At 48.7% G+C, this 109,135-nt stretch overlaps 3 protein-coding genes across 8 annotated transcripts; 2 read left to right on the top strand and 1 right to left on the bottom strand.

Annotated features, from left to right (window-relative positions):
• The first annotated feature begins 28,178 nt into the window (after nucleotides 1-28,178).
• MMP9 (matrix metallopeptidase 9) lies at nucleotides 28,179-35,856 on the top strand. Its single transcript, XM_049869749.1, has 13 exons — nucleotides 28,179-28,376; nucleotides 28,972-29,201; nucleotides 29,509-29,675; nucleotides 29,956-30,084; nucleotides 30,174-30,347; nucleotides 30,575-30,748; nucleotides 31,137-31,313; nucleotides 31,436-31,591; nucleotides 32,373-32,706; nucleotides 32,840-32,979; nucleotides 33,710-33,860; nucleotides 33,945-34,048; nucleotides 35,525-35,856. The coding sequence occupies exons 1-13, from the start codon at nucleotides 28,239-28,241 to the stop codon at nucleotides 35,647-35,649; spliced, it is 2,199 nt and encodes a 732-aa protein (XP_049725706.1). The 5' UTR covers nucleotides 28,179-28,238; the 3' UTR covers nucleotides 35,650-35,856.
• Nucleotides 35,857-38,643: 2,787 nt separating this feature from the next.
• Nucleotides 38,644-73,550, top strand: SLC12A5 (solute carrier family 12 member 5). 4 transcript variants are annotated; one of them, XM_049869175.1, is made up of 26 exons: nucleotides 38,644-38,841; nucleotides 51,883-51,977; nucleotides 52,329-52,460; nucleotides 52,803-52,949; nucleotides 53,793-53,847; nucleotides 54,343-54,473; nucleotides 56,392-56,633; nucleotides 57,343-57,554; nucleotides 59,513-59,683; nucleotides 60,011-60,109; nucleotides 60,258-60,315; nucleotides 61,572-61,746; nucleotides 62,418-62,536; nucleotides 62,824-62,922; nucleotides 63,961-64,080; nucleotides 64,479-64,583; nucleotides 65,780-65,948; nucleotides 67,985-68,180; nucleotides 69,093-69,262; nucleotides 69,674-69,805; nucleotides 70,691-70,798; nucleotides 72,107-72,229; nucleotides 72,321-72,520; nucleotides 72,852-72,866; nucleotides 73,106-73,239; nucleotides 73,445-73,550. In XM_049869175.1, exons 1-26 carry the CDS (start codon nucleotides 38,721-38,723, stop codon nucleotides 73,534-73,536), a joined length of 3,420 nt encoding a protein of 1,139 aa, XP_049725132.1. In that variant the 5' UTR covers nucleotides 38,644-38,720; the 3' UTR covers nucleotides 73,537-73,550. The 4 variants fall into 4 exon arrangements, with proteins under 4 accessions (XP_049725132.1, XP_049725133.1, XP_049725135.1 ...); XM_049869177.1 differs by lacking the exon at nucleotides 38,644-38,841 and adding an exon at nucleotides 46,215-46,456; XM_049869176.1 differs by lacking the exon at nucleotides 72,852-72,866.
• Nucleotides 73,551-75,912: 2,362 nt separating this feature from the next.
• Nucleotides 75,913-107,030, bottom strand: NCOA5 (nuclear receptor coactivator 5). 3 transcript variants are annotated; one of them, XM_049869180.1, is made up of 8 exons: nucleotides 106,863-106,903; nucleotides 95,054-95,120; nucleotides 85,586-85,921; nucleotides 84,534-84,670; nucleotides 83,412-83,538; nucleotides 80,785-80,984; nucleotides 79,145-79,465; nucleotides 75,913-78,622 (listed from the first exon to the last, which is right to left on the bottom strand). In XM_049869180.1, the coding sequence occupies exons 2-8, from the start codon at nucleotides 95,089-95,091 to the stop codon at nucleotides 78,033-78,035; spliced, it is 1,749 nt and encodes a 582-aa protein (XP_049725137.1). In that variant the 5' UTR covers nucleotides 95,092-95,120; nucleotides 106,863-106,903; the 3' UTR covers nucleotides 75,913-78,032. The 3 variants fall into 3 exon arrangements, with proteins under 3 accessions (XP_049725137.1, XP_049725136.1, XP_049725138.1); XM_049869181.1 differs by having other exon boundaries at nucleotides 78,487-78,622; nucleotides 79,122-79,465; nucleotides 106,863-107,029; XM_049869179.1 differs by lacking the exon at nucleotides 95,054-95,120 and having other exon boundaries at nucleotides 106,863-107,030.
• Between the last annotated feature and the right edge of the window lie 2,105 nt (nucleotides 107,031-109,135).

Genomic DNA, 109,135 nt, shown 5'->3' with positions numbered 1-109,135 from the left:
TTATCATTTGTGTGCCCCTGGGTAAGAGGGGGTTTACCTGGTCCTTTTCTAGGAGCAGGTTTTGGCAGGGGGAATAGAGTATGAGGCCCTTGGATGGGTCAGGGCCCTGGTCCCCTCTCCCTCCATTAGTAGGACCAGTCCTCCAGGGCAGTCCTGAAGAGCAAGGTCAGCACTGGCATGATGGCCGACCTGCTTTGCACTCCTCAAGCAGTTTTGCAGTATGATTCCTCAGTTCCACAGAGGCACCCCTTGTCTTGCTCCCCATGCTTGTAGGCTGTGTCCCACCCTTGACCAGGTCACCTCCCCAAAGCATGTCAGGGTACTCAAGAATAGCCCTACAGTACCCACTATCCTCAGCCCAAGGACGACTCAACTCTTCCTGGCTTTTGCCACCCCATCACAAGATTGTAGGATGTCATGGTACAGACAAGACAGTCTCATCATGGAACAGAAGGGGAGCCCAAGTTGGAAACATATATCAGCAGACAAACCCTGGGTTCTTGACTGCTAATCCAGGGTTTGTCCCAGCAGATCACGTAATCTATAGGTCTGGCCTTAGCTTTGTTTCACTTCTGGAGGCAGGGGAGGGGTTCCAGGTCAGAAGGACGTCAAAATGGACTTTTGAGAAAAATGCACGGAGGAGAGTTGCCAATAGGAAAGTAGAAGTACTTTATTATTATCATTTTTTTAATAATTTGTTTTTCTTGTTGAGAATACACATAGCCAAAATGTACACTAATTCAAGTTTGTAATGTACATTTCAGTGACATTGATTACATTGTCTGAGTTGTACAACCATTTTCACCCCCCTCTGAGTTGTTCCTCCTCTATTAACATAAACTCACTGCCCTGTGAGGTTTCTGACTAAACTTTTGAGTTGCTCTTGTGAACTTGATCCCATATAGATAGATCTTAAAAGAACATAATGCTGAGGGCAGACGTTCTTTACTAGTTAACTACTGTTTGGTTTTAAGAAGACTTCAGGGGATATTTTTGGTTTAAGGTTTAAAAGATTATCTCAGGACAATAGTTTCGGGGATTCATCCAGCCTCCATGGCCCTAGGAAATATGGATTCCATGAAAATTAGAAATTCTGTTCCACATTTTTTCTCTTTTTATCAGGGTGCTTCTATAGAATCTTCAATTAAAATGTTAGTAATGTAGCTGGGCACCATCCGGTTCTGGTCTCATGGCAAAGGAGGCAGTTGTTCATGAAGGCGCTTAGCCACCCATTCCATATTTTCCTCCTATTCCTGACTCTTTCTTCCTCTGTTGCTCCAGGCAGATAGAGACAACTGTGGTGCCTTGGATGGCTGCTTGCAAGCTTTTAAGGCCCCAGGCACTGCACAATGAACTAGGAGTTAGAACGGAAGCACTAAACACGTTATTAGGCCAATTAACTGGGATGCCCCATGAAACCATGACCTTAAACCTCCAAACTAAGGAACCAAATCCCATGAGGTGCTTGGTTGTACATAAGCAGCCTCAGCAGCTACTTTTTTGTGGTGGTTGTGAATATTTATCTATCATACTTTTGTCAATTCAGCTTTTTACAGGTAGGTGTACAACTTACTGACAGCAATTAACGTTAATTGGCTGTGCAACCCTAAGAAGAGGAAGTACGTTAAATGAATACCTACCATGTGGCAGGCACTGCATGGCTGCTTTGCTGCATCATGTTATCTTTTCAAGGAAGCAGGGGTTGTTATCATCCTCTGTTGTAGAGAGGAGGAAGCTGAGGCTCAGAGAGGGAAAGTGATTTGTCCAAGATCACACAGCCAAGACAGGGTGGAGCTGGAATGTGGACCTGTCTGTCTGACCTTAAAGCCCCAAGCAATTTAGGTCCCATGCTTAGTAACCATAACACTTAAAATACTCTATGCCAGACAATGTTCTAAGTGTATTACCTACATTACTTTATCGAATCCTCATAACCACCCTAAGAGGCAGGTGCCGTTATTACCACCACTTTATATATGAGGAAACTGAGGCAGGGAACTGTAAAAGAATCTGCTTTACTCGGGCAGAGCTGGGAAAGAAACCCAGGCAGTCTGGCTCCAGACCCCACACTTTTACATCACTCTACCATCTCTCACATAATAAGAGTAATACCTGGTTCTTAGGTGGTACCTGAACTGTCTTTTCCTGAGTCAGGCAGAATAGTTACTATTTTCTCATTTTGTTGGGTGCTGTCGAGTCAATTCTGATTACTAGCGATTCCCACTAAAAGCAAATCCAAGTGACAGAGTAGAACTGCCCCATAGGGTTTTCTTGGCTTTAATCTTTGCAGGAACAGATCACCAGGCCTTCCTCCCGCAGAGCTGCTGGGTGGGTTTGAACCACCAACCTTTCAGTTAGCAGCTGAGAGCTTAACCATCGTGCCACAAGGACTCCCTTTTCCCATTTTACGGATGAGGGAACTGAAGCTAAGAGTGAGGAAGGGGCTTGCTTAAGATCACGCAGCAGGCAGCCGGGTTTCTGATGGGAAGGGCTGCAGACCCAGGCCAGATCTCCTGTGGTAGATAGTCTTACTAGCTCATGTTTATTGGGCACTTGGCAAGTACCAGGGGCTGCATTAGGTACTTTATATGCATTTTAAAACTGTGATCATCACAACAGCTGGTGATGGTAGGTACTCTCAGTATTCCCATGTTATGGATGAGGAAACTGAGGCTCAAGAGCAGTGATGTGACTTGCCCAAGGGTATGCACTTGACAGTTGTCAGAGTTTGCATTGAAACCCTGGTTTCCAGACTCCCCGTCCAGGCCTTCTTGCATTGTAGCAGATGCCCCAGGAGGGCAACAGCTGAGAGTAGGCAGGCAGCCGGTGGGTGCTCTGGGGTGCTCTACCTTCTCCCTCCATGGCATTGCCACCTCTGCGTTTAGGGAAACCTTTTTAAAGTTTATTTATAGCTTAAAACTATACCACCACTTGGGATAATGAGTCCCTTAAGTTGATTCCCCGTGGTGTAAATTAAGGCTTCCTTTTATTTGTCCTAAATCTTCTGTAACAGGATTGGAGAGGGATGGGGGCAGTGAGGAGAGGCCCTAGGACCAGGACTCTGGGGTTCAGAAAACAGGCTGAAGTCCAGAGAGTGGTTGCTCGTTTGTATATGGTGGCCGTTACTGCCCTGCAGGCAGCGGCTGGCATTTACGCAGACATCTCGTCTGACCGTTACAGACATGAGGGGTAGGCAGGGCCTGAATTTTCATCTTTTTTAATCTGTCTTGTTTCCTATGTTATCCCCAACACCTAGCGTGGTTTTGGGGTCACAAGGTAGACATTGAATACATAGTTGCAGTATGAAGGACCCTCATTTTATAGACATGGAAACAGAAATCCAGAGCATTGGGGTCTAGCTGGGAAAACAAGACCAGGCCAGACGATCAAAAGAGGTTAGTCAATATGGAAAATTAGTTACAAAGGTGTTTGAAGGGCAGAAAGAGCAACAGGGAAGTTGACGCAAACCTGAGATTTGCAACTTTAGGAAGCCACTACCTCCCCTATGGCTGGAGGTATAAAGCTGGGAGATGGTATTGCCAGAGACCAGGAACTGGGCCACCTACAACAGGCCCAGCTACCAAGAGCTGAAACCACAGAGAAGTCACAACAGTTGCTGAAGCCACATCTCTCCTTCCCCTCCCCAAACACACAAGGCAGAAAGATGGGGGGAGATACTCTGGTTTCTTCCTTCCTCTGACCCTCTAATCACCAGGGCTTCCCGTTGGCTGAACTTAGCCAGAAGCCAGTTGGCAAGGGCGCCTAGGAAACATGGCTTGCAGGAATCATCCTGTGTGATACAGAGGAGAGAGGAAGTGCAGAGAATGGTTGTTGAATGAGCCAGCCCTTGGTAGGGTAACATGGGCCAAGAGCTCTGGAGTTAAACTAAATGGAAAGGTCCAAATATCCCAGCACCTACATTTACATGTGACCTTGGACAGGTTTCATTCCCCCTGAACCTCAGCTTCCTCCTCTGTAAAATGGGAATAACAATAATTCCTACTGACAGGAAACTTTCAGGAGTAAAAGGGAGAATGTGTGGCAACGGAGTTAGGTCCAGAGGCTCCAGAATCAGACTGGGCGGTCAGATTCCAGCTCTACCTTGAGTTACTGAGCTCTCTGCAGCTCTGTTTCCTCACCTATAAATTGAGGTTGGTGTTAATACTTTATATGGTTTCTGTGAGGATAAATGAAACAATGTATGGAAAACAGTACACATGCTCAGTAAACGTGGCCAGTATTATGCATAAAAAAATCCTAGTGCTGTGGAGTCATTATTGCATGGTGGTCCTTAATCCAGTGGCTGAACATTGAGTAGGTAAGCTCTCAATAATACGCATCAAACGGAGGTCTTGTCTTTCTTGTTTGTGCCTGTAGCCCCGTTACCAAGAGCAAGTAGGTACTCAGTCACTCTTTGCTGGACTGTTGAATGATGACTAAGTGATGTATGGTAATGCTATTCAGCTGATGAGTCCAGGGCTTGTGTGACCTTCCCCTTCCCCAGGTATCACAGGGAGCACCAGCCCAACCCTGGCACTGAGGCATCTTGTACAAGTCAAGGGACTGTCTTGGAAGTGAGGGTGTGGACTGCTGGGCCTGTGGGGAGGGGGTGTGCACACAAGAGACAAGGGCCTGGAGCAAAGGACTAGCAAAGGGATATACCATTTATTGAGCACCAACTGTGTACCATGTGCTGTACACACTTGATTGCATTTCATCCTCACAGTAGCCTGCAAAGCCCTGACCACTGCCCCAGTTTTAGAAACAATGAAATGGGAGTTCATAGAGGAGAAGGGACTTGTCCAAGGGTGTGGAGAAATGCAGGGCACACCTGGATCTGAACTCTGACTCCAGCTCCCTTCTCTTTCCATCGTACCAGCTGCCTCCCATAGGGCAGGGGAATGGGCCCTGTGCCCCAAGCCATCCAGGAAGCCCAGGAGCCAGCGTGGAGGCAAGGCTCAGGCTGAGTGACGGCCAGAGACCGCGAGTTTGACAGCTGCGCCAAGGCTGGCCCAGAAACAAGTGGTGCCTGGAAGAGAAGCTGTGATCAGAGAGACAGGAGGTGGCTAGGGGTGGAGCAGGGCATCACAGAGGTGCTAGGTGTCCTTGGGCTCACCCTCAACAGAAGAAGCTCCCTACTAACTTGCTCTGTGACCTGGAGCAAGTCCTTAGCCATCTCAGTTCAGTGTCCTCACTTGTCACACAGAGTCACCACGCCCGCCAGGTTGTCATGATATTACACAAGACAATGCAGGGAGACAGAACTGGGTCAAAGCCAGGCCAGAGCTCAAGTACTTATTGTGTGATGTGAGGCAAGTCGCCTCACCTCTTTAAGTCTCAGTTTCCCCACATGTACTGGATTGCCGTGAGGATGTAGAGATTAAAAGTAGGAACTCTGGAGTTCAATTTCCTGGGTTCAAATCACGTTCCATCATCAACAGGGCAAGTTGTTTGCCTGCTCTGTGCCTCAGTTTCCCCACCTGTAAAGTGGAACTGTGATGACTGATACAATCAACAGAAAGCATAGGAAGCACGTGTGTGAGTGTGGTCACTGAGAGATCATTAGCCCTGGTTTGTCTAGCATCTAGTGATAACTAGTGCTTGCTGTCTGCCAGGCACCACTGTAAACACTACACTTTTGATGCTAATCCTCAAAACAGTCCTATGAGGTAGGTGATATTACTGTCTCCATTTTATTTATGAGAAAACGGAGTTATTCTGAGGTTCAAGGACTTGCCAAAATCTCGGTGAGTCAGTGGAGGAACGAGGGTTTGAGCAGACTCCTGAGCACAGCTTCCTAAGCACTACCTTCAACCATCTCTGAGAAAGGCTCTATAAATGGGATCCACTAGAACGTCTACATTACGTGTAAGCGTTTTTTGAAACCAGAAGAGATGGCCATTATATATGTCCAGGTGGGGGAGGCCTAAAAACTAAAAGCTGGGATAAAGGCAGATCAGGGTGCCAGGTAAGGGGTTGGAGGAGCCTTTTGCTCAGTTCTTGTTGTTTCCAGCAGGGGGCGCCCGCCGCCTCCAATAGGTCTCCCAGACCTGAGCCAGGAGCCTGGCTGGTGACCTGTGCAGTGTTTGATGCAGGCAAGTCACTTCACCTCTCTTGAGCTTCAGTTTCCCCACCTGTACAGTAGGGATATACCTGGCTTACCGAATTGCTGTGAAGATATAAGGATTACAAGTATGGGCTCTAGAGTTCAGTTGCGTGGGTTCAAATCACGTTCCATTATCAACAGGTTATGAACCTTGGGGATCGAGTGGAGAGACGGCAGGGGCACGTGGTCCTTCACTCGCCACGGTTCCCAAACCACGCCGCCGCGCTGCATTACACGGAGGGTTCAGCCCCCTCCCCGACGTCAGAACCTTTGGGTGTGAGGCCAGGAACCTGAAACTTTTAAAACTTGAAGGAAATACAATATGAGAGTGAAAATTAATAAACTCAAGCTATCAAGCTAAAAAATGTAATGCCGGTAGAAAAGGAAGTTGCCAAATACATAGTATTTAATGTGTGGGTAGAGGGTCCAAGGTAAGAATACAAATGGAGACCCCCCAATTCTATCCCCCCCCATCCCCTGTCTCCTGGGTATGGACACTCTAGCCCAGTTTCAACTCCGTCTACTTCCCACCCCAGTCGCCCCTTGGCTCTGGCCTAGGGGTACACACATAGGTGGATGGTCTCCTGGGGGGAATGGACCCTGGACAGAGGCCTGCACAGATGCTGGAGGCAGGCTCCACTGGGGCAGGGAGTTCAGGATTCCAGGTACCCAGAGGGTGGTCTATAAGAGGCTCACAGGCTCTAGGTGTGCACTTTGCTTTGGCCCATTGGACTCTTTGCCCCATGGAGAGACGAGCCTCAGGGGGATCCCTCTAAGGTGTGGGGCCGAGGCCCTACTTGCCTGGACCTAAGAGCTATACTATATAGATTAATACTATTTCTATAAAGGATAAAATGTACAAAGTAATATATTGTTTATTGATACGTATGGAAATAATAAAAGATTAAAAACACGCATGGGAATGAAAATGTGTGTTTGGTAACACCAAAATCAAGACACTGTTACCTCTGGGTAGGAAGGAGGGGAGCAGGGGCATGGAAAGGTACACAGGGGCCTTCAAGTTGTGCCTCCCATGTTGAGTTACTTACGTTGGGTGGTGGCAACCAGACTTTTGTTTCATCATTAGCTATAGTTTGCCTGTGCCTAAGCTGTTCATCAGTGGAGGTTTGCGTGTTGCTGTGAGCAGGTTTCAGTGGAGCCTCCAGACTGAGACACTGGGAAACAGGCCTGGCGATCTACTCTTGAAAATCAGCCTGTGAAAACCTTACGGGTCACAAGGTCACAGCGGTTTGATCCTGTCGTGCATGGGTCACCGTGAGTCAAGGGCTGGCTCAAGGGCAGCTAACAACAATAAGCTATTCTATAATTTAAAAATTAATGTATGTTATGGTTAAAAAAACCTCAAGGTGCACAAAAAGGTATAAAGTTCCAGTAAAAAATCTCTCTCCCTGTCCTTCAATCTCAGTGAATCTTCCTAGAAGTAACCAGTTACCACTCTCTGTGTGCCCTCCAGAAATGTCTTAAGACTGTGCACACACTGGACCATGTAGCAGTAACTGTTGTGTACACTGTTTCTCACCCCTACTCAATAGTTTTTGTATTGAATAATTTTCCGTAGGTGCATATACCTTTTTTTTTTTTTTTTTTTTTTTACCTTTTAATGGCTGGGTAGGATTCCACTTTATGGATGTACCATGTTTAATCAGTTCCCTACTGGTGGGCTCTTAGGTTATTTCCAGTTTGCTTGCTATCATAAACAATGCTGCAAATAAACATCCTTGAGCCTCTTTGTTCGCTTGAGTCACAAGAATAGTACAGCAAACAGTTGTGTGAGCATATTTGTAAGAAAAAAAATCTTAGTAGTGAAATTGTTGGATCGAAAGTTATGCTCATTTAAATAATTTTCAAATTACATTCCCAAAAGTTTACACCAATTTGCATTGTTACTGATGATATATGAGGTTGTCTATTCTGTGCCCTTTCAAACACTAGATTGTTTATCTTTGTCTTATTGATTTGTAAGAACTCTTTGTATATTAGGGAAATTAATCCTTTGTCTCTCCTTTGTGTTGCAGATTTCTTCCCAATGGGCCATTTTTTTATTTTTAGTTCACTTTAAAAAGTATATTCCTAATTTATTTTTTTGAGGTGAGATTCATATAATGTAAAATCAACCATTTTAAGTTTACAATTCAGAGGCATTTAGTACATTCACAGTGTTGTGCAACTACCACCTCTATCTAGTTCCAAAACATTTTCATCACTTCAGAAGAAAACCCCATGCTCACTAAGCAATCTGACCCCATATCCTCCTCTCCCTAGCTTCTGACAACCACCTATTTGCTTTATGTCTCTATAAATTTACTTATTCTAGGTATTTCTATTCTATGTACTTTTTTAAATTGTACTTTAGATAAAGGTTTACAGAACAAACTAGCTTTTCATTAAACAGTTAGTACACATATTGTTTTACGACATTGGTTAACAACCCCACGACATGTCAACACTCTCCCTTCTTGGCCTTGGGTTCCCTATTACCAGCTTTCCTGTCCCCTCCTGCCTTTTAGTCCTTGCCCCTGGGCTGGTGTGCCCCTTTAATCTCATTTTGTTTTATGGGCCTGTCTAATCTTTGATGAAGTGCAAACCTCAGGAGTGATTTCATTACTGAGCTGAAGGGGTGTTGGGGCTGTACTCATGAGGTTTCTCCAGTCTCTGTCAGGCCAGTAAGTCTGGCTTTTACTTATATCTTGATATTCTAGACATTTCATATAAATGGAATCATTCAATATGTGGATTTTTGTGTCTGGTTTCTTTCACTTAGCATAATGTTTTCGAGGTTCATCCATGTTGTAACATGTATCAGTACTTTTATTTCTATTGTATCAGTATTTCTATTCCATTGTATGGATATATTCCATTTTGTTTGTTTATCTAAGACCATTTGTTTTTTATGTAGTCAAATATATTAATCTTTTTCATAATGGCTTTCAGATTATTGTATCATTTATAGAAATGCTTTGCCCACTCTAAGATTATTAAAAAGCAAAGGATTTAAGATTATTATTAATGGTGAGTGAAATCCTAAAGCCTGGGAGCCCCAGTTATGAATCACCCTCACACAAATTTGAGTTCCTGGCGCGCAAGCGTCTCCCTTTGATCTCATCTCCAGCACCAAACCTAAGGTTAGGTGTTTTGTTGTGTGCCATTGAGTCAATTCCAACTCTACTGCCCCATAGGGTTTCCTAGGCTGTAATTTTTACGGGAATAGATCACCAGGTCTTTTCCTCAAGCAGGGGCTGTTGGGTTCGAACCGCCAGTCTTTTCCCGTTAACACCTGAATGCTTAACAATTGTATCACCAGGGCTCCTTAAGGTTAGGTAGAGAGAAAGTATTCAGTAAATGTTGCTAAAGGCAGCTCCAACTTCACAATTTAAAATAAAAATATCTCATGCTCTCTTTTAGTCTGTGTAGTTTTTTTTTTTTTTTTTTAAGTTATAAAGTTTTCATTCATCTGGAATTTATTTTGGTGATTGGAATGAGGTAGAGATACAGCTTTATTTTTTTCCAAGTGGCAAGCCAGTTGAACCCATACCGTATTGAATGATCTGTTTTCCCTCACTGATCTGAAATGCCACCTTTACCATATATTGAATTCCCTCGTGGATTCGGATCTGTTTCTGGACTCCCTGCCCTCTTCCAGTGCTCTTTCTCTCTGGGACTCTGCATTTTTAAAAGCTCCCCAGCCCCTGTTCTATAGGGTTGCTATAAGTCTGAATCCACTCGGCGGCACTGGGTTTGGGTCCAGGTGATTCTGATGCAGCCAGTCTGTGGCCGGGGCTTATCCGTGATGAGATATTTTCATGGATTCTTAGCAAAATGAAGGAAGAAAAGGAAAGGTATCATAAAGTTAAATTTCATCTTAAGGGCCTGTATTCATTTCCTGGGGCTGTTGTAACAAATTACCGTAAACTGGGTGGCTTGAAACAAGAAAAATTTATTCTCTCACAGTTCTGCAGGCTAGAAATCTGATATCAAGATATCCGCACAGATGGTTCCTTCTGGAAGCTCTGAGGGAGAATCTGTTCCATGCTTCTGTCCTAGCTTCTGATGGTTGCTGGCAATCCTTGGCGTTCCTTGGCTTGTAGACACATCACTCCAACCTTTCCCCTTTCTTGACGTGGCATTCTCCCTTGTGTGTCTGTCTCTGAGTCCAAATTTCCTTCTTTTATTCATTTTTATTTTTTATTGTGCTTTAGGTGAAAGTTTACAGAGCAAATTGGTTTCTCATTAAACAGTTAATACACAAATTGTTTTGTGACATTGGTTGCCAACCCCGCAATATGTCAACACTCTCCCCTTCTCCACCCCGGGTTCCCTGTTTCCATTCGTCCAGTTTTTTATTTTGGAGTATAAACATTTAGTGTTTTATTTTTTCCAGTAATTGCTCCACGACTGTATTATGTTAAATTCTTTCTTTTTGGCTTGAGTAGACTTCATATTTTTTTAGTTACTTTCAATTAATTTAACTGCCTCATTTCAGTATTGAAGACCAGTCTCAATTAGCTATTTCTATGTGATAAATTACCTCAAAATTTACTGGCTTAAAACAAACTTAGTAGCTTGGAAGCTTAAAACTATAAGCATTTTATTACTGCTCAATGAGTCTATAGGTCAGCTGGGCAGTTCTACTGAGGTGGGAGGCTGGCCTCAACTGCTCTCAGCTAGGCTTGTTTATAGGTCTGCGGTCACCTAGCAGATCAGCTGGGGGTTAACTAGATTGACTTCGCTCATGTGTTTGGCAGTTAATTGGCTGTTGGCTGGAGTGGTGGGTATGACTGGGCTGTGTTTCTTCATCATTCAACATGCTAGCTGAGGCTTGTTCTCTTGATGTCTGGGCAGGATCCTAAAACGGCACATATATTTATTAGGAATTTTTAAAGTCAGGATTGTGCTGTTTTCCTTTCCACCTCTCTCTTCTCTTCTTTAGGGACTCTAATTGCATATATACTTGGTTGCTTGAAATTGCCTGCAGTTAACTGATGGTGTGTTAACTTGTTTTTTTGTTCTTTTATCTGTGTTTCATTTTGAATAGTTTCTGTTGCTATACATTCAAGGTTACTAATCTTCTCTTCTGTAGTGTCTTAAAAGAAAAAAAAAAGTTGCCTTTGAGTCAACACCAACTCATGGTTGACTTTTTGGAAGTAGATCGCCAGGTCGTCCGAGAAGCCACTGGAAGGACTCAAACTACCAACTTTCTGTTAACAGCCAAGTGCATTACCCATTGGCACTACCCAGGGATTCAATATCTTATTGACTGTTAATTTATCTACTGTGTTATACAGCGGGTGTTCTATAACTCAGACATCTAGAGTTTTTACCTCTAGAAGTTTGATTTGGACTTTTTTTTTCTCTTCTACTTTTTTTTAAATTGTGCTTTAAGTTCAAGTTAGTTTCTCATACAAAAATTTATACACACATCGTTATGTGGCCCTAATTGCTCTCCCTATAATGTGACAGCACACTCCTCCTTTCCACCCTGCATTTCTCGTGCTCATTCAGTCAGCTCCTGTCCCCTTCTGCCTTCTCATATCGCCTCCAGACAGGAGCTGCCCATTTAGTCTCATGTATCTACATGAGCTAAGAAGCATACTCTTCACAAGTGTCATGTATCATAGTCCAGTCTAATCTTTGTCGAAAGAGTTGGTTTGGGGAATGGTTTTAGTTTTGAGCTAACAGAGAGTCTGGGAGCCATGTCTTCTGGAGCTCCTCTAGTCTCAGTCAGACCATTAAGCCTGGTCTTTTTACTAGAATTTGAGTTCTGTACCCCACTTTTCTCCTTCTCCTTCAAGGACTCTGTTGTGTTCCCTGTCATTGGTGGTAGCTGGGTACCACCTGGTTCTTCTGGTCTCAGGCTGATGGAGTCTCTGGTTTATGTGGCCCTTTCTGTCTCTCGGGCTTATATTTTCCTTGTGTCTTTGGTGTTCTGACTTTTTTTTTTTTTTTTAATATGATCCATGTCTGTATTTCAGATGTTCAGTCTTTCCTCTAGCTTTGAACATATGGAATAAAGTTACAATAACTATTTTAATGCCCTGGTCACTCTTGATTAACTGATGTTGTTGTTATTGTTAGGTGCCTTTGAGTCAACTCCGACTCAAGCAACCCTGTGTACAACAGAACGAAACACTGCCCGGTCCTGTGCCATGCTCCCAGTCGTTGTTATGCTTGAGCCCATTGTTGCAGCCACCGTGTCAGTCCATCTCCTTGAGGGTCTTCCTCTTTTTCACTGACCCTCTAACTTAATAAGCATGATGTCCTTCTCCAGGGACTGGTCCCTCCTGATAACATGTCCAAAGCATGTGAGACATAATCTTGCTATCCTTGCTTCTAAGGAGTGTTCTGGCTGTACTTCCCATTCATCCAGTTTTCCTGTCCCTTCCTGCCTTCTCGTCTTTGCTTTTGGGCTGGTGTGCCCATTTAGTCTCGAATACATGATTAAACTACAAAGTACATTCCTCATGTGTATTATTTGTCCTATAACCCATTGCCGTCAAATCCATTCTGGCTCGTGGCGACCCTAAAGGACAGAGCAGAACCGCCCCATAGGGCTTCCAAGGAGCACCTGGTGAATTCGAACTGATGACGTTTTGGTTAGCAGCCATAGCTGTTAACCACTATACCACAAGGGTTTCCCAGTTTGCCCTATAGACCTGTCTAATCTTTGCCTGAAGGGTGAACCTCAGAGTGACTTCAGTGCTGAGTTAAGAGGGTGTCCAGGGCCGTACTTGTGGGGTTCTCTTTTCTTATAAGGACACCAAGGAGCCCTGGTGGCACAAAGGTTAAGCACTCAGGTGCTAACCAAAAGCTTGTTGGTTCGAATCCACCAGCCACTCCTGCAGGAGAATGATGTGGCAGTCTGCTTCTGTAAAGATTACAGTCTTGGAAACCCTGTGGGGCAAGTTCTACTCTGTCCCATAGGGTCACTGTTAGTCGCAGTTGACTCGAAGGCAGTGGGTTTGTTTTGTTTTGTTTTGTTTTGTTTTTCTTTATAAGGACACCAGTCATATTGGCTTTAGGGCCCACCCTAATTCAGCATGACCTCATCTTAACTTGATTACATCTGCAAAATGCCTGCTTCCAAATAAGGTCACATTCAGTGGACATGAATTTTGCGGGGGGCGGGGGGGAGGACGACACTATTCAACTCAGTACAGAGCCCCATCTTTTATTTTGAGATTATGTCCTTACAGTCCTTTTTTTAAGGGATTTTCTTTCTTTCTTTTTTTTTATTATTTTAACAAAATATAACATGGCATTTGCCAAGTTAACCTTTTTGTGTGTACAGCTGAGTGACATTGTGTTGTGCAACCATCACCAATATCTGTGGCCAAATTTCTGTTACCATAAATGGAAACTCATTGCTTCCTGAAAAATGATTCCCCCTTTCCCTTCCCGCCCATTGCTGGTAACCAGTAATAAACACTGGTCTCCGTACATTTGCCTATTCTAGCTATTTCAGATGAGTGAGATCATATAATATTTGTCCGTTTGTGATTGACTTACTTCTCTCAGTGTGATGTTTTCAAGATTCATCCACGTTGTAGCATGTGTCAGGACTTCATTTCTCTTTGTGGTTGAGTAATACTCCATTGTATATTGTTGTTGTTGTTAGTTGCCATCAAGTTGATTCTGGCCCGTGGTGACCCCATGTGTGCGGAATAGAACTCTCCATAGAGTTTCCAAGGCTGTGACCTTTTAGAAGCAGGTGACCAGGCCTTATTTCCGAGGTGCCCCTGGGTGAGTTTGAACTACCATATTACATTTTTTTTTTTAATCCCTTCATCTGTTGATGGACATTTAGGTCGTTTCCCCCTTTTGGCATTTGTGAACAGTGCTGCAATGAACAATTGGTGTACGTGTGTGTTTGGGTCACTGCTTTCAAGTCTCCTGGGTATATACCCAGGAATGGAATTGCTGGGTCCTCACTATACTTTTTATTTTTAAAAATTTAAATAAATTCATGGTAATAGTAGATGGTCATTCTGGCTTACTTATTTTTGAGTACATTTTTTATGGGCATATAACAAAGAAATGTGCACATACCATAAGGTAAAGCATGATGGATTCTCCCTAAGTGACATACCTGTATGAGCTTCCTAGGCCCGCTGTAACGAACTACCACAAACTGGATGGCTTAAAACAACAGACATGTATTCTCTCACAGTTTGGGGGGCCGGTAGACTGAAATCCAGGCGTCGGCAGGGCCTGCCACGGATAAGCGGCACCACCCAATGGAAGGACTTCCTGTGACAAAGCAAATGGTGTATAACCTGTGCTGTCCGATACGGCCGCCGCTAGTCCTGTGCGACACGTGTGCACTTGAAATATGGTCAGTGAGACCGGCACACCGAACTTTAAATTTTATTTAATTTTAATTAAATTTAATTGAAATAGCCACGTGTGCCACGTGACCAGTTGAGCCAGAGAGCTCGTCTAGCGCAACCAGCACACAAAGCCAGGAGCTCGGTCAGAGCCTGGGTCTAAGTTCTCTTTATGTCCCCAGCCCCCTCACCCCAGGGGTGCTGAGTGATAGAAGGAGTGGAGGAGGGAGACAGAGGGGCTCTGAAGCCTAACACAGCCCTCCCACCTTGTCCCCCACCTGCCCCTGTCACACCTTCCTTGGTGCTCTACACACATTACTGAGCACCTCCAACGTGCTAGGCTGAGAACACTGCTGTGAACAAGACAGCGCAGCCTCTTCCGTGGCTTTGCCAGATGGACTGTACATGCCTGCTAACGTGTTTGTCTTACACACCAGCTTGTCAGCCCCTGAGGTCAGGGATCCAACTCTGTGCCTGACATCACTGGAGCCTAGTAAAGATTTACTGACTGAATGAATGAATGGCTGGATGGTGTGAATGAAGAGGAGGAAGAGTCTTCCAGATTGCACTGGAGAGGAAGGACCGGTGAGAGTGCTGGTCTGGCTCAGGAGACCAAGTTCCTGTCCAGGTGCTGGCCCTGACTCTCTGTGTGTCCTTGGCAAGTCCCTTCTTTCCTCTAGGGCTCAGTTTCCCCAGCTGTAAAATGTGTCAACTGGATTAGATGAGGGCTCCAGGGCCCCTCTCTCTGCTATGATGCTGAACAGGTTTCAGCGGAGCTTCTAGACTAAGACAGACTAGGAAGAAAGGTCTGGAGACTGACTCCTGCATAGCACCTCCTCCTCATCTGCTTTGCATATTGTGGTTCCCTTGAGATCCAGTTTCTTAGAAGGGTTCTATAGGTGTGAAAGTTCATGGCTCCCTGTGCCAGAGGAGGCTCCCCAAATCTGTAAGGTCAGACTGAGGACAACCTGAAGTGGGGTTTTGGGGTGCTTTGTAAGGAAGAGAGGAGGCTTCCTGGCTCTCTGCTCTGCACCCACATCTGTTGGAAAGCGTGCTTGCTCAGGACATCCTTGAGGAGGAGGTGAGCCAATCCCTGCAGGAAGGGGTGACACTTCAGGAGTAGAGCCTTGAACTTCGGGCTCCTCACCCACGCAGGGATGAAAAGACCAGAGCCCCAGGTGTGTGTAACCTGCCCCACCTCACTTATAGGTGACCCTGGCTGAAATTGGACCAGCGCTGACCCTGTCTAAGCCTCCTTGGTCAGTGTCTGGAATGCTGTCAGTTGCCTTCTGTTTTCCCTTCAGGAAAATGCAAACTGACGGGTGGGGCCCAGATTAAAAACCCCTTGTGTGTCAAAGTAGAACTGTGCTCCAAAAGGCTTTCAATGGCTGATTTTTCGGGAGTATATTGCCAGGCCTTTCTTCTTAGGCAGCTCTAAGTGAACTTGAACCGTCAACCTTTTGGTTAGCAGCTGAGTGTGTTAACCATTTGCACCACCCAGGGATTCTGGGGCCCAGATTGAAGGTCATTAAGTCTGCAAAGCCCTGTTCTTCCTTGTCCACTTCCCTAAAAAACCAAATCTGTTTCTGTAGGGTCAATTCCAGCCCATAGTGACCCTACAGGATAGAGTAGAACTGCCCCAGAGGGGCCGGTGGATTCGAACTGCCAACCTTTTCGGCTTGCAGCCGTATCACTTAACCACTGCACCACGAGGGCTTCTCCTTGTCCACTTGGTAAACTCCTATTCACTCTTCAAAGTCTGGCTCAGATTTTGTTCCCTCTGATGTCTTCTCTGATCTTTGACTTCTTCCGGGAGTTAATCACCACCTCTTCCAACATGCAAACCCTGGAACCAGACTGCCTGGGTTTGAAGCCCTACTCTGTCATTTACTAGCTGTGTGAAACCTTGGGCAACTTACTTAACTTTCCTGTGCCTCTCTTTCTTCATCTGTGAAATGGGAAAGCTAATAGTGCCCACCTCACTGGGTAGTTGTGAGGATTGAATGAGTTAATATGTGTAAATGCGCAGAACAGTGCCTCGCACATGGTGTGAGTTCACAGAGGACAAGAGACCTATCCTCATGACGTCCTCAGCCTGCCCACCCACTGCCATCGAGTCGATTCCGACTCATAGCAACCCTACAGGACAGAGTAGAACTGCCCCATAGAGTTTCCAAGGAGCGCCTGGCAGATTTGAACTGCCGGCCCTTTGGTTAGCAGCTGTAGCACTTAACCATTACGCCACCAGGGTTTCAGAGATAGACAGATAAACAGGAAATCCTCTCTAAATTCTGAAAAATGCCACAATAAGGGAAGTGGTGGGGTAGGTGGGTCATGGGAACACATGAGCAGCCCCCTTCCCAGGTTGGGGTGGTCAGCAGCGTTTTCCTGGAAGGATGATCGCAGCTAAAATCTGAAGAATGAATAAGGTTTAGCCAGGCAGAGCCAGAGTGCAGAGAGGAGGCGTGGGAAGTGTGTGAGGAGAGAAAGGGGGTGCAGACGCCAAGGCCCAGTGGCCGGAGCCTGGCGTGCTCCAGGTACTGAGGCTCAGCAATGGAGTGTGGAGTGTGTGTGAGAGGTGGGTGCCTTTGGCCTGTACGCTGGTTTTTGAATCCATCTCTTTGTGGTCTGTCTCCCTTCCTGGATTCTGAGCTCCTTCAGGACAAGCTCACGGCTCCTTTAACTCCATTGGCCCAGCGCATAGCCTGGCGCCCAGCAGGAATGCAATAAATGTTTGCTGAATGGAAATGAGAACTGAGAACCCAGCCTTTTTTTTCCATCAGGGAGCCATCCAGCAACCTTTTCATTTGCTTATACCTGTGAGTTAAGCAACCTTAATAGCCTTAGGAAGTCAGATTCATTTGTTTGTTTAGAATTGTCATCGGCAGGGTATCACAGACACCCGTCAATTCAGTGGTTCCAGCAGGACAAACTCAAGTTCCTGGCCCCACAAGGTGACCACAGGGCCTGCTCCTATGAGTCCACCTCTGGATGCTGTTGGCATCTGAAAACTTTCAAACTTTAATGTGCATATGAACCACCTGGGGATCTGGTTAAAACGCAGATTCTGATTCAGCAGGTCTGGGGGATCCACCTGAGATTCTGCACTTCTGACAGGCTCCAAAGGCGCTCTAGTAGCACAGTGGTTAAGTGCCTGGCTGCTAACCGAAAGGTCCGTAGTTTGAACCAACCAGCAGCTCTGCGGGAGAAAAGATCTGATGATCTGCTGCCATAAAGATTATAACCTAGGAAACTGTATGGGGCAGTGCTACCCTGTTACTAGGGGTCACTATGAATTAGAATCAACTCTAAGGCGCACAACAAGCTTCCAAGTGATGCTAATGTTACCAGAAACAAAAAAAAAAAAAACACTGCCACTGAGTCTATTCTGATTCCTGGTGACTCCACGTTTCAGAGTAGAACTGCTCTACAGGATTTTCTTGGCTATAATCTTTATGGGAGCAGATCGCCAGGCCTTTCTTCTGCAGCACTGCTGTGTGGGTTCGAACCGCCAACTTTTAGGTTAGTAGTGGAGCACAAACCATCTGCGCCATCCAGGGTCCTGCCAGTGTCACTGGTCCACGAATTACATTTTAAATAGCAAGGCGCTAGCAGTGGTGGTTCAGTGGTTTCTCGCCCTCAGTGTGGGAGACCTGGGTTCAATTCCTGGCCAACGCACATCAGGCGTAGCCACCACCCATCTTCAGTGGAGGCTGCAATGCTGGACAGGTTTCAGCAGGACTTCCAGACTAAGAAGGACTAGGAAGAAAGGCCTGGTGATCTACTTCCAAAAATCAGCCAATGAAAACCCTGTGGATCCCAAAGATTCGGGGTCACCATGAGTCAGGGGCAGACTGGGTTGGTGGACCCTTAACAACAGCCACAGACAACATTAGCATTTCTTTCTAGCTTTAATTGCAAGGATAATTGCAAAAGCAGGTGGGTGGGATTTGGTTCTGAAGGGCCTTGGTTGACTAAGGAGTCCAGACCTTATTCCGGAGGCAACAGGGAGCTATGGAAATTTTCTGAGCTTGGTCAGGGAGAGCTGACCAAGTTGATGAATCTGGGAGTGTGGTGCTGGGTACCAGAGGGGCTGAACTATTGCAGTAACAGGTGAGAAGTGGGAGGTCTGAAGCTGGAGCAATGGCAGTGGGAAGGCAGGGGATGGAGGTGATGGATTTAGGAGGACTGTCCAGGTTGTCAACTGACTGGATGACGTGGGTGGAGGTGGTGCTATAGGATTACATACAGATGGTTTGGAAATTGGGGGCCTGGGAAGGGACAGTTCCCTGAACAGAAAGCAGGAGGGGGAGCCCAGAGGAAGGAGCAGGGCGGGGGAGGAGCAGACTTGGCCTACTTTGCACTAGAAGTGCCACTGGAACCTTTAGGAGGTGATTTCCAGAAGGCTTTTAGAAACGAGGCTGGTGATGTTTGCGATCAAAGCTGGGCATTCGGGGAGTTGAGGAGAAGAGAATGATCCTCATGCCAATCAGGGTCCTTGGTTGCAGGCAATCAAAGCTCGTTCCAGCTAACTTAAGCAAAAAGGAATTGTACTGAACGGGGTTCTGGAGGCTCATCGCATCGATGTGGAGGCTCAAGGCCAGACTTGGGAAGTTAGCTGGAGCCTAGGGAGGCTGGTCAGCAGTGATCATGGTCAGGGGTGTGCTGCAGGGACAGCTCGTGGGGATCCCAGGGCTGCTGCCACCACCGAGCTCTCAGTGTCACCTCCTGCTTGTGAGTCAGTGCAGCAGTCAGAGTTCTGGGTGGGAGCATCCTATGGTCCAAGCCCAGTCACATGTCTGCATCCTGCCACTGGGGAGGTGTCAAATGGGAAGCTGCCTCCCTCTCTGGAAGAACAAAGGTGGCTACAAACTCTTTGACACTCCTTCCACCCAAAGGTGGGCTCTGTTGTCCTGCCCTTGAATGGGGCTGGCCTGTGACTGCTTTGGCCAATGGGGTACAGTGGAAGTGATACTAGGCTGGTTCTGGGCCCAGCCTTTAAGAGAACCAATGGCCTCTGCCTTTGTCTCTGGGAGTACTGAGCCACTCTGCAAGAAGACTGGCTGGAGAGACCATGTAGAGAGGCCCTGAGATGACATAGAGGAGGGCAAGGGCCCCAACTGAGCCCAGCCTTCTAGCTGGCCCCGCCTCAACCCCAGAAATGTGAGTGAAGCCATCTTGGACCGTCCAGTTCAACCAGCTGAGACCCCAGGCATCATGGAGCTGAAGACAAGGAGTCCAGCTATGCCAGTATTTGAACTCCTGACCCACAGAATCGTGAGATATAATAAATTGTTGTTAAAGCCATGAAGTTTTGGGGTCATTTATCATGTAGTAATTGATTACTCACCCAAGAATGGGAAAGATATTCCATTACCCAGTGGCCAAATAAAGACATGAGTCCCATTGCCATGTAATGAGCTTATTACCAAAAAGCAGCTGCTGTGGAGTGGGTTCCCACCCCTGTGTGTCAGCGTGGGACTGCGCTCCATAGAGTTTCCAATGGCTGCCATCTTTTGGAAGTAGATTGACAGGTCTTTCTTCCAAGGTGCCTCTGCATGGGTTTAAACCACCAACTTTTCAGTTAGTAGTCTTGCACTTAACTCTTCATGCCACCCAGCGACTGCACCCCCATTATAAAGATGAGGAAACTGAGGTTCAGGGAGGGAAGTCATGTACCCAAGGCCATCCAGTTCAAATCCACAGCTGTTTGGTTCCAGCACCCAGCCCCTTCCACTGTATCAGCCCTTACCTGGCTGGCCTCTTCATCAGTGATGGTTGGAGCTAGGAGAGCCTTATGGGTGGTCTCCAAGCCAGTCTGTCAGAGGCTGAGAAGGAATCTCACTCCCTCAATGGGAAAGCCCCCGCACCCCCTCCGCTGACGCTGTCCACTGGAGAGAGCTAGCATTGCTCTCATCAGGAACAGCGTCGCCGGTTCTCGGCCTCAGGAAGCTTTTGAGTGCCTCCTCCGCTGCCATCCCCACCGAGCCTGGCCCAGCTTTCTTTCATCCCAGGCCCCAGGCTTCAGGTGCATCAAAGTCCCTGCGCTGCGTGAGGCTGAAACAGCGCAGCAGGCCTCCTGAATATATTAGCTTTATTTTCCCCTAACACGCCACAGGGGAGGAGGGGCACTAAAATTCAACATGCAGATATATGCAGATGGCATCCAGATGCTGGTGTCCCAGGATTAACGGGAAGAAAAGGCAATCAGAGCAGGCCCACCCCAGCCCCCAGCCCTGGGGCACTGCAGTGGCTGCACAGCAGAAAACGGTTCTCCTGGGAGGGTGTCTTGGGCTGTTTCAGAGTTGTGTTCTTTGAAGCAATGTCTCTGCAGCACAGGGGAAGGAAGAGCTGTGGAAATTCGTTCTGGATACTTCCTGGCAAAGTGCTCTCAATTGCTTCAGCTAAGCTGGGGTGGGTGGGGACGAGGGGGGAGAATCTCTGAGCTTCTCTCAGCTGTCTTGGCCCTCCGGGGCTGCCCACCTCCGTGATTTCTAAACCACTGGAGCTTGCAAACCTTCAGTTCCGGGCCCCACCGCAGGTCCTCAATCAGAATCTCTGGGAGGTGAGCTTTGAGATTTCTGTACTTTTTTTTTTTTTAAGTCCCCAATCTTGAGAAATACTGATGAAAACTAGGGGTTCTTAATCCGGAGTCTCTTTCAGGTTTCAGGGGGCCTCATAAAGCAGTATTTGCAAACTGGGCTGCATATTAAAATCACTGGGGAGCTTATAAAAATCCCAGTGCCCAGGCTGCACCCCAGACCAGTTCAATCAGAATCTCCAGGGGTGGGGGGCGGGGGACAGGGGGTTGAAACCTAGGCATCGTATTGTTTAAGGATCCCAGGTGGTTCCAGTGTACAGCCACATTTGAGAAGCTCTGCTGAACAGGTATTGCCATAAGGCACTCATCCTACCTGTGGTGTCTGGGTCTATATTTAGCTCAAGGCTCTCCCTACCCAGTACAAGCTTCAGGAGCCCCTCCTTCTAGGCCAGGAGACTATAGCCAAAGCTGATGTTCAACAGGTATGCACCAGAAAACTGGTTGAATATTGCGAAAATATTGAAACATGTCTCTACCCATGGAGAATAGGTGCCCCCAGAGCCCTAGGCCCTCCCCCAAGCCTCTGGGCCAGCCAGGTCCAGCAATGAAACGGTTAATGTTGGTTACTATTCAGGGGGGGTTCTGGGAGTGCTCTCTGTCACTAGCTCTGATTGGTCAGGGCTCCCTAGGTTCTGGTTAAGTATTGGAATGCCACCCCTAGCTATAATATTATGGTGAGGCACACCTACTTTAGAGTTGGACAGGTCTAGTTCCCACCCAATTTTGGTACTATCTGCCTGACCTTGGGCAAGGTCACATCTCTCTGAGCCTCATTTTCCTCATCTGGGACGTGGGGCCAAGAGCAAGCAGAGGTCTCAGCCTTGAGCGTGCATCAGAACCAGCTGGCAGACTTGTTAAAACACTGGCGGCTGGGCCCCAGCCTAGCATTGCTGACTCACTAGTTTTGGGGTGGCGGCAGGCGAGGGTTTGCATTTCTAACAAGTTCCCAGGTAATGCTGCTGCTGCTGGTCCTGGGACTACACTCTGAGAACCACTGAACTAGAGGATGTGTGAGAAAATACACCTGGCCAAGAGTAGGGGTTCAACCTGGGGCTGTAAAAAGGGGCAAAATACGTCGCCAGTTTCTCTGTGTACCGTGTGGACGTCTCCCTCCTGCTCTGTCCCCCACAGTTCTGTGAATTGAAGGCCCACTGTGTGTTTAACCTTGGGTTTCCCTAGCATTGAGGGCTCCCCCTGCCCCACCCCACATCTATCACTAACCTGGCTGGATTTAGACCTTTGGGGCATGAGCACTGAAAATATAATGCCCTTCCCCACCCATTAAGGAGCCCTCATGGCATTAAGTGTTTGGCTGCTAACCGAAAGGTGGGCAGTTTGAACCCACCAGCTGCTCTGCAGGAGAAAGATGTGGCAGTCTGCCTCCATAAAGATTACCGCCTTGGAAACCCTATGGGGCAGTTCTACTCCATCCTATAGGGTCACTATGGGTTGGAATTGACTCAATGGCAATGAGGTCGGGGTCCCCAACAATTACCCAAAGTACATCAACAACACTAAACCTGGAAATATGATAAGGAACTCCATCAAAAATCTGATTTTTCTCATGCTTGCACTTTGAGGATTTTTTTTTTCAGTATATCAAACCCAACTTTTTGAATGTCTATTTTGGGGCTGCAACTGCTTTGCTAAGGGAGACCTGGGGGCACTCGGCTGCTAACTGAAAGTTGGTGGTTCAAACCTACCCAGCAGCTCCTAGGGAGAAAGACCTGGCAATCTGCTTCCGTAACAATTACAGCCAAGAAAACTCCATAGGGCAGTTCTACTGTGTCACATCGGGTTGCTATGAGTTGAAATTGACTCAACAGCATCCAACAATAACAGCCTGCTTTCCTGGGACCCCAAGCATGTCTTTACCTGCCAGTGGGCAGTCCGGTGCCAGAGGAACTGGTCCTGGGCTCACCCTCTTTCTCCTCAACTCACACATCTCTCCAGCCACAGCACTGTCCCATCTTGAGGACACAAACCTTCCACCTTAAAGGAAACTCCACTTGGCAGTTCTCTTCTTTCTCCAGCTTCCTTACTCTTTTGCCTCCTCCCCCCTCCTTTTTTTAAACAGAGCCCCTGGGCAGTGTAAATGGTTAGCATGAGTCAGCTGCCAACCAAAATGTTGGAGGTTCAAGTCCACCCAGAGGCACAGAAGAAAGACCTGGCAATCGACTTCTGAAAAATCAGACATTGAAAACCCTATGGAGCACAGTTCTACTCTGACACACGTGGAGTGGCCAGAAATGGGGTCACAATGGCAACTTTTTTTTTTTTCTATAAAGCCCACTTCAATACTTCATGCCTGCTCCTTCTGTCGGTTCCCAGACAGCTTCCCCATTGACTTCCTTCTCACCAAATCCAATGACCCGAACTGAGCACGGGATTTGGAGTCAGAGGGCCGAAGCCGGAGCTCCATCACTCATCACCTGGGTGACAATGAGCAACTAAAGCAGTTCTCTGGGCCTTGGGTCCGTCACTTTTAAAATGGCCTGTATCTCTGCCTCCCATGGATGCCAAGGGGTTCTGAAACTCAGATGCAAATAGGTGAGAAAGGATCCACCATGTGGTGCAAGTCAGATGTGATAAGATTGTGACAGCGCTGGATAAACGGTCAAGGCCCCACATGCATTGATTATTAGGGTTACTGCCGAGTGGGCTGAGAATGCTATGGTGGAAAGAATAGGGTGCTGGTCTCAGATCTCAGGTGAGTCCCAGCTCTGCCCCTTGCTTGCCATGTGCACTCAGGCAAGTCCCTGAGCCTCAGTTTCCTCACCAGTAAAATGGGATCATGAACCCTAATTTATAAAGCTGAGGTGAGGGCACTAGAGTAACATAGTCGCAACTGCTAACGTTTTGTGCGTGCCCACTATGTGCGAGGCACTGGGCCAAGAACTTTCAATGCATAATCACATGTAATCCCCTCCACAACGCACAGAAATGGGGACTGTCCTCATTTTATAGGTAAGGAAATGGAGGTGTAGAGAGGTAAAGTGACTTGTCCACGGTCACACAGCCGGTAAGTGGTAGGAGCTGGGATTGGAACTCAGAAGCTCTGATTCCAAAGTCTACACTCTATGCCTTCCCCTTTGAAGGTGTGCAACACTTATACGTGGGAGGCATGACTTATTATTAGGGCCTTAAAGAGTCACCATGGGGATTGCCACCACCCTGGGGCTAGGGATGGTAGGGGTGTGGGGGGCAGGGAGTGGACACTTGCAGTGATGCTCTCCCTTCGGGCAATGGCCTGCAGCGCACTCACCTTTCTGGTTTATCCCAGACGCCAGTGTCTCCCCAACATCCTGCCGGGGACTTTGGCTGCCCCTCCCCTCTCTGGCAGGTTTGGGAGAAACAGGCTTGGAGTTCCCCCATCCTAGAGAGAGGGAGGGCTCCTCATCTCGTGAGGCTGACCCCATTCTGGGGGCCTGGAGTTACTAATAGCAGCCTGCAGGGCTGTGTCATCCAGCTGGTGACTCAGGGCTCCAAGATCAGCCCCCTCCCCTTCCTGATGAGGCCTCTGCCTGGGTGAGGGGCTTGGAGTCCAAGCCATGACCCCAGTCAGTGTTGCAGGGGGGAGGGGTGGGAGTGGACCTGGGGGTGTATCCTGCTCTCTGCCTCTTCTCCCAGGGCCTTAGCTAAACTCTATAGTGGTATTGGAAGGAGGGTCTGGGGGAAGTAGGCAAGGGGATGTGGTAACCAAAGCCACTTCCTGCCATTGCGTGTTGAAAGCCAAGCTCTCCCCAAGTTCCCCTTGATGGGGGTGGAGGAGCCAGAGGTCAAAGGAGGAAGTTGGAGGTGGGGCGGGGAGGAGGGGAGGGCTATTGCTTGGATTGACTCCAGGAATCAACCCCTGGAGTTCCTGGCCGGGTGCTCTCTCCTTGCTCCCTAGTTGGTAAAAAGGGCCAGCTGGCTGGGAGGCAATCTTAATTAGATAACAGCAAGCACTTATAACCGTGTAGCAGGCACTTTATATTTGCTAACTCATGTGATCCTTACAATACCCCCGGAGGTAAGTGCTAGTACTATCCCCACTTTACAGGTGGGGAAACTGAGGCAGTGACCCATGGCTCAGGTCATTCAGCGAATCAGCGGCAGAGCTGAAATTTGAGCCTAGGTAGCCTGACTCCAGAGTCTGGGCTCTTAGCCATCACTCTATCCTGCCTCTTAAGTGACTCCATTTCCCACGGATTCTATCCCTGACTCCTCTGTTACCTAAGAGAGACTACATCTCCACTATAGGCCTCAGTTTTCTCATCTGCAGGATGGGGGTAATTGCAGTAGATAAGTATACCTCCCCTTTTTTGATGTTTGTCTCTCTGGTGATTACGTACTTGTTCAGTTTCTCCTCTACTGGACTCTCAGCTCTATGAGTACGGGGACAAAGGGTATCTTGGTCACTACTGTATTCTCAATTCTTAGAACAATGTCTACCCCCTAAAAACTCAAATATTTGTTAAGTAAATGGTCTTTAATGGTTTGGGAATCGTAACTTCTCTGAGCATCTGATAAAAGTTTTGGACCCTTTGCATTGAAAAATCGATATATACCAGTGGTTCTCAACCAGTAGTGCTCACCCCTCCAGGCGACATTTGGCAATATCTGGCAACACTTTTAGCTGTCACAATTGATGGAAGGGGGGAGTTCCTACTGGCATCTAGTGCGTAGAAGCCAGGGATAAACATCTGACAATCCACAGGACAGCCCCTCAAAACAAAGAATTACTTGGCCCCAAATGTCAATAGTGCTAATGTTGAGAAACCTGACATATATTCATAGGTGTGACGTTTTTCTAAAGCCTGTGCCAACCAGATTAAGACCTCCCTGGACGGCATCGTTTCAATCATCTCTGAAATCAACTTGCTCTATGACTCCACCCTCCCAAGTCTGAAAATAGGCCCCCTGGGTCCCCTGTCCTAGCCTCGGATTCCCCAAAGGCCGAGCATTCTCTCTTATTAAATGGGTGGCAGGGAACCAGAGGAAGATCCAGGTTTCCAGTCTCCCCTGCCCCCCATCTCAGTTCTCTATAAATGGTAATAAAGAAGAAAAGCTCAGACTTCAGAATCAGGCAGCCCTAGGATTGAATCCTGGTTCTGTATGTTAACTGGATGTGTGATCACAGACAAGTTCCTTAACTGCTCTGAGCCTCAGTTTCCTCCTCTGAAAATGGCAGGGGTACTCATTAAACTAGAGTTCCTGGATGTTGCAAATGGTTAACACCTTCAGCTGCTAGCTGAAAGGTTGGAGGTTTGAGTCCACCTAGAGGAACCTTGGAAGAAAAATCAGCCATTGAAAACCCTGTGGAGCACAGCTCTACTCTGACACGCATGGGGTCACTGCGAGTCGGAATCGACTCAGTGGCAGCTACCTCACGGATGGTGGTGAGGATGAAATGACGAGCATATAGAGAGCTTATCACAGTGCTCAACACAGTACATCTAAAACAATGGTGACTTAGCATTGTTATTACAGCTTGGAGCCCTCGTGACGGAGTGGTTAAGAGCTCCGAAGCTAACCAAAAGGTCGCAGTTCAAATCCACCGGCGGCTCCTTGGAAACCCTATGGGGCAGTTCTACTCTGTCCTACAGGATCACTATAAGTGGGTATTGACTTGAAGGTAACGGGTTTGGTTTTGGTTTATTACAGCTTAAAGGGGAAGGGACTCGCCCCAGATCACATAACTAGGAAATGGCAGGGCTGGGATTGAAAACCAGGACTGCAGGACTGCAAAGCAGATGCTCGTCAGTTAATTAGAACTTCAGTTTTCCTGTAAAGGAAGTTAATTTTCTCCATCCCATAGACTCCTTTATGAGATAGTTATGTAAAATGGCTGGCGCATAGTAGGCCCTTTAAATACACTTGTTAAATCGTTATCATTGTTCTTCCCAAATAAGGCAAATGTACACCCTGACCCGTACATGACAGGAGTGAGGGACGAAGGCTGGTGGTTAATGGCATGTTGTTGTTGTGTGCCATCAAGTCGTTTCTGACTCATAGCTAACCTATATGACAGGGTAAAACTGCCCCATAGGGCTTTCTAGGATGTAATATTTATGGGAGTACATTGCCAGGTCTTTTCCCCTCATGGAGCCTCAGGTGGGTTTGAACAGCTGACCTTTTGGTTAGCAGTTGAGTGACTAACCATTGCACCTCCAGGGCTCCTTGGTTAATGGACTAAGTGGTGATAATTGGAGCTGGGGCAGGACTGGGGAACTGAAAGGGTGACCTCCGATCATCCCACTCCCTCATTTTTCAGTTGAAGAACCTGAAGCCCAGAGAAGGGAAGAGACTTATTCTAGGTCACACAGCAGATTAGAGCCAGGCCCAAGACCCAGGTCTTCTGATCCCAGGCGGCAATCACGGTCTTGGGCCAGATAATTAAAAGCCATCACAAGGGCTTGCAACATGCACCATACTAAGTGTTTTATGTGTTGATCAATTTAGGGGCAAAGGGCCCTTTTTACTGCTCAGGAAGCATTCAGAGCGGTGAAGACAGTTGCCTGTTGCCTGAGGCCATAAAGGAAGAGCACAAAGCCCTCTCTGCTGGTTTCCAGATCCTACACACTCCCCTCCTTACTGCCCTGAAGATTCAGCCTGTCCGAGACGGCAGGGGGGTTGGGGTGCCCCGGCGGAATTCCCCAGTTTCCGTCTAGCAGCGCCCACTCCTTCTGTCCCCAGATGGAGCAGGCAGAGGAAAGCCTTTTAGGGAGGAGAAAGGAGGACAGAGCCTGGGGGGTGGGGTGTCACAGAAGGACAAAGGGGGCAAGAGGACACTAGGCTCCTCCATCCTCTTAAGCTAACCACCTTCACTTAAGCTAACCACCTTTGGACTGAGGGCTGGGGAGCCCTCCAGCCTTGTCCCCCTCCCTCGCTTTCATACAGTTCTCACAAGCTCTGCAGTTTGCAAAACGCTTACCCCTCCCTTATGGCCTGCGGTTTCCTGTGGGTCTGGGGTCCTGCCTGACTTGGCAGTGGGGGCTGTGGGCAGCGGGGAAAGGAGGTGGTGTAAGCCCTTTCTTTGCCTTCTCCTGCTGAGGCTGCCACACACACACGTGTACACACACACACACACGCCAGCCCCTGAGTCAGCCCCTGCCTGACGGGGAGGGGCGGGGTCACTGATTCAGTGAGCAGCGGCTCCTTAAAGCCCCCAAGAGTGCAGCTGCAGTCAGACACTGCTACCCTCACCATGAGCCCCTGGCAGCTCCTGGTCCTGGCGCTCCTGTTGCTGGGCGGCTGTTCTGCCGCACCCCGACCTCACCAACCCACCTTTGTGGTCTTCCCAGGAGACCTGAGATCCAATCTTACTGACATGCAGCTGGCAGAGGTAGGCAAACACGCCAGTCTAGAGTTGGGGAGGGCTGGCCAGAAAGGTGCTGAGACTCTACAGGTAGGGCATGGAGCCTCAGAGGAGATGCTTTGGGGGGTGTAGGACATGATGGGCATGTCTGGAGAACAGAGGTGTCCAGGGGCAGGCATGGGGGTGAGGGGGTATCCTGTGGAGGCTCTAGGCAGTGATGGCTAGGGATGGCCAATGGGGATTTCCTAGGTGGGCAATGGGACATGGTGCCTGGGGGGAAAGATTGGAGGATTCTGGGATGGGCATGGCTCGGGGGTGTGCAGAGTGGGCCTTGGTATTCCAGGGGTGAGCAGGGATGAGCCCTGGGGAGTCTGGGGTAGGCATGGGCCAGGAGCATCCAGAAGTGTGAAGGAGCTGAGGATGCCTAGGCTGGAGAAGGATTCCCTGTGGAGGCAAAAAGCATTGGTATCCAGGCTACCAAGTTCTGGGCACAATGCCTTATTGCTAGTCCCTGGGCACCTGCACAGGCGGAGTGGTAGCCCAGTAGGGCAGAGAAAGGGATCAGGCTCTGGGATGTCCTTGGCATGCTTAGCTACATGTCATGCGCTCCCTTCACACACAGGAGTATCTGTACCGCTATGGCTACACTCGTGTGGCGGAGATGAACAGTAAGGTGTCCCTGGGTCGAGCGCTAAGGCTTCTCCAGCAAAACCTGGCCCTGCCCGAGACCGGCGAGCTGGACAGCACCACCGTGGACGCCATGCGAACCCCGCGCTGCGGCGTCCCAGACATGGGCGGCTTCCAGACCTTCGAGGGTGACCTCAAGTGGAACCACCACAACATCACATACTGGTGTGCAGCTGGGCCCCGCGGGGGGCGGGAGGCCATCCTGGCGGGTCAGCGGGGAACTCGTCCTGTCTCAGACAGGTCTCCGGGTTTTGGTACGTAATGTACACCTAGTGCAGTGGTTCTACCTCTGAGCCTCCGTTTTCCTTTACCGGAAATGGGCTTCGCAATCCTTCGGTACTGTCAGGGCCGATCTGCGGGGTTCACAGAGAAAAATGCGCCTCAAAGCGTAGTATAGATGAAACCGTGGAGCGCAGGAAGAGTGGGGTGTTGCAGGTGCCTTCGCCCTCGCCTCAGGCTTTTCCCCTTGCAGGATCCAAAACTACTCGGAAGACTTGCCCAAACAAGTGATCGAAGACGCTTTTGCCCGCGCCTTCGCGGCGTGGAGCGAGGTGACACCACTCACCTTCACCCGCCTGCGCAGCGAGGATGTGAAGGACGCCAGGGACGTGGACATCGTCATCCGGTTTGGGGTCAAGGGTGAGAGCCAAAGAAGGGGAAAGCTATGAGGGTCCTGGACAGCGGGACGGAGGGGGGAAGGAAGGACCCCTGAGAGTGTGGAGGGGGCAGTGGAGCCCGCTTTCTCTTCCACGCCCCCTCGGCCCATGTGGCGCCCCTCCGACCGGACACGGCCCAGCGCCGGGGCACAAGGCTTGGTGAGCTGCACGCAGGCAGGGTCCCAGCCCGCACTGACCCGTGGGGAGCGCACGACCTGAATCTGTACTGGGCTGACTCCTTTCCTCTGCGCCCATTTCTTCAGAGCACGGAGACGGGTATCCTTTCGACGGGAAGGACGGGCTGCTGGCACACGCCTTTCCTCCCGGCCCCGGCATTCAGGGAGACGCGCACTTCGACGATGACGAATTGTGGTCGTTGGGCAAGGGCGTCGGTGAGATACTGAGCCACTCCAAGCCCCGGGTCCCTTCTCCCCTCAGACCCACCACCAGCCGCCCTCACCTCTTCTTCTTCCTCCCGCAGTGGTTCCCACCCGCTTTGGAAACGCAGATGGCGCCGCCTGCCACTTTCCCTTCACCTTCCAGGGCCGCTCGTACACTGCCTGCACCGCCGACGGCCGCTCCGACGGCCTGCTCTGGTGCAGCACCACGGCCGACTATGACACCGACCGCCAGTTTGGCTTCTGCCCCAGTGAGAGTGAGTGCGGGGTCGCGGCGAGGGGTGGGAGCACCCACTGCTCTCAGAGGCCAGACCCTGGGTTCTAGTCCCAGCCCTGCCACTAGTGTGTGACCTGCGAGTGGCTCCCCTGTGTGCTGGGCGCACTGTCCTCATCAGTGAAGTGAGGACAGAAGGGGATGGACTGCAGATGGTCTGTGGGTCAGTGAACTCGTGGCACCTCAGGGTGACAGTGTGGGCCTGCGCAGGGCTCTACACCCAGCACGGCAATGACAACGGCAAGCCCTGCGTGTTTCCTTTCACGTTCGAGGGCCGCTCCTACTCGGCCTGCACCACCGACGGCCGCTCGGATGGCTACCGCTGGTGCGCCACCACCGCCAACTACGACCAGGACAAGCTCTACGGCTTCTGTCCCACCCGAGGTACCTCCGTCCCGCCTACCAGGTTCAGCCCCGCCCCCTGGCCCTGCATTGGTCCCTGAAACGTGGCTCCTCCACCCACCAGTTTGTCTCACCACACCTCATTGGTCCTCAGGTCCGCTATGCTCCGCCCACACTCACAACCCCTCCCCCTGACTTCCAATTGCCCCGCCCCATCCACCACCGCCTACCCTTTCTGCTCAGCCTTCTGCCTCTCCAGTGGCTCCTGCCCCCAGGCCCCGCCCACCGCCGTTGCCTTGTCTCAGCCGTGCCCCATAGCGCCCCCTAGGCTTTTTAATAGGTGACCAAGACTCTCTAGCTCCTTTGGCCTGCCCCTGGATCCTTATTGGACCCACCTATCGCACTCACCTAAGGCCCTGGGTCTCTCTAGCTGACTCTACAGTGACCGGGGGCAACTCGCCGGGAGAGCTGTGCACCTTCCCCTTCGTTTTCCTGGGCGAGGAGTACACGGCCTGTACCAGGGAGGGCCGCAGAGATGGGCGCCTCTGGTGTGCCACCACCTCGAACTTCGACCGTGACAAGAAATGGGGCTTCTGTCCAGACCAAGGTGGGCGGGGTTCCGCTCTCACCGCTGGGGCTGGTGATAGGCGCAGCGGTGGGGTGATGGGGATGTGGCGGGGGCTGGGGTCTTGGCCCGACCTCACATCTTAGGCTCCCTTTTCCCTCCAGGATACAGCCTGTTCCTTGTGGCGGCGCACGAGATCGGTCACGCGCTAGGCTTAGATCACACTTCGGTGCCCGAGGCACTCATGTACCCCATGTACCGCTTCACCGAAGACCCCCCGCTGCATGAGGACGACGTGAAGGGCATCCAGCATCTGTATGGTGAGGCTATGGGACAGGGATGGAGAGAGGAGAGGGAAGGGAGCGGCTCTGCCATAGCACCAGAGAATGGACCCCCAACATCTGGTGAAGAGGGGGGTCCGATCCGATCCTGCCCATCAGCGCTTGGAGATGCTGATTAAGAGCCCAGACTCTGGCGGGGAGTTCCAAAACCAGTCCAGCCACTTTCTGGCAGGTGACCTTGGACATATTACTTCACCCTTTGGTGCCCCAGTTTCCTCCCCTGCAAAATGGATTAATAATAGTACCTGCCTCATAGGATTGTTATAAGGATTAGATGAGTTAGTACAATGCCTGGCACATAGTAAGCACCGTGTAAGTGTTTGATATTTTTGTTATCATCGCTTGCTGTTGTCATTAGTATTATTTCCTCGTTTAAAAAATGGGACTATTCAAGTATATACTTCATAGGGTTTCTGTAAGATCAAACGAGCCAGTGTGAGTTTATAAAGCTCTTTACATTAAGTTTGGCACATGGTGAGCGCTCGAAAAAAAAGAATTCTTTCCTATCAGCCTGGAAGGGGGAGGGCTCTCTCTGGGTGTCCCCTGACCCAGCCCAGGGATTGAATAAATATGGCTTGAATGAAAGGTAAGTGTGTGAGAGGAAGTGGCCTGTCTGTGGCTGGGGGAAGGCAGGCGCTAACATCTCCGGTGAAGTGGACAGTGTATGCCAGATGGAGGGCCACGGACAGGCTTCAGGGAGCTTTCTGTGGGTACAGGGGTGTGGGGGGACAGGGCTCACTCATCTGGTGCTTCTTTTTAGGTCCTCGTCCGAAACCTGAACCACGGCCTCCAACCACCACCACTGCTGAACCCCAACCCACAGATCCCCCGGCTATCTGCCCCACAGGACCCCCAACTGTCCACCCCTCAGAGCGTCCCACTGCTGGTCCCACCGGCCCCCCTTCGGCTGGTCCCACCGGCCCCCCTTCAGCTGGCCCCACAGGTCCCCCCACTGCTGGCCCCACAGGTCCCCCCACTGCTAGCCCTTCTATGACCTCCACTGTGCTTTTGGATCCAGCAGAAGATGCATGCAAAGTGAACATCTTTGACGCCATCGCAGAGATCGGAGACCATCTGCATTTCTTCAAGAATGGGTGAGGGGGTAGGGATGTGTGTTTGACCGAGGGGGCTTGGAGAGGGTACCTGCCAATCCCTCCCCTCCCTCACTGGCCCTCGATTCACCAGATTCATGACTCAGTGCCCTCCTCTCCCCTTTCACATTCCCAGGAGGTACTGGCGACTCTCTGAGGGCAGGGGCCCCAGGGTACAGGGCCCCTTCCTTATCTCGGACACGTGGCCCGCCCTCCCTCTGAAGCTGGACTCTGCCTTTGAGGACCCGCTCACCAAGAAGGTTTTCTTCTTCTCTGGTTAGTTTCCACTTCTTCTCTCCCGTGCCCTATCCCTCACCAGTGAGGAGGACTGAGAAGTGGAGGATAAGCCAGAAAACATCTTTGTCCAGATTAGAAAAAGGAGTGCCCTCCTGGTGAATGCAGTTTAGCATCTTTATAACCCAAACCCAGTTGCCATCAAGCCAATTCTGACTCATGGCGACCCCATGGATGTCAAAGGAGAACTGCACTCCACGGTGATTACACTGGCTGTGACCTTTTGGAAGTAGACTGACAAGCCTTTCCTCCAAGGTGCCTCTGGTAGACTCAAACTTCCACCCTTTCTGTCAGCAACCAATCTTTTGGTTAGCGTTTATTTACACCACCCAGGGAGTCCTTAGCGAGTCTATACCAAAACCAAACCCAGTGCCAGCGAGTCGATTCCAACTTATAACGACCCTATAGAACAGAGTAGAACTGCCCCATAGAGTTTCCAAGGAGCACCAGGCGGACTTGAACTGCGGACCATTTGGTTAGCAGCCGTAGCACTTAACCACTACGCCACCAGGGTTTCCTAGCGAGTCTACAGTGGACTGAATTTCAGCTTCTCTGCAGCGCACCCTTGCAAATCATACCCTGCGGCTCTGCCCCTTGAGTGCGGGCACACCGGCCTGGGAAAGGCCACCGTGGGTCTTCCTTCCTCACATTTAAGGATAATATGGGTCCCCTTCGGGGCCCCCCAGACCAATGTGACATTTTTCTCCTGCAGGGCGCCAGGTGTGGGTGTACACGGGCTCGTCGGTGCTGGGCCCGAGGCGCCTGGACAAGCTGGGCCTGGGCCCAGATGTGGCTGAAGTCACCGGAGCCCTTCCGCGCGGCGGGGGTAAGGCGCTGCTGTTTAGTAGGCGGCGCTTCTGGAGGTGAGAGTCACAGCGGTCGCCGGCAGGGGGAGCCCGGGCGCCGTCCACCTGCCCGCCGGCTCAGCGCCTGTCTGCTCGCTGTAGGTTCGACGTGAAGACGCAGACTGTGGAGCCCCGGAGCGTCCGCTCGGTGGACCAGGTGTTCTCCGGTGTCCCCTTGGACACGCACGACATCTTCCAGTACCGAGGTGAGGGTGTGGTCTGGGGGCGGGGGAGGGTCCCTTCCTCCCCTCCTGGGCTCCCCTGCCTCAGTAAGTGGTCAGATTCTGAGCAAGATAGAAAAAGGTGTTGGAGATTAAGGCAAATACCCCAGTACGGGTGAGATCTCTATAGCGGCAGAGACCTTCCCCAGGCCATACAGGAAGTCAGGGGCACAGCCAAAAGGAGGACCCAAATTCCTGGCTTCCCTGGCTGGAAGCTCTTCTCCTCCAACACCCCCCACCATATATGGCTTGCACGAAGGCACATTCCTTTATTAAACAATATTTACAAAGTGCCTATGATGTGGTGGGCACTGTGCTGCCACTGGGCATGCAGTGATAAATAAGACAATCCGTAGTTGCGTGTCTTTGGGTAAGTCGCTGCCACTTACTGAGTCTGTTTCCTCTTCTGTAAAATGCGGAGGTAGTTGGAGTTAGACTTGCATTCTCTTTTTCTCCTACTGCTCACATTCAATCAGTCGGCCAGTTCTGTTGACGCTGCCGTCAAAATATTTTTTGAACCTTTTCACTTTTGACCATCTCTTTTACTAACATCCTTGTCCAAACCATCCTGGTTGTCCAATATCTTTAATATATTCCCTGGGAGTAGGGATGGGTTATGAGTGGAAGGCAGTGGCCTTGGGGATGACCTCAGACTCCTTCCAAGGTCAAAGAAACTAACACTATCTGACCCCTACTCTTGGTCCTCATCTCCTCCCATTACTGCTGTCATTCACTCTGCTCTGCCCGCATCCACCTTCTGGCAGCCCTTTGAACATATCAAGGTCGTTCCTGGCTTAAGGCCTTTGCGCACCAGTTGCTCCTTCTGTCTGGAAGGCTCTTCCTCCGGATTGTCACCTGGCTGCTTCCCTCTTATCCTTCAGATCTCAGCGCTAAGGCCACCTTTCAGAGAGGCCTTCTGTGTCCCTCATTATCATTTCACTTCTTTGCTTTTATGACCTCCACAGCTTTTTACATTGTCAAAATCAATCGCACTGATTTACTTGGTTGCCTGTTGTCTTGCCCCACTAGAGTGTAAGCACCAAAGGAACTGAGATCATACCTATATTTTTCTCTGCTGTATCCCCAGTGCCTCAAACAGTGCTTGGCACAGAGTTGGTGTTCAGTGAATATCAGTTGAAGAAATGAATTTGTTGAATGAATGAGTGCATGTTGAATGAATTGTTCTGAGCATTGAAATAGGTCAGCCATTTATTTGTTAGTTCATTCACAAAATGTCTGCTGAGCGCCTACTGTGTGCCAGGCTCTGTGCCAGTCTTTGGACACAGAGGTCTGTGCCTTCTAGCACCTCACAGGCAGGTGAGGAAGATGGAGGTGTCATGTGAAAACCTTGGAAAGATCTAGAGAGGGCAGGAGGAATGATTGCAAAGATCTTGCTCCTGCTCTGGTTGTGTATGTAGGAAGGTTGGGATCACTCATCTCATACCCACCTCTCCCCTGCAGAGAAAGCCTACTTCTGCCAGGACCGCTTCTACTGGCGCGTGTGTTTCCGGAATGATAATGAAGTGAACCAGGTGGACCAAGTGGGCTACGTGAACTTTGACATCCTGCAGTGCCCTGAGGAGTAGGGCTTCCTATTGTGTTTCAGCCGTGGAGTGAGGGCTCCCATGGGGGCCCTCCCCAGTGGGGAAGGGGCCAGTTTGCCGGATACGAACTGGAAACTGGTGGGTCTATTCTGGGGGACAGGAAGGAGCGGAGGTGGGCTGGCCCCCTCCTCCCACCTTCCTTTTTTGCTGGAATGTTTCTAATAAACTTGGATTCTCTAACCTCCAGAAGGGAATTTGTATGTACGTGTATATGTACATGTGTATGGATTTATTTAATGATTACAGTGCTTACTATATGTCAGGCAGCATTCTAAGCATTTCATAAATATTAACATAGTCGATCCTTAAGGAGCCCTGGTGGTGCAGTAGTTAAGCACTTGGCTGATAACTGAAAGGTGGCCAATTTGAACACCCATCAGCTGCTGCTCTGCATAAGAAAGCCGTGGCAGTCTGCTTCCATAAAGGTTACAGCCTTGGAAACCCTATGGGGCAGTTCTGGTTGCTATGAGTTGGAATGGACTCAATGGCAACTGTTTTGTTTTTGTTTATTCAACCCTTAAAAGAAAAAAAAAAACAACAACCAGTTGCCGCTGAATTGATCTGACTCACGGGGCCCCGTGTGTGTCAGAACAGAACCGTGCTCCATAGGACTGTCAGTGGCTGATTCTTCAGAGCAGGTCACCAAGCCCTTCTTCTGAGGTGCCTCTGGGTGGACTTGAACCTCCAGCCTTTTGGTGAGCAGCTGAGCATGTTAACTGTTTGCACCATCAAGGGACTCCATTCGATCCTTACAACTGCCCTATTACCAAGGAAATGGCTTACCCTCATCAAACATTTTTTGAGCCCTGACATCGAGCCCAGCCCTGTGCTGGGCATTGAAGATAGAGACATGGTCAGTCCTAAAACCTAGGAATCAATTGTTTAAATTTCTTACCCTAGTACAAGTCTTCTCAACCTCAGCACTATTGACATTTGGGGACTGGGTTATTCTTTGTTGTGGGAGCCTGTCCTATATATTGAAGGATGTTTGCTGCCTTCCCCCAGGATATGGTGGGTGGTGGGCAGGGATCTGTGGCCAGATGTTAGACCATTTTAGGGTCAGCCACCCCATCCCCTGCTGTGGTCCCCGCAGGAGGCACTGAGGTGATGGTGAACCTGTGGCTCATGGCCAGGGAGCCTTGGTGCAGGTCAGGATCACAAAAGTGACCCCAACACACTAGATGTCAGTAGCATCCCCCCTCAGTTGTGACAACCAAAAATGTCTCCGAACATTGCCAAATGTCCCCTGGTGGGCAACGCTGCCCCCAGTTGAGAACCATAGCTCTAGGATAATCAACATACAGACAAGTGAACCTATCACAAATGTATGTTGTATAAATTTTCAAAGACTGAACACAACTATGTAACCAACACCCAGATCAAGAACCAAAGCATTATCAGCACCCCATAAGTCCCTTCATGCCCCTTGCAATTCGTACCCGCTTCTCCCCAAGAATAGCCACCACCATGACCTTGACCAGCTTAGACAGACTAACTTTGTGCTTTATTTAAATAGCATCATATAGTATGCAGTCATTTGTGTCCAGCTTCTCTTGTTCAATGTTGTAGTTGTGCGCTTCATCCGAATTCTTCTGTAAACTGTAGATTGTCTGTTCTCATTACCGTGTAGTATTCCACTGTGTGAACGTACTACAATTTGCCCATTTTACTGTTGATGGGCATTTGGGTAGTTCCCCATCTGGGGCTATTATGAACAGTGCTATGAAAAGTCATTCTTGTAAATGACTTTTTGGTGAACACTTGCAGCCATCTCTTCTGGGTATATACCTAGGAATGGAATTGCTGGGCCAAAGGATATACGTATGTTCAGCTTTAGTAGATATGGCCAAACAGTCTCCTGAAGTGTTTTTGCCCATTTCACACTCCCAGCAGCAGTGTATGACAGTTTCCAGGGTTCTTCTTGACTCCTCCCTTTCCATCACACGCCACACCGGATCCATCAGCAGGTGCTGTCATTCCACTTCCACAATATACCTGGAACAAGACGGCTGCCACCACTCTAGCCTGGCTGTCATCACCTCTCACTTGGAGGTCTGCAGGAATCTCCTAATTAGACTCCCAGCTTGCACTCTTATTCTTTAGTCAAGTCTTCACGCAGCAGTCATACTGATCCTGTCAAAATATGAATCAGATCACACTATTCTCCTGCTCCCAAATCTCCAGTGGCTTTCCTTATGGATTAGAAAAGAATCTGGGCTCCTCCTTGAGGCCTTCAAGATCACATGATGTGCCCACCTCTCCTCCTTGGTCTGTCACTCTCTTCTCCACTCACTCTGTTTCACTTGGTCTTCTTATTGATCCCTGTACAGTACAGGCTCCTTCCCACCCCAGGGCCTTTGCACTTATGCTACTTCTGCCAAAGAGCTCTTCCCCCAGGGCTTTGCACAGCAGGCTCCTTCTCACCTGTCAGGTCCCAGCTCGAATATCACATCTTCTGGTAGGCCTTCTCTGTTCTCAGACCACCCCCTAATGTAGCCTTTCCCCCTAGTCTTATCCCATGGCCCTATTTTCTTCTCTTCTGAGCATATACCACAATCTAAAATGATCTTGTCTAAGCGTTTGCTTGCTTGTGATCTTTTCCCCTCAACACCTCACTAGAATTTAAGCTGCACGAGTGCAGGAAACCAGTCGATCTCATTCACTGCTGTATCTCCAGTGCCTAGCACCGTGCCTGAACCACAGGGCGCTATCAATATGTGTTGAATGAATGAATGAACCCCAGGTGTTTAGGAGACCCTAGCAGAGGCAGCCCAGGGCTCTGGCGGCTGCACACTAGGGCCCCCTGAGTTGGAAGGGCTCTGAGCTGCGGGTAGGCTCCTCAGGCGCCTCCGGTAGGATAGAGCCCCGGGCCTCCGAGGGAAGTGGCCGGGTTCAGGGAGGCCCAGCTGAGCGGGCACTAGGACCCTGCGCGGCGCCGCGGCGAGCGGGGGGCGACGGGCGGGGGGATCCGCTCTTTATCCCTCTCAGAGCCTGGCTGCGGCCACTTGTGCGATCTGGGCCCGCGCCCTGGCCGCCTGCTCCCTTTCCACGTCATGAGCCGCAGGTTCACCGTCACCTCGCTGCACCCCGCAGGGCCAGCGGGGATACCTGACACCGAGTCCAGCCGGAGAGCTGCCGCAGACCCCCACCGCGTCCCGCAGGGAGACGCCAAAGGTAGAGGCCGCAGGGGGCGGGGCTGGAGCGCGCTGGGGAAGGGGGCGGGACCTGCCTGTGGGCGGGGCGAAATGAGGGAGGGTATGGGAGGGGCGGGTCTTTTGTTGGAAGGGGAAGGGTCCGGGCTGGGGAGGGTCCCAAATAAGGGCAAGAGAGCGCAGGGGGGCCGGGACCAACAGAGGGGGTGGAGCCGAAGACACGAAGGGGCGGGGCCAGGCCAGGGGCGGGGTCAGGCCGGGGGCGGGGCCACAGGGAAAGGGGAAGAGTCGGGTCCGTAGGCCAAGGAGCAGATCTTGTGATGGAGCTGCTAGGGTCAAGGGGGCCGGGCCGAGGGTACTAAAAGAAGTGGGGGGTGCATCTTGAATAGGGGGCGGGACCAGAAGGGAGGGAGTAGGCCCAGGGAAAAGAGGGGCGTGTGACCGAGGGGGTGGGTCCAGAGCAGAAGAGAAGGGGAGGGACTAGCTCGGTTAGGAGGCGGGAAAGGGCGGGACCAGAGGGGAAGAGGTTGGGCCAGGAATATGGGGTGGGGCTAGGGCTGGGGAATAGGATCAGGGAGCGAGGAAAAAATGCGTCCAGGTCGCTGAAGCGTGTCAGCGGGTCATTGGTGCCTGGCGGGTCCCTGGAATGTCGCAGATAGCTCCTGGGGATCCCAGGAAAAAATGGGAGAAAGGGAAGTTGATTTGGATCCTGGGCAATATCCCGCGGGTGCACCAGCCCTGACCCTTAAGGACCCATTTAGCTTCTACTCCAGCTCCGATAGGGTTGGGAGGACCCAGTTCACTCGAGATTTGGGGCGTCTTACTCTTGGGGCGGGTTGCATTGGTACCCTAAAGGGTACAGCGGAGAGGGGAGGGCAAGAATACATCTATCCTTCGTTGAAGAGGTAGCACCTTGGCTGCACACACAGTCTCCCCGGCAGGGACCGCTTATCAGGGGTCCCCAGACTGGATCTGCGCCCCTCAAGACTGGCAGGAACAAGGCGAGTCTGCTTAGAGTGTCCCCAGCACGGGGAGGAGGAAGAGCCTCCTCGGGCCGCTAGGGGTCGCTGCTGAGCCGCAGGTGAGCTCTCACTGGCACCAGCAAACCCAAGCGCCAAAACCCTAAGAAGGGCCTTTAGGGATTTCTTTGGCGAGCCTCCTCCTTGTGTAGATGACCACATCCAGGCCTAGAATTTCACGGAGCTTCAGCTCCATGAACTAACTGTCTCCTGGACGTGGCCACTTGGATTTCCGCTGTTTACCTTCCCCATCATTTGTCTGCCCCTTTTCCCACTTTCGGGAATGGCCTTATCATCCTCCCAGGATTGAAAGTCAGAAATCTGGGAGTCGTTCTCAATGCCCCCTTTTCTATTCTCGCCAAATCTAATTGGTCCTCAAATCTTCTCCACTTCACCTCCACAACTCATCCTGAATCTGGCCACATCTCCCCATCTGTGCATCACCACCACCCTGGTCTGGGCCTCCGATCTCTCTCGCATGGCCTTGTCCACAGCCTCCTCACAGGTCCCCCTGCCTCCAGTCCTGCCTTACTCACCCTCCACACGGACTTCCAATCACTTGTAGGATAAAGACCAAGCCCCTTGATCTTCATTCATATTCCCTCCTTTTCTGCTCCCAGTCTGCTCCCCCTCCCCCTCCCCCATTAGCCAGAGAAACCCCTACTCACTCTCTGAGTTGCAGCTCATTTAACCTCTTCTGAAATCCTTCTTCCCTTTCCCTTGCTCCCAGGCAGAGGTAGACATTTCCCATCATTAGAGCCCATATCCCTGTGATGGCAGTTATTTACTAGTGGTGCAGTGGTTAAGAGCTTGGCTACTAACCAAAAAAGTCAACAGTTCAAATCCACCAGCTGCTCCTTGAAAACCCTATGGGACAGTTCTACTCTGTCCTATTATAGGGTTGCTATGAGTCAGAGTTGACTCGACGGCAAGGGGTTTGATTTTTGGTTTCTCCTCCTTTGGTGCATCTCAGGGGCAGGGACCATATCCTTTTATCTTTGTATTCTGAGCTTCAAGCCCAGAGCCTGGCACTTAGTGGGTTCTTAATGCTCATTAGACGAGAGGGGAAGTGGCTGTAGGCTCCTGCTTCTTCTGCCCCTGCCTTCTCTCCTCCCACTCCCGGTCCCCTGGCCTGGGAGTAAGATGGCTGTCTCTCTTGCCCCAGGGTGCTTGCTTACTCTTTCCGTTCTTTACAGCCCCACACTCCCTCACTGTTCAAGTAAAGCACAGCCCCCAGGCTTTGGGAGTGCAGATGTGTGTGCAAATTGGATGTGAGTCTGGAATTCTTTGTGCTCTCTGTATATATATCTTTGGGTTTCTGGAAGGGGGAGCATCCCACACTAGCCCTGATGACCTGTGGGCTGGTCAGTGAGTCAGTCCTTTTGTGTCACCGTTTGCCAGTGTGTTGATGGGCATGTTGATGAGTGTATTTTTGTGTCTGTCTGTGGGGGTGGGTCCCTGTGTGCATGTGTGTGCTAGAAGCCCCATTATGAGATTGACCTGGATGACTTTTAACCTCTTAAGCTCTGAGATGGCCTCGAGCACTTCCTCCCTGGGAGGTCACTGCATGGGGAAGCAGAAAAGCCTCCCAGAGGGAACCCAACATCTGGTGGCATCTTTTCCACAGCTGTTCTTGTGTCAGGCCTCTGACCTCAGGGAGATGTTCTCACCACCTCCGGTCCTCACCCAGGTCCAAGGGGAGGGGTGGCAGCATGTATAAAGTAGAGGAAGGGTTGGAGGAGGTTTTACAGGTCAAATGTGTGTGAGCATTGTCTTTCACTCTGGGCCAAGGAAGTGGGGTTTTCCCCTGTGGGGTGCTTCCTACTGTCAGGGAGATCAGCTGTAGGTGGCCACACAACTCACAGGCAGTGAAAGAAGCTAGTCAGAGACTGAGCCTTGAGTTCATTCACCCTGGCTGCGGCCCCCAGGCCTCCGTTGCCCCACCTGAACTATGAGGAGATTGATTGTGACCTAGGAGTATACCTGGGAACAGTTGAAAGAGCTCTTGTCTGGGTTAAGATCAACAGGAGGCGAGGTGTGTCCCCATGGAGGGAGAGGGACCCAGAACATGATATCCATCCATGCTCAGGCTCTGTGGTGTGGCCTTCTTGCATATTGCTTCTCCTCTCTGGGCCTCAATTTCCCCACCTCTAGTATAAAGGAGGGAGCCCTGGTGGTGCAGTGGTTAAGAGCTCAGCTGTTAACCAAAAGGTCAGCAGTTCGAATCCACGAGTCACTCTTTGGAAACTGTATGGGACAGTTCTACTCTGTCCAGTAGGGTCTCTATGAGTCGGAATCAACTCAATGGCAATGGATTTTAGTATAAAGGAGCTGAATAGGAAGTTACCTGAGGGTTCTTCTAGCCATAAAAATTGTTTAATGATCTTTATGATTAAGATTATTTGATAATCTAGAAGGGTGAATTCTCTGCCTCCTCCAGACCCAAATCTCAGGCTTCAGTCTCTCCATCTGTATATTGGGAAGAATGACGCTGTTATTGGTGCAAATGTCTGATCTGGAGATCACCTCCAGACTGTTCAAGGAGTTCTCCAGTGTTCCCCTCCTTAAGCCAGGGCTCAGAGCCTCACTGCCCAGTACCTCGGCCCAAGGTGAGCCCTGGGAATCTCCATGGCAACAAAGTGGTTATGAACGGGGCTGCAGTTGCCATGGTGACAGGCTGCTGTCTCTCTCTCTCTCTCTCTCTCTCTCTTTGCTTCCCCCTCCTCTCCCCTCCCCTCTTCTCAATGAACCAGAGATCTGCAGGCCCCAGCTCTCCAGGTGGGGTGGGGGTGGGGGGTGGGTGCAGTGAGAAGGGTGTCCAGAGTGGAAAAGTGGGAAGACAGGGCTGAGATGCAGGGAAATGGGGGGTTGTTGGGGTGCTGTTGCCATGGTGACAGGGCTGCAGCCTGTTAATTAAGCCCCTGGTTGCCACGGAGATGGTGGTGGTTGACGTGCTCTGCGGCGAGCCTTATGTGTATGTGTGGGGTGCACTGTGCGTTGGACTCATCAATTCACTTTTAGGGGCATGGGTTTGGAGGACGGGACTTGCAGGTGGGAGGGAGAAGAGTGAAGGAGGGGGCTTGGGGCCTTGGCTCCATGAAACTAGAGCTGGGGGTGATCGGGTTAGGTCATGGGGATAAGAATGGGGACTGAGCCATAATGGGGAACACTGTGTTGGCCTCAGCTGGAAAGAGACAGTCAGGTGGCTCCAACTTCCTCATCCTTGCTTAGTGGGTGGAGCCTTGGGCTGCAGGTCAGGGAGCTGGATTCTACTCCCCAGTCTGCCATAATCTCACCCCATAAAACAATTTGTACCTTCCATTTCTAGACTCTAGTTTCCATATAAATGGGGAAGTGGTAAAAAATAATTTATAGAGTCTCTTTCAGCTCCATAATCCTAAGATACCCTGGAGGCAGCTTCCCTGAGCTTTTTTCTTTCTGAGAAACATAGGATGGGAGAGAGAATGAGTTTCAGAAACTCTGCATTCAGAAATAGGACCCTGCCCAGCTTTGCATCGTGTTGTTTTAATGAGAGGGTTACCCTAGTCCTAGATCTTGCTAGGGCTCTGGCTAGGAGGGGCTGCTGGCCTGGCAGCCAGGTTCCTGGGGCTTAGAGCTGAGGGATCACTTCTTGTCGGCCAAGGCCAGGCTGGCAGCACAGGAGGTGCCTACAATGTTTTCTCAAAGTCCACTGCAGAGGGTTGGCCTGAGGCCAGAATAGGGCCCAATCTCCTTGAAAGGTGAGAGGTGTGAATCAAGGGACCGGGGTCTCCTCTTGGGACCATCTCCTCACTTGGCTTGGGCTCCTTAGGAAGGGCTCCTTGACTTTTAGTCTGAGATAAATGGAGAGAGTACTGAGTTTCAGAGCAGGGAGAAGTTCCATGGAATATCCAGCCCAACCCTTTCTTTTTACAGATGAGAATACTGAGGTCCAGAGAGAGGAACTCAGTTTTGCTCTGAAGGCACACAGGGAGTTTTGGGGCAGAGGACAGGATACAAACACTGTCTCCTGAATCCCAGACACCTCTTGAGATAGGAGCTCTGAGGAGGTGGATAGATGGGGGACCCTGCCTTCATCTCTGCTCCCGTGGGTTCTAGGTTTCCTTGTGGGTGAGTCCAGTCAAAAAATGGCTTCCCAAGTGGCCGGAGCTTCACTAGCTCTGGACCACAGATGAAGGGAGAGGCCTACAGGGGAACCTTCCAGACCTGGGATTGCTAAATAACCCCAGCTTCTACTGTATTCCACAGCACTACTCGGACAAACATACTGTACATGTTTTACTATGTTACATGTCCCCATAGAGCAGTAGAAACCCCTCGTGATGGTGGTGGTGGTATATGTGTGTGTAGCAAAGTGCTTAGAGCTACTTGAACACTGGCCTGCCCACCTTCTCTCCTTTTGACCCCTGTCACCAGTCCAAACTAATTTCACCTTTTTTTGTGGTTTTCTCTCCGGGAGACTCAAGACCAGTTCTCATGCTTTGAATAGCTAGTTCTCCACTCTAAAGGGCCCAAAGCACATTCACAGAACCTAGTGGCAGTGATACCTTGTTGGTGGGTCCCTCAGAGACATCTCTGAGTCAGCTGCTGCAGACTCCACAGTTGACCCAGGCTGAAAAAAAAAAAAAAATAGGCTGAAGTCATTGACAAATTCGTGCAATGGAATCTGGGCAGCTGGCCCTGTTCACGGTGCTGAAAGAGACCTGTCCTATAATGGGGTCTTCAGGGCTGTGGATGACTTTTTAGGGCCCTTGAAGGTCTTCTGGGTCCGACTTCAGTTGCAAGAGGATAAGCCACTCCAGTCCTGCACCTGCGAGGCCTGAGCCCAAGAAAAGGGAGAAAGCTCATCTGAGACCCGATCTCTTTTCCTTTTTTCAGTGCCAAGAAGCTGTTGAGCAGCTTGGGCGTAACTGCATCCTTGCCCCTCTGTTAGAGGCAGGACCAGTTTACAACGGGGTTCTGTTGAGGAGGGGTTCCTAAACTGGAGTAAAGAGAACTGAGTTCTAGACCAAGTTGTGCCGCCCCCGGCACTGTGCCCCTAGGCAGTCGTTTCCCTCTCTGAGCCTTAGTTTCTTCGTCTGCAAGATGAAAGCTGTGCATTAGATGAAACAATGGATAAGATCCCTCCAGCCCTGGAAGTCTTCTGGAACTCATAGGGCTATAGCATTGGGGGCTAGAGCGAGTCTGAAGATCATTTCCTCTTAATCTGCACCCACCCTCCAATTTTTAGATCTTCCAGAGACTCACAGGGTCCAAACCTCTAATGCCACCTCCCGAGATGTCTCCACCACTGGCTCAAAGCTGGACTCTAGAAGTGATGGGGGGAGGGGTGTCCCAGGGTGCTCAGGCTTCTGGGAGGTTGGTCTCAGGGGAGGGGGAGGAGCACAGAGAGAATGTCGGCTCTAGAAGCTTCAGAAAGCAATCCTGGATTATGGGGATTAGACACTCCCAACCCAGGAGAAAATCTGATCTGAAACCGACAGGCGGCCTCATTCGCCCCTCCCCCGCTCTGTCCCTGGTTAGCCATCCAACCAGCCTGCCCTCCCTGGAGGCTGCACCACCCACCGGTAGGGAATCCAGCTCCGACCAGAGTGCTGCCTTCTCTCCTCTTACCCATCTCCTCCTCAGGTCATTCCAGAGTAGAGGGTCCTTGTCTGTGGGTTCCCAGGACTTGATTTGGGGTGGGATGCTGCTACTCCTGTCAGTTTAAGCACAATGAGAGTTCACTGCGGCCTTCAGACTCCACCCCTCCCATTTTAAGACAGGCTGGGCTAGACGGTTAAGCTCAGTGACCCCGAACCCCCAGGGGGCAGCACACTGCTTCAGTTGTTAGGCCCCTGGGCGCTCTACACCTCCAGCTCCAGCCCCTTGAACAGCGATATAGGAGAGGGTCTGGTTCTTCTCCCCTCTTCAGGGCTCCTCTCTCCAGCTTTGCAGACAGGATCTCCAGGGCCCCATATTCCATGGCGGCCCCTGTCGCTTCAGTCACCCTTATCTTACCCCCTCGGGGGTCACCCCAGACCCAAAGCCAGGCGGCCGCTGTGGGGCCGCATCTCCGCGGCCGCGACCTAGTTCCCTGCCGTTATTTTTAGGGCGCGGGATGGCACCTGCCCACGTGCCGGGCCCCGCCTGCGTCGGAGAGTGTGTGGGGGAAGCTGCGTCTGCTCAAGGGAGGCGAGGCCCCGTTTCCCGCAGCCCCCCTCCATCCCACGCGCAAGTCCCCCGTTTTCGTGTGAGGGGGGCGCCAGGCTCGCTGTGCCCGCCCCTCGTCCCCTCGTCTCCCTTCCTTCGTCCCTCCCTCCTGCGCTCCCCCCAAAACCCCGCCAGTGGCTCACGCCTCCTGCATACGGGATGAGGTGAGCAGCGCCGCCGCTGAGAGGGGGCGCGCGCGGGTGTGAGCGTGTGTCCGTGTGCGAGTGTGTGTGCGCCGGGCGGGCGGGCACTGCAGCTTCCTCCTCCGTGGAGCGGAGAGCGAGCGAGAGCTAGAGCAAGCGAGCGGCGAAGGCAGGCACAGGGGCGCGGGCGAGGCGGCGCAGTCATCCCCGGGCCGGCGCGGCGCCGCCACCATGCTAAACAACCTGACGGACTGCGAGGACGGCGATGGGGGCGCCAACCCCGGTAAGCGGCGGTCCGGGGGCGGCAGGGGAGCGGGCGGCGGGGATGGAGGCAGCTCTGGGGTTAGAGGCGGAACGGGGGCCTCCTGTTTCAGAGAAGAAACTGGCATTGACCTGGGCGGTGGGCGCCGGAGGCGGCCTGGCGCCTTGCTCCATTGGAATGCGCCCGGCGCTGTCCGAGGTTCTGGAATGCGCCGCGCCTGGGGGCAGGACTGGGGACAGAGAGGTTGCTATTGCCCACGGCCGGGGGGCAGACGTAGGTTAGCTAAGAGGGGGAGGAGGTGGGAAGGGGATAGTGGAGCTAGAATGGGCTGACGTGGAGCTCGACGGAGCGCGAGGAGGGCGCATTTTCCCGGGAAGGGACCCTGGCGTCCTGGCGCAGAGCGGGGACCAGCGCCACCGGAGGGTGCAGCCTGCTGCAGTCCCTTGCTCTGAGACTTCCAGTAGAAAAGTAGGGGGAAAGACGGCTATGGGAGGTTGGAGCCATATGACAGCCCCCGTCCGAGCTGCAGTGTCTCCTTAAGGGAATCACTTGGTGCAATCGGGGTCCCCTCCCCCAAGGCTGCCCGAGTCCAGGCTCAGACTGAAGCGTACTTCCTCCTCCGGAGGTTCTAGGCTCTACTTTGCGGAGTCTGCCGCTCCCTCTCGCTTCCCCGTGGGTTCCTATTCTGGACAGGCAGCGAGATCACCCTCCTTTCTCCCCTCTTTCCCCCTCCTCTGAGTACCCTGGGGCGGCAGTGGGGTTCCTAGGGCGGGGCAGGGAGGAGTCGCTCTAGTCGGCTCTGGAAGCTCCCCCAGCGAGGCCTCAGGAATGGGGTCCCAGTGGTTGAGTCCCCGAGCGTTGGCGCGGACACTGCGGACGCGCTGCGGTGGGTGCAGAGATAGACCAGGAGTCAAGGGGCTCTGAGCAAGTCCTGTCGCTGCGCCCTCTCCCGCCCTCCTCCGCGGTTTCATTGCTCCAAGGCCTTCGGGGGGCCAGCCACCCCCTCGAGCTCCCGGACCCCCCGCCGCCCCCAGCGGTCTCAGGCATCCATCACGGCTGTCAGCCGCCCCCACCCCCCACCCTCCAGTGGCGTTGCGTCCCCTGCGCACAAGCGCCTCCCGCTTGGTTGTCTGCGCTCAGCGCCTTCAAACGCTACCCTGGGCATTGCCTGACCCTCTGGGCGAGACTCCAGCAGACACGTCTCTGGGGGATGGCCGAAGCGCCCCAGGGCTGAAAAAGTGGAGTCTTCCAGGGCCTTGCAGCCTTGACTCTAAGGTCCTCTGGGCCTTGGATCTAAGCCAAGGCCAAGTGGCCACTTGGGAAGGCTGTGGACACCAGGGTCCCTCATCCTTTGTCTTAGATCCCTTACTCCTCTGTAGGGGTGAATGATATACAGGGGCTAGAACTACCGGTTGGCCAGCTCATCCATCTCTCCAGTGACCCTGGGGTCACCTCATCCCGCAGCTGTCCCCCTCCCCGCAGCTTCAGTTGCGGGAGGGAGGGGGGTTGGCAAAGTCAAGTCTGCGACAGCACCAGGCACCCCGATGCGGTGCCTGGGGAGTGATGGGGGGTCATTTCCATCCAAGATCCCCTTCTGGTGCCCCCGTTCTGAGAACGGGGCTCACCCTGAAAAATAACCTCTCTGTGTCCCTAGACATGGGGGATGGTCCAGGCCCTGAGCCCTGGCTTTTCTGATCTGATGTTGGAACCTCCGTGGTATCTTGGGAGGCCTAAAAAAGAACACCTATGTATGTGGAGCAAGGAGTCAGCTAGGAACCCTCTTCACTCGAGCCCCTCCCCATCACTGTCCAGATCCCAAGTGTAGGAGGGACACCTCCAGACCACCTCTCTCTATATAGGGCCCAGGACCGGGAACTGAAGTGGTCAGGACCTGGGTCAGGCGTCCTGGGCCCCAGAGAGGGAGAACCTCCTAGCAGGGCATGGAGATGGTGGTAGGGGGCGCCAAGAACCTCCTGGACTTGAGGGAACAGGGACCGTCAGACCAAGAGCCCCGGAGGTCTCTGATCCGAGGTCATGGGGTTGTATGGGGAGAGCTGAGGCCGATCTGGGGAGGTGGGAATAGTCGAGTAAGAGGGTTCCTCCGGACGAAAGAAGAACCCAAGGACATTGCCCTCCAGGTCTCCTTTCCCCTTGGGGTCTTACGCCCTCGCCCCACCTCCCAGAGCTGGTCTGGGGATTCCCCCAGGCCCAGCCCCAGGCCCCGGGGGAGGCTCCTCAGTCCGCGTTGGTTGCCGGTTTCCTCTCTGGGAGCTCAGGCCGCCGCAGCTTAATTGAAAGCCGATTCGGGCTGAGAGCTCCCAGGGGGCGGGGGCAGGGAGGGTTCAGCCTCTGTCTGGCCCAGCCTCTCCCGCGCGCTGCTCCGCGCTCCATCACCCCGACTCCGGGCTCTAGGGAATCGGGGCGAGTTTCCCCTTCGTGGTCCTGCACCTCTGAGAGCTCAATGAAGCTCCCCACCCCTCCCGACCTGTGCGCCCCGCGTTCCAGAGAGGGGACCAGATCAGCCCTGGCAGACGAGTACGGGCGCCTGGCGTCCTGCCTAGGCGGCGGGTGGAAAGGCGGGACCCAGGGCGAGTCTCCAGAGCCGCCCCCTCCCCGGCCCTCATCTCCTGGCCCGGGTCCGGCCAGAGTCTGGCTCCGCGCTGCGCGCGGCGTTACATAAGCGGCTGCGGGCGCGTGGCCGGCTCGGCTCGGCGTTGCGCTTTCGGCCCGCGTGGTCGCCATGGAGACCTGCACCGGGCTGCTCCCTTGCTGAGTCTCGGTCCTAGACGCCCCCTTTTATGCTCCCCACGCACCACCGGTCCCAGCGAAGGAGGAGAGGATTGGGAGGGGGTGTGAAAAGCAGAAGAGAAGGGCTCTCCTGGCTAGTTGTCCTGGCCCTAAGAGCGGACGCCACGGGAAACGGACCCAGCCGCACAGGAGACAGGGCCCTAAGTTTTTCGGCTGGGAAAAGAGGTGTGGGATGGGGAGCCTGGGCTGACTGGGACACCAGGCATGTTAATAATGGTCGCAGTTGTAAAAGAAGCAGTAACACCAGCACTAGCTACATTTATGTGCTAAAGCACACCCAATATGTATTTTATTTAATCCTCACAACAGCCATATGAGTTTAGGACGATTGTTACCCCTTTGCAAAGGAGGAAACGGAGGCTTAGAGCCTTTGTCACTCTCTAAACGTGAGGACACAGCCAGTGAAGTTGGGACTGGGACCTAGGTCTCCTTGGCCCCAGCCCCTTTTCTTAACCACAAGTAAATTTCTTCTCATCTCTTCCCCCTCCATCTTGGAAGTCCCCACCGTGGTGTGTTGAGAAGGGAGGCATCTTGTCAGCCTTTTAAAAGGAGAGGGAACCCACCGAGGGTTCCCTCTTATTCATCCTGTTCTCTGGCCCCAGACAGCTCTTCTCCTGGAGTCAGGAAGGGAATTTATCTCCAAGGACTTTTTCCTGAGCGCCTATTATATGCTAGGTCCCACAGAAAGGAGTTCCAGAAACTCATGTATGTGAGGGGAAAAAAGAACTAGTGGCTCCTTCTCTGGGGGAGCAGGAATTCCCACCTTGGTGGATGAGGTGAAAGTAGTGGCAGGAGATAGTGGGTGGTGGGTTTTCTGGAGCAGATGAGACGTCACTTCCTCCCCCTCCCCAGTTTTGAGACAGGATGGGATTGTGTTTATAACAGAGGGCGCAGGTCATGCTCTGGGGATGGGTCCTAGGTGGGTGATTAAGGAAGTTTGCCAGGAGGTAGGGAGGAGGAGGATGGGGAGGACAGATGGAGATGGGGAGGGAGAGATGTCAGGAGATGCAGGGACCAGGAAATTCAGGATACATAGGGTCTCAACTTCACTTGGGACTTGGTCAATGAGGATTTTCTCCAGGGTACAGAGAGGTGTCTATTACTGGGATTCAGCCCTGGAACTGGGGAAGAGTGATGGCTGGAGCCAAGGGAATGTGTCTATGGAGGTGTCTTATCTCTCTCTGAAAGGACCCTCCCCTCTTTTCCAAGAGACTGTCTCCTTGGATGATCTCATCCAGGCACGTGGCTTCGCATACTTCCTGCACACCTTTACATAGATGGTTCTACCTCTTTTCTTTCTCTTGAGTCCCAGACTGACCCATATATCCAAGTGGATTCTGGACATATCCACTTGAGTCCTCCAGCCCCTCATCCTCAAACAATTCAACATCTTCCCCACTCCAACCTCCTCCTCTTCCAGCCCTCCCCATACATTAAATAGCACCATCTCCTAGGTGTTATCCTAGGTTCTTCCTCCTCTCCCTCTTCATACACCTGGTATAGAATCTTTGCTAAGAATTCTTGAGTCTGTCCATTGTCCCACTCGCTCTGGTCTGGGTCATCATCAGCCCTTGACTGGATTACTGAAAGTCTCCCACTAGCTTCTGCATTCTTCACCTCAAGGCCAGAGTGATTGCTCTAATGTACAAGTCTGTTTGTGGCACTTCTTTGCCTGAAACTCTTCAGTGACTTCCTGTTGTCTTCTGAATGAAGCCAAATTCTTTAGCATGACCCAGCCTGCACTTACCTTCCTGGGCTCACCTTTTCACATTCCCCTACCCATCCTTCAGGTCCCCAGCATGGCTCTTCTTCAGACTCCAGCCAGACCAAACTTCTTCCAGCTCCTTTAACCCACTCTGCTCACTCTCACCCCTGGGCCATCGAACATGCTGTTCTGTCTGCCTGGAACACTCTCCCGCCTCCCTCCCAGCCTGGCTCTTACTCATCCTTCAGCTCTCAGCTGAAACGTCACTTCCTCTGGGAAGCCTTCTGTGACCTCCCAGGCTGGGCTGAATGGCTCCTCTGTGTTTCCACAATCCCTTGTTGATCTTTAACCACAGTTCTTACCACTCTGGGCTGGAAATTCCTGGTTACTGGTTCATCTCCCATGCCCTTAGGCTACCTGAAGGCATGGATAGTGTCTGCTTCTGTGTTTTATCCCTCTGTGCCAGTACTGGCACATGGTGGACATCCAAAAAATGCATGGTGACTGAGGTGAGTGAGGGGTGTGGGAGATCTTGGGGGAGTCACCTCTCCAAGAAGTGGAGTATTTCTGGGGCTTAAGACTGTAGTATCTTTCTTCATTCTCCCTGGGATAAAGCATGTCCCCACCCCAGAACATCAGAATGCTATGGCCATGAAGGGGACCTTAGAGAGTCTTGAGGGTGCCCTGGTAAATGAAATAAGATCCCAACGAGTAAGGAAACACTCACACCTTTATCCAATACCCATGCCAAGCAGTACATTCAGCTCTTTATACGTGCTATCAGCCTAAAATCCTGCAAGGGATTAGTATCAGCTCCATTTTTTCCAACGTGCACGCTGAGGCTCAGGGAGTTAAAACGGCCACACAGCTGTATGCCCAGGAGGATGGAGGACAAACAGCTGGTGCCAGACCCCTGACTCCTCTGTCTTCTCAGGTGATGGCAACCCCAAGGAGAGCAGTCCCTTCATCAACAGTACCGACACCGAGAAGGGAAAAGAGTATGATGGCAAGAACATGGCGCTGTTTGAGGTGTGCTGCATGGGGTGTTGGGCCCCACTCACAATCCATCCTCTCCATCCATCACCTGCTCCCTCCCTCCCTGGGTTACAATGCCTCATATCTCCCTTGGGTCCACCTTCTTCCTTGAGCCTCCCCATTCCTCCTTCTTCCCTGGATTTACCTCCTCTACCCACTACTCCCCGCTTTGTAGCCTACCATCCTCTTCCCCCGTGTTCCTTGCCTATCTATCCCTCTTTCTTCCCCATCTCATCCCAGCCTCAGTGATTTTGCCCTCGTCTCACCCTCTGCCCCATACTATCCAGCTTACCCACTTCCTCCTCTGGGCTTCCAGCCTCCTGACACTGCCCCCTCCCTCTGCAGGAGGAGATGGACACCAGCCCCATGGTGTCCTCTCTGCTCAGTGGCCTGGCCAACTACACCAACCTGCCGCAGGGAAGTAGGGAGCACGAAGAGGCGGAAAACAATGAGGGTGGAAAGAAGAAGCCCGTGCAGGTGGGGGACTTGGGGAAGAAGGGATGGGGAGGAAGGGGGGGGTGGAGTGGAGAAAGGGTAGGAGAAGAGAAATATGGAGTCTGATGGAGGGATGAATGATGGAGGCCAAGGGGTGGGATTTGGGGGATGAGGGAGGAGATGCAGGGAAGGAGGGAGGGGTTGGTTTGAAGGGTAAGTGAGGGAGAAGAGAAGGATGGGAAATGGAAGCTGGAGGAGAGGAGGAAGGGAAATAGAATCAGAAGGAAGAAGAAAGAAGTGATGGGGATGGAGAGAAGAGAAGGAGGAGGTGGAGTGGGTCTGGTGTGTTGGTGGGGCTGCAGACTGACGCTGGCCTCCCCTCAGGCCCCACGCATGGGCACCTTTATGGGCGTGTACTTACCATGCCTGCAGAACATCTTTGGTGTCATCCTCTTCCTGCGACTCACCTGGGTGGTGGGCATCGCAGGCATCATGGAGTCCTTCTGCATGGTGTTCATCTGCTGCTCCTGTGTGAGTGACATCCCTCCCCTCTCTCACCCTTTGACAGCTGAGGCTGGGCAGAGGCCTGGGGTGGGAGGTGGGAGGTGGGAGGTGGGAGCGCGAGACCTGAGCTTTTTATAGGAACCACTCCTCATGATCTCTGAGAGTAAATTAGGTCTGACTGGCTCTTTCTGCATGTCCTATCATAGGCTTGTCCCTGAGGACTGTTAACCAGGTTTCACCTAGATCTGTGTGTGTGTGTGTATGTTTGTGTAATTACACAAGTAATGAATCATTGTGTCATTGATAAAAAAAAGATAAACAAAAAGAAGAATATAGAATTCACCTGTACGCTCGCCATAGTCAGCATTTTGGTGGGTACAGACACACAAAATGGGAGTATGTGTCACAGACAGCCTTGTAACTGGATTCTTTCCATCTCCTCTAAAAAATCAAATATTCACTGAAAACCTACTTCTTGCCACATTTCCGTTTCCTCTCACATAACCCGTGAGACCATCTTGCGCGTGAGGTAGCCGGTGCTGAAGTTATTATGTCCATTTTGTAGATGTGGAAACCGAGGCTTAGAGCAGTGCAGTGACTTGTCCAGGTCATCAGGCTCAGAAGCCAGGATGGGATTTCCAGAGCTCTCAGTGCTATAGTGTATGCTCCTTCCACGCACCTGGTGAATAAGAGGTTTTCTTGACAAGAGGGACTTGGCAGGCGTAGGAGTTGGAACAGGACCAGGGAGAAGCTCAGTGGAAGAGAACTTGTGGGTTTGGCGGGTGTTTATGGGGTATAGGATATGGCTCTCACCCAGGCCACCGCTGCCCCCTGCCCCAGCCACCACTCTGATTCTTTCTCTCCTCACAGACGATGCTCACAGCCATCTCCATGAGTGCGATCGCAACCAACGGTGTTGTGCCTGGTATGTGACTGGGGCTTCCGGGAGGGGAAGGGGGCCTGGAGAGTCAGGAGTAGGGCCTGAATGGTTAGAGAAGGGATAGTGCCCTGGGTTTTTGGGGTCAGCAGGACCTGAGAGAAGCCATATTGCAGACCTGGGAGCTGGGCTCTAAGTGTTTATGGGGTAGGTAGGGGCAGCCTTACTGGGGATGAGGGAGGGAAGCAGTTGCTGGTGTTGAATGGGACCATGGCAGCCCTTCCCCCTCAGCGTAGGACCCTCCTCTCCACCATCTTGTTTTCTGAGCCATGACCTCCTTAGAGGGATAATTAGCAACTTGGTAATTAGTGCTGCAAAATCCAGGCAGAGTTGCTGGCTGGGTCTCCCGCCAGACCCCTTTCTAGGGCTGCAGCCTGTGAGGCCCAGAGCAGGGCTCTCCCCACCTCTGTCATTGAGCCTCCCTCACCCCTGCAGCAGCCAGGGCCCCTCACACCTCTCACTGATACTAGTTTCTCTCTGCAGCTGGCGGTTCCTACTACATGATTTCCAGGTCTCTTGGTCCAGAGTTTGGGGGCGCCGTGGGCCTCTGCTTCTACCTGGGCACTACCTTTGCTGGGGCCATGTACATCCTGGGCACCATCGAAATCCTGCTGGTGAGAGGGGCCGAGGAAGAGATGTGGGGCCCCAGGGGTCAGTTGGTTAACCAGTGCTTCCAGGATACTTCTTCTAGGCCAGCTGGTCTGGAAGACCAGAGAGAAATCATAAGTGGTTCTACTTTGAAGAAGTTCACAGTCTAGTTGGGGAGACAAGATACAGTAATTATGTAACATAAACAGCTGTCGCTTCTCAGGCACCCACTGGGCTCCCAGCATAGCTCCCAGTAGTGCTTTAGAGTCATTATCTCAAATCCTCATGTGGTTTAAGTATCATTATGCCCATTTCACAAATGAGAAAACTGAAGCTCAGAGAGGCAAAGTGACGTGTTCAAGGTCACTCAGCCACCAAGCAGCAGAAGTGGTTGATAGGAGTAAAAGTAATGGTCAGAGTCATAGTAGGAATGTCACACAATAGCTAGTATTTTGTGAATGCCCCCCATATGCCAAGCACCGTGCCACGGGCTCTATGAATGTTTACTGTAGTGGGGTGATGGTGACTGGGTTGAGGAAGAGAAGAAGGCTATGAGGTACCCTTGTAAAGAGATCTGTTAGGAGGGGTGACCAATGAGAAGCAAGGGTGGGACTGACAACTCCTCAAAAAGCTGGGTTGCTGGGCAGCGTTCGAAGGAGAGGGTCTCTGGTCTTCCTGCCCCTCTTGGAGGTGGTGGGAGCTGAAGAAGGTCCCCTGGTGTATAGAAAGTAGACCTGACATTTTGCAAGCCCCTACTCTATGCAGCCTCCAAGGCCTGGAATATTTAATCCTTGTGACTCTCCTGAGAGTTAGAAGATGTCCCCATTCTATAGATGAAGAAAGCAAGGCCCAGGGAGTTTAAGGAATGTGTGGAAGGGATATGAATCTGTGTCTTTCTGACTCAAAGCCTGTGCTTTTCCATGATACCATGTTGCCTTGGAGAACCAGAACTACAAGGCATCACGGGCTCCTGGTTTTGGGAGAGGACAGAGGAGTGCACGGGCATGGAGGATGGGTGGGGACCCTAAGGCCTAGGGAGACAAATGAGAGAAGACTAAGAGAGCTCCATGACTTAAAAAGAAAGGACTATTTTTTATTATTACAAAATCAATTCTGCCCATTGTGTAAAATTTCAAAAATATCAAAGCAGGTAATAGCAATCATCCAAAGAAAATCACCCTTACTGTTTTAGTGTATTTTCTTCTAGTTTATATCCTGACTTCATAAAATATAACTCTACGTTAAACATTTCCCTAAATAACCTGAAGCTCTCTTTGTAAATGTTATTTACAAGTGAAAACCACTTTTGTAAGAATCTAAACACAGCAATATTTACTGGGTACATTTTAGAAAATACACATATACAAAAAGAAGAATAAAGGTTATCCACATTTTTCTGTTCAAGAAAACCTACTTGTGTAGATATGTTTTGGTGTATCTACACACACACACACTTAGTGACACATATATGTGTACGTGTGTATGTACGTATATAAATACACACATATATTTACAAAAATGAAATCATGAGGCACATTCTTTTTTCTTTATCTGATTGTTTTTAACTATATAATGTGGATACCTTTTTTAATCAGTCCATAAAAATTTGTGTCATCTTTTTTAACAGATTCTATTAGAAATAATAAAGGCAACAATTGATCATTAGGAATGATAATTAATAATAAAATAATATAAATAAATAATTGCTCCCAACATCTTTGTACTATCATTTTTTAGTGATTGCATAATAATGTTTGCAGGATAGACTACGCTTTCCTTAACCATTCCCCGATCATTGGATGTTATTTCCAGTTTTGCACTATTGCTGCGATGAGCATCCTTTTTTCCCCAAAGCCCTGTCTGTACTTCAGGTTATTTTCCTGGGTGATTCTCAGTTGGTCCTTACTGGGTCCCTCGGCTGACCTCCTCGCCCCTTTCCCACAGGCTTACCTCTTCCCAGCTATGGCCATCTTCAAGGCTGAGGATGCCAGTGGGGAGGCAGCAGCCATGTTGAACAATATGCGTGTGTATGGCACCTGTGTGCTCACCTGCATGGCCACTGTGGTGTTTGTGGGCGTCAAGTATGTCAACAAGTTTGCCCTTGTCTTCCTGGGTTGCGTCATCCTCTCCATCCTGGCTATCTATGCAGGGGTCATCAAGTCTGCCTTCGACCCACCCAACTTCCCGTAAGTCCTGCCCCTTGGAGCCCAAGGCATTGACCTCCTCCCTCCATGACCTGGTTTCAGGGTCTTCATGACAGTAGCTGCCAAACCCCGCTCCCTACCTGTTATCATCTGAGTGGTTGTGGGCTGGGAGCAACCTTCCTTGGAAGGAAAAATATCTCCTGATTTGAGGGCAAGCTCTTTGGGGTGGTATAACTTTTCTGGGGGTGGAATCAGTTTCCCTTGTGAGGATCAACTTCTTGCTGGTGGGGTGGACTTAACGGTTTCTTCCTAAGTGGGAATGGCTTGTGAAGGGATGAACATTTTCTGGGGCAGGGGACAAGCTCCTGGAATGGGAAAACCTCTTGGTGTTCAACAACTTTTCTAGGATGAGAAAGGACACAGAAGGGAGGGTCCAGGGCTCAGATCTCTCTTAGTTCTGCCTCTCTGCCTGGGACAGATTCCTCTACATCCCATTGTCCAGTGGTAATTATTGACTATTGTCCGTGGTGCTGAAACACAAAAACAGTGATTCTCCACCTGGGCTGCATGTTAGAATCCCTTGGGGAGCTATGAACAAATGCTGATGTCTGGGCTCCATCTCAATTAAATCAGAATATGTGGAGATGGAGCCCTGGCCTCGGTCTTTTTCACAGCTCCCCCAGTGTCTCTATTGTGAAGTCAGGGCAATGGGAGGTCGCTCCCCATCTTCCTCCCTTGATTCTCTACCTAGGATCTGCCTCCTGGGGAACCGCACACTGTCTCGCCATGGCTTTGATGTCTGTGCCAAGCTGGCTTGGGAAGGAAATGAGACGGTGACCACGCGGCTCTGGGGCCTTTTCTGCTCCTCTCGCTTCCTCAACGCCACCTGTGATGAGTACTTCACCCGAAACAATGTCACAGAGATCCAGGGCATTCCTGGTGCTGCCAGTGGCCTCATCAAAGGTCTGGGGGAGGGAAGAGGGCTGGTCTCCAGAGAACACTGCAGGGATTGTAGGTTAAGCAGTCAGGATTAAGGGGCTCTCCTTGGATACGGTTCAATGTAGTCAGCTTTAATTGAGCACCTACTTTGGGCTATGTTCTGTCCTTAGCATTATAGAGGGCCAGAGATGAAAAAGAGCCTTCAGATATCTCACTGCTTAGTGGAAAAGAAAGCCATCAATTTAATAAGTATTCATTAAGCACCTACGAAGTGCATAGCACCGTGATCGCCACTGGAAGCACAAAATAAATAAGTTGCAGTCCTTGGACTCAAGGAGGGTCCTGTGGCAGAGACAGATGTATTAGCAAATAAATTATGGTACCCATTGATGTGCATTCAATGAACAGAGGGTGACCAGGGGAGGGAGTGATCATGTCTTCAAGGTGGCAAGACAAGGTTTCCTGAGCTCACCTGAGGAGGATTTTGAAGGACAAATAGGAGATTTGCAGTTATACTAGGGGAACACGGGAGTTACAGAGAAAGGAACAGCTTGCCTAAAAACGTGCAGACACAGGAGAGCATATTGTGTCTTTCCAACCACATGTAATTTGTTATGACTGGGGCATAAAGTGCAGAGGAAGCAGGGGCAGGGATGTTGGAGAGGCTGGCATGAGTCAAGTTGCGGCAGGCCTTGGAAGCTATGTTGAAGAGCTTGGACTGTACCCAGGGCCTTGAGGAGCCACCAAAGGGTTTTGAGTAAGGGAGGGGCACGGTCAGATCCTCATCTCTGAAGGTTCACTCTGGCTGCTAATGTAGATGGGTTAAAAGGGGAGAGAAGAGAGGCAGGGAAGCCAGGAGGAGGCTAAGGCTGAGGCCAGGTGAGAGACATGATGATCTTCTGAACTGGAGTGGTGGGGTTATGTTTTGGGGATGGAGCAGCGGTTCTCAACTGGGACAGTTTTTCCCCCAGGAGACATTGGTTGTTACAGCCAAAGGGGGGCTCTAATGGGTAGAGGCCAGGATGCTGCTTAACACCCTGCAATGCACAGGATAGCCCTCACAACAAACAGTTATTTGGCCCAAAATGTCAATAGTTCCGAGGTTGAGATACCCTGGAATGGAGAGAAGGGGCAGATTTAGGAAATACTTCGGAAGAATAATGGACAGGAGTGGGAGATGGTTTTGATACAGGGGATTGAGGGGAGGGACCAGTTGAGGGCAATGCCAAGATTTCTGAATTGATGGTGATGCCATTTACTGAGCTAAGGGTTATGGGAAAGGAGCTGGTTTGGGGTGGGTGCAGGGTGAGATCAGTTTGGGACGTATTGTCAGAGATGGGTGCTCAGGTGTCTTTTACCCACTCGACTGAGCTCTTTGAGGTCAGGGATTAGGTCTGATTCTTGTGTGAGACCCCTGCAGGCCCAAAGCAAGGACTTAGGAATGTTGGTGGATGGAACCAAGGTCTGGGGGGAGTAAGATGTGGTTGACCTTGACCCTTACTTTTTTTTTAAACTTTATTGCGATAAAATATATATAACGTATAATTTGCCATTTTAACCTCTTTAAATGTACAATTCAGTGACGTTAATTACATTCATAACATTATGCAACCATCACCACCATCTATTCTCAAAGCTTTTTATCACCCGAAACAAAATAATTCCCTACTCCCTTCTCCCCCAGCCCCTGGTAACCACCAACCTACTGTTTCTATGTATTTGCCCATTCTATTTCATATAAGTGGAATCATAGGCTATTTGTCCTTTTGTGTCTGGCTTATTTCACTTAGCATAGTGTTTGCAAGGTTCATTCACATTGTCGCACGCATTAGAACTTCATCCCTTTTTATGGCTGAATAATATCCCATTGTATGGCTAAATCACCATTGTTTATGCCTCACTTTTGCCCACCCAACCTCCTGGTCCCAGAGCTCTGGACCACTGACTCTGGCCTTTCCCCTGAGCATCTCATCTGCCCACAGAGAACCTCTGGAGCTCCTACCTGACCAAGGGTGTGATTGTGGAGAGGCGGGGGATGCCCTCAGTGGGCCCGGCAGACGGCACTCCTGTTGACATGGACCATCCCTACGTCTTCAGCGATATGACCTCCTACTTCACCCTGCTGGTTGGCATCTACTTCCCCTCAGTCACAGGTGAAGGGGAGATCAGAGAGGGTGGATTCTGGATGGGAATGATGGGCAGGAGAGAGGCAATGATGATGTTGGGAATTTCTTAGCTAACAACCCCATAATAGGCAGGTGCCAACTATGCAGTATGCGGTCCCCATTGGACAGATGAGAGGCCAAGTTAATTAGGCCTAATTAAGGCCAAGAGAAGCCAAGTAATGCCCAAGGTCTCACACAAGTCAGCATGTCAGAACTCAGTCCCAGGCTTTCTGACTCCAAAGCTGGTGTCATTTCCTCTGGCTGGCTGGTCTTCCATGGCTCTCGCTCCTGTCCTAGCTGCTCCTCTGTTCGCAGGAATCATGGCTGGTTCTAACCGCTCTGGGGACCTGCGGGATGCCCAGAAATCAATCCCCACTGGCACCATCCTTGCAATCGCCACCACCTCCGCTGTCTGTATCCTCCATTGCTGGGCTGGGACCACCCTGGGTGGGGAGTGCTAGAGGGTGGGCAGCTGAAGTTGCGGCCTTACCCGGCTGGTTCAGGAGGGATGGAGAGGAAAGGGAAGTCTGCCCTGTGGAGTTTCCTTTATCCTTGGCTGCAGACATCAGCTCTGTTGTTCTGTTTGGGGCCTGCATTGAGGGGGTCGTCTTGCGGGACAAGTAAGTAAAGGAACCAGGGCTGGTTCTATTTGGGGGGTGGGGTGGTGGACATGGGGACCAAGTTCTTGGAAGCAGACCCAGGAGCGGGTGCTAAAACCTGTGAAAGGGGCCTTGTGGGAGGAGGCTACAGGGGGATGGAGGTTAAATTGCCCTAAAAACTACCAGGTGTACTATAGGCAAAATGACCATTTGGCCAGGTCACTCCCCTGCTTGAAACTCTTAGGAGATTCCCCTACTTACTATAAAACAAAGTTCCAGCTTCTTGGTACCAAAAACCAGGCCTCTAGGACCTGGCTTCAGGCTAGGTGTCCACATCCCGTCCCCTTTTCCCCACCTTACAGAAGTTAGGATGCTGCCAGTGGAAATTGACTTCTGTGATATGAGTCTTGGGTGGCGCAAATGGTTAAGCACTTGACTGCTGAATGACAGGTTGGTGGTTCGAACCCACCAGAGATGCCTCTGAACAAAGGCCAGGCAATATACTTCCAAAAGGTCACAGCCTCGAAAACCTTATGGAGCTCAGTTCTACTCTGACACATGTGGGGTCGCCATGAGTCGAAATGGACTTGACAGCAACTGTTTTTTGTTTTAAACCTGCATTTATCTCATCTCATTTAACCATAGACTTCCCACAAGATCGAAAGGGATCCAGAAGGCTATCCAACACATCCCTTCCTCTGATTCTCAAAGTCCTTCATCAGTGGCCCATTTGGGCATACCTCTGCTTGCACATCTCCGGGGACTGGGCTCTCTCTGCCCATCTAGGTGGCTCCTTCCATTTTAAAGCAGTGTCATCGTTATAAAATTCTTTTCTTTGATTCTCATGCCATCACAACATGATGAGACAAAGCTCCCATTTTTCAGATGGGGATACCAAGAGATTTGCCCAAGATGACATTTTAAACAATTGGCCATTTCCCAGAATCACTATTAGTGCCATGTTCTAGGCACTGTGCTGAGCATTTTACATGTGTTATCTCCTCTCACCAATCATATCAGATAGATTTGTAATGACTCTCATTTTACAGCTGAGGAAACTGAGGCTCAAAGGGGTTAACTGACTCACACAAGGTCACACAGACCCAGTCAAGGAAGTGCCCAGGACATCTGGGGCTTTGTCTCTCCCCTCACCCTGGCAGAGCTTGGTCCTGTGGTAGGCGTATAGTTGGTCCTGAACTGGCGTGGGAAAACCCACCTGGAAACTCAGGTGGCATTGCCCACCAGGCAACTCCTGTCCTTTTGCTGCTTCATTCTAGGTTTGGTGAAGCTGTGAGTGGCAATCTGGTGGTGGGGACGCTGGCCTGGCCATCTCCTTGGGTGATTGTCATTGGATCCTTCTTCTCCACCTGTGGGGCTGGGCTACAGAGCCTCACAGGAGCCCCACGCCTACTGCAGGCCATCTCCCGGGATGGCATAGTGCCCTTCCTGCAGGTCAGTGTGGGGGACGTGAGCCCCCAAGAGTAGAGAATAGAGCAGTCCATCCCCAGCAGACTAGACAGCCAGGCCCCTGCCCAGAGGGGGCAGTGCTGGCCCAAGGCTACGCAGTGAGCAAGGCCATGGCAAGCCCTGGCTCCTGAGGCAGTTCTGCTCTGCCACTGCTAAAGGAACGGGTATGCTCTATTTGGGATTTGGCCCATGATCAAATCCTTCTCTCTGGGCAGAGTTGTCTGTTCATAGGGGGAAAATGGCATTCCTTTGGCCCATTGGTTGGGAAGGGACTCCAGGAGGCAGCCAAAGGGCATGAAAAGAGTAGATCTCTCCATGGTGCTAAAAAAAGAAAAAAAGATTTATGGAACACACAGCCATGGCTGCTTGCGGGCCTCCTGATAGCTCCTATCCCATCTGTCCACTGGAGCTTCGTTTCCTCTTCGGGGATCATTTGAACTTCATTCCACCAAAGAAGCAATATCAGGGTGGGCAAGATACAGCGAAAGCCTGGTATCCCCTTGGGTTCCCCTGGAGGATGGGAAACACAGCATGCTGTCCCTACCTCTCACTGGTTAGTGGTTTCCTGCCTCTACTCCACTGGTTTCCAAGACTGGTGGAGAGGGACAGGAAGTCCTTAAGGTCTCAGGCCCCCATGATGATTGCTCTGTCCCCAGGTCTTTGGCCATGGCAAAGCCAATGGAGAGCCGACATGGGCCCTGCTCTTGACTGCCTGCATCTGCGAAATCGGCATCCTCATTGCATCCCTCGACGAGGTTGCCCCCATCCTCTCTATGTGCGTGCCTGGTGTCTTGCCCTCCCCATTCCTAAGTCTCCCAGCTGTGACCTTGACAACCTGCCCAAACACTTTCCCAGCCCCAGGAGGTTCTTATCATTTGTTACATAGAGATTCGTGCCCACATGTATTGGGAAGCGTTGTAAGAGAATTTGGCCTTTGAACTCTTCCTGAGTACCAGGACAATTTCTTTCTCCCCTTCCCTAGCCTCGTTCTTTGTGTCTGTGTCTTGATCTCTCTGCCTTCCCTTGCATCTCGGTCTCTCCCGGGGCCTTTCTTTGTTCTAGGTTCTTCCTGATGTGTTACATGTTTGTGAACCTGGCCTGTGCAGTGCAGACGCTGCTGAGGACGCCCAACTGGAGGCCACGCTTCCGCTATTACCACTGGTGGGTGTCCCACCTTCGCTTCCCCCTGGGGACCATCCCCTTATCCCTGCTCCACTTCCCACCTCACTCTGGTCCACCTTACCAGGTCTAAGGATGCCAAACTTGAATAGAGAGTTCCATTTTTTGCAGCTTTTGTAGCCCAGCTAGCATGAAAAAGATCCCAGAGAGGGTCTCCTTATAATAATAAATAATGATATAACACCGTCATAGACAGCCTCCGCAATAACCCCTACCCTGTGCACAACACTCAACCTCTTGGGAAGCTCTTACGGCATAATGCGTAAGTTAGAAGCCACCCTGACCCGAGTTCAAATCATGATCCTGCATTTCCTGTCTGTGAGAGCATGAGCTGATCATATCGCTTCTCTGAGCCTCAGTCTCCTCAGCCATGAAATGGAAATGATAACTGCACCTACCTCCTAGGATTCTCGCGAGCATTAGAGTGCGTGGTACATGCAAGGTGCTCACTCTTCGAAGGGTGGGGTTCTTACCGTTCTACTTTATGGCTCTTGGTCCTCACAATAGGCCTGTGGGGGAGGGAAGGTCATGCTTGTTCTACAAATAAGGAAACTGAGGCTCTAAGAGGGGAAGGGACAGGCCCAAGGTCACCCAGTAAGGCTACTCCAGAACTGGATTAAAACCCAGGCTGCCTGACTCCCATCCCGGTGCTCCTTCTGCTTTGCCAGTGACCTCCTACTGGGATAGCTCTTCCTGGGAGGTTCTGCTTCCCACTCTCCCCAGAACCCCTGCCTCAGAACCCATCTGGCCAGGGCTGCTTGGCAGGGACTAAGGCACTGGGACAGGGCAGTGGGGTGAGTCAAGGAGTTAGATGTGGTATGGATGGTGCCTTGTCTGTGACCACTCATTCATCCAGAAGGCCCCTATGTCCTCTTGGTGCTCAAGGAGCTGATGCTGTGAGTTCCTCTGGCCTGGCTGTAGCCTCCCAGGTCTTGCCCCATCTAACTTTTACTGTCTGAGACCTAGCAACAGCCGCAGCCCCACTGGGACTCAGAGGTTTGTCTTCCCTCCATTGTCCAGGACACTCTCCTTCTTGGGCATGAGTCTCTGTCTGGCCCTCATGTTCATCTGCTCCTGGTATTATGCCCTGGTGGCCATGCTCATTGCTGGGCTAATCTACAAGTATATTGAGTACCGTGGGTAAGTGTGGGGAGGGGGGGATGAGGCTGCAGGTTGGGAGAGATTGAGGAGGGGAAGAGGTGACTGGTGATTAGGGTGGAGAGGTGGAGAGGAGGCGAGGAGTGCAAGAGGATGGGGATAGAGTGGAGAGGAAGGGTTAATATGGGATGGGTTGGGAGATGGGAGCTGAGGGAGGGGCCGAGGCCTTGAGAAATGGGTGGGGATGGTGAGAGAATGGGTTTAGGAGGCACTCTGAAAAATTTAGCCAAGGTTTAACTGAATCAGATGGCAGGAGTGACTTGTGTGTCCTTTCTGAGCCTGAGATAGATGGCTCTGCCCTGGGGCTGCCAGTTCAGTGGGGACATTCTCCCTGCCACTCCCTGCCTGGCTTTCACGTGATCCCGGTCCCTGGCCCCCAGGGCGGAGAAGGAGTGGGGCGATGGGATCCGAGGCTTGTCTCTCAGTGCTGCTCGCTATGCCCTCTTGCGCCTGGAAGAGGGGCCTCCACACACCAAGAACTGGAGGTAAGTGGTGGTGGCACCTGTGAGGGACTCTGGGGGAGGGAGAGGAAAGAGGCCGGGGCAGACCCATCCCACTTGCCTTGTTCTGCTGTGTGACCCCTCACTGGCATTCCCGTAATGTCTCTTCATTGAAACCCAGCTTTGTCTAAGTCCTTCCCGCCTATAACACCCAAAGCTTAGCTAAGTTCCAGACATTTGTTTCCAAAAACCCCACTCACCAAGCCAGCCTCCTGACCGTCCGTCCGTCCGTCCATCCATCCATCCATCCTTTCCATCCATCCACAATATGATTTTTTCAAAAGATGTGTGAATGCATGATATGTGCCCAGCCCCCTTCCAGTCTCTGGGAATGTAGTGAGCTCATAGTTCCTCGAAGAAGGCACACACAGAGGTAGATAAATATAACTTTGCTTAGGAATTGGATTCATGACATAATCCATCCATTTTATTCACGTGAAAATCAAGGACCTGAGAGGGTCTTAGAGGCCATGAAAGGCAGAAATGGAGCCAAATCTTTGCCTCCCACCTGTCAGCCCAGGGTGCTTTCTAACTGACTGCTCTGCATGCCCAAAACCTCAGTCATCTCCTTAAGGTTCACTTTGCCAAGACCAAGGCCTGGAACTCTGAACTATGACTAGGACATTGTTGACTTGTCCTTGCTGATGTCTACTAGACTGGGGCTTCCAGAGACCAGGGCTTTGCATTGTTTGTATGTGAATCCTCAAATGCTTAGCGTAAGGTTTTGCCCAGAACAGATGCTTATTAAATTGATGGGTAGGTGGGTGGGTGGATGGGACGGCTAAATGAATAAGGAAATGAATGTATAAGTATATGAGTAGACGGATAAGTGTCTGTACATATGGGAGGATGGTTGGGTGAATAGATGGATGAGTGAATGTATGGTGGGTAGGTGAATGTGTTGATAGTTGAGTGAATAATAGATGGGTAGGCAAATTAATATGGATATATGAGTGGATGAGTGAAGGATAAAAAAGATGGGTGGATGGCTGGTTGGACGAATGGGGTAGATGGATGGGAGGATTGGTGGATGAATGTGATTGGGGAGATAGTTGGATGGGTTGATATTCAAGGAAATGGATGGATGGATGGATGGATGGTTAGGTGAATTGGTGATGGGAGGATGGTGGGTGGATGGTTGGGTTGGTAGTGGATGGATCATGTGACTTTGCCCTCTTTAGGCCACAGCTGCTGGTGTTGGTGCGTGTGGACCAAGACCAAAATGTGGTGCATCCACAGCTGCTCTCATTGACCTCCCAGCTCAAGGCAGGGAAGGGCCTGACCATTGTGGGCTCTGTCCTTGAGGGCACCTTTCTGGACAACCATCCCCAGGCCCAGCGGGCAGAAGAGGTGAGCAGAGGCCCTGGTGGGGTGGAGGAAGGCAAGGGCAGACAGGAAGATAGTCTTTACCCCTCTGCACTTTCCTTCCTTGCCTTTGGAACCAAAGGGGGCTCAGGCTTTGATGTCTTCCTCCTTAGAAGAGGAGCCTAAGGGCTCAGTGAGTTGAGTTTCTTAGAATCCAACTCACAGAACTAAAGACCATCGGAGCGAGAAGGGTCAATTTAATGGATAAGGAAACTGAGGCTTAGAGAAGTGAGGTCACTTGTCTAGGACAGAAAACTGAGGCTCAGATTAGACCTGCTTGACCCCTACTCCAGACTTCTTTCTCCCAGTTCATGAATCTTTCAGAATGTTTCCCATCTGCAGGCTCCTTTGATCCCCACACCTCGTGGGATAGTCAGGGCTAGTCTTCACATTTGGCACAGGAGGAAACAGGCTCAGAGAGGGAAAGGAGCTTGCTGAAAATCACACAGCTGGCTAGAGGCATAGTCGTGATTTAACCTGGATCCCTGGCTCCTCGTCACCTGCTCTTGTCCACATCCACTGGCTCAAGATTCCAGCCTGGTGCCTATGGAGCAGAGTGCAGAGCTAGTGTGGCCTGGGGTGGGTGCTGTCTGTGTTAAGTGTCACCAAGTAGTACCCGGACCTGGTAGATAGCAGAGGAATTGGGTTCCATCTGGGATTTAAGCCATTCCCTCTTTAAGGCTGTGACTAGGAGTAGAGAGAAAAAGGGGCCTGAAGGAGGTGAGGTGAGACAGGGGAGGGGCTCCCCTAATGGCTTGTGACAGTTACTGCTTCTGCCTCACTGGGCCATTAACACCAATCGGTCAGGGCCTAGAGCTGGAGGCCTTGAGTGGTCAGTTCAAATCAACATGCAGTGGCTGAGGAATGTGCTGTGTACCAGGCACTGGGCTAGGCGTGGGGGGAGAAGGAGATGTTTAAGACCAAGTCCCAGCCCTCGAGCTGGTCACAGGCCAGTGGGGAAGATGGAACATACCCAGAAGGCTCTCAAACATGTCAGCATTTGCTAAGCAGTATGTTAAAGTTAGTAACGTGAAGGTAACCCAATGTAGTGAGCATTTACCATCTGCCAGGCACTGTACTAAGCCCTTGTGTGCGGCGTGTCATATAATTCTCCCTATTCCTAAGGAGGGTGTCGTCACCTCTATTTGACAGATGAGAAAGCTGAGACTCCCCGAGGTTAGGTGACTTTCCCAAGGTCACACAGCCAGGAAGTGGCAGAGGTAGAAATTGAGTCCCTCTCTCTGACATGAAGGTTAAGAGTGTGGGGGCTAGAGTGAGACGCCCTGCATTTGAATCCCCACAGTAATATCCCAGGAAGAGCTGTCCCCTGTGAGAGGCCACTGGCAAAGCAGAAGGAGCACTGGGATGGGAGTCAGGCAGCCTGGGTTCTAGGCCAGTGCTGTGATAGCCTTTGCTGTGTGACCTTGGGCCTGTCCCTTCCTGCCTTTGAGCCTCAGTTTTCTTCTTTATAGATCAAGCATGATAACTCCTGCCCTGCCCACACTGCACAGGCCTACTGTAAAATGAAGAGCCTCAATTTCCTCATCAATAAAATGGGAGCAATAAGGACACTCTCTATAGTGCAAATTGTGTGAACTTAAAATGCTTATGGTTACGTTACTCTTAAAAATATTTAAAACAAATTGTCTGGCCATGCAGAGAAGCCCAGTTTAATTCTGGTCTGGGTGGGGGCTGGGATCTGAAGGAGGTGACATTTGAGTTGGGCCTCTCAGGGTGTAATGTATAAGGAGGAGTGGGCATGTCAGGCAGGGAGACCGCGTGAGCAGCAAAGGCAGGGTGCTAGGAGTGTGGGGTCCAACCATGAAGAGCCTTGATTGACAGACAAGGAATGGGGGCCACAGACAATGGGGAGCCATGCGTGGTTCTAGAGAAAGGGCTGATGTGCTCAGAGCTGAGCTTCGGGAAGACCTGGAGAGAGAGAGGGGAGAGACGGGGTGAGGGAGGCTGCAAGGGCCTGGGCCAGGCCAGGGAGTGTAAGCCTGGTCCTTGTCTGACCCTAGTCCATCCGGCGCCTCATGGAGGCAGAGAAGGTGAAAGGCTTCTGCCAGGTGGTGATTTCCTCGAACCTGCGTGATGGCGTGTCCCACCTGATTCAGTCTGGGGGCCTCGGGGGGCTGCAGCACAACACTGTGCTTGTCGGCTGGCCCCGCAACTGGCGGCAGAAGGAAGACCATCAGACTTGGAGGAACTTCATTGGTAATGGCGGCTGGCAGGTTGTAGTGGGGCCGGGTCGGTGGGGTGGGGGCAGGGCTCGCGCCCTTTACAGGGTCTGCTTCTGCCGAGTGTGGACTGAGTGCTTGGAGGTGACAGCGTTCAAAGCTGACCATGTGCCAGGCCTCTTGCTAGGTGCTGGGGACTCAGCCACGAACAAGACGGACAGCTTGGCTTTTGTGAGGCTCAGCGTCCTGGGAGGAAGACAGTGCAGGACAGTGAGAAGAGCTTTGAAGTCACAGAGGCCTGGGTCTAAATCTCAGCTCTGGCACTTCTTAGCTGTGTGACTATCCACAGATGACTCACCCTCTCTGAGCGTTAGATTCCTAGGTAATAGCCTGTCGTAGTAATATAAAAAAAAAAAAAAATAGCTAACATTTATAGGGTGTGTACTGTGTGCCAGACGGATTGGTTTTTTTCTCAAATTCTCTCAGCAGTCCTGTGAAGGGTAGGCACTGTTATCTCCATTTTGTTGGTTGTGAAATTGAGGCACAGAGATATTAAGGAATTTGCTCTAGGTCACACAGCTGGTAAGCCAGAATTTGAACCAGAGCCTGCATTGTTAACTTCAGGCTATTCCTATTCCCTCTCCTCGAAAGACAGATCATTGTTTTAAGATTGTTGCATGGTTAATTATTATCAGAAAGGGCAGGAGGTGTTATTGCCATTTGACAGGTGGGGAAACTGAGGCCCAGAGAGATTGAGGGAGTTTCCCAAGTCCAAACAACAAATACATGATAGGCCCAGGTAGATGTGGGCTTTCTGACTACTTAGCCCAAGGCCAAGACCAGGTAGGGTGGGGTGCTGGGTGCCTGGAGTCCCTGCGGCTGCTGCTGGGTGCCGGGAGAGGACTAGAGTCACTGTTTCCCCTCTGGTACTCTCCTTGGCCCCTTCCAGAGCTGGTCCGAGAAACCACGGCTGGCCACCTAGCCCTGCTGGTCACCAAGAATGTTGCCATGTTTCCTGGGAACCCTGAGCGCTTCTCTGAGGGCAGCATCGACGTCTGGTGGATTGTGCACGACGGGGGGATGCTCATGCTGCTGCCCTTCCTGCTACGACACCACAAGGTGGGTGTGCACGCACATGGGTGTGTGCACATGAGTGTGTGCATGCGTGTGTGTTTGCAAATCTGCACGTCCACGGGCGAGGCTCATAGCCTCTGGTGAGAACCAGCCTCCACACCCTTCCTGCCTTGTGAGCTCTTGGGAGAGTGATCCAACAACCTTTCTCATTCTGAGTGTTAGGAACTGATTGATTGCGTCGCCCCTCCAGGTGTGCTTGCATTTTAAAGCAGCGCAATGCCTAACCCAAGCAAGTGGTGCTTTCCTGGGGGAACCTCAGACCCAAGCAGGGGTGTCTTTGTAGGGAGCGGCCCTTGAGATAGAGGACTTCAGGTCTGCATGTGTGTGGGGGGAAGCAGGAGAGGACAGGGTCCTCTCTAGGTTCTGGCCACATCTGGGTCCCCCACCCCCTTGCAGGTCTGGCGGAAGTGCAAGATGCGTATCTTCACGGTGGCCCAGATGGACGACAATAGCATCCAGATGAAGAAGGACCTGACCACATTCCTGTACCACTTACGCATCACCGCAGAGGTCGAGGTGGTGGAGATGGTGAGTCCTCAGGAGCCCCCTCAAAGTTTGGGACTCCCACCTGGGCCTCTTTCCTCTTGGCCCCAGCACTAATAGGGCAACCTCAATACCCATCAGCTTATGGCACTTCCCCCAATCACATCCTGGCCTCACATACCCACCCGGGCATTTGTCCATCCGTTCCTCTCTCCACTGTAAGCACAACCATGTCTAATAGTGCTCAGTATGTGCTAGGCGCTGTTTATATAGATTTATATAGATTATATAGATTAATTCTCACAGCAACCTGTGAGATAGGTACCATTATTATCACCATTTCCCTTTGAGAGATTAGGAAGTCGAGGCACAGAAAAGTTGAGTAATCTGCCCTGCCTGCAACACACAGGAAGTGGCAGAGCTAGGATTCATACCAGGCAGGCTGGCTGTAGAGTCCAGGCTCCTAATGGTTACATTACACAGCCTCTCGTCCACCCATTCCCCTGGGTTATTTCTCCATGCCCCCAACCCTCTGTGTATTCATTAATCTACCCATATATCCATTAATTTATTAATTCATTCCCTCACCTATTCATTCATCCATGTATTCATTCATCCCTTCATTCCTTTTCTTCCCCTTCTCCATTCACTCCATCCATCCAGGTAATTAATTAATCCATTCATTCATTCATGCATTCATTCACACATCTGGTCCTGTCCTGGGCTGAGGAGGGAATGAGATGCACTTCTTTCTAGGTGCATCACCTTCTGCTCCATCCTTGCCTCCCCCCACCCTTGATTAAACCAGCCTATTGGCTAAGGTGGAAGGAAGGGCACCTGCCTCCCTCCCCCTTGGCCTTACACCTTAGCTCCAACCTCCTGCTTTCCTCCCTTGCCCTTCACCCCATCCTTGCCCCTGTCTGCCCGCAGCATGAGAGCGACATTTCGGCTTACACCTACGAGAAGACACTGGTGATGGAGCAACGCTCCCAGATCCTCAAACAGATGCATTTAACCAAGAATGAGCGAGAGCGGGAGGTGAGCGTGCCCTGGCTGGGCCCTGAGAGCCTCAAGCTGATGCCGGCACTGGGTCTGCACAGGTTTGGGATGGCCCAGGGCTGATGTTCCTAGCCACTGGCACTGCCACCTTCGCCTCACACACTACTCGTCACCTTCATTCCCCCCCAACCCCTCCTCCCAACACTGGGCTCGCAGCGGTGGGCACATACTGCAGCTGCACCTACCAAGCCCCCCAACCAGGATTCAGAAGGGATCTGAGCATGGATGACAGAGATTCTACTCTGTACGTGGCTTCTGGGGCCCAAGGGAGAATGTTGTTGCTGTTGTTGGGTGCCATCAAGTTGACTCCGACTCATGGCAACCCCACCTGACAGGGTAGAGCTTTCCCATAGGGTTTTCTAGGCTGTAATCTTCATGGGATCAAGTCACCAGGTCTTTCTTCTTCAAGGAGAATAGTGGGTGCTAAATATAGGTGGAAGATCCCCAGGGATGGATGATGATGCTTCAGGGGTGTAAGCTTCCAGCTGGGGGACAAGGGTTCATGTAACAGATCCTCAGAGAGTGGGTAACAGATGGATATTTAGGGATATAGGGGATGGGTGGGGCTGGGGAAAAGTCTCCTAGGGTGTGGCTGATGGATTCTCAGGGGTAATGGTGGTGAGCCCCCCATAGTGTATGGGTGTAAGACCCCTGTAGGTGTGGATAGTGTGGGATCACTGGTGCCCCAGAGTATGGATGAGAGACCCACCCCAGGGTGTGGTTGCAGGTCCTTGAGGGAAATGAGAGATGATGTATCAGGGATGGGGACAGAAGCACTCCTGAATGTGGGTGACAGGTTGCTTGGGGAATGGGTGGCACAGATCCCATAGCTGAGGGTGGCATAATCGTGGTTGATGGGTTCCCCAGGTGTGGATGTGCTGATGGTTCTTCGAGGAATGAGTGATGGGTACCCCTTTGAGCTGGGATGGATGAGGGTGCTGTCCAGGAGTGACAGTGAAGATTTGAAGAGATGGCATGTGTAATGGCCAACCAGAACTGACACCGGGCCATGGCGCTGGGGGAAAGCCTTGAAGGTTACTTGCTGTGCCAGGTGTTAACCCTTTGGTTGCTGGATGGTGGGGAGGTCAGGGGTTCTGGAGGAGGCTTGAGGAGGCCAGGCCAGTGGAGCAGTGGCTCTTTGGTGTGGGAGCACTGCAGTACTTTTAATAACTGGTACAGTTCCTGAAAGTATGTATCCTGGCTGAACATCGGCTTTGGTGGTAGCTGTTTGTAGGGTGCGGGTGGTGACTCCCAGCAGAGCTGGCGTCAACCTGTGTCACTCCCCAGATCCAGAGTATCACAGATGAGTCTCGAGGCTCAATCCGGAGAAAGAACCCAGCAAACACTCGGCTCCGCCTCAGTGTCCCAGAAGAGACAGCTGGTGACAGCGAGGAGAAGCCAGAGGAGGAGGTATGCAGCTGAGGTGCTCTGGCCCCGGCCAGTGGGAGCAGAGGCTTTGGCCTCCAGAAGAGTCACCTGTGTCCTTTCACTCATCCCTCAGGTGCAGCTGATCCATGACCAGAGCGCTCCCAGCTGCCCCAGCAGCTCACCGTCCCCAGGGGAAGAGCCTGAGGGTGAGGGTGAGGCAGATCCTGAGAAGGTGCATCTCACCTGGACCAAGGACAAGTCAGCCGCCGAGAAGAATAAGGGCCCAAGCCCCGTCTCCTCCGAGGGCATCAAGGACTTTTTCAGCATGAAGCCGTATGGGCCTGGGGGCTAAGGGCTGGGGGCTGGGGTGAGCCCAAAGGGGTTGTTTGGTAGAACAAAACAGCAGGAGTCCTGGTCTGGTGGTCTGGAGACTCAGCCCAGACATTGTCTTGGGCTCCCCATCTGAGGCCTAGGGGGTTCCGGTTGACTGCTAGGGGTCAGAATTCCCAGGGGCAGGCAGTGGAGAGGTGACGGATGTGGGGGCTGGGAGACTGGGACCATATTTACTCAGGGCAGATGCTAGTGACTCAAGCCTTGGCCTCTCTCTCCTTTCCTGACTTCCCTCCTTTTATTCTTTTCTTTGCTTTCCTTGTGTTTCCTGAAGGGAGTGGGAGAACTTGTAAGTGCCTCAGAGTTTTTCATTCTCTCTTCTGGGTTGGCCAGGGTCCTTGCTGTGGTCACTCCATCATGAACCCCCAATTTAGGCTCAGCCTGGCTTGGAGAGATCTGGGCTTGGTGATTCCTGGTGTGCAAGGACCAGGTCTCAGCAGCCCAGTCCAGCTGGGACTGGGTGGGCAACTGGGACCATCTCTTTCCTCCCTCAGGCTCACTCACCCTCTCCTCTCCTCCCTACCCCAGGAACCAGTCCAACGTGCGGCGCATGCACACGGCGGTGCGGCTGAACGAGGTGATCGTGAAGAAATCCCGGGATGCCAAGCTTGTTTTGCTCAACATGCCGGGGCCTCCCCGCAACCGCAACGGTGACGAAAACTGTATCCTGGACTTAAATTAGGGGGAAGGGAGAGGTGCAGGTCAGGGGAGCCGGGTCCTGGCCCTGGTTGGAAGAGCTGAGCCGGTCCTGCTTCAGGATCAGCACCTCGGACAGGGACGCGGGCTCAAGAATCCCCAGCGGCGCAGAGCGCTCTCAATTCCGTGGGGGAGGGAAGGGGAGCAGCTTTCTCCTTGACGGGCGTTCAGACATGGAGTTTCTCGAGGTCCTCACCGAACACCTGGATCGAGTGATGCTGGTCCGCGGCGGCGGCCGCGAGGTCATCACCATCTACTCCTGAGAGCCAGGACCTGCCCCCCGGGCCGAGTGCGCCCGGCCCGCGGCCCCGGAGCTCTTGCCGCGCCCCCCGCCGCCGTCACCGTTTACATACAGACCCTGTGCCCGCGCCCCGGCCCCTTCCCCCCCTGCCTGAAGCCCGAGGACACGCCCGTCAGAGCTGACCCGGAGAGGACGGCCCCCGGCGGTTCCGGTCTCTTGGCCCGGCTGCGCTGCCCTCGTTTCTGAGCCCGACCTCGCCCCGCCGGAGGAGAAGCTGCAATAAAGGGTGGGAGGAGGCGCGGGAGCAGAGGCCCTCCCGCCGGCCGTGCGGCCCCTCCCCACTTAGGCGGGGCCTGGGCCCGCCCCGCCCCGGCCCCGCCCCCGAGGGCGCGGTGGCCAACGCCGCGGGGTGGCCGGCCCGGCTCGCGTCTCGGCAGCCTGTCCCTTCCGGCGGAGCCGCGGGGGTCCGGCCGGGTCTGTACATAGTGTACAGGAGACATCGCGTGTATATTTTTAACGCCCCCATATTTATGTGACTAGCAGCGCAAAGGTCTTCTCGCCACCGTGGAGTGCGCCCGCTGGGGCCGAGGCCTCGGGAAGCTGGGTTTTCCTGGATGTCCGAGACTTTGAGGGCCAAGTGCTGCAGGCCCAGGCGGGGGTCGTGGTCCCGGTGCCGCTACACCTCCGCGCCGCTGTCGCCGCCTCGCCCTTTCTGCGCGTCCTTGGCTTCCGAGCCTTCCCTCCAGGTCTTTTCGGAGATGGAGCGAAGCGTCCACTTTTTCCTGGACTCGCCTACCAGCGGACGGGAGCTTCCACTGCGGCCGCAGAGACGCGCTGCCTCTTCTCGGCTCTTCAGCAAGTTGGGCCAGATGGGAGGGACGCCCCTCCAGGGGGGAGAAACCGAGCGAGGAAGCCCCGTCCCGGTGCCTTCGCTGGGGGAGCAGGCGTCTCTCCTGTCGGCTTGTCGCCTGCTCCCCCTACCCCGTGGCTCCTCGCCAAAGACTGAAATCAGGGAGCTGAAGGGAGCCCCCTCCCCAGAGTTTCTTCCCTACGTCAGGTGAGGAAGGAGGGGGGCGATTTTGGTTTAGGAGCCGGACCCACCGGGAAGTCCTATAGCTGCCCCTAATGTTCCCTCCCTTGTCCCCATCTGGCAGCTCTGGCCTCGGGGATCCGGCCGCCTTAGCGTCCGTCGCAGGGAGCCGGGCCTTGCTGCCTAGCACCGCCTCTAGCTCCGTCTCCCAGGCACCCGGGCCGGGGACGGCTGGAGTCAATCCGCGGGTTCTTAGCACCTCCCTGCTCTCTTCTAACCAAGACCCAAGGCCTTTAGCCTCCCTAACTCCAGTCCTTGGCGCTTCCGCTCCATTAGCCCGGTCGGGGTCGCCCTCTGTCCCTAGAAAAGGTGCACTGGCCGGGCTCCCTCCCTCCAGGGCACGTCAATAAGGGGGAGAGGCACGGCATGCTCGTTCCAGCGCCCTCTGGGACTAGGTACAGTACCTTCAGCCCCAGGTCCCTGGCCTGCGCACCTAGTTAACACGTCCTGCCCACATCCCAGAGCTGGGGCCACTGGGTATGCCTGACCTCACCACCTTCTTTCCTTTGAGCCCAAGGCAGAGAGCTGATGTCATCCAGACACAAGTCAGGTATGCCTGGAGGCCAGGAGGGCTGTGTGTTAGGCCAAGGCCTCTATAAGATTTGATCAGGGGATTGGATGGACTCTTTCATGCACCAGTCAGAAAGCTGGAGGTGTCAGACACCAGCCGGCTGGCTCACCTCCTATGACCTCCCTCTGAGAACCACAACCCTTCTGGGGGCCTGAGCATTCCGGAAGTGGGGGGCTGAGCAGAAGGCCAAGGAGGCTGTATCAACACCCATTAGGGAACCAAAGTTGCACTATTTGGGCCCAGACTGTCTGGTTGGCAAGAGCAGTTTCCGTTGATGAAACAAACACAACAAACATACCGCAACAAAAGCCCAAGTTTTCTGTGCTCCACGTGCAATATTTGTTTTGAATGTTATCACAAGTCATTCATCAGATTATCTTTACAAACACTGTAGCTAGTGTTTTACGTCCATTCAAGTGACTTTTATTCTGAGTGCAATATTTCAATAGCCTTGTAGTGATACCAGTGTTGCTCTTGTTTAGACGATCTATGTGCAGGGCAATGCAATGAAGCTGAAAACCCTTGTAAATAGGAGAGGTTGCAAACCAAGAGTATTTATTACTATTACTAGGCCTGCCTTTACTTTTCAGTGTTTCAGTATTCCGCATTCTGCCTCCGTACTGACCTTGTGTTCTCTGTGCCAATATGAAAAGGAGAGGGCTGGTTCTTTCCTTTATTGTTGAATGCTCCCATTTAATGCTTTACAGCTTTTACTGTATTAATTTTTTAGATTCCCGTCTGCACAAAATGCAATAAAAATAATTTTATTAATTATACCCTTCACGGCCTGAGGTATGCTGTTTGGACACTTGAGGGGGAAGAGTTAGTGGAGAGAGGGGTATTTCAGGTGGCCTTCCAGGACCCTAGACTCTGATCAGAAACACTGACCGTCACTGACAGAGATGGGTGTTTGACAGTTCTGGGGCCCTGTCCTGGAAGGACAATGGGCCAGGCAGCAGGGCCTGGTGGAGGGCTGCGCTAGTATCTCACTGCAGTTAGCTCTTCCGAGGGCTGGCTCCCAGCTCTTAGCATTTTGGTCCCTAACCCACGGGAGGCTTTGTGCCAGTCACTTCACCATACCCACTGCACACCTGCTGACAGGATAACTATTAAATACTCTCCAAGGCTCCTTCTAGCTCTGTCATCCTATGGTCCTGCCAACTCCCTGCACAATGGGCGGAACAGAAGGGGGCAAATGAGACAGAATCAGATCAGGGGCGTGCCCCCACCACTGGCTGTTACCCAGAAGTGACCTCTTCTCAGTCCCATTTTTCCTTCCTGGAATAAGAGGACAAGCCTGTTGACACACTGTAAGCCTACCGGAAGCAAGGATGTTTAACCAGCATTATTAATTAGCCAGCAGGCTTTTGCTCTGAACTGTTACTAAAGCTTCTAACTACGTGAGTGGCATAGGAAGGAAGACAGGGTTACAAGATGTTGAGACCTGATGACAGGTTGAGGAGAAGAGGTGGCAGGCCAGAGCTGTCAAGGCCAACTGAGACTCCCTCAGGGACCCCACCTTCTGACCCTGTGAAGCAGTTCCCCAGAAAGAGGTACTACAGATATTTACACCCCAAAAAAGATGAGCACAGCTTTTACTTTTTCATTTTAATTAAAAAGTAATCATTTCAGTTTATCAACAACACAAGAATTTCAAAGAGGAAAAAACCAACAAAAAAAATCAAACACTATATAACACAAATAGGTCAGAACATAAAATGCTGCCATCTGGGGACCTTGTATTTTTGAAACCATTGTTTGCTCAGCCACTGGCAGGGACTCTACTGAAGTCACTGTTGTCTCCTGCCCTGCCAGGGGCCCTGGAGACTGTGATCCACAGGGCTCTAACGAGCACCATCCTGAGGGAGAGGGCAGCTTCCTTTGGCTCCATTTTAGAGCAGCAGCCAGAGGCCCTCCTTCGAACAATTTCATTCTGGCTCAAAACTTATAAACAGTTGCCTGTATCGAGAATATACCCAGCCACCAAAGTCTGATATCAAAATGGTCCCTGCCCCCTGCTGCTCAGAAAACAGAACAACAGTCTAGATGAAAACAAGAGCCTGCTTTTTGAGCCAAAAACTTGAAACAATCACTGAAAAAAACGAGTCTTCGCTGCCAGAGTCTGGAGTTGCCTTCTGAGAACTGACTCCACAAACCTACCACTGGGGGGAGACGCTGACAGAGACGTTAGGGGTAAGAGTGGCCGGGCCCAGATTCACAGTCTGTGTTAAACTTCTGCTGACTAGACCTGTTCAGTCCACTGGAGACCCTCCAATGAAATGCACGGGAAAAAAAAAAAAAACAAAAACCAAAACAAACCACCTGGCTCAGGCAGAACAGTTTCTGCTCTGTGGCTGCCGTAGCCACTCAACAACTCCAGAGCGGCTGATTATGCGTCCTCAAGCTCCCACCCTCAGCCCTGCTCAATACCTGTGGGGCCGGAGCATGAGCTCTGGTCGGCATGTGCTGGGTTAAAGATGAACAAAGCTAGCGGCTACTGACGTGATAAACGCCACTCTAATCTCAGCCAGCTGAGGCCTGGTTTGTCCTTCCTTCCCTTTCCCAAATCCAGCTGACAGAGGGGAGAGAGAAACTCATCAAATATAAACTGAGCCCAGACACCCAACTACCCCAGAGATATTTATTTTCTAAAAACCAACCAACCAACAAATGCAGACTCTGGAAGGAATAAGCAACATAGCCATGGGCAGAGGAGAGAGCAGGTGGTAGAAACTTATGACATTTGATGTGGACCTGGATAGGTGCAAAGAACATCTTCCAAACAACTCTATTTAGAACGCTGTAAGTGGGAGCAGGCCAGGGAGGAAGGGACTGGGGATAGTTGAGAGATTTAGCCTCAGTAATGCCTCTGGTAAGATCCCAAGGGGGCCTGGGGCTGCCCCACCTGTGCTGTGGTTTGGCTAACCAGGTGGGAAAGAGCAGGGCCACTCTGGATCAGGGTGTCCAGAGCCTTCTGTACACTTGGATTGTCAAAGTTGATACCTGTGGAAGACACGGGCCTCTGGCTAGCCATTTTGCTGGCAGGTGCCAGGCGACTGGAAGGCTGGCCAAAGAGCCCTTGGGAAGGAGCCCCAGGCCTGGGGCCCATGTTCCGGGCAGATCCTGCCTGTCCCAAAATGTTTGGAGGCTGACTGCCAGAGGCCTGTGATCTTTGCTGAGGCTGGCTGTTCGCTGCCGTGGAAAAATTCTGGTTCTGAGCACTTCCGGGAGCGACTGAGGGGGATGCAGGGCTGCTATTGGCTGCAACTGTGCCGCTATTGAAGAGGCTGAGAATTTTGGCCTGAAGCTCTTGCTGGGAGGTGGAGGCTACAGCTGGAGTGGGCGGAGCAGAGGGGAGAGCCTGGCCGCTCTGGAGCGATTGGGAGCTCGGCTGTGTCTTCAGTGAGGCACCCGAGGTCGCCCCAAGTGGTTGGCGGGAAATCGTGCCTAGAAGACAGGAGGAGGAGGTATCTGGTTGAAAGTACCCCTCAAGGGCAGGAGGCCTAGCAGCCAAGGGAAGAACAATAATCACTGAGTCACATTAATCACACACTACACAGACGATAACATCAATTTCCCAAAGGGGCTACTTCATGGTATGTGCTGTTTCCGGAAAACAGTCTAGTTTCCCCAGAGAAGGTCTTAAAAAAAAAAAAATAACATAAAAAATAGGGCATACATCTTGGCTACCAGGGAGCCAGCAATGCTAGTCTAACCCACCACCACATTAACTATAGGGATCAGAATTCAGTACCAAAATATTAAAAAAATAATTAAAAAATTAAAAAAATATATTAAAAAAAAAATTATCATTATATCAACAGGGGCAGCCCCCATGGGAGAGCCCAAGAGATGGGCTCATTTCCCTTACCCACCCCAAAGAGCCCTGGGCCTGCCACCCTCCCAACAGTCTGGGGATTAGAGAAATGCAGAGTCAGAACTTCACCTCGGCCCTGCCACGTAGCTCACCAGGCAGAGAGTCGGTGCTGCTCCTCATAAGCCGCTCCTTCCGCTCTCGTAGGTAGTTGATGATCTTGTCAGTCTCTTCGGCAGTGAGGTACCTGTTGTCTGCCAGTAGGTTGATGAGGCTCTGGATGGCTGGAGGGTGTCCCCCTCGCACTCCCTCCTCTGGGCCTCCTCGCTCCCTTTCCTGTATGATGGCCTCATCAGCCATCTTGGCTGCCTGTCTGGCAATTTCTTCGTGTTCCTTCTCCCGGCACTCATTCTTGTAGCGCTCATAATTCCTGGCCACTAGCACCATGGCATCTGCCTGGGGCATGTTGCGATGCTCTGTGGGAGGAAACGACATGAGTTACTTTCTCCCGTGACAGATCTGAGTACCCACCTGCTGGACTCTGCTGAGCCTTTCCTAACCTCACACCAGCAAGAAAACCATTTCAGTGACAAAAATCCTTGGAGCTGGGGAGAGGGGATCAAGGGAGATGAAGGTAGAGAAGAGAGGTGAATGGATCTCTTTGGCGGGGAACATGTACCTTTGTACAGAGCTGCTTCTCTGGGGAATTCCTAGATCACAGACTTGTAGTAAAAACCAAAGAAACATGAAGGCCTCCCACAGATTCAAACAAACCACGTGGAGAACAGCCACAGGAGGCAGCCCAGTAGCTCTGAGACCAGCAGCGGGAGGGCCAAAGAGTCCCTACGGAAAGCTTGGCTCTCCACTGTGCTCCTCAGGACAGAGCTAGCCTACTGTTTCTGAATCTATCAGTTCAAACTTGACTGACCATCAAAGGTCATGGACGAAGATCAAAGTGGGACCCTAAATAACCTCCTCTCCTCACCCCTGGGCAACATGGCTTACATGGTGTTGAGAAGACTACTCAGAACTTTATATAAATTTCCTTACACATCTTGAGAACTATTCCTGGAAGAGACAACTGACCCACTGCAGTGCCATATGTATTCTATGGTTATGGGTGTAACTGGTCAGACAAATAGAGATCCCTGGTGTTATGAGTAAAAGGAAGCCTGTTCTGTGGCACCATGTGCAGTAAGAGCCCTGAGGAAGGCATCAATTGGCTGAGTCTCAACATTCTCGGCTCAAAGTACTAAAACTACTTTAGGGTTCAGGGAAGAACTTCAAGGAACCTACCCTGGGCATGGGGGTGGGGGAGGATAAGGACCCCACTCTGCTCACTTCTCCAGAGAACTTGCAAATAGAATTTTAAGTGACTGTTATTCCTCTGTCTTCCATTAGAAAAGTCAGGTAAAAGCAAGGATTCTACAGCAGTCAGTGTTGTATGCGCTAGAGGTGTGCTGGAGTTAGCTCTCACTGGTGAGTGTTGACTGTGTACGTCTCTTCCCAACTACCCCTTCAGTGATTTAAAGCTGGTGGCTCGCAACAAACTAGCGCCCCCACCTCGAGAACCAGCTGTCCAACATACGTCAGCACACCACTGGCCCAGAACTGCATCCACTGGAAGAACAGCACAGGACGAAGTGACTGTGCAAGGCTCCTCCAGTCCACTTAGAGAGGCCCTGTCGTATCTGAGCTGAAACACGCCCCGAACTTGCTTCTTAGGAGTAACACATAAAATAATTACTAGACTAGTGACTATTCCTGGAATTGTGACCCACTTGAGGGTCTGTACCTTGTGGGGTTCCAAACATGATGTTGACTGTGCAGGAGCGGTGAATCTGGTGTTGCTGGGTGATGACAATAGCAAAAGGAGACCCTCCCCTGCTGACGTCTTCCAAGGCTTGTGACAGTGACACCTCTGTGTTGAGGAAGATCAAGTCCACCACCATGCCTAGGTCTCGCACTTTACGCCCCACAGATTCAGCATAATCTCTGGAGAAACAAACAGGATCCAGGTGAGCACTCTCTGATTGGGGACAAACTCCAAATTTCTTCACTGTTTCTCCTTAGCCAGCTCCATGTTCACAGGGGAGCTCAAACTCTAGTGCCCTCCTCAGTCTCTAAGGATCTAGACCAACTTCCTCTCTTTACCCTGGCTCAGAACTGCTGTGACACGCCTGAAGTCACCCAGGAAATTGCCAGCAGCACCAGTATTTAATAGCCAGGTCCTCCTCCCTTTGATTCTTTAGTCCAGCTGTCCTTCCTTAACCGTCCTGCCGTCTAGGCCTGTGGCACATGTCTGTCTTTGAGGAAGCTGTATAACACAATGCAGAAGCAGGCTTTGAAGCTAGAAAGATGGGTCTGGATTCCAGTTCTACCATTTAACTTGCAAAGCTGTGAAGACTAAAGCAAGACCCTTTACCTCTTAAAAATCCCAGTTTCTTTACCAGTAAAACAGGAATAACATGGTTCAGGTCATGTATTATTTCCTGGACCTTCTTTCAGTCTAAATTAAATCCCTGATACAGTCAATTCTCGTTATTCGCGGCAGTTATGCTCTACAAAGTCGCTGTGAGTACTGATATTAACAAATGCTAAGCCACCGTTCCTGGAGAAAAGGTCAGGTCAGGTTCCCACGAGCCTCTGGTCACAACGTTTTCATCAATGGATCTAGATTAATATATGTGGTTGACACACTAACACTGAACTCACAGCCAACAGCACTCACGCCTGAATGAAGTTTATCTAACACATCTGTTTTCTCCATAAGGCACCGCACTGCCTTCTTGAGCTAGATGGCACTTCAGTAGTATACTTGGGGGACATCTTAAACAGTGAAATCACCAACAAAAAGCACAAAAATGCAAAAAGCATGCCACTAAACAGACTGTAAAAAGGAACCGAGAAGGTAGAGCATCTCCTGGTTTGAACTCAGCTGGGAACATGTGTGCAAAGCGCCTTCATTTTCACCACCCTGTACATGTCTGTGACTATAAGCGCACCCAAGTATTGATTCTGCGGTTACAAATAAATTTTAGCAAGCAGGTGAATTCGCAAACACGGAATCCGTGAATAATGAGGACTGACTGTATTCTCTTCGTGTATGGCTCATTTCCGTCATCTGCTCAAAGAGGTGTAAGCTCCACAAGAGGAAGGGGCTGTGTGTTTGCTCACCATTACGGTCCCAGTTCCAACACGTGCTATACATTTAACTGGTCTTAAAAAAATCTGAATGACTAAACATGTAACATGATTATTATGAGGATTAAAAATAATTTATGTAAAGCACCTAGCATGGGGTAGTACAAAGTAGGTGCTCAGAAAACAGTAGCTATTATCGCTTGTTAAAAAGAAGCTATCTAGAGTTAAAGCAGCATCCATCTCTGAATGAGGCAGCCTAGAGCCTGTGAACTCTGCCTGCTGCTTGGTGTCTCAACACCTACTTCCCTAGTCACTGCCTTGACGTTAGCTCTTTAACCCCAAACTGCTGGAAAACGTATGAAGTTATTTGCTAACCACCTGGGGAAAGTGAACATAGTTAATGTCAAGCCTGCAAGCTGCTACACCCCCTCTGCTTCTCTGTTTTGCCTCTTGGAGAAGAGAATGGAAAACAAGAGGAGTAAAATCACGCTACGAACTCTGGCTTAACTAACATGGTCACCTAACGGTTCTGCAACGCCATGGCACATCACAAGGAAGACTTGGTTCTTGGCCAAAAGAGACATGTACCTCCCAAATTACCAGGATCTGGGTTCGTCCCATGAAGGGGGTACCTAACTGCTTTACCTGACCAGAATCCATTCCCTCTTCATTTTGCAGGTAGAAAGGCACCCCTCTCCTACTCAGTCCACATAGCTGACCCTACTACCCCTAGCTCTAGGGATGGGCACATGACCTAGGACTGGCCAATCAGAGCATTCCAGCACTCCTGGCCAAAGTGACTGGTTCAGGACCAGGAAAGTGAGCCAGAGAAACAACTGTTCAATGAGAGACAATTCCAGGACTCTTGGTGGAGGCCCTGGGAAAGAGAAATTCTCTTTCCATTGGATTTACTAGGCTAAGAAGATACACGTCTAGGGGCCAGCGCCATTCCACTTTTTTTAAGTAGAAAGCCTGCCTGGGAATGAAGGCAACACCAAGCAAAGGAGCACTGAGAGACCAACACAGAGACCAAGGCTTAAAGATACAGTTTGACCCTGAATCTGGCCATGCCTAGACTTTCTGTTACACAAACCCAAAATTTGCCTTTTGGGCTTAAGCCAGTTTGAGTTGGGTTTTCTGTCACCCACACCTAAAAGATTTCTGGCTAATGTAGCAGCCCAGCAGTGCCAGAATACACAGCCCTAGTTCAGTGCATAGAGCTGCCAAGAGGGAGCCTGAATTTCTCTTCCTGGGGAGAAATATCCAAAGGGTTCTTACTTAGTCTGCTTGTTGACCACAATCACAGAACAATCGACAGGCCTCTCGGCATCAAAGCGTCTCTGGATTTCATCAAAATATTGACGATAAAGCTCTTCTCTACGCCGTTCCTCACGTTTCAAACGCTCTGCAAGAAACCACGAGGAAAAACTGAAATAAGGACCATACCCTTCCACAAAAACAAGCCACAGGCCTTATTTTGAATCCTGAACTACTTTTAGGCAAGAATCATAATTCATATAGTTCTCCCTCTTTGAATTAATCCTCTAGGGCAACTCCTAAAAACAGCCAGCATTTATTTTTTACTATTATAAATTTCTCAAAATTGAATGGTTGGGTTGAAAGGCATGGTTATTTTAATGTTTTTGATACAATATGCCAAAATGCCCTCTAGAAAGGCTGTACCAACTTAATTTATGCTTCCAGAGATGGATCTTCTAGTGTCTACTTCTCTATTAAACCAACAATGGGTATAATCATTCTTTTTAATTCCTGCCAATTTCATAGGTTAAAAAAATGGTATTTCATTATGATTCTAATTTGCATTTTTGGGGGACAGCTATTTAAGATTTTTATCAACAGGTGCCTATAGTCCATTGACTTTTTTTTTTTTTTTTGAAAAATATCAGGTAGCAAGCATTTACAACAAATTAAAATGAGGTTCTAAAACATCTCGACTTGATCAGGTTATGAAGCAATTTAAAAACCTTTAAACTATTGAGAAAAACCAATTTAAAAACAAATTTGTCTTTACTTTTAGGCAAAAATTGTTTTAAAAAAGAAAGCTTACGTTGAATAGGTAATGTAGGTAGTTTCTAGTTACCTAGTCAATGGGCAGAAAAAGCAAGTTAAAGCCTGCAGCTCCAATCTTTTTTTCTTTTCTTACTGCTGGAATTTCATATTTATTTCTTCTTATTGGATGACGGTATTACTTTGCATTTAAAACTTATTTTCAAGCTGAATGTTCTCTACACATTTATAGGCTGTTTGTATTTCTTCTTTTTGTGAATTGCCTGGCCAAGTCATTAGTTCTTTTTCAGTGAGGGTGTTAGTTACTAGTTTCCTTTTTCTTTTGTAAACTGTTCTACCAGTAATAGGAATAGATTGTTTCTGCTACTTTACCTTTTGTACGAGACTGACTTTCTGGGCCTGGAGGGCCTCGTCCATCAAAGCTGTCTCTGTAACGGTCAAAGTAAGAGTCACTCTTCCTCCTGTAATAGTCGTCCATGCGCAGGTACCGATCATAAGAGCCTTCTCTCCTGAAAAGTTAAGGAAATTTGCACTGAGTTAAAACTGTCCTTTCCTGCAAAAATCAGATATGGAGAATTCTTCAACATCTGGTCCCCTCTGAGGAAAATAAGCATAGTAAGACACGGGAGTTTGGGATCAGACGAACGAGGCTTCCATCTGGGATTCACTGCTCATCAGCTCTGTGGCTACAGCTAAGTTACTCTGCGTCACAAAACAACTGAGGGGATGAACAGAGATGATGTACCTTAAACGGTTAGCATAGTCCCCAGCACATAGTAAGTGCAAAATAACTGGTAGTAATTACCGGTATTAGTTTTTAAGAAGTAATTCCCATAACTCCTCCCTGTGCTTCTGCACTGCCAGCACACTTTGCATTCTCTTTTTCCATTTGCATAATGCTGCCTTTCACAGGTCACAGAGACCTAAATTCATTCACTCAGCCCAATTCACCAGTCATTCACACATTCAGCAAATATTTATTGACCAGCACCTACCACTTGTGATAGACACTGGCAAGGCTGATAGTCACTAGCCTTACAGAACCTCTCTCTTTTTTACTGTGGTGGAAATACACGTAACAAAACATATACCATCTCGACAGTCTCCACCTGTACAATTCAGTGACACTGACCACACTCTTCAAGTTGTACTACTTTTCCCAATCATTCCACCATGATTAACATGAACTCAACGCTCCCTAAGCAAAAACTCTCCCTTTCCCCATCCCTCTCACTCCTGGTAACCACTATTAAGCTTTGATTTCTATAGGTTTGCTTATTTCATGTAAATGAGATCATACTTTTCTGACTGACTTATTTCACTCAGCATGTTTCCAAGATTCACCCTTACAAAACTTTTGATTAATTCAGCAGAACAAAAAGCCTCTTAAAAAAAATTAAAGAGCAGAATGACCATGTACGTACCTGTACATGGGATCTCGGGAGTCTCTCATGTCTCTGTATCTGTCATACACAGGGTCCCGGTGATCTCGAAAATCCCTAGTGTCTCTCAGATCACGGAAGTCTCTAAAATCCCTCATGTCTCGAGCATCACGCATGCTTCTGCTGTCTCGGTGGTCCCGCATGTCTCTGCTATCCCGGTGGTCCCGCATGTCTCTGCTGTCCCGGGGGTCCCGCATGTCTCGGGGGTCCCGGGCATCCCGGCCATTTCTGCCATCCCTGGGCTCTCTCCTTGGACTTCCTCGAATTGGGGAGCGATCATGCCTCGAATCTCGACCATCTCCAAAGCCATATGGATCCCTGTGGGAGGGAGTGAGAAGATGCTAAGACAAAAGAATGGAAGGTAGCCAACTCTTCAGCTCTTATAGGAGGAAGTCCCCACTTGCCAAACATTTTTTTCTCCAAAGCACGGCAGTCAAACAGTGAGAACATGAATAAAATTTTAAGGACAGTCACCCATGTAGTCAGCAGATAAAGGCTAGCAGGCTCTAGAATCTCAAGATTAGGATGGACATCAAAGAAAGAATGAATGACCAAAGTCAAAGGTTTTGACTGAGGCAATCGTGTTCATCAGGCTTCAGGGGATAATTCAGCACTCCTTATGCATGACAAACTATCATATCAATCTCAACAGGTTTTTAAAGTGAAGGTGCCTAAAATCTATATTCTCCCACCAAACTTGTTTAAAAGAGATTTAAAAAGGGAGGAAATGTTAGAGGGTGCAGTAAGGGGCAAGGCTCAATGAAAAACAGCAAAGGGCACAATCTCACACAAAGTAATGGTGATCAAAGCAGCTGTCCTTACAGTACAGAAAACTCCACTTACAGTATCTACCACGGTAATCAAATTAAAGGGAAAAAAAGGGAGAGAAAGCACAAGATGATACAGTAAAAGTTAAAAACAATCAGTTTCTCTGCCTTTTCAACATAGCTACTGAATCTCTCAATTTGAGGGTTTATATAGAAACCTGGCTTCTTTTTGCCCAAGTTTTTTTGTTTTTAAACAGTGCTTGAAGTCAGAGATATGCCTGGGCTGCTCTGGCTCAATGCTCTTCAGGAGACGTTCCACCCCACTGGGAACTCATCTCCAGCAGATCTAAAATTAAACTTCTTCCTCCATCAGTTGCATTTCTGATTTCACTTCTGCCAAAAATCATCTTGTCAAGTTACCAATGTTTAAGCTCTTGAAAGTTAACTTTGATTCTTCCTTTCCTATCTCCACTAAGTAACTAAAGTCTTGTTCATTTTTTGTTCCATTCCCACTGGATTCAGGAGTCCAATCTAAGCCCTTATTTCTATGCTGGCACCATCACACGAGTTTCCAAAAACAAAACAGAAACAAATCTTCCATATTTCAATTCGTTCAACACATAAATATCAGATTAACCACCCTAACATGCCAATTTCCACCTGTTGCCAACTGCACTTGTCTGTCAAGCCTCTGGGCACTCCTCTCCAACAAATCTGGTCCCTTGTCAAATATTATCTCCTAACATACCTCATGCACAGCTACCACACATCTGTCAACGGAGGCCTCAGACTAAGACAAACTAGGAAGAAGAGCCTGGTGACCTACTTTCAAAAATCAGCCAACAAAAACCCTGTGGATCAGAACGATTCAACCCACAACAGATCATGAATGGTGCGGGATCGGGCAGCATTCCATTCACTTGTATACAGTGTCACCTGGAGTGTGAAGGCTGACTCAATGGCAGCTAACATTTCTCGACATAAACCCCTCACAGTTCTACTCAAGCCGTTCTTATGACTAAACTCGCAGAACATATTTATTTCCATTTTTTAAAATATGGTTTCTTTCCTGTACAAAGTATTACCCAAATCTCACTGGCAAGTCCATGTTCCATGTCTTCCAAGAAGTCTTTCCTAACCTTCCCAGTAACTGCTGGTCTCTCCTGCAGTTCAGCTTTTAGAGCACTTAATACTTCCATTATTCATCTTGATCCTAGCATAAACATTGGTAAACACTTTTTAAAAAATTATGCAATATTTTTTACTGTTGCAGAAATTATACATAGCAGTACATCAACCATTTCTACATGTGTGATACAGTGACATTCTTCAAGCTGTACAACCATTCTCACCCTCCTTTTCCAAATTGTTCCACCTTCATTAACATAAGCTTACTGCCCACAAGCTTCCTTTCTAGGCTTTTGAGTTGCTCTTGTCAATTTGATCCCATATACATCAGTTCTTTAATAAAAGAGCACAATGCTCAAAGCAGGTATTTCCTTATTAAGGTATTTACTTTTTTTATGATAATGTTTTATCTGATCCACTTTAAGGATGACCTCCTCCATAAAACCTGCCCTGAATTCTTGATCTTTCCCAACAAATATACTCCTCCTCCAGTCCTTTTCCTTTACAAACAGCAAATCCACCCACTTAATTGCTCAAACCAGGAAACTGGGAGTCATTCCTTCCTTAACGCTCTATCTAACTCTTGCAACTACACTTCCAAATCCTGTTAATTCTTTCTCTAACACTGGCATCAATTCTGTCCACTCTTCTTTACTGCCACTAGTATCACTGAAGGCCAACCCGTAATCACCCTTCACCAAAACCAAAGCAAGTTTTCTAAAGTAGTCTCCCCATTTCTGCTCTTGCCTCTGTATCTTTTAAAAACATAAAACCCTTCACTTGTTTCTCATAGTATTTAGAAGAAACCCACAATCTCTACCGAGGTCAGTAAGGTCTTGCATGACCTTGGCTCCTGTCTTGTCACTCTCATCTCACCCTTTCCACGGCCCACCACTCTCCCATGCTGGCCTTTCAGTTGTAGCTAGCCAAGGTCTTTCCCGATCCCTCTACTTGAGCAGCATACTCATTTTCTAGGTCTCAGCACAAGTATCCCTTACTTAGATTATCTCCTGGATTCTGTTTAAAAATTTACTCTCTACCCCTATATTCTGGCCATTCTCTTATAGCAATTCTATTACTGCACTTATCACACTTCTGTTAATTATTTGTTTATGTGACTTCCCTACCAAACAATACGCTCTCTTGAAGCCTTTGTATTCCTGGGACACAGCATGGAGTTCAGTAAATATTTAATGAACGGAATTATTCAACTGAACCATAAGCTCCTCACGAACAGGCACTATGCTTTGTTTATACTTCTTTCATCTACCATAGCCTCACATACTAGCCATTCATCATGATGCCATTAGCTTGGTAGAAAATCTGCTTTTCACTTACCTACGCTGGCATAGCAAAAGCAATTTAAATGCCAATTCTGCTTCTGTGAAAAGTCCTGGTCATACATTTTAAGGCTCGCTAGCATTCCTGATTTGTGGGAGCCAACATATGGGAAACCAGGGAATTCAAATGATAGCTAACATTATTTTTATTAGAATAAAATGCAGACTAACCAAGGTTCTTACTTGAACTTTTCCCATTATGCCATATCATCCCCCTAACATGTGGGACATCTGCTGTACTGTATGCAGACAAACACTCAGATTCAAAGGAAGGGACAATTACAAAGTATTTTTGGATTATTAAAGATTGGCAGATAAACCTGCCTTTGGGAGCAGTCAGAAGCAGTCAGAGGTGGAATCAGATTTCGTGTTCCTGGCAATCAGGGTTGAGAGTGATCACTGAACTGACAGACCAGGCACCACATACAAAGCCTTGGGCTGGTAGAAATGGGGGTGGGGAAGCAGATAATAATGACATGTCAGAGCATGTTATTCACAGCCTTAGAGAAATTATAAATGCCGTGTTTGGTTCTCATTCTTTTGAATCCACTGAAAAACCTTACTTACCTGTCAGAGTCCATCCCTTGAGGTTAACTAGTCATCCCTTGAGGTTGACTATAACCTTAGATTCCCAAAGATTGGGTTCACATTCTCCCTTTCCCTGAAAGAATCCAAGGTCCATGTGCAACAAAACTACCCCTCCCCAATTGCCTTCTGGGTAAAAATGTAAAATAGGTGATATCCACAAGGGAGAAAAGAACCAAAGGAGCAGTGGAAGTAGGGACAGAGAAGATAATTCTCTAAAATGAAAAGGCAAAGCTTTTTCCTTTCTCTTAAAGATGAACAGTATGGTAGGCTGCTGCTCATCTGGACACAAAAACAAAACAAAAAATCCTTTAGGGTCACATTTTTAGATCCAAACAAAGAGCTCCCCAGAACAAAAGGGCTCCTGCTACTGGCCCCAACATCTTTCTCAAAACAAGAACACAGCTAACAAAAGGGTAGTACATTGTGCAGGACTCGGAGTGCCACAAGGACAAAGCATAAGAGGCTTGGGCTCAGATAACAAGTGGGTTAGAAGCAGATTTATGGGTCATAGTAAGGTGTGCACTGTCATGCCATGGCACCAGAGGTATTTTACTAAAGGAGACCAGATGCCACAACACCCTTAGGTCACTGGAGGCTAAAAAGAAACTAAATAGCTAAATACATTTCAGCACTGAAGTCCACAAATTGAAAGCAAACACAACTAAAAATCTGCTGTAAATTCCTCAGCTACTCAGCTGCGGGAAAAAAAAAAGGTAAACGTTTTTTGCCTTGAGAGAAATAGTCACATCACCTGGAAACATTTGAGAGGTAACAGGGAGATGGGTAAGGGGAAAAACCATAGCTCAGATGGCAAATGTTGTGCTTCCGGTACAGCTGCTTCTCTTCCCGGGGACTAAAGGGGGTATGTAGAGCACAAGACATTTGCCAAGCCTACAGAGTAAAACTGGTAAGATGATCATCTCGGAGGCTCTTGATGGACTTCAAGCTTCTCTTTGACTAGAGACTGAAATCTCAGGTCCAGGATGGTGTTCTTTAGCCCTGGCTGTACAGGTCAGGGAGAAAGGCCACTTCCTTTTCTGCAGAGGTCTTTCTTCCTTTCTGTTCACCACAGTATTTTCCTTGAGAGGGCCAGCCTTTCTTGCCTTTGAAAAAAATTCTTCAGCAGCTCCTCAAACTTCTAGTCCATCACAGACTCTGTCCACAATCTGAACAGCTGGATGCTGTGCGATGCTGACCCCTGACTACAATGGCTCCACATTACCATCAGAAACAGAGACAGAATGTCGCCATTAGAAGCAGGTAGGATATGGGTGCAACGAGACATCAACTTCACAAATCCAAATTTTGTACTGCTCATGCTTCTTCCTTAGAGGCATGCTGATGAATTTTCTCAGGCACGAATGTGACTTTCCTGTTGGCAGCGGTGGCACTTGCTGAGAACTGATGATTCTTCTTCAAGTATTAGTACAGAGGTAATCACAACTGGGTATCTTTAATCGTGAGGCCCACCTAGAGCTAGGGCTGTTTCATATCCAAGGAGTAAGCAGTTATCAAAGGAATTACGGAAACTTGTCTACAGCCAGGTTATTTCTGATGAGCCAATCCCCAATGACTTTCACGAAAGAGGCACCATGCCTAATACTCTTCACAAATGTATGGGGGAACACCTTTGCAGAGCTTTTGATGTACATGAATTCATTCTATTTACTCTTCTTTAGGTCATATGGAAAGGTTTAGAAAATACAGTTTACTATTAATACTTGGAGACCACATCTTTGTAGGGATGTGCTCCAAGACCTGGACTGCAAAGCCGTTAAGCTAAAGATGGAAAGTGAGAACATTTGAGGTACAACCAGAATTATGATCCAGTTTTTGAAGGACTAATGCACAGCAGCAATACTAGACAACTTGCATGGTAACGATGCAGTGTGCTCAGAGGAGTCCAAATGAAGTGGCTGAGGGTTAAGTGATAAGAATTCAGGCTGAAATCTGATCCAGAGCAGGGGTCCCTGATGCAGAGTTCTGTGCTTAGCTGGGCCAATACTGTCAGAATTACACATTGACAGCAGATTCATTAGGGAGACACATTACTGAACAGAGAGCAAAGGCAGCAGAAATACGGCTTACAGACTTTTAAAGAGGTGATAATCCTGTGAAAACTCAAAAAAGATATGTGGGTGTTTTGACATCCCGGAGTAAAGTCCAGTAAAACAAGGTGTTACGAAGGTCTGCCAGCATGCTCAAAAACAATTTTCTTATTAAAAGTAGACAGCACTGAAGACATAAAGGTACAACCTCAGGGAAATTTTGCTATAGGTACAATGTTTTTTTCTTGTGAACAATGCAATCTATACGCTGGGCACATCAAACTATTAGGGCTTCCAAACGAAGGCAGTTTGTTTGGTGACAACATATTGGTACGTTCCAAATTAGCTTAAGGCTTTGAACGGAAGGATGCATCCAGAGTGAGAGTAATACCCACATTCGCCCTCAGAGAAATGAGTACTCTTCCAGACTAATCATTCATTAACCACCTTGCCTACTTATTACATTTTATTCTAGCACTACTGCTACACCTTAAGTGATAATGCATGATCAGGGCAATGACGAAAACGTTAGTGTTCTATTTTGAATATAACGTTCAATTTGTCTGGTTTTAGGGGCTTTTTTTTTTTTTTTAAGGTAAAACTACTGGGACTGTGGTCAGATTTTAGATGCGGCTCAGAACAGATTTTATAAAATGTGAACATCCCTCTTCCCTGATGCAAATAAGTATGACTATTTGGAAGTTCATGTTAAATAACATGCTGAGGAACCCAGTTAGGGATATATCACCAAAGGGATGACTGATTCTTAATGGAATTTGAATTAGCCTCGCTGTTCCTCCTGCTGATTGTAAATAACGTAAGAAGCCACTGCTCTACCCACAACTCCAAACAACCTCATTTTAGAATTTATTTCTGAGGAAGGTGCCATTTTAAACGGTATATAAGGGTGACTTACATATTTATCTTTATATTTCTCCTTATCTATCTGGTAGCTCATTTTTAAAAGGTCCTCTCCAATGTTGTCTGTATTATGTGTTTGTTTTTCCTACTTATTAAAAAATAAATAAAAAGCATAAAGCTATTTCTTCCCTTACAGGTGAAATTATGGATCTGTATTTCAGGTTGGGATGAAATTAATCCTTTAAATTTAACACACTGGCAATGGCTATACTGGATTCCAACCAGGGAAGTTGGTTATTTCCCCAACACTGTCAATATTCGTTGAATATAATTAACTCCAAATGTTAAAAGCATTTGGATAAGTATCATTAATAGGATGATATAAAACACCCTTCTCAATCCATTACACAAACAAGAGATACTCTCTGTTCTGCAATGTGCCCAGTTTACTTGCCCACAGAAACACAGACATTATCCAGAGATCACAAGTACTATGCGGACAAGAAAGGAGGATTTTACTGGTGGAGTAAGTGTCTTTATAGTCACAAATTCCACACTCCTTCTGGTAACTCACCTAGTTCAGAAACTTACAGAGCACACATTAGAGTGCCTTGGAAATTGAACACACACCCTATCTCCTTTCACACCATTTGGCCATCACCGTTTCCAATGGGAGCCCTGTATTTCTGTTTTTTTTTTTTGGGTGCAGATGAATACTTGCCATAGAAGTACTATGTACAATATATTGGTAACAAAAAGCAGGGTTCAAGTTAAGAGAAAAATGGTGCATGTGTATGTACTTTTTTTCCAAAAAAAATTTTTTATTGTGCTTAAGATGAAGGTTTACAGAGCAAATCTGTTTCTTATTAAACAATTAATACACATATTATTTTCTGACATTGCTTGCCAACCCCACGACATGTCAACACTCTCCCCTTCTCGACTCTGGGTTCCCTGTTACCAGCTTTCCTATATGCTCCTGCCTTCTCATCCTTGCACCTGGGCTGGTGTGCCCATTTAATCTTGTTTTGTTTTATGGGTTTGTCTAACCTTTGGCTGAAGGGTCAACCTCAGGAGTGACTTTAATACTGAGTTAAAAGGGTGTCTGGGGACCATACTCACAGAGTTTCTCCAGTCTCTGTCAGACCAGTTGGGAGCCCTGCATTTCTGACCAGTAGGTATAAACTTTTATCCACCTGTACTCCATGTTTATTGGCGCAATGGGGAGCAACACAGATGGTACTGCCCAACATGTGCAGCTTGGTTATATGCACCCTAACATAAGCAGACATTATATGGAAATGCCAAAGTTCTGCAGGATTCATTTACGTTCTTCAGGAGATGCACAATAAACATGGCATTTACCTGAAGCTTAGGCATTCCTTATGGTGTCAGAGAGAACAAATGAAATACCCATGTACCTACCCCCTTCTACAGTGTTACCGATGGCATTCATCTGACAGTTGTAGTGTAGCTGTAGCTACGGTATTGGACTCAACTTCTCTGCACAGGCATAGTGGACAAAAAATCCAGCTGAAATCAGCAGCATTACTTGCCCCTAGGGTCTGCTTGAATGCTGCAGACATGTGTAATCTACTCCTGGTAGCTACAGCAGACCCTTCATATCCAAGTACGGGCATGTACACCACACATACTGCAGTTATTCTTTCTTAAAAGTAGGTAACAAAGTATAGGTGTTTCTGCCCAAAAATGGGACAGTTGTATGCTACATGTAAGTGCTCAGTCAGTTGTCCTAGGAAGCTAACAGTACAGACCACGACTCACTGTACCCAGCAATATTCAGTTCACTATGGTGGCATGTAGTTTGTTGTAGAAAACTGACATTTTTACTTAGAGGCAAAGGCAAAACCCATACGAGTACCCACTTGGGCACCGAAAGAGACAGGAGATACGAAATGTATCTATCTGCAATCCATACAAAACTGCACACACTGCATCCACTTGTGTTCTGTCATGGGTCAGTTTGGATACTATATACTCATCTTTGACGTAAATGGCAACATCAATAAGGCTCCTCTTTGCGAGAAGGGCCCAACTTAACGCATGTCTGGAGGGTCCCTATCAGGACTATCTCTTTTGTATATACTAGGAGGAAGAATATATTGGGAAAATGTCCTCTATTTCCAGGAAAGCTAAAAAAAAAAAAAAAAAAGGGAGACTTCCAAGAAGTGAAGGGTTTTTGCCCCTTTTTTTTTATTTCCCCTCAAATAGGTAACCCAAGCGTGCGAGCAAACAGGGAATGTGCAGTACAGCACAGGCACAGCAGCAATCTCTTTCCGTAAACCTGGGTTAACATCTGGACCAGCAGCCATTTGGAACGAAGAGTTGAATCTCTCCTGCCCACTGCAATGCAGCGTGACATACACCAATCACCCTGGGGCACTCCTCCTGATGTGGAGGCTCCCATTGACACGTGAGCTGGGGACAAACAGAGGTTTGTCCTCTTCCAGTTGCCTGCAACTCATGTTGCAAGCTGTACTTGCTGGGTTTGCCACCGAAAACACAAAGCTTCCTCTGTATCTCCTGATGTATGTTTAAAAAAAGCCGCAAGGCCCTTCACACAAGGTTCATGTTCTTATTGTTTGCTTGAGCATTCTGATTTGTTGGGGGAAGAAAAGACCCTTGATGTACGAAGTTGGGCTTAACTCCCCAGAGCCCAACTCTCCCAAGGTAACTCACTGCTTCAGGGTACTTTACCTTCGTGTGGGACTGGGTCTTGATGGAGCCGTATTCATACTTCTTCTTTCCGCTGCCTTATTAATATCTGAAAAGAATAATCAACCCATCTGTTCAATGCTACGGAATAAAAACAAGATCATCAGCACATTTCAAATGAAAGCAACAACAAAAATTACAATGACAACCAGATGGTGTAAGAAAATCCATTCAGCAGAGACACACTGTCACTTGGGCAATTTTTATTATTAAGTTAAGGCAGTACATTGTCACGGCTTGGGAAGGAATATCCCTCAGTTTTCTAGCTAACACGTAATTTCTGTAAAACTGATTATTTCAATGCTTTAGCACTCTGTCAACCCCTAAACCTAACACCTTCCCCCTCCAAAGGAGGCAAGGATTGTTTTTTAAACTCTTAGCGAGAGCCAGCTATAAGATTCTTTTTTGGGGGAAGAGTGAGGAAAGATAAGAGAGTTAAAAAAAAAAAAGAGAGAGAAAGAAAGAAAGCAAAGGCAATTAATTCTATTTTATGATACAGAGAAGTTAAGAGCCAACTGCAACCTGTAGTCCTAAACTTCTAGAGTCCATGAAGCAAAGCCTCCTTTTAGTGTGCCCTGTGTTGCATTCCACTGAACAGAATCTTCAAGAATGAGATGTACGAAAGGAATGGATTATTATTTTTTAAACAAGGAATATGACCTGTTAATATCTACCACCTTTATAGGTAGGTGACGGAGAATAAGAATTGTCATTTGTTGTCGAGTCTATTTTGACTCATAGCAACCCTACAGGATAGAGCAGAGCGGCTGGTTGGATTTGAACTGCCCACCTTTTGGTTAGCGGTCAAGCTCTTAACCACCGTGCCACCATGGCTCCTTTGGTATATAAGGGTTAGGTAATAAAACACTCCTCATAATAAGTTCCCCTTTAGAGAAGCTTAGCATATACAACTAGATAGGGGAGAACAGTGGGATCGCAAGCTTTGTGGAAAAGCCAGTTTGTGCAGTTAAACCTGGCTTTACTAAAAACAAAAGAAACATGCTTTGTAAAAACTGAATAATAAAAACACTATTAAGAACTGATGAGATATCTAGAGAAATATACTAATTTATGTCCAAAAATAACAACTGACAATTTTTATGGCTTAAAGATAAATAGCTGCATTAAAAATTTCATGCTGCAGTTAAATGAAACAAAACTGCTTCCTACTACAGAGTAGTTTTGTTCCCTTGTTCTATATTAAGCAATTAATAATGTATCTAATGATACCAAATGGTATTAAGCACTCACATAATTACAGTGCTTTAAAATAGTAATTACGTATTTAAAAAATTCCCACCCAGACTCCTATCACAGAAAGATCACAGTAACAACAAGAAACTTCAGAGGTCTGGTATAGATTTTACCCCGCTATTTTTTTTTATATTGCCGACTTCTGAGTTCCTGAGCTCCTGCTCAAGTGAGAATAATCTTCAGTTCCATTTAAAAATGAGAAGTCTCTATCACATATAGGAGGAGAACAGCTTTTGACAAAACTGAAGATAACATAAATCTAAACGCTCAGAGAAGCATATTCTACCTCGGCTGCCTCTTACCTTTTCAGTCAAGCAGACACTGGCTATACCCATTGCCTCTGAGTCGATTCCAGCTCAGCAACCTTACAGGACAGAGCAGAACTGCCCCACAGGGTTTACTGGCTATAGTCTCTCATTTTTAAAAAACGAGGAAGTATTTTCTGTATAAGGCTTGGCTAGTGATATCTGACCATGGCTTTGTTAATGCATGTGGCACTTTAACAATTTACAACTCTTGAAGTTCACTAATGTCTGAATTACATATTATGTAATGGCAGGCTTTATAGGTAAAACCTAGTTCTTTTATTAATATATAATTGTGAAGAACACCAGTTCAGGTTGGAAGAACCTACTGATCTAGTCTGCTCACTTTCTTTGTACCACTTTCTAATATATGGTACTATGATACTAAGAGAAGCACAAAATATGTGTTTGATTATTTAAATAGTTTTCAAAGTATCTCAAACATTCAGAGTGGGTGATATGTGACCATGGCTTTGGAGATTAAGATCTCTTTTAAATAAATACCGTATTGCCTAGCAGGATTCCATATATCATTAAATCATCTTGGGAATAAAGAAAACTCATCCAAACATAGACTTGACCTGGCAAACATTTTGGTGAGAGCACAGGACATATGGTACATGGTAAGTTTCTATTAATGCTGTAATTTGTTCTTAATGTATCAAAAGGACTATTACACTGTATAATTCTACCCAGTTCTCCCAAAGCCTACATATAGGATTAAAGAGGTAGTATATTAAATACCGTTGGAGCAAAACTGGTTCTAATTTGAATGTAACTACTTTATTTTGGAGGTTGGTGAAAATTTTTTGCAATTACTTGAAAGATTAAAAAACATTTACCAGTGTATCTTTAAACCATTTTTATTATAATTTGCCCTTTAGTACATATTTTCATTGAGTAGTCCAAAGCAATATATTTGGATGGTGTGGCTTACTATTTGTTCCTTTTGCAAAAAAGAGAACTCTCAACCATTTTCTTAATTTCAGGGTTCAGCCAACTTTTCCTGTGGCTTGTCAAGTGTTCATTTATCCTTCCCCCTCCCCATTTAAGAGTTCCTTTAATGTTCATCTTGGGTGAGATATGGAGAAATGGAAATTTTTAATAGTCTCATTTCCATCCAAGAGCACTGCTAAGGCTAGGGTAGGGTTGGGGGACATTTTCAGTGCGTTATGAAAACAAAACCACCAACATTACCACCAATCTCCACACACAAAAAAAATCTTTCCACATGTATCCATAGAACTTTTGGAGCACCTATGAGTTCAGAAATACAAGGAGAGAGAAGCTACCAAAAGTACAAATAACTTCAGGGAGCTGATCACAGCACATAAGCAAAGATTTAAGGGGGTGACAAAAAACATGCTCCATTACAATTCTCTGTCATACAACTTGAAAATCCATCAATTGGAGGTTTATGAGAGCATGGTTTTCTTTAAAAATGCAATCTGGGACTGGTAAAGGGGCTTTTGTATTAAACAGTTTAATCAGATTATTTTCTTCGTAAATCCTTACAGGAATACATAATCTATAGTCAAGAAAAGAGAAACGATGTCAATGTAAAGGAGAAGGGCAGGAGGAAAGGAAAGATAATTTGGGGACCTTTCTGAACACCAGCCAGGGAACTATGATTGGAGAAGAAAGAAGTTTATCAACAAGAGGGCAGTGGCAACTTGGTAGTCCTCCAAGGAGAGAGAAATGCCTGCTCTGCGTAGAAAAAGCAAAGAAACGGTGCTTCTTTTCCCTCCTATTATACTTTTATCTATAGGGTCGCTATGAGTCAGCAACAACTTGATGGCAACAGGGATACTTTTATCTTGACCAACTGCCCCTAAGACCAAAAGTCAGTCTCAGTGTCTCTTTCACCTCAGCTTGGGTGGTACTTCTAAACTTTGTTCGTTATATAAGCAATGTGAATGTCATTCAAAATTATCGTAATCACCATGAAGTGTTTAACTTTGCCACTATAATTTCCAACTGGTCTTCTGAAAAACAGTTAAAAGCACTGCTCAGTTAAGGATTTTTAGACAAGAAAAATACTTCCTTTTCATAAAGGAAAAAGAACAGAAAATAATCAAGAAAACATGATGCTATACAGGAAGTGGCAGAGCTGTTTTAAACCACAAAGGAATGGGGTGAAGAACTCCCAAAGAAAGACAAAATACTTAATCTACAATTTATTTTAGACTATATGCCAGTGTTCACACAATGGTCCTTGGAAAATGCTATAAATAAAAATGCATCTTTCATTCGTAGTACCAAGAACTGCTTTTCCTACCTATTTTTTAATCGTACCATCATAAAACCACTCTTTTCACCTTAAAATCTGTTTCTGTACTTCACAGGCTATAGCAATGAAAACCAACAAGGACTAGAACTAACAAGAGCAGTATGAACCACATCACTTAGCGAGTGACAGTACCACCAATGGTGATTGAAAGAATACAGTTTCCATAACTGACTACAACTGAAGTAGGACAAAACTCCCCAGAAGTCTTAGCTGAAAACCAACTAACAATCAGGAATTACTGAGTTGGAATCATATGATGACAAAGACAATGCTACTTGGAAATCCATATCAACAAGACAACTGATAACGCATATCAAATCCCCCAAACGAGGAGAGGAAATAACAGGACACTTCTCACTTATGAAGACATTTTTAATATTACATTTTAACATCAGGGATACTGTAAATGCATTATATTATAACGAGTTAGGGATAAGGGAAAGCTTTGCTTGCTGTTTCTCAATCAAAGCTTTAGGGTCACTTTGAATGCTACACATTTCCTCATATTTGATTATCTCCAGCATTCTCTAAATAAAATAATTACGATATTTTTCATCATATCAGAATTTTATTCCTAGGAAAGGGAATGGGGGAAATAATGATAACGGATTTACAGAATGCCTACTCTGTGTCAGGGCCTGTACTAAGAACACTATGTACATCATCCCATTCAATTCTTTCCACAACCCTTGGGGTTAAATACTATTATGATCTCTATTTTCCAAGTGAGGAAACTTGAGGTTTAAAGAAATTAAGTGATTTATCTGAAGCCACAAGATTATCAGGAGTCTGAGCTGGGACTCAAACCCAGGTCTGACACCAAAATGCTTATTATGCTATGCTGCCTCCAATAGGGAATGCAAAGATACGGCTTCCATTTAGAACGTACTTACTAGGACTCCCTGATCAAAAGTTGACAAAACCTGGAAAAGGCCCAGTCTAGGCCAGACAACGATCACTAGGCTTCAATATTTAAAAATAGGGTAGGACCTACTTCATCAATTACCACTCCAGTTTCTACCACCTGAAACTACAATGCATGTGGCTTCTGCTACTGACATTCTATTCACTTCAACTCTTCACACAAAAATAATTCTATCAATATTTTATTTCCTGCCCTTTTTACTTCCTTTGAGGAAAGAGCACTTGGCCGGGGAATCATCAAATCGGTTTCTAGTCCTACTTTGGGGAATATAATCAGGTCTCTATATGTCCTTCTTGATAAAATGGACTTTCTACCTGTGTTAGCTATATTGATTCAAAGGAAAAAATAAGCTAGAGAAAAAATTACTAATTCGAATTCACAGAGGTTGAACTAACCTAAAGTAAGTCTGAGTTACAAAAATTTTAAAATACAAGCAAGATATCAACTAAAATGTACAAATAGAGATCCTGAGAGAACTAATTTCATGAACTTTAAAATGGGAGCTTATAATTAGTATGTCAAATGCATCACTGATTTCATCATTTATCAAATGCCTCCTGTGTGTTCTACCCTGGACGGCCTCCTGTGTGTTATACCCTGGACGGCCTCCTGTGTGTTATACCCTGGATGGCCTCCTGTGTGTTCTACCCTGGACGGCTTTCTGTGTGTTACACCCTGGATGGCCTTCTATGTGTTATACCCTGGATAGATGAGGCTAAAGTCCCTGCCTTAAGGAGTTCACTGTTTAATAAAGGAGAGGCAAAAATACACAGATAATTACAATATAATCTAAAGTGTGATTACAAAAGCGATTAACGGACGCCTAACCCCCTGGGTGGTATAAATGGTTATTGTGCTGTTTGAGTCCATTTAGAGGCACCTCAGAAGAAAGGTGATCTACTTCCAAAAAAATCAGCCACTGAAAACCCTATGGAGCGTAACTCTACTGACACACATGGGGTCACCATGAGTCAGAATCAACTTGATGGCAACTGGTAACGATAAGAAATTAACTTTTTGTATGTCTGTGGCAGGGGAGAGAAGCAGGGAGGGAGGAGACTGGAAGAATAGGGTGGTGGTAGGGAGGCAGGGAAGGCCAAAGAGTAACATTTCAACTGGGCCCTGAAGGATGAGTAGGAATTTACTGGAAAGAAGAAAGTCAGTCCAACACAAGCAAAGGTAAAAGAATGTGAAGGATACAGTAAGTTAGAAATACTACAGAAGTTTAGTGTGGGGAACATGGGGATAGGTGGAAGAAAGAGTAGAATGATAGATGAAACCAGTTAGACTAGATATAGACTGCAAAAGATCTCTGCTTCAGAAAAGTAAGAAACTGGTGGCAAGAGGGCCAGTTAGGAGGTTATGAATTAACTACCATAAATAGAGTCTCAGTGAAGCCAAATTAATGAAGCTTTCCTATAGGGTCGCTATGAGTCAGAATCGACTCGACAGCAATGGGTTTTTTTTACTGTATACATATGACGGAAACCCTCGTGGCATAGTGGTTAAGTGCTATGGCTGTTAACCAAAAGGTCGACAGTTCGAATCCACCAGGCATTCCCTACGCAGTTCTATTCTGTCCTATAGGATTGCTATGAGTTGGAATCCACTCGAAGGCAGGAGGTTTTTTTTTTTTTTAATACATGTAATATTGTACAAAATATGTGTTAAAAAAAGTTGAGGAATTACTTAAACCTAAGAAATTAAAAATATTATCCATTATAGTCATGTTCTTCAAGGTCACCGGTTTGACTCTGAAGGGAAGAGGTGGGAGGAAATATTTAAAAAGGCCATTTTACCTTCAATAAAGGAATATAAAATGGGTCAATGGCCAGGGGAGTTAGTAATAGCCATCAATCTGTAAGTTCAATCCCCTGTTCCTTACTTACATTTCCTATACCACATTTCTTTAATGAAGATCTATCAGCATCACCTGGGAAGATGGTTAAATTTCAGATTCCCAGGCCCAGTATCAAACTTTTGGAATCTGATAGAGCCTAGGAATCTGTATTTTAACAAGTTTCTCAAGGGATTCTTGGTAGTTACTTGAAAACTACCGTTCTATTATCTCTTTAGCTTATATATAATAACGTATACTTAGATCCTCCATTTAGAAATTTCCCTAAACTCCCATGTTCAAGGGGGAAATAACCTATAAGCATGTTACCAAAAAAAGTCATGATCGTGGCTAAAATCTGTAAAAATGTAATCCCTGAAAATAGTACAGAAAACACGATCACGCTGATTCCAAAGGAAACGGAATCATCAATCCAAGTTTCCAGACTGCTAAAATTAATAATAATGTCTAATTATAAGGTCAGTGCCTCATCCCCTTCCACAGGATTGTTCTGTCTACCACTTTTCAATTTCATCTGATCATTTAAAAAAGCATCCTGAAAATGTAAGCATCTTCCCCCAATTGCTCAATTATGAAAAGGCAGGAAAAATACTAACCGAATTGCCAACTACAGTTTAAATTCTGCAAACAAAAACTGTTAGTATTGTTTTGCTAGAGCTCCTGCTGCTTCTTTAGGGCATTTTGTTTTCTTATCTAAATTAAAATAGAAAAATGGCTACACGTATTACTTCATAGTCACACCACTAAAAGCAAACTGGAGCCAATCTAAAGTTAATAAACAGACCATAGAATCTTGGTGGGCCTGCTTTCTTTGTTCTCAAGAAGGTGAAAGCATCCTACTGATGTGAATGGAAGGAATTAAAACAGGGAAAGCCCCACATGATCTAACTATTCCTAACACCTCTAGTTCAAACGACTGTATCATTAAGGACTTGCTTAAAACGAACCATTAATGTAAACCCAACCATAAACCAGAGTTGTCAATGAGTAATCTGCAGTATGAACAGAAAATACTAGAACCTATTTCAACCTTATATTTCCCAGTGAAAACTCATTTTCTAAATTCCTAAATCAGAGGTGTTCTTAAACTTTAGTGCACATAAAAACCACCTGGATAGCTTTTAAAGGTAGATTCCCTGGGCCCTGCCTCCAAGACTGGACAGTGAGGGACAGGGAGCAGCTTCCAAGAATCTGTATTTCCAAAAAGCTGTTCTGATTACTGGGATGCATTTTTTTGGGGATCAGGCTTTGATAGATACTCCTCTAAGGTAAGTTTCCCAAAGACTGAGAAAGGTTCAGCTATACATTTATCATCATAAGTTTTGAAATTTTATAAAAAATGATGTTTCTCTTACTTTTTTTTCTTTGGATATTCAAAACAATTTTTGAAGAAAAATTAAAAGTAATCTTTGTTTCATTTTAGACCCTAAACATACGTTATTACTATCTCAATCTCCAACTACAAAATTAAGTGCACTCGCTTAAAGCCAAATTATTTATAATTCAGAATTCTCAAAAGCTTGCCCACTATCTGCAAGATCAATTTAATTTTCAGCAATTCAATCATTCCAGATTTAAACCAGGGGAACACTCAAGACATCTTATAGATCTAAAGAGCTAAGGCACTCTGCTTCGTAACTGTGCTTTAGTGCAACATAAGGTACCCTGATCCTTGCTTAGAGGCGCCATTCTTTACACAGGTCAACAATGTTGTTTTGAACATGAAATAAAGGGAAATGATTCCTATAGTCTGGAAAAGCTGATTCTCTGAAGGGAATTATTTTCTTAATATAAAAGTAACTAGTCCATTTGACCTTTTTTTTTTTTTTAGAGATCAGATCATGAAAATTACCATCCCTATAAACTTTCGTATCTGGTGGTAATAAAACCACGATTTAAAAAGCAGCAGGCATGCTGCTATTATATATTTAGCTGTCAGTATACTTCATACTTCCCTAATGTGCTGCCGCTTCAGGCAGTGGCCTTACCCTGATCCTTTCATTAATGCCTCTCGTTAATTAGAGTAACACAGAGGGTAATTTTTCTGTTGGTCACTACCGTTCTAACTTCTTGACAGTTTACTTTAACTCTGCTTAAGCAGAACAAGTCTAGACAAACATGTATGCTGTTCACAGGACAAATCTTTTGGTACAAAAAGCTGACACTGAGCTTTGAAAGCACTTGTCTCAGAGACACACCATAATCAATAGTAAACCACAAGGTGCAAGAAAGGAAAAGTGTAGTAGAAAGAGTGGTCAATTTTGGGCAACACTACTACTTCAAGATGTTCCATGGGAAGATAGTGGGAGAAAGACACAACAATGTCTCCCTCTTTTGGACATCTACAATGCACATGTTTAGCATGTTAAAGCCCTGACAAGTTCTGGAGTAAGGGCATCTCTTTACCTCAACATTTCCCAATTTTCTTTAACCATGAAATTGTTTATCTGATAATATCTTAAATTGTTCTAATATGTGATATTGGGCAAGAAATCTAACCTCTCTGAGCCCCATTTCCCTGTATGCAATAAAGATATTATAATAAAAATACCAGCCTACCTATCTCACAAGATTGGCAGGAGCAACTGAGTTGGTATTTGTAAACCACAGGCACTGCTAGTTGTATGTTCTCTTTACCAACAGAGAGTTTAGGAATGGATGTTTCATTCTTCACGTGGGAACAATGTAAAACAAAAACAAAGGAAGAATGTAAACTACAACCTGTTGCCACCAAATCATAATGACCCTATAGGACACAGTAGAACTGCCACATAGGGTTTCCAAGGAGCACCTGGTGGATTCCAACTGTTGACCTTTTGGTTAGCAGCCAAGCTCTTAACCACTGTACCAACAGGCTCCCATGTAAACTAAAGCCAAACCAAAAAACTTATTGCCATTGAGTTGATTCAAACTCATAGAAAACTAAACGGACATGAAAAGTTAAACATATTTCCTCCAAATGTTTTCCATTCTTAAAAGCACAACTGAATTCCAATAATTTTCACTGGAATAAGTCATACAAACGCACTGCCATCTGCAGGCCATAGACATGGAATACTTGCAATGGTTATTTAAAATGAACTTTCAAAACATCAAGCTCTTTCTCATCAAACTTCTAAAGCCTTTTCCAAAAGATGTCTATTCGTAGCATTTGAGCACTGGTACATGAGGCTCCATATGCTGAAGTTCTGAAACTGACTCTTGAATAAAATAAAATTCTCATTTCTTCTCTACATAGGGCCACTTAGAAATCTGAAGATGACCTTAGCCTTATATCCGTTCTACACTGTGTTCAGATCAAAGCAACCCCTAAGAAAGAAGGATTTTTTTTGGGGGGGGGGTACACATTTGGGGAAAAACCCTTGAATGTCCTAAGGTGACTCTGAGTTTCCTTTAAATGAATTAAACTGCATCTGCTCTCTCACACACACCCAAAGGCTTATGAAAAGACTATTAAGTAGAAAAGACTATTAACTTATCAGTAAGTTAACTTGTCAACAGCTCCGTTAAATGTATGATGTTCATAGGCATGCAACAACTGAACAACCTGTACAGAGAGAGACTGTCCTAGTGACCCCTGCAACATGGTTTCTCTAGCACATTCTACTGGCAAAAAAAAAAAAAAAAAAAAACCTGTCTTTCTATGTTTTAGGTTAGGAGAATGTGTCAAAGGTTTCAAACAGTACCTGGAGGGAGACAAAACAGAGATGAGATAACAGAAAAGCAAAGGAACTAGAATGAAGAAAGAAACTGATGTTAGCCAATGATATCCAGTACCCACAACGCAAGGTTTGGGTTTTGCTTGTTCCAAAAAGTTAGTTTTCACACCCAGACTGACTCATACAGAAAACATTAAATCTAGAGTGGTCAGAAACCAAAAAAGCTCCATCAGCGTCTGCAGAAACATCTTTTTATGAATCGAGGCGGCTACCACACCACAATGCTGTAAGAAAACTGAGGCGGCACACCAGTGCATGTGAGCAGTCAGTTCTTGCAGTTCCCTGGAACTAACACTTCTAAGTCAATACTCACAACAGTTTACAAAGACAAGGGCTTATGATACTGTCATCCCCGAAGATCCCAGGGCATTTCATGGAACTTGCTTTGCCCCAGAGGAAAGCTCTGTGCACAGAGCGAAAGGCAGAAGGACAACAATTAATTCCATACTCCTAGGGTAGCGTTTCCCAAAGTGTGGGACGCAGAATAATTTCAGGAGGAACAAGGACGCAATGTTTAATATATAGGTATTTATTTTTTTTATGAGCAGTAGAAAAATATCTGGCTTTCCATTATACGGTTTGTGAGTTAATTTTCCACTTTCAACACATATATTTAAGGAAGAAGAGAAAAAGTCAGTTTAATGAAAAAATAACATTTCGTAAACAGCAGTACAGGTAGCACACGGACGAAAAGGCGGAACGCGAGAGACTGGGATTTGGGAAACGCCGTCCCCCAAAAAAGCTCCTGGCCCGTTGTCGGGGAGCGGACAGTGTCCCGGCTCAGAAGACAGTAACGCCAGCAGATACGAGCGCTGGCTCTGTCGCGGGTAACCTTGGGCACAGTTCTCGAACCCCCATCACCAGGCCCGGGGTCCGAGTCCATAAAACGGATGAGGTTTTGGTTTATATGACAAGAAGACGCCTCGAGGACGCGGTCATGGGGAGGCGGCGAAGGGGGACAGCACTCCACACGCCCACGACGCTGCAGGCCCAGAAGACGCCCGATGAGGCGGGCGCAGCGGCCCCTGTTCGAATCCCGACTGCGCCACCGGCTCGCTGAGGCCCCGCGGGCGGGCGACTTACACTTGACCATTTCGAGAAGGGGGGCGCGGAACATGCAGCCCTACCCTACAGAGGAGTCTTGAGGGCTATGACTGACGGTTCGCGTACAGACAGCGGCTGTGGTGCGACGGCGCCCCAAACCCGAGCCTACCACAGGCCGCGCCGAGCCGCCAGGCCACAGCTTGACGGGAGCCAGAGGAGGCCGCGCCCGCCACCGGGCATGCGCAACCCCGCGCGCGCCCGGAGGGAGCCGAGGCCGCGGCCGCGCATCGAGCGGGCCCTCCCGCCTCAGGCTCCTCATCCGGCCCGGGTCCCCCCTCAACCGTCTGCTCGTCCGCCCAACGTTTCGGCGGACGGCCACCGCTTCCCGGCACTCACCGCTACCAGCGCGGTGGGCTCCCGGCCGCTCCTTCTCCTCAGGCCCGCCGCTGCAGCCTCCTCCTCAGCCCACCTGCCCGCCGTAGGACAAAGGCGCCAACAACCGACTAGCGCGGGCACGAGGCAATGGCTGCCGGGGCGGAGAGTGGCGACGGGGGCAGAGGGCGCGCACGCAGCGGCAGGCGCGGCAGTGTCGTGAACCCGGTCGGGTTTACGGCAGGGCTCAGTTGGGGCGTCGATCTCCTTAGCAATGAGGGTGGGGAAGTGTCTTTCGGGCGGCGGTTGAGCCCGCGAGGGTTGCCTAGTGACGGCTTTCCCAGCTGAAGATGGGTGCCATGTTTGGCCCTTTCCTCGTGCCCCTCCCTCAAGGGCCTCAGTGAAGTCTAGTCCGTTTTCAGAGCGGATTCGTTCCTCATTTGTGGAAATAGAAAATGTAAATGATCAAATACTTTTAGACTAGCATAAAATTAAAAAAAACAACGGTACGTCATAGTATTTGATAAAATCCTAAATTTTCAGTCATTAACGTAGAGCGTGTCTATAAGAGAATATATATTCCTGTAACAACCGGGTCACAGGAAACGGACCAGAGAAGTGGAGAAAATGTTTTATTTAAATTTACATTTAAATAGGCTATGTACCTTATTAGTTTCAGTGACAAGAAGCAAAAGGCTTCTGGAGATACAGTCAGAGGTTCTTCTTTACTGGAATGTTCTGGAATATTCATTGAAGGTCAAAAACAAGTTACCCAGGATGTAGCTGTTGCCTGTGGAGCATGTAAAACCTTGTATTGTTCATTTAATCTATAGAATATATTTGTCACAGGGAATGGACTTTGCTCGCACAGTTGTAAATACAGTACACTCTTATTAATCACAGCCATCACTATATGAATCAGGTAGGCTTTTTTATTAGGAGACGCCTCAGACCCCATGGGGTCTAGTTTTTCTCCTTGTTAAATAGTGATGTTAAATAAAAGTGGTGACTAGCATTTGAACACTGTGGGACGCCAGGTTTCTTTGACACCCACTCATATGCTCACTCCTTCACTCACCCACCAAATGTTTATTATCCACCTACTTGGTGGCCCTATGATTTATTATACACCTAAGTGCTAGGCACTATTGTGAGCAAATCAGACCCATCTCTGGTGTTGTGGAGATCGTTGCAGTGATAGAATTAGGCGATTCACACTTCAGTATGTAATTGCAAACTGAGGTAAATGTTCCGAAGGAAAGAAATAGGGATTCTCAGGGCGTAACTGGAACTTTAATTTATTCACAGGTAAAACAGTTATTAAAATTCCCACTTCACGAGATTGTCTGAAGTTATAGATAAAGGCACAATTCAAATGATAGATACTCCACAAATGTTAATTCTTTTCCTGTCCTCCCGACACAGGTCCTAAAACTGAAAACCTAAGAAGAATCATGCTAATTAGATCACTGAGATAACCAAGCTAAAGGCAAAACATTGTTGATTTTAGGGATGTATGGCAATTCTTTAAGCCTGCACTTGAGTTGGGTAGTGGACTTAAGCCAAAAGATGTACCATTAATCGATTAATTTAACAAGCATTTAATGAGTGTTTACTATGTGCTTAGCATGTGGAGAGTAGAGAGCAAGATAGACAAGGTTCCTGCCCAGGTTGCTTACAACCTACTAGGGAATACAAGCAATGAACAAGTTATAATAATATGAGTATTAGATGATGGGGGAGCAAGTTAATTCTTTAAGGAGTGATTCTTGTATTGGAGGCAAGTGATCAGAACTTGGAGTCTTCCCATTTAGACATCTGACATGTAATAGGTAACATCTACTATGTGCCTGCCATCTGCTGAGTCCCTCAGGAATATCATCTCATTTAATCCTCAAACCAACCCTGTAATGTAGGTATTATATTCCCATTTTACAGATGTGGCAAGTGAGCCAATTTGCTTGAGATTTTATAGAGTATGTGGCATGCCAGGTGTCAAACTGATGTAGCCTGGTGTCCAAACATCTCTTTTAACCATTAAATGATGCTGTCCTCTGGGATAAGAGGTTCCTTTCCAAGTCAGGAGGTACGTGATTGGTGTACAGCCTCTACTTCTTCATTGGTGGGCCACCAAAGTTTGATCAGCAAATGAAATGAAAGCCTGCTACAACAAAAGACACTTGGTTTCTGTCAGATAGAACTTTGAGCTCAGTGGGTCTTACAATTTGGTGTTAAGTGGTTTCTTAGTTATCTCACTATTACAACAGAAATACCACAAGTGAATGGCTTTAACAAAG

The sequence above is a fragment of the Elephas maximus genome, chromosome 25 (assembly GCF_024166365.1).
Source record: "Elephas maximus indicus isolate mEleMax1 chromosome 25, mEleMax1 primary haplotype, whole genome shotgun sequence".
In the NCBI taxonomy this organism is placed as follows: Eukaryota; Metazoa; Chordata; class Mammalia; order Proboscidea; family Elephantidae; genus Elephas; species Elephas maximus.
This window is presented reverse-complemented; position numbering and strand designations above follow the sequence as displayed.

Bases quoted from the DNA above. Each gene is read 5' to 3' on its own strand.
- MMP9 (XM_049869749.1), top strand. From the start codon at position 28,239: ATGAGCCCCTGGCAGCTCCTGGTCCTGGCGCTCCTGTTGCTGGGCGGC. The intron at 30,085-30,173 runs GTGAGATACTGA...TTCCTCCCGCAG, and splicing joins GTCGTTGGGCAAGGGCGTCG to TGGTTCCCACCCGCTTTGGA. The intron at 30,348-30,574 runs GTGAGTGCGGGG...GGGCCTGCGCAG, and splicing joins TGGCTTCTGCCCCAGTGAGA to GGCTCTACACCCAGCACGGC.
- SLC12A5 (XM_049869175.1), top strand. From the start codon at position 38,721: ATGAGCCGCAGGTTCACCGTCACCTCGCTGCACCCCGCAGGGCCAGCG. The intron at 56,634-57,342 runs GTAAGTCCTGCC...TTCTCTACCTAG, and splicing joins TTCGACCCACCCAACTTCCC to GATCTGCCTCCTGGGGAACC. The intron at 60,316-61,571 runs GTAAGTAAAGGA...GCTTCATTCTAG, and splicing joins GGGGTCGTCTTGCGGGACAA to GTTTGGTGAAGCTGTGAGTG.
- NCOA5 (XM_049869180.1), bottom strand. From the start codon at position 95,091: ATGAATACGGCTCCATCAAGACCCAGTCCCACACGAAG. The intron at 84,671-85,585 runs GTACGTACATGG...TTAACTTTTCAG, and splicing joins TCCCGAGATCCCATGTACAG to GAGAGAAGGCTCTTATGATC. The intron at 78,623-79,144 runs GTGAGCTACGTG...CCTGTCTTCTAG, and splicing joins CAGCACCGACTCTCTGCCTG to GCACGATTTCCCGCCAACCA.